We start from the raw sequence: 110,245 nt of genomic DNA on the forward strand, positions 1-110,245 counted from the left end.
CTCTGACTGCATTTACATGAATCAGGTGTCTTTCAAATGACAAATTAACTTAACCATGGAAAGGGAACTGAAAAAATAGTACAACTTAATGACGCTTTAACGCTCAGTGTATTAATTAATTTCTAGTCAAAAGCTAATACTCTAAAAAAAAAAAATTCAAACCTTGTTTTTACATTACATATGTATATATTAATTACTTTTAAGCAAAATTGCAATTACATGATTGTGGTGGACTACATCCTTAAGTCTGGATTCCATCCACGACAAAGGTCTATCATCAAGCAGAAGAAATCAAGGCGTCATCAAAGCCTGCATCTCACTGATCTTGACTACGCGGATGATCTGGCCCTCACGGGTGGTCAACTGTGATGCTCAAGACCTGTGAACATCTCTCGAGAATGCTGCAGCCAAGGTCTGCCTGTTTCTTAACGCAAAGAATTATAGACCGAGTACATGACCATCGATGAGGATGAGAACCACTACCCAATATACACCAGTGATGGCACCTAACTGTGATTTCAGGTACCTTGGGTCCTATGTTGCCGACAGTAAGAAGGACTTCACTCGCAAAGAAATAGTTTGGAGTGCATGTAACGTACAAGCTTCATAACATCTGACTTCATAACATCTAAGTATAGCACAATCAACAAAGCTTGCCTTCTTCAGAGCCTGTGTGGAGAGCATTCTAAGATCGCCTTGATGGCACATACACCAGGCCTCGTTTGTACTCTTGACTTTTCAGGGAGAACTATATAGCTCCCACATGTTTTATACACGATTGTAAATTGGGGACCCTATTGTCCTCTATTGTTCAACATTCCATACTGAATGCAGAAACGAACTGACATATATACAAGATTCAGCATTTTGGAAGATGTTAAGTACCTTTTTTTGGAATATTTTATACATCACATGACTGGTTCTGATCACTTTACTTAACACGTGGTAAAACTAAACGAAAAGAATTATTGTATTCCAACTTTTCTTCTGCAAGCTGTACATTATATATTATTAACAAACTGTAAGTATTAAATTAACTCTTTTAACCTACTTTTACTGTCCTGGCATCCATTATTTGTTGAGGTGTCATTTATTTAAATATTTATTTCATCAGCAAACACAAGATCCTTTTGTTAGTCATGGGTTTTCATAGATGTTTAGTAACGAGCATGTCTATTTATGATGTAGGTTTCTAAGAAAAGTTTCACAATACTTTTAAAATTTTATAAAATGTTTAAAAAATTTTAAGATTTTAAAAATTTTGTTAAGATTTTTTATAAGATTCTGTGACTATTCTTATAAGATTGTTATAAGATTCTGGTAAGATTCTGGTAAGATTCTTATAAGATTCTTATAAGAGTATTTTGTAGGCCATGCCGGGATTCTTATAAGAATCTTATAAGAATCTTCATCTTATAAGATCTTACTAATTTGCATAACAATTTTTTTATAAGAATCTTATAAGATTCTTATAAGATTCTTATAAGATTCTTATAAGAAGGTTCTTAGATTCTTACAAGATTCATACAAGATTCTTATAAGATTCTTATAAGATTCTTATAAGATTCTTATAAGATTCTTATAAGATTCTTATAAGAGTATTTCGTAGGGGTAGTATGCAAAGTTTAACACTGCTTTCTTAAATCAGATTGACTTCAAACTTGGTACAAACCAAGACCACACACAAAAATGTCAATTGGCAAGTGTTATCAAGATGACGTCATTGCAGGGCATGTGGCGTCATGTGATAAAATTATGTTCCAGGAATTATTCTAAGCATTTTGAACAACCTGTAACTCTAAAAGTGACTGCAAAAGGACCAACAAACATAAACACTTGTAAAACGCAAAAAGCCTTGTGTTCTGTTTTCAAACAGACATACAGCTCTATTTTTTTTTCTCTTCTTTTTCAGCCATCCCCCATAGCATTTGTACACGTTTTCATCGTGGAAGGGACTTTGGGCAATAAACTCAATCCGATTGCCTTTATTTTTGCCACACACTTAAACCAGCACCTGAAGGTGTGTGCCGAACATTGACGTCATCATGACGTCATCACATGCCAATTTAAGTTACGTCGCTTATATGTGATTTTTCTACGGTGACCATTTTCTAGCAGATTTCTGCTAGATCTGACAAATATATGTTTTTAAGGCCTGTATCTACAGAACTACAGGTCCCATCGGGTTGTAACCTGGTTTTCACCTACCCCGCGGTAGAGCGGGATGTGTTAAAGATGAAAACTTACGTAACGTAATGATGACGTCATCACATGACAGCACATTATGTGGTTTGTTTTCTTAAATTTCTGATATAACTGACCACGGCTGTTTCCTCCTGCGCAAGAGACAGCGCCCTCAGTGTTAAAAAATGGTTAGCCAAAATTGGGTTGCGCAGAGCTCGGCTTACTTACGAGGGTGTTTGTTGCACCTCATTGTTTTCCAATACTTTAAGGGACGGAGGGGTCACATGCAAATGATTGTCTTTGTGGGTTTTACAATTGTCCAGTTAGAAATTAGGACATGATTACAAATCTGTGTGTGCGATGCCGTACATTGAATGCTATTATAAACTGGCGATCTTTGTAATCGCCAGTTGGTTGGTCATATTTATAGTTAGTTCGGCGCAAATAATCATGACTTGTGTATGGTTACTTTATTTCTATTATAATGTAACAAGAGCAATTCTGTAATATACCTGTACATAGTTGATTTCTTTCATCCAAAATGTTCTCTTAGCAGTTACCTTTTTGTGTGATGTTGCGGTGACTGTGTCCGTTCCTAGCTTCCTCAGTGTCGCAAACTGTGGGCTTTGGGTTGAAAATTTGCTTGGCATGCAACACGCCAGTTGCGCCAAAAAAATGACAATGACAGGTCTTCCAATTACGAGAGAGAAACTTTTGGCAAACGCATAACATTTAATATCCAACTTTCATGCCGAATTTTAACCACTCTTATTAAATTGAGACCGATATGGTCCATAATAAAATTAATAACTCATCATCGAAATGTATCGTGTAAAAAATGTTGATTTCAAATTCTCACATTTCTATGGATATTTGTATGTTACAGGGGTAGTTTCCAGCAGCATCCATTCATCAAGAACATAAGATTCTTAATAAAGCCTCAAAATTAACTGTGCTGTTTGATGACATCAGTTAAAAATGTGCAGTGTAGTGAATACTGATGTAGATGTAATTTACACAGAATATGCCAAAAGCCGTGACTTGAAGCTTTGCATGGTGGATGAGATAAAGTAGAAAGATTGTGGGTAACACCATGTGGAAAGTAATCTCTTCTTGGAAGTAGTGCGAGCTCTGTCAGTCCTCATGAGACTCACCCTCCCGAAAATGGACAGAGCACACTGTCTGAAACATCGAGTTCTACACTCAACCATCCGGTTTTTTTTAAGAACCACACTTCTTCCAAGAAGAGATTACTTTGCAAATGGTGTTACCCGGAATCTTTCTACTTTATTAGAGTGCTGTTTAAAGTTGACGATCTTGGACACTATATTACACAATAGGTAGCACTGTTGCAGCATATTTGCCAACAGATACGATTTTGCTGACAAAAAGGACTAAAAATCGAGTTGTGAATCCTGCCGCACCAGTGCATTGCATTCGGGCATGCAAGAAACAACATTTGTATATACATGTACATGTAACGGCGGTGCCGGGCCGCCGGCAGAGGGCGCCAGCAGGGACCCACGGTGCAACCGTAGCGTTGGGACCCCTGCTGCTGGGCCAGGGAGACCCGTTGCCGGACTGCGCCGACTCAGTAGTGTGACTTTTGTATAGCGTTCCTTTTTGTTGTGAGTTGTATAAAGAGAGAGCCTCGTGTAAAGAAAGTGGAAAGAAGAAATGGCCGGAGAGCCCCGAAACCCTGAAGAATGGTGTCTGTTGTTTCCTTCGTCTGGCGTGTGAGAACCCCAGATTCGTTCTACGTTACAATATTGGTGCTGTGTGTATTATGTGATACGCACACAACGTGTATTGAATGGACACAGCTGGAAATACGTATGCGAATGTAACAAAATGGCAGCAGCATATGATGTAATCAACTGGGTTTTGTTCGTCTTTTCTCAGGAACTATAAGACATTTAGTTCTTTTCTTTTCAACTAGACATTTGGAATAGGATAGTAAATCCAAAACATGACATTTTTAGGGATTTCAGGTTGTAATGCCCAGTGGTGTATCCAGCTTTTGATGTCAGGGGGGGGGGGGGGCACCGCACTCGCACATCTGCCGAAATGTGGACATGTTTGAGGGGGAGGGGGCTGGTACCCATCTCCAAATGGGGGGGGGGGGCTCTTCAAAACTTACCTTTATTATGCATACTGCAAAATACAGGGTGAGTTAAAAAAAAAAAAAATGTCGGGACCATTGCTTTAGTGAAGTTCTGCATGTAGTTCTTTCAAAATCTAGGATATGAAAGTCCAATTAATAAGCTTTCTTTTAGTACAAGAATCACTCAAATCACTCATGTACTGTTCAAGTTACGGAATTTCAAGCACAACCACCGTTTTGAAGTTCTGTCCACGGATGACAAGAAGGTACGTGTTTTTTACAGCAAAACGAAAACAAATCACATAGGGATGTGTGTGAATTGTTTTCATTTTGCTGAAAGAACGCACACTTTTTTTGTGATCCGTGATGGACTAGAACTTTAAAACGGTTGTTGTGTTTAAGATTCCGTAAATTGAAAAGTACATGAGTGATTTGAATGATTCTTGTACTAAAAGAAAGCTTATGAATTGGGCTCCCGTATCTTACATTTTGAAAGTGCAACATGCAGAAAGTCAATGAAACAATAGTCCCGACATTCAGGTTTTGCTTTTTTTGACTCACCCTGTATGCCTATTTCAACGGCGCATTGTAATGGTTTTTGACCCATGGATTTCTTTTTTCTTAATGTCAGAACTCTCTAACCATTTATGGAAATAGTTACTGGGAAAAAAATATCCTCCACAAAAATCCGCCAGGGGGACATTGCCCCCCCCCCCCCCCCACCTTACCAACCTCTGGATGCGCCACTGGTAAAGCCCCTTTTAGCAAAACCACAAAACAAGAGTGTACAGAATGCAAATATTCCAGTTTACCTTTTTGAGATTATGTAGGACACAACAGGAGGTCACATGTGTTTGATTTAGGTGTAAAATCTGATTTAGGTGTAAAATCTTTTGTATAACGGGCGGGTACCTGCGGACCCTTGATTATTGCCAAGGGCTCACTTCCCCTGCGTTGGGCAACTAAAAATTGCACGGCCCTAGTACATGTAAATACTAGTACAACTTAAACTACATTCCTTTATATTTGTTAAGAGACTCGGTGAATACAATTGTAAGTGTGAAATAAAATAAACTATAGTAAACCTGAGGTTGAGTCATTACTGTGGCAAAGTTAGTGATGTTCACCGATGTTTACATGAAGTTCGTTGAGTAGCCATCAGTCAGCGAACGGCCTACACACTGTGTACACGCATCACAGCTAGCAACGGTGCATAATGGCTGGCTGCGCCATCGCCGAACAAGCATAGCTAGCTCAGCCCTCGCACGCGCAGGCCGGCCTATGGTAAGTTGCACGTGCAAATGGTGCCATGCTATGATGCTTTGTCATTCAGCGCATGCATGCTTCACGCAAGTTGCCTGCCGTGTAGCACTTGGTACATGGGTTGTGATTCTTTTTCGGTTCTTTTCGTTGATTCATCCGCCATCTAGACATCTGGAAATTGTCAGTAAATGGACTCAAAAGATGTTTTACTCCGATTTTTTTCAAACAATTTATAGGCAAGTAATCAATAGAAAAGCGTGCTTGCCTTTCTGAATTGTGACGAAATTTACAAAGGCAGTTTCGGGTAATAAAATCGATACAATGGAATCGGGTACCCGTAATCATCAGTCGGGTTACGGGTACCTGGGTACCCGTCATGGCCTTACTTTTGTGTATCATTTCTCAAAAAAGGCTCCTGTAAAATCACAGTTATAACCAACTGCACAACATGAGAGCAAAACAAAACAGTTAACTTGTCACACAGTTATTTGTGAGGGCAGGACAAATTCAAAGTCTGCTTCTACAATTCACACAGTCAAATCACTTTTCAGATGCTTCATTTATTTGATCATGGACTCCGATCCCCACACCACTCTATTACATAAAGAGAGTCCGGAGGACTCAAACTTATTGCTACCATACGCTTGCCACAAAAGGATGACACAGGTTTGAGTATTTCCCATAGAGCTATATTAAATTACTAGAGCGCTAACTTCGTGTACAAAGTAATGCCTGCTGGGCGCATCCATGTTGGTGCACAAACCTATATATGGAGACCTAGAAATTTTGTACGGCTTTTGTACGGCTATTTGCATATCTGCGTTTGTATTCCATACCGGTTTCTTATCGAAGCCAATACGCCCAAAACCGAAATGCACGATCAGCAAATAAGCGTGTCATTTTGCTCTACGCAAACAGCGCAACGCGTGCACGTATTCAGTGCAGATGCTTTTGCCGTCACGTTTTTTTAACCGTCAATGACGCGCTTAAGTTGTTTGCGTGTGTTCTACTTGCGCGTTGCATGTAGAGTACACTATCAAAATTCAATCCATCTAATTTTATTATGTTCTACAAACATGCACATGAATTCAAAATGTCTGCACCCAGGACAGCTTCAAAGCGTCTCCGTGCACAGAATGGCGAGTTAGCGCTCTAGTAATTTAATATAGCTCTATGGTATTTCCAGAATAAATTAACTCCGTGTTCTTTGCGCAATTGACCTATCGCCGTTTGCGAGTTAGCCACGCCCCTAAGACAACCCTATGGAACTTTTGTACACTAAGTTTTGTTTGTCCCAGATTTTGTGCGTTCCACGTCCATTTGTATATCACGAAATTGGACAATATTTCACAAGCTGCGTTGACGGGATTCTAACGCGATTCTACCGCGATAGGTCAATATGAGCACCAATCCATTCTGCTCGGAAAGTGTCCCTGCCAAGGAGCTCTGACAAGTGATCAGAAAGCAACATCTACTTTTCATACAAGGAGTTCATACCAAAGAGTACTACTTGAGCGCTGTGGTCCAATGGTTAGTGTTTGACTCATGTGCCATGGTACGTGGTTTGAACCCTGACGGGGAACATGGTGCTTGTGTCCTTTTGCAAGACACTTTATCACAATTGCCTCTTTCAACCCAGGAGTATAAACGGGTACCTGTGAAGGGAGAGACCAGAAAGCGCTGATCTTGATCTGCTGCAAAAACTGGTCTCATGGCCTGATGAACAGGGTAATAATTGTGAAGCACTTTGAGACCTTTGGTATAATGCGCTATATAAGCACCACATTTTTATTATCATGACTACAGATCTAGAGTCTCAAGCTGCATTCAGGTAAACCTCTGATTTGCTTGCGCCACGACGAAACCGTCGGCATCAAGCACTAGAGTCATACTCAGGTCACAAGACTGAGAAATGTGTGATTATCGTGGAACAATCAGCATCTCGTCACATTTATAATCGCAACAAGATCACGTCACCCACGACGCGACGACGATTTGGCGGCATAGATGTGATCATGTGACATCTTCAAAATGGTGGTGCGCGCGTTGATAACAATCTTCCACAGCTACATCTATCCATTCAGCCGCCATGATTGTTATAAAACTAGGCGTTTGCCGCACACTGATGGGCAACACAATGAAGTAAGACGACCTGGCGTGATGGGCCACATTGGCTCATGGCAGACTTCAGTGCAGGTCAGCAGTATTAACACAATGAAGTAAGATGATCTGGATGCGCGCACGACGTCGTAACTTCACACAGGTCGACTGCGATTGATTCGTGCCTGTCAGGAACACAATCTGTCATGGCGCAGACGTTAAAATTTTCTACTCTTGCGACTGTTGATTTTTTTTCAGTGTGTTCCAACTGATGATCATGTTAATATCGTCGCAGTTTATACACTCAGGTTGCAAAAATCAGCAACTGATATGTTCCCACTGGTCGTAGCTCAGGCGCAGCTCGATCCTGAGAAGTTAGTCACCGACTGTTCTGTGTCGTCGCAAGGTCGAACTCGGGGTGGCATTATCCAACTGATTTTTAATCATGCATGCTGTTTCACATTGGGGGTGTGTGGCCTAGTGGTTAGGGTTCGTGACTCATGATCAGAGGGTCAGCTGCTGGCCATACATTGTGTCCTTTGGCAAGCCACTCCACCCAAACTTGCCCTCTCCACCCAGAACACAAATGGGTACCAGCATTAGCTGAGGAGAACCTGCGATGGACTAGCATCCCATCCAGGGGGAGTAGAAATATTCTCAGTTGTTTCATGCCAAGGAAACCGGAGATAAACGCCGGCCTGATGGGCCATATTGGCTCGTGACAGACTTTACTCAATATTTCACATTGGAGTGCAGGTCAACAGTATTACGTTCCATTATTCATAAAGAGTTATGAGCTCCTCTGGTTGAGTCAATGATGAGACTATGGCTGTGTCTAAATGATCCGGCTATGGCTTGAAATTACACACGTGCATAGCTGCCAACTTTTCAAAATCCCAATTAGTAATCAACCCGCGCGGTCATTTTCAACTGCTCGTTTTATCAAAAGCTTTACCAACATCGAGTACAGATACATGGTTTACATGTACACATACATGTGCATACCCTTCTTGTTGTGAATAATAATGTACTGTAGGCCAAAAGATAATTTAAAAAAAAAAAAAAAAAATTTAAATTTTTTTTTTTTTTTTTTAAATTAATTTTGTTTCAATGTCTGTATTTGTTTGTTGAAGTCAAATAAATAATAACAATAATAACGTGCGCATATTTTTTTTTGAGATGCATGCTATCGATGTGGAGTTTCGAGTTCGTATCAATGTTTTTACACACGTTGATTTAGGGCCACCGTATGCAATAGAAATATCCCGTCAACATACCTTGCAAACGCATGCTGATTTATCTTTTCTGGACGTTGTGACAAACTCAAACTCTATTACCAATTATTCCAACCATAATCTTATTAAATTCCATGATTAAAATCTCGCACTGATAGACTCATCCCAGCAAAAAGCGACCAAATGTGCTCACGATCGTCACTAAAAAGTACTCACAATTCACATACAGTACACACAACCACACATCCACGAGATGCAGCACACAAATGACACACCATTGAAAAATAGTTTTAGTCTGGTCCTCAAGTACTCCACTGCGCACACTGCATTGATGTCTATCAGGTGCTTGACTGCATTCTTATTAGACTTGTCACCAGTCCATCCATTATCGCGACATTTCGCCAGAAGTTTTCGGTCAAAAACGATACTTTTATACAAGTATTTTTTTTTTCGTTAGGTAGAAAATGGGAAATTCGTAATGTTTTAGTGGCATATCGTATTTTCGTAATTTAACAAACAATTCGTAATAATTACGAAAAATTCGTAACAGTTGGCAGCTATGCACGTGTCTATGGAGATGGCTGCAGCCACTTCTCATAGCCATGTGTGTTACTGCTAGCCAGTAGCCGCAGCCAGGTATTTCGGCTGCCTTAATGATGTTGTTCAATTTAAGGATGTTATCGTCATCAGTAGTGGATTTACTTGGTGCTACCTTTCAGCTTCAGGATCCATCCTAAGAATTCAAAGAAAAAAATTCTGAATACTGGGGAAAAAAAAGCTTACTTGGTTTAAAGATAGTGATGGTGCTAATCTCCCTTTGAAAGCATTCTTTCTGGCATGCTGTCATTTTGAAGAAAACAATGAAAGAAGGCTCTTTCAAAAGATGCGTCAAGTGACTCATTTTTGGACATTTCCATCAGTAGTTGGTTTGTAATTGGGGGAATCTGTGAATGGGTGTGCGCAAGCTTTGACACGTCGCACACGCACGCCGTTGCTATTATTCCTCAGTTTAGTGCTTGACATCAGGTAGCTGTAATCGACTGGATGAGGACATGTCCCAGACACTGATTTCGGGTGCAATTCAAAACATGACCTCGAAAAAAATGTATCGACGCATACATGTACAAAATGTTCTCAATTTTTACAATTCATTGTCAAATTTTAGACAAATCCCAATCAGTGCATTCAATTTAGGCTGGTGCCAGTCTTGTTGTACGATCTTGCTGCGTCATGTTGGTTCCCATCATGTCATGCGCAATCTTAACCATAGTATTTTGCAATTTTAATCTCCCACCATTTGGTAGATATAAATTACGACTGCAGTTGATGCGTTTAATGCACACCGTAGTGCTTTCAATTTCGAAGAATCCATTTTTTTTAGAATCAAGTCATTCGAAGATGAGATTGCGATGTCGCGTTGCTAGAATTTATAATGCAAGTACATCTATCGTCCCTTTTACAACACAAGATACAGGTATTTTTGGTAAAACATGAGGCTTGCAGACTTTCCATTGTAGAGGCATCGTGCAGTCTTGAAAAGAAGTTTTGGACTTGACGTGATGTGCAGGAGATAACGCGAGGACACTTAGGGCGTGCCACCTTTCGAAATATGCACACAGTACACTCTGAATAGTCAATCAGCTTGGTTTGGGTATTCTACACGACCAGGGGTTGGTGAAGGAATGCACATGCAGCCCCTGGAGGCAAAGTTGAGCTGTGCCCGAAATGTAAAATTTGATTGGCGCATTGCAATTATTCAATGGAATCAAGTTTGAATAATCTAATAATAAATAATTTGAAAATGCGCAGCGCTAGATATTTTTGAAACATACATTCAGAGGCATTACAATTTATATAAAATAAGGGTTTACTCACGGGTACCAAAGCCGGGGGAACGTTGCTCGGTCTTCCTCACTGTACTCCGGCAGGGATTTCGGCACCTCCCTGGGGGGTTTGATCTGCTCACATATATTGGCTCGGATATCATCCGGTATATTCTGAAGATGTAAAATTAGGATATATCGTGTTTTTTAAATTGCGGTTTTTCTAGCAAACCAAAAGTCATTTATTTGTTTTAACCCCAACTCCCTAGGCCTTTTTGCTAGGATGTAGCTTCAATTCTGCAAAATCCTCCAATTGGCCTCATGGAAAATAGCATATAGCCTCAATCCTGCAAATTCCTCCATTATTTCTTGAATGTGGTCCGTGGAGGGGTGACCACTGCCTAAATCCAGCAAAATCCTGCCGCAGTGACTGTCAATATGTTGAGGCTTGGCCAGTGACATCCTGGAGCAGTACGGAGGATTTCAAGCATAATCCAGGCCTATTTTTATGCACGGCTGAGCAAAAACAACACAAGGTCCGGCCCAAGACCTTGACAAAGTGCATCCTACGAAATCAGTAAAGCACTTTTGCCATGTAACCTCAATCCTCCAAATTCCTCCACTTTGGCAAAAAGTATTTAGAAGGATTCAGGGCGGTTAGGGTTAATGAGGCATTGACTAAAGCATTCATTCCATTTTTAGTTATGAAAAATTACTTTTGAATTTTGAAATATTTGCCGGTTAAAAATAGCTCAGCTCTTACAGGGTAGACTAGTTCCCGACTCCCTTTAAACGTGCATTTCCCATGCTATTTTCGAGTTTCATCCCGGAAAATATATTCCTTTTATAAATTGCTGCTTTTAAGCAAGACAAAATTATTCACTTTTGAATGAGACATCTACCGAAACAATCGGCCCATGTTCAGTTATTGAATTATTAGGCCTACTTTACAATTTCAAACTTTTGACTGCAAAACAATAATTCAGTGTTGATAATATCAGTATTGATAATGTACAGACCCGGAGCAAAGCGGATCTGTTTGCGCCTAAAATTAAACATTTTTTTACGGATTTGCAGACGTCAAAAAACGGGGGAAAAGAGGGGTTTTTGGTTGGAATATTAAAATACATGTTCAAGCTGAAAAAAATTATTAATAAAAAAAGTAACGCAAGGGAACGCAACTTTAAGAAATGAATAATTTGGGACCAGAAACCATTCTTCTCACAGGCAAATCTATTTGTTCACAAAAACAACCAAGATATGATCCTTTTCAAGGGGTTGCAGACGCCAAAACCGAATATCAAAATGTAAAGAAAATTAATTAAAATATAACTACCTCATCAGGGAACAGGTGAAGTCTCTGCATCATCTGGTGACGTCTTAAGTCTTTAGGGAGCATTCCGTAAATGGCCTTCTTGACAATCTAGTAAAGTAAAGGGAACAATTTCAATCAATTGCATGTACATCACATGACAAGTCCATGACAAGTCCATGACAAGTCAGTCACAAGTAAATCACATGTTGATCACAAGTCAATCACAAGTCAAGTCAATCACCAGTCTAGTCAATCACAATCAATCACAAGTCAATCAAAAGTCCATCACAAGTCCATCACAAGTCAATCACCAGTCCATCGCAAGTCAATCACAAGTCAATCACAAGTCAATCACAAGTCCATCACAAGTCCATCACAAGTCCATCACAAGTCCATCACAAGTCCATCACAAGTCCATCACAAGTCAATCACAAGTCCATCACAAGTCCATCACAAGTCAATCACAAGTCAATCACAAGTCAATCACAAGTCAGTCACAAGTCAATCACAAGTCAATCACAAGTCAATCACAAGTCAATCACAAGTCCATCACAAGTCAATCACAAGTCAATCACAAGTCCATCACAAGTCCATCACAAGTCCATCACAAGTCCATCACAAGTAAATCACTGGTCTATCACAAGTCAATCACAAGTCAATCACCAGTCAATCACAAGTCAATCACAAGTCAATCACAAGTCAGTCACAAGTCAATCACAAGTCAATCACAAGTCAATCTCAAATCAATCACAAGTCAATCTCAAGTCAATCTCAAGTCAATCACAAGTCAATCACAAGTCAATAACAAGTCAATCACAAGTCTATCTCCAGTCATCCAGTCCCAACTTACTTCACAAGCTTTTCAAATGAACTGTGAAAAACTTCGTTTCTTTCTTAGTGTTCATCCCCTGTTATTTGTGACTAGACTTGATATTGACTTGCTACCTGGAAACAAAAGGAGAAATAAATACTTACTACAGTAGAGTCTTTCTCATGCATACGGAATGCGGGTGTCTCACTGTAGCCACCAGGATATCTGAAAGAAAATGGGGTGTATTTGTGTCTTCAAATGGTTTTGTAATAACTTCCCTACAAAATTTATCGAACTGTTCCCCTTTCAGCTGAAATATGCACCTATTTTCATTATTAAGCTCAACTCCCTAGGCATTTTTTGCTAGGATACAGCATCAATCCTGCAAAATCCTCCGGCAATCACTGTCAATATGTTGAGGCTGAGCCAGTGACATCCTGGAGCAGTGTGGAGGATTTCAATTATAATCTAGGCCTAAAAACTCCAAAAACCAGCCGCACATTTTGCCATATAACCTCAATCCTGCAAAATCCTCTATTTTTCAAAGAGGATTTGGGAAGGTTAGGGTTAACCCTCCTATGGTAACATGCATTGTCTGCCTGCTTATTACTTAGGTCAATATTGGTCAAGACCCCCATTGGTTTGTACACAGTAGGCCAGGAGGTGAGGAAGAAAATGTTGACCATTGGTGACCTCTTAAGCAAAGGGAGGGTTAAATAAAATAACCATCAAAAAAAACCTTCAAACATCAATGCTCAAATTGTGTTGAATAAGAGTTTTTGTTTGACAAAGAATTGAATACAAATCCCTTTTCCTAGAAATATTTCCAAAGAAAGATTCGGCATTAAAAAGATAGAAGAAAGAAAAGAGAGCTCCCCCTAGCGCGGCAAATGATGCCCACCCATCCCCCCTTTTCACATTGCAGTAGTAGGCCAGTCCGTCAGTACTTGCAATGAGAAATTGATGGTGGCCCTCTGTCCTCCACCCTCAAAAACCCCCGTCTCTCCCCCCCCCCCCCTCCCCATGCCCCGTCCCAATCCCACCAAAATGGTTCTAGATCTGCCAGTGACCCTGCACCATACTAGACCAATCACTTACCCTGTGTGATGTTTATATATCTTGGTTCTCCATTTGTTCTGGCTGAACGCTATTTGGTGAGTGTTGATCACAACAACGTGGTCCCCAACATCACCTGGTGTAAATCAAAGGAGACAGAAATCTAAACTATAACACGGACCAATATTAACCCTAACCTCCCTGAATCATTCTAAATCCTCTTTGCCAAAGTGGAGGTATTTGGAGGATTGAGGTTACATGGCAAAAGGGCATTACTGATTTCGTAGATGCACTTTGTCACGGTCTTGGGCCGGACCTTGTGTTGTTTTTGCTCAGCCATGCATAAATATAGGCCTGGATTACGCTTGAAATCCTCCGTACTGCTCCAGGATGTCACTGGCCAAGCCTCAACATACTGACGGTCACTGCTGCAGGATTTTGCAGGATTCAGGCAGTGGTCACCCCTCCACAGACCATATTTAAGAAATAATGGAGGAATTTGCGGGATTGAGGCTATATGCTATTTTTCATGAGGCCAATTGGAGGATTTTGCAGGATTGAGGCTACATCCTAGCAAAAAGGCCTAGGGAGTTAGGGTAAATGTGCATGTGGCATTCTTTGGTGTCCATCTTAAAGCCTTCGGCACCCGATGAAGCTCATCGTAAATTACGTTACGGCGCAGCACTACGATGCATCCTATCCCTACGATGCGTCCTGCGATTCGTTTCACAAAACACATCGTAAATGCTTCCACTTACACATATCTTAAAAAATAGTATAACAATTGTAGAATAAAAGTGGGTTTAAGGGAAAAACAACTGGCATCTTCCATTTTCACAAATGCAAACCTCGAAATTTAATTTTAAAATTGGTATGTTACTTTTCTGACATGTCAATAAATGCCAACTTTAAACAGCTATAACTTGTCAACGGAAGGTCTAATTGAAGTGCAACAAAGAGTATTGTAAGGAGAATTTTATTCTCTTTACTAACACCTGCAAACCCTCATTTCGACCACTGCCCACTTCCATTTTGCCAGAACGCTTCACAAATCAGATGAGCATCCCTACTTACTGAGAGGGTGGTAGATAGGTTTATGTTTTCCTTGGAGTAACGGGATGACGGCTCTCGCTATCCGGCCTGGCGGTTGTTTAGCAGCATCTAACAGATACCACATCCTGGCAAACACAGCCCATTGCTACAAACATAAAGAAATTGTCAAGCTTAAAGGGAATATACAACATTTGCAAACATCAAAAAACAAAACTCCAAGTTATTATGAAATACCTTACTTGACTGTAAGTGAATAAAAAATCTCAAGAAACCTGTGAAATCATGGCACCTGGTGTGCTGTCATTTTCAAGAAAAGTGGATTTTTTGGGACCAATTTCCAACGATGGTCAGTAGACCATCATTGGAAAAAAAAAACTGACTTTTCTAAATAGGCGGAAAAAATGTTGTAACCTTCCTAACAAAATTTTCCTAACAAAATTGGAAGATTTCTCAGTCCCAGATTCGGCCCAATTGCAGAATACCCCGCCACTCAATCTATCCACCGCGTAGCCAGCTACAGAGTCACGGTTGATTGCCCTTAATAAACCTTCTCAGCGCTACTTGTATGTACTATGCGTCATGCTCCACTGCTCTCCCACTCCATATCCGCGTAGCCGCCAACAGGGTAGTTGGTTTGGACTTAGAATTTTTTTCAGCAACTCCCATTCCTTTTGTGTTGCTTCGTTCTCAAGCATATTCAAGGGGACTCCCACTCCGTATCTGCGCAGTCGGCAACAGGGTGGTTGGTTTGGACTTAACATTTTTTAAGCAACTCCCATTCCTTTTGTGTTGCTTCATTCTCAAATAATGGACCCCCACTCAGCATGCTCAGCATCCGCGTAGCTGGCAATGGACTTGAATTGTTTCTTTTCCAGTGATTCCAACCGTGTAGCCATGGTAGCCAGAGATTTTAGGGGTGTATTTCGGAGTGGCGGGATATTCTGCAATTACTCCCCAGATTCATGTCTTTTCATCATTTTTGCAAGGAATTCACTATAGTGAGATGATAATCCCAATCCATCCATTTCTGAAATTCCAGCCTTTTTTTATAGGCAGTGGATATTTTGCCGGAGACGGCAAATCCTTAGTAAACGTTAGTTTGCCGGATATGCACTGAACATGCGCAGTTACTATTTTTTTTTTTACTTAAACATTTTCCGGTGATAAATTTTAGTCAGGTTCCATGCCAATATTACGTTGTAACCTCGTATTCACAAGATGGGATTCAGACCATTTTATAATTTCGGACTTTATTTCCCTTTTAAAACAAATCCTCCAGAGCTGCAGAGCCACAAATCTGAAAAAGAAAATGTAATTCTCTGCAATAAAATGTTTGAGACATGTTAAAATAATAAAAGAAGCATATTCTTATTTATTTGGGGATGGGAAATTTTTTTTTTAAAATGTGTCGGGGATCGGGATCGAACCTGAGTCATCCCGCTCACTAGAGGCTTAACCACTACACCAAACGTGCTACACAACTTTCGGTGGGAATTTAATACATCGTATAATTCAGCCCTATCTTAAAGAGTACAGCGCCCTCTGTTGATATGGATTGCCGCCGGCAAACCTTTAGTAAACGTTAGTTTGCCGTCATTACCTCCGGCAAAATATCCACTATATCTTTTTGATACAAGTTACAACCAGCATGACCAGAGTAAAACTAAAAGAACCTGCGTCAGGATAGGTTTAGTTTTTCCATTTTTTCCACCTGCTTTTTTCTTTTCCAGACCAATAATATCATCCTCATACTAGTATGGAAGTAAAAATTTCCCAAACACAATACCTGAGATATTTTGCTTGACATCCTTCTCAAGAGACAAGATCGGCCTATTTCATCAAAATTTAGTACAAACGTGCTCTACTCATTTGCGCAGCGCCCTCTATCGTCTACATTTTGTGTTTATCTTTTTTGGTTACCTATCACATAGACGCTGGCGGCGCTGTTTCGATTTAACAGATTGATTTTTTACACAAGAAAAACATGGCGACTCCTTGGCCGATGCAGGTAAAATTTTCTGTGTTTTGACTCGACCCATTATGGAGAAATATTTCAATGAGCGTTTACAGATTAAGCCAAAAATAGAGCAACTTCAATGATGTAGATATTAAGGCGATCGTGTATCTACGGGCCCGGGCCGGTTCCGGAAAAAAATGCAACCTGACCCCACTTTCGCGATTGCATGATTGTGTACAAAGTCTATGGGGAGTCAAGAACATTTTCTAATCGCCTAGCCCTACACTGTGTTGAAGTACAAAAAAACAGTAACTGCGCATGTTCAGTTCATATCCGGCAAACTAATGTTTACTAAAGGTTTGCCGTCCCCGGCAAAATATACACTGCCTTAATTTAAAGTCAAAAATGTTTTTTATTGCTCAAAAATCACCTGGCTTTACAATCAAAAGCAGACTTTTCTCAATTCTAATGACACTCGTTTTGCAATTTTGAATAGATTCTTGGGGTAGAAATCACGATTTTCCTGCGCGGTTTGTGCCTTACGATTCAGCACGCTGTGCGTGCTCATATCGCGCGGTGATTGCCATCTTTCTTTTCTGGTACTAGCGTGTTGTCGCCGTGCTGTCATCGTCATTTTACCCCCAAGTTTTCTCAAAAATCAAAACCTTGCCCTCTATCTATGACATACCTGTTTACTAAGAATGTCGCCAACTAGTTTGGTAGGTCCAATAATTTTAAAGTGGATTTTGTTCCCTAAGTTAAAAGTTATAGGAACCGGGCCCTACACTACACGATCGCCGATGATTCAATATATGAAGAAAAAGGTGGCGTCTGGTTGCAGCATTTTTTCCGGCAAAAAGAATACCCGATGTCTGGTTGTTGCTAGATAGATGCGGGCACATTTTGGAATAACTGCATGATGACTTGGAAGCACCAAAGCTTTCATTGATGATGCGTACACAGCAACGCTTGTAAAAATAAATGTGAAAAGCCTATGAAGAGTAAAGAAAATTTCTTAACAAAATTGGAAATGTTTCTCAGTCTTAGATTCATGTCTTATCATCATTTTTGCAACTACTGACCTTCATTGAGATGATTTAATGAAAAAAGCAGCGTCAGCCCTCCAAAAAGTTTGTACTTGAATTATCAGAACCATTGTATTTTCCAATGTTTTCTATTTGTCATGTAGAAACGGCTTCAGAATGAACTTCTTCATCTGCAACGAGACCCACCTGTAGGTATCAGCGTCAACCCCAATAGTGCATCCAGTACACTCACCTTGTAAGTATAGTGAAATGTTTACATCGTGGAGTTCCATAAATAGACATATTACAATGAATTTTCAAGTAAACTACAAAACGAAACAGTGGTTTATTTGAAAATTTGTAATCAAAAGCTGGTTCATCTCTGAGTGATCCCGTTTGCTATTTTCCAGGTTTGCGGCATTGCTAATGTTGCTAGCACCGTGACTTTGGCGTAATCCCTGGCTACATGGCATATAGAGGTTTTACAGCTTCTGACTAGCGCCCCTTGAACAAAGACATTGACAAAATGGGGAACCGCCAACATAGGGCTGGATAGCTCAGTTGGTAGAGCACCGGAACGGCAATCCAGAGGTCGCAAGTTAAACCCTGCTTCAGTCAACTTCTTTGTTCAACTCTTAAAAATGTTAAAATGAACTGAGACAAAGACATTCTGGTAATGAAAATAAGGATTTGTCAGATATACCCCTGACACTGACTGTAGAATGCAAGCTGAAGAAATCTTGAGAAAAGTCAACTGAGAAAGTTATAAAGACGGGAGGAAACTTACTTTTTTACTTGGGCGGGGTTCGAACCTGGACCTTTGAAATGGAAGGCTAGCAAAGTATCACTGCACCAACCTATCTTGTTTTGTTGTTGTGACCTTAATTGTGATTTGACTTGTGATTGACATGTGATTGGCACTTGGTGGACATGTGATTGGCATATGATGGACATATGATTGACATGTGATTGGCACATGATGGACATATATAATCGACATGTGATGGCCATATGATTGACATATGATTGACATGTGATTGGCATGTGAACTTGCATGTGATGGACATATAATTGGCATAGGCCGGATGGACATATGATTGGCATGTGATTGATATGTGATGGACATGTGATTAGCATGTGATAAGCATGTGATTGACATGTGATTGGCATGTGATTGACATGTGATTGGCATGTGATGGATATGTGATTGGCATGTGATTGGCAAGAGATGGACATATGATTGCCATGTGAAAGACTTGACTACAATGGTATCCATATATTCTTATGACTCCAGATGGAGTGTAAGTGTACTTGTGATTGTACTTATGATTGACATATAATGGACATGTGATTGACATGTGATTGACATGTGATTGACATGTGATTGACATGTGAGCACTCGACTACAATTGTATCCATATTCTTGTGACTCTAGATGGAATGATTGTACTTGTGTTTGACATGTAATTGGCATGCGATTGACGTGATTGGCATGTAATTGACATGTGATTGACATGTGATTGACATGTAATTGTGATGTGATTGACATGTGATTGGCATGTGATTGACATGTGATACACTTGACTACAATTGTATCGATATTCTTGTGACTCTAGATGGAGTGTAAATGTTGTTGGGGCGCCGGGCTCCCTCTACGCTGGGGAACATTTTCAACTTCAGTTCACTTTTGGCAAGAGGTACCCATTTGAATCACCAGAGGTAAGCAAGTCCAAGTTTAACTCTAACTCTCCTCAATCCTCCAAAATCAACCAGACACTTGTGAAGGATTATGGAGGATTGAGGCTGTACGCCTGTTTTGTGCCTGTTAATTGTGGAGGATTTATTGTGTCAAGTGGTTAAGCTGTACCTTTTGTTGTTGATGCCTAACCTTGCATAAATTATGCCTAGATTATACTTGAAATCATCAGCACTGCCTCAATGTATTATAACAGTGATTTTCAAGTATAATCTAGGCCTAAATGTAAGCACGGCTAAGCATAAACAGCACAAGGTCTGGCCCAAGTTCTTGTCACAGTGCATCCTCCAAAATCAGCCACACTTTTTGCCATATAGCCTCAAACCTGCAAATCCTCCATTTTGCAAAGAGGATTTTGGAGGATTTGGGAAGCTTAGGGTTGATACAAATTATGGTGAAATACATTTTGGCTAGGTCAGGCTAAGTTTGCATTAACGGAAGTGGACTGTACATATGTATATATTATATCGTAAAGTTAGCTTTCCTTTATTTGAAGAGATTTCACATCCTTACAAAATGTTGATGGAAAAAGATATGACAAGGTCGTAAAATAAACCTGATTATGCGATGGTGTCTTTATATTTTGTTTACAGGTAATTTTCATTGGTGGTAATATACCAGTGCATCCGCACGTCTACAGCAATGGACACATCTGCCTGTCCATACTAACCGAAGACTGGTCCCCCGCACTGTCGGTTCAGGCCGTCTGTCTCAGCATAGTCAGTATGCTAAGTAGCTGTACTGAAAAGGTAATTGCGAATTGCCTTTGAGCGAATGTCTTGTCTTATATTGTAAGCCCGTTTTTAATTTTGAATGGGCACAAACATGTGTCTTATAAAATGATCAGTGCGCCCTCAATTGACGTACTTTTGAGTCAGGTTTCGAAATGCATATTGATATCGTACAAATTTGTACGATCGATGGTTAAAGGGTATTTTACCACAATTTTCATCACAATGTTATGTTGTGGTAATAGCAATACGTGTTGGAGTGTTTGCATTTTCAACTCACGTGCATCCCTATGAGAATTGTTTTTGTTTTGCTGAAAGAACACGTAACTTTTTTTGTGATCTGTGGACAGAACTGTAAAATGGTGTTTGTGTTCAAAATTCCGTAATTTAAAAAAGTATATGAGTGATTTGAATGATTCTTGTACTAAAAGAAAACTTATTGTCTGGGCTTTCTTATCCTAGATTTTGAAAGTGCTACAGGCAAAACTTCACTCAAAAATTGGTCCTGCCTTTTGGGTTTCGTTTTTTTTTACTCGCCCTGTATATACAACTATGGAGCTATAAAAAATAACTAAATGAGTTTACACCTTTTCCTGAAATTTAAATACATGTACGTCAAATTAAACAAAATATATTTACTACTTGTACATACGTTTCTGAACCATTTTAAATTGAATTTTGTTTTCAGAAACGACCACCCGATAATACATTCTATGTGAAAACGTGCAGTAAAAGCCCGAAGAAAACAAAATGGTGGTATCACGGTAAGTAACATAGGTCATTCCGTGAATTTGGGGTCACATTTTGTTTGTGTCCCAGTTACATCTGATATAAGATTTTGTAAATTCAGGACGCATTAAGCAAAGTACTGGTCAGACAAATAGGGAATGTTACTCACAAAAGTAATGCTACTCTCAAGGCAGTAATATTAAGCCAGCATTCATCTCCAGTTTCCGTGACATGATACAACTGAGAATATTTCTATTCCCCCTGGAAGGGATGCTAGTCCATCGCAGGTTACTCCCCAGCTAATGCCAGTACCTATTTATACTCCTGGGTGGAGAGAGGCAAATTGGGGTGAAGTGGCTTGCCCAAGGACACAACATAATCCAGTAGCAGGATTCCACAAAAATATGAGAACCATAGAAATAAAAATGCTGAGAATAGTTAGTAGGTATTAGTAATCATGTCTGCAAATTTGTAGCACCGTTACAAATATAGCTGTTTATTTTCTTGCCTTTTCTTTTTTCATTGTTCGCTTCCTCACCTCCGTTTTAAAAACCTGGTAGTTTAATGTCTAATCACAATCCTGTTATCTTGTCTTATCGCAGATGACAAAGTTTGACGCAGTGTGCAGAATAGATACAGCAACTCATTAAAACCAATTGGAAAAAAATTGGGAATAACAACGAGATGAAAACAAAGATTCAACGGTGGTAGCTGGTGTACTGCTAAAATGTTTCGTGTTATTTTATTTTTTATTTTCATTATTATTATTTTTTTTCATTTTTAGTGCAATGTGTGATTGTGTGAAAATTGGACCCGAAATTCAATTTGTAACTTTTTTGGGGGGGGGGGGGGAGAAATAAATCATGTAGACGTGGTTTCAGCAAGTATTTTGTGTTGAAATGAACAGAATTACAGAACTTGTTCATAATTGCAGCAACACCTTTCTGCAACATGATATACTTCAAGAACTAACGTTAACCGTATACGTTGTACTTGTCATATTTCAACACCAACAATTACACAGTTCATACCTAAATTAGTTTTTGTTAAAAGTAATACACAGTTAACAAGTTGGTGACACTTTTCTAGTCTTTTGGACCTTTGCCTAATGTGAATACGCAAATATTAATAGCTTTCAGTAGTGTGGTCAAACTAGCCTCCCGAGGTGATCGTGGAGCATTCTGATTTCCTTTGGCGAAGCTGAGGGAACTCGAACGCTCCGACGGAGGCTAGTTTCACTACACCACGAGTTAAAGCAGTTGACGCCTCATCCACAGATTCTGCTTGATTTCGAGAGATAACTGATTGATTCAACCAAAAATTTGACAAATTGATACAATTTGCATGTGAAGTTAGTCAAAGACTGCTGCTTCATGAAATGTTTGAACCTGACTCTGTAGCGCATGGTAACAATACGCACATCGCACTCACCAGTTTGCATTTGCACACAGAGCTCCGGTTGCTACTTTGGTTGTTATGCGTACAAAACTTTTCAGCAGTTGTTGAGTTTTTTTGCGTTAGTGTAGTCGTTTTGGCTGTAGCACAGCAAGATAGTAGAAAAAGTGAAGACTGTGTGGCTCGATTTCAACCGATCAAGAGTAAGAATATGTTGGTGAGCCTATGAGGTGAAAACAAATCTTTCCCGCGTTTGACTACTTCCCCCGCGCTTACTCGTGCAAGCGCGGCTGCGTTCGATTTACCTCTCACGTGACTTCTCGCACTTACCCGCGCCTGGCCCAAGTAACCAACCCGCTGAGCCGGTTACTTCGGTAAGTATCCCACAATGCAAAGCCACAACATGGCCGCTAAGTCTAACGCTGCGGCTGCGGGGATTCAAAAGTTACCCAGCTGCACTTCACACTAGTACGGGAGGAAAGTTGAGTTAATTTTAAACATGCCCGGCATTTCTTGTTCACTATGGAAGAGCACGTACAGTGGCCGCCATTGCGCGCTTTCGACGGCACGAATCCATCTTGCAAAGCGGATTAATCATCACATGACCTCTTGACCCGGTCCGGTTGCTATAGCTCGAACTCAAGTAGCCCGAGATCGTTCGTTTATTGCTTCAGATTGCGCATGTGCATCTATACCCAAGACGAAAGAACGGGTACGCACGAGGGAAGTATTCGAACACAGTGCTTGTTATTCCAAAAAAAATAACTACATTGTCCTAGAACTTTAAGGACAGTACGAGTCTGTTTGATTAAAAGTAAATTGAAAAGACGGTGGTAGAACTATGTATATTTTGTTAACAATACAAATTCTGATGATCGAATTTCATCGTCATCTGGGTTTTGTAAATATTATGTATATAAAACAGATATATACATGTACACAGATAAGTTAAATTGGATGTTAAGTAATTTGTCTTTGTGTTATTGTAATGTTATGTATTTCATAGCTGTGATGAACAGAAGTGTTAAATTGCCAAAAGAACTAAAAATCATAGGGGTGTTCCTAGGGGAATACTTTTGTGATTTTCTCTACCGATACATATGTTTATTCTTATGAAGGAACTGGCTTTTGAATAAAAAGAAAAAGAAATTGCAGTTCAGTTTTGTAGTAGCGAGTTGCAAACAGTTTTGAAGATTTAAAGGTAATATACAACATTTGCAAATCAATAAACAAAACTACCAAATTGTTATGAAATACCTTACTTGACTGAAAGTGAATAATAGTCTCAAGAATCATGTGAAATCATGGCACCTGGTGTGCTGTCATTTTCAAGAAAAGTGGGACTTTTGTATCAATTTCCAACAATGGTCAGCCAACCATCGTTGGAAAAAAAAACCTGACAATACCCGACGTCTATAAATTGCTCCTTTTCGTCTGAAGCAGGGTCAGGGAACCAGACAACAAGAACAGCATTTTTTTTCTAGGTTTTCCCAGCATCTATGAACACAAAACTTTAAACAGGTGATGGAGAAAAATTCCTGGCTATACCTTTGAGCACATAGGTTTTGTCAGAAACTTTGTTGTTACACTCCCCCCCCCCCTTCAAATTGGTCTGGCGACGCCCCTGAATATATGCAGTTAATCATCTGCTTTGTTTCATTTGTCACAAGAAAAATGTAACAGTTAAAAATGTGGAGGGGTATTAACAAAATTAGGCACATCTGGACAATAGGTCTGGAGTTTAGGTATTAAATAAACACACCTTTTTAGTAACACCATTGTGTTGATTAATATTAAAGGGAATAAATATGTGCTTGGCCGGTTTTAAACAAGTACGTTGGGACCTGGACGTGGATAATGACCCAAGCCAAACATAATTGGTGACCAGGCCCCAAGCCGGTTATAATTATACTTGTTTAATACCGGCCAAGCACATATTTATTCCCCTCAAAAAGTCAAAACAAGTTTAATCGCCAATGATTTTGTTCAACAATATTACTTCAGTTTTGTGAAACACCCCTCTAGCTATGTTTATGGTATGTGCCTCTTGCGAGCAATACTAAAAATATCCTTATATGGAGATTAGCATGCCTGTGGTACGTACTGCACGATGTGGTACGTACTGCACGATGTGGCGCAGAACACAGCTGTGCTGGTGTAGTGTGAATTTAGGACTCATTAATAGTATTGCACACGCCGAAGTGAAGATTCTGAACGTTCAACCAATAAAACGGTAAAAGGGTCCAGTTTTCATAAGAGTCCAAATTCATGTGACACCAGCAAAAAAAGTGTTTCAAACCAGTTGGTGTTTTATCAACCGTTTAAAACCACCAAAGTGACGGGCTCTCGACCAATAGGAATGGTAAACTGTCTCAGGTATTTATGAACACATTTTAGTATTACAAAATTCTAAAATCAGACCACAATTTTTTTGTTTTAAAAATGAAACAATAATTTTAACCAAAATACCAGTGTTGTAAAAGCTCTGTTACATCCCAAATCAACATCTAATGTGTTGACGTTTCTTTATGGTATTTGTAATGTTTAAATACAGAAAAATTGTAAGACTGTCGGAAGTTGTAAAATTAAATGAAAGGATTTGTCAACAACAACTTGCACATGTGTTTATTTCCTTGTTAAAAAAAAAAATTGGTTAAAGTAAAAAATTTCCTTTTGATAAAACTACGTGTACATCATTTGATAATATAGGCCTACCACAAACGAGCTTGCAGACAAATTTCAACATAAACATTTCACTACAACTATTCATATTTCTGCAGGGGTCAAGTATTCAAATGGCTTCAGATTTTGCTTGGAAACATTGTCTGGGTTCAAATAATTGGTCTATATTTTAAAAAAAAATTACACTGCTATATTGTACACATTTTGATCAGCTGATGTTCAAGACGGCAGCATATTGCAATTTAAATGCATGCACAATTCTTTAAAAAAAAAGAATTAATAAATATTTTATTTACAAAACATACTTTGTAACTTCTTTACAATACCTCATGTTAATCTTGAAGGTACACTTGTCCAACCAAACCCACAATTTACAATAACTTGGGTAAATTTTAATTTAACATAATCACATGAAAGTCAACCAGCAATACAGAACAAATGCGAGTGCACAATAAGCTCTGGCCGTGTTGCAAGAAGGCTTGCATGAAAGTTTTGCGTGAAATCAATCAAATTGATCCCCGTCAGAACTGAAAAATATAACGCTGAAAAATACGACGCCCATGGCACATATGGAACACCATACTTTTGGTAAAGACAGACAGACAGACAGACAGACAGACAGACCACCAAGTGACATGTAGAAACTCCTGCCAGAGCTTAAAAATCAGAGAAGAAAACAATCCTCGTTGAGTGCATTCGATTACTTCCCCCGCGCTTACTCGTGCAAGCGCGATCACAGCGTTCGATTTACCTCGCACGTGACTTCTAATGCTTACTCGAGCCTGGCCCAAATAACCGACTCGCCGAGCCAGATAGTTGGGTAAGTACCCCATAAGGCCATGCAATAAACATGGCTGCCAACGTGACGTCCGGGGGGCGCCTCAGGCCGTTTGCTTCCAGAGCTACAGCTGCAGTCTATTGCGGCCCGTCCCTGCGTAATGGGCGCGGACCTAGACCTAGCTCTAGACCTAGACCCACTGATCTCTATTATAATGTCAGTATAATAGAGATCAGTGCCTAGACCTAGCTCTAGACATTTGATTCGGATGCAGCCTCAGTGTCATGTCAAAGTTCAACTTTCCAGCTCTTGCATGAAACTGTACCTGAAACGGTTCATTTATTTAGCTCCACTGCGCATGTCTGGCATCACGTGAGGAGCAGGCGCGAGTAAGCTGGGGGAAGTAATCGAACACACTCGTTATGCTGATATTTTTTTAGATTGTGCCAGAAAGCAACACATTGGATGGCTTTGTTCTTACCTTGTCTTTATAAAGAATGTCTAATTTCTTCTGTTTTTTAATATTTCATATTCTCAAAAGTATTCTTTGAGATTTACACTATAAATTGCATCAGAATGATAGAATTTTTAACTATAATAAACCTTCCAGATATATTATCTGGAAGGAACTATCTTGAATTAAATCGAGAATATTTACACTTGTATAAAACACTCAACTAAAGATGTCTGCTTGATGACGACCTAAGAAAGGTTTTCAAGAGTTGCCTGAGAAGCTCTTCACTTAGAAAGTGATAACTTGGTTTTCAGAACCGAATACCTTTCCTCAGTGTTAAATTATGACTTTTAATCCTCCTATGCAAACATGCATTTAGTACAAAGTTGTCCTTTCAGTCGAAATCAATCAAGTGACTGTTTTTAACAGTTAAGAGCTCCCAGCCTACATAAAGCAGGATTGACTGGCTGTGAATGTTTATGTAACTTGATACAGCTTTGCTTTGACTTTAGGCGATTGATAAGCCAGCTGTGCCAACCACTTGCCTGCTTTTGTCTGTTGACTGAAGTTGACTAGTCACAGTGCTTGCTGGACATATATGATCGGACAGTTGGTGACTAGCCTGTGTAAAAGGCATGGCAAGGGAAGAGGATTAATTTTTTTGACTGTCTGTGACTGTTCAGACAGCAGGAGGGTTAATGCTTTTGACAGCATATCCTAAAAAGCTCACACAGTACGTATAAAAGCAAATAAGAACTAAATGCAACAATGATTTTTTTGGGGTAAAAATATACCGTCAGTAAAACGTATCATGCCGCTCATACGTCTACAGTTTTTATTGTGGATGTGCATGATGCTCAAAAATATATCCAAAACGTTTAAACAAAACCCCTAATTTTAAAATCAGACCTAGTGGTGTGCACTTACGGGTAGTACATAAACAAGATACCCTACTGAAGTAAAACACGGGTACCTGGTTACCCGTAAAAGAAACCAACTCAAAATTCAAATCCCGGAAGTTGTCCGAAGGACTTTATAGCTTTAGGATGTAAACTGCAACTTTCGCGAGCTTCATCTGTCGGGTGTTACATTGCACATCAACGTGAAATCTGTTTTGGTTTGCCATGTAGCCTGGTTTTCATTTTGAAAATTCCCCGCAAATGACTTAAAAAACTGTCTTTTTCATTGTCTGAGAAGTAACTAAGTAACTTGTAAAGTTGGTTACTGGTACCCGATCCCATAATCTGGAACCGGTTCCTGACATCAGCGGTCGGGTACTCGGGTACCCGGTTCCGATGCACAGCCCTAATCAGACCTTGATTCACGCAATTAGCCCACATTTTTATTCTACTATAAAACAGAAGTCTATTTTATAGTCATAACCTATTTAACCTCCAAAGCATTAAAAGCAAGGCAGTACACTTGTTCACATCTCAAAGGTTTAATATAACATTTTGTAATGATTCGCAGCAATCTATTTCGTCTAACTTATACATTGTATACAATTCATTGTGTATGATATTTCCAATATGCTCCAGACCATGATAAATGTTCTATGCCTTTCCTAGGTGCAACTTTGCAGGTACTTGATGAAGTTTTGGCAAATTGTTTAAACGGTGCATAAAAGTTTGTGACACATTTACGGAATTGAACTTGGATTCAAATCCCTAGTAGTGATGAACCGTTGTCCTGACGACGTATTGGTACTACAGTGGACAAAAAATAAATTTCTCTATTTTTCTCACAACATTTGCTGAAATCACTTCATGAACGACGCAATCTGAGGGTAAAAGAAACAAAAATATAAGATTCACTCATATCACTCCCTGCTACAAAACACTGCAGAGTAACTTTTCCAATTTCGGTCATTGATGCCGAAACGTCAATTCTGGTTACTGGTAAAGCTGACCTTAAATTCGGGAAGAAATCGTTCCAAAACGTCCCCAAATCTATGTATCTACTCAATTTCTAAGGAATCCCTTCAAGTTGTTATTTCACAAGTAGTTGAACACTTATATCATCTAAGTATACATTCCGAATTTCAGCTTAATCTGTTGTTGCAAACGCTTGAGTTACACCTTGAACTATCTCCAAGGTAAATTTCGACAAGGAATTTCTGCCGACCAAATTAACTCACATGCATGGTATTCAGGTTGGCTGATTTTGAGGCAACAAAATATTCATATTCATTAGCATCACTCGGCGTGACTTTGCAAGGGTCTCGGTATCACCAATTGAAGCCGGTAAAGAGCGTGATGTTTATTAATTAATAACACGTGAAGGAGGCTATTCTGCAAATTTTTACTGCACACCACAATGGATAGGAACCTTATTAATATTCGTGAGCCTTGAAAAGATTGACAGATATTGCAAACACCAGTGTTACAACTTTTAAAAATGCACGTAGCCAGGCCTATTTTTCAAATTTCAACGAAAGGTACTGAAAATATCAAAACGATTTTTGGCACATAGTTGGATCATTAAAATGAAAACAAACCCTGAAAGTTGCATGAAGGTACGGCCTTCCATCCAAATGGGAGAAATGTATTGTCAAAGATTTTGCCAGCCAACGTAAACATGTCTGTGTGCATGTTGTTTCATTCAAAATAAAGTATTACGTAAACTTTAGAAATCGGCCTTCGCAACCACACGGCTGTACATGAATGAATGGCTGATGACGGATAGTTTAGCTAAACCCATGCGTGATTGCGTATGCATATCTGTTCGCATGTGAAACCTCTCTGATACCTACCTCTTGTTCAACGAGTTTCTTCTTGGCCATGAGCACGCCTGCTTTGTCCTTGTTGCCAGCCATTAATGTCTGCTTGGCATGGGCGATGTAGCCTGGTAAAGAGGACTGTAGTCTGGCCACGTATGCTGAGGAAAGAAGACAGATTTTAGGGAAAAGTGTACAGGGCCTTCCTAACGAACGCGAACACATGCGCATGAGTAGTCTTGGCCCAAGACGCTAGTGATTGATAGTGCGCCCTCTAATGGCACAACAATTAGACCAGTGCGCCTACTCACACTAACATCTTGGCCATTTTGTATCAGCGGTTTAACTCTTTATTTTCTCCCTAGGCTTTCCTAGGGAACCAATCAGCGATCGAGAAAAGGTTCGATGGCTCACCCAACGGTTGTAAACATACATGTCCTTGTGGTACGTTATCGAGCATCATATCAGTGCTTTCCTGGAGAACCAATCAACGATCGAGAATTGACAGTTCAAGGGCTCTCCCGACGGTTGTAAAAAATACACCATCTGCGGTACGTTATCGTGCATCATATCAGTGCTTTCCTAGGGAACCACTCAGCAATCAAGACTTGAAGGTTCAATGGCTCGCCTGACAGTTGTAAACATATACATGTACGTCTCGCGGTACGTCATCGAGCATCATATCAGCACTTTCCTAGGGAACCACTCAATGATCAAGATACTGCGGTGATCATGCACGGAGCTATAAACAGGTTTGCTCAAATATATTCAGACGGTCTTATTTACATAAAATTTCTACGAAATGACCAAGACGTTAGTGCGAGAAAGTTTAAAAACAATTATGCAAGGGCGCTACACAACAATGCAACTATTGCTCTTGATCACTGACGTCTTGGGCCAAGACTAGCGCATGAGTGGAGTGCACCCCGTATCGCACCCTGAAACAACAGAGAAGGATTATACGCAACTACCTTGCCTCGCTTGTTGTCCGCCCTCCTTCAGGAAAATGTGCAGTTTCTGTATCTTGTCTGATGTGAGCCTCTGCTGTGCCATCAGTTCCTTGGGAACACTTCCTCTATGCGCCTGCAATTCTGTCATCTGTACAAAAAATAAATACACCACAAGGAAACTGAGCTATCCAGCCCTATGTATGACAAAAAAATATATTGCTTTATTCAACTTCTTAATTATATAAAAAAAAAAGTAAAAATAGTATTACTGTATCAGTATCACAAGGTTCAGTTAAACAGAAAGCAGTGTTTATGAAGTATACAGTTTTTTTTACAAATGGGACATGTGGCCATTCTAGACCAATGTAATTACAATATCCAAGTATACAAATAGTGACTGTTTCGATTGGTGTAGTAAAACTAGCCTCCCGAGGTGATCCATGGAGCATTCTATTTGTCCTGATGCAAGGCCAAGGGTAAAAAGAATGCTCCATGGATCACCGAGGGAGGCTAGTTTTACTAACACCACAAGATAAAGCAGTCAGTATTTGTTTTATAATACCTCTCCCACAGATTCTGCTTAATTTTAATGATTAATTTAATCTAAATGCAATCAAAATATACTCTATATGAATACGAAATTAGTTGAAATTTACTTGCACTTTTCCAAACTACCCCTTCAAGAAATGTTTGAACCCAACTCTGTGGTGCTAGCGCTTGGGAACAATACGAGCAACGCGAATGCCCTTTTTGCATTTTGCACACAATACCGGTTATTATGAGTATAGTGCTTTGGTTGCTATGCATTGGTTGCTATGCATATAGTACTTTGGTTGCTACGGGTATAGAACTTTTGGCCGTGCACAGCAAGATAGTAAAAATAACAGATGCCATGTGACTCGCTCTCGGCCAATCAAGATACAGAATCTGTGGGTGAGGCGTTATAACACACTATATAACAAATAACTTTTTAATAATACCACAAGAATATAATACCAGAGTCTTATAGCGCTTAGGAACAATACGCCTTTTAATACTACTGTTATAATAATATTGATGGAATATGTACCTTATAATAATATTGATGGAATATTGATAGAATCTGTACCTTTTTCTTGAGTTGCTCTAACTCCCAGTTCAGTACATACAAACTATCAGCAGACTGCACGCTCCTAAAACACAATTCAAAGTGCAATCAGGGAATAACTTGTGTTAATAACTATTTTTGTTTTCCTCCCGAGTGAAAGATGGAAAAAATCACTCGGATGGGACTTGAACCCACGACCTCCTGCTTTCTAGTGCAGATGTCTTACCACTCGACCACCGAGCCATCGGTTGGCTGGTTCGAATCTGATGTACATAGCAGCGGGTACCGCATAAACTATTATAAGATGGAATTTTGCGTCGGGGTGATATAAATTAAATTAGGTTTTGCCCTTCACCGACGTTTAATTTTTACACTGTATACTCAGTGTGTTACCTCCCAAGTGAAAGATGGAAAAAATCACTCGTATGGGACTCGAACCCACGACCTCCTGCTTTCTAGTGCAGATGTCTTACCACTCGACCACCGAGCTAACGGGATCGGTTGGCTGGTTCGAATCTGATGTACATAGCAGCGGGTACTGCATAAACTATTATAAGATGGAATTTTGCGTCGGGTGATATAAATTAAATTAGGTTTTGCCCTTCACCGACGTTTAAACACTGTATACTCAGTGTGTTACCTAGGGCAAAACCTAATTTAATTTATATCACCCCGACGCAAAATTCCATCTTATAATAGTGTTGCGTTTTGTCATCCTCACTGTCATTTAACCGCAAAATTTTCTAATTGGCTCATGAGCGACTTTCAAACAACGTAAAACAAATCTTACAATTGGCTGGACAACGACCTGTTTTTTTTTCGACAGAGATCTATTTTCCGGCCAGAATTCCATCTGTGGCCTAAAAAATAGCATTGGAATATCCTTGGCTACTGAAAGCCAACCCTAATTCTCTTTGACCGATTTGTTACAGCTCCTTGGGAAAAAAATATGCTCAATGGTGTTTGCTTTATAAAAAAGGATACAAGATCACATAACACAATTAAACCAGAGGAGAAAACTGTATGAAAATGATGACTCACTTCTGTGGAGAGGTTGCTGCTGAGTGTCCCTGAGGAAGGAAAATGAAACAAAAAATTGCTACAGACTTTTTTTTAATGTCTAAGGGTACATTTGTACTGTTTTCAGGGCACTTGATTTAACCACATGTTAAGCCACATGAGGATTCATCCATATTCATAAAGCAACGCCGCTTTTGGTTAAATTGAAAAGACGTTCATTTAATGCACAATGCACATATATTAAATACAGTCAACTCCGGCTAAACCGACATCGTATAAACCGTCATATCGCTTAAATCGGCCGTCTGACGAAAGTCCTGATTGTCTCTAATGCATTTCCATTGACATTTTCATTTCTAAGCCGGCCTTTGTAAGCCGCCATGTTGCCTATATTGGCGTATTACTTTCAGTCCCATTTCCTCAAAACCACACAAATTCTTCTGTAAAGTCGGCATCGTACTCTGCGGTTTGCAAGAAGTGTCGAGTGAAAAGTCCCACACACTGCATTTTATTTGTGACAAAATACATGGACATAGCCACAAGCCACGTGCACGATCAAAACGGGGTTTTCCCGATATCAATACCAGTACCCCTTCTCGACTGCACACATGCGCTCTGTTCATTTTGGGGTACCCTTATTGTACCAGTACCATGCACACATTTAATTCGTGACTGTACACGTACGTACGTGCACAATGTACACTGCATGTACATGGACGTACAGTATGCAAGCGATCTGTATATCATACCACTATTAACGCTAGCCAGCCGCCCCGTCCTTGCTTCGTACGTACGTACATGTACATGCATGACTTTCTGTGATCAATACCACTGTTTGTGATGATAAACATTGAGGATATATTTGCTGGAATCAACCATGGATGTAGAAATAAACCAGGGTAAATCAAAGCCTTTGAATTTTAGCCATGAATCTTGTTTGCATGATCCAGATACAGATGCGCATAGGCCATTAATTTAATCTATTTTTCACTCCGTAATTCAATTTGTGTATTTGTGTAAGTCAGCAAAATGACGACTTGCAGCAGAAGCCGACATTCGCGTAAGCCGTCACAAATTCTCTGGTCCCGAGAGTGCCGTCTTAGCCGGAGTTTACTGTATACTAAATGTTTAGGGAAAACCAAACTTTGAGAGCGCCTTACGTGTTGCGTTGGTTGCTTTGTAGGACTGTGATGACTTGGACTGGATTTAGGAACCTAATGTGATAAATAAAACATTGGTGTACAATAGGAAGTAGCACAGAGTCCAGGTTAACTCCTATGAGATAATAAGTAGGTTTCATTACAAGTTTTGACATGAATGTGTACGCTAAGGACCGGGTTTGGCAATGCACGTAAAACTACTTAGGTGCTGTACGCCATGCCTAACATAACTCATACATGCACAGTGAATTCTGGATAAGTCAAACTCTGATAATTCAAAACAACTGTTAAATCAAACATAGAATCCATTACCTTCAGTAGTATAACAATGATATACAACCCTGCTTAACTCAAAACTCTACTGAAGTCAAATTTTGAACCTGTTCAATTGAGGTTTATCAAGATTTCACTGTATGTAATTCACTTTTCTCTATGTCTGAACATGGAACTAAAGATCCTTAGGTACGTTCAACTCAGTACCACGCAAAGCCATCAGTTAGTGATAATTCTGCCAATAACACACTGGTTCAAAATGCACCAATCCCAGGAGATATTGGTTGCCACGGTATTACTTTGGAGCTGGATCGGGAATTTTCCCGACTTTTTTCCCCCAAGGGTTTTTGCGGGGTTTTCGCCCATCCCGTGATCAGTAATTCATAACTTAAATGTTTAGAATGAACTTGTAAAATGTAGTTTAATTTCTGAAATATTTCTGAAATACTTGTATTTGTAAATATTAATGTTTGTCGTATCTTTCACCAATGTACTTTTCCTTTTGAGTTTAGCTTTACTTCAAATTATTTAATAATTAAAAAATATGCAGGGCCCCACTGGCAACCAGTTTCTAAACTGTTTGGGCATACCCTGGGTAAAGAAATGTAATAAATAAATTAATGAAGGTCCACTAACAAGCTTTTTTCTAGACACTTTCTAGTTAGTTTTAGGCTACTCACATGCGATGGTTTATGCTTGCTGTTGATAACGAGCCATTTCTCTTTGGTTTGGTCTTCCTTGACTCCACTCAGTGGATGGTGGATGCGAACTTTGACCTCAAGCTTGCCCCCAGTGGGTTTGCGGCCATCATACAACTACAAAATCAAACGGACACAACGTGTGCATATTAGCAGCCATGATGAAATGCAAATGAGTCATTCAATTAATTTGGTGTCCAAAGCAGCACATTTTTCCTATCCATGTTTACTTTCAAACATTGTAATTTGCCATTCAAGTATCATTAAGAATGACTTCAAATAATTTTGTTTTATCTGTTGGACAAGTAGTTTGCTTTTAATATATAATCACTCTTGGTAGGCCATCAGCCTGGGGGTTTGGACGGTATCAAATGAGGGGAATAATGCTCGTGATTTTTGGCAAGGTATGCACCCCTGTAGTTGGAAAATTGTGATAGCATTGCAGCGATGGCGGCTTTTTGGGTGCACAAAAAATGGCGGCCAAAACATGCTTCTTAACACATGTAGTTAATCTGGTAACAAGCATACTGGCGGCCATTTTGAAAAACAAAATAAAAATGATATCACCCAAAAAAACTGCCACCGCTCACAAATTGTGGAATAGTAATTTTTTTTATAGCTATCACACATTTTCCACCTCTAGATGTGCATAACTTCCCAAAAGTCACTATGAACATATTGCTCTTTTCGATCATTTGATACCGGTGGCCCAATTTTTGGACCAAAGCTGATAGCCTATGGAGAAAGAAGGCATTAAGGAGTACATCAGAATTATAAAATCATAGATGTCAGATGCAACAGGGACAGGAAAAAGTGGACCCCAAATTTATAGAATGACCAAAATTGAAATAGGCCATATTTTTTTAAACAAATGATGATTCTTAATAACGATCTATTTTTTGGGTATAAAACACTGAAGCAAAATTTATTAAGATTAGGTACATTACTTCAATCTAAGAATTTATCTGAAAGGACACAACACAAATATATCAATATGTGGAGTTCAATTTTGCCCAAATTTCCACAGTATTTGTACTCACTGGTATGCTTTCATGAATTTCACATTTCGTTTCCAGTTCCGCTAACTTGAGACTAGCCTGGGCCAGGAGCTTGTCGCTCCTCAGAAAGCCTCTCGCATAGTAGACTTCAAATTTGACGGACCTCCGTTTGACACAGGATGCAAACGACCTGTTGCGCTGAATGTTCAGCTTGGTAGAGTCGTCATATTCTATCGTATCAACACCCTTGCCCCAACCGGTCTTGCCAGTTTGAGGTTCATCCTACACAAATAAATAATAAAAAGTCAACGTTTCAGAATCAAGAGTGGAAAACCCTGACTATTTCCGGTGGTGCAATAAATAGGGCAAATCCCTACTTGAACAGTTGACGTCTCAAAATGACTTAACCACTTTACGCCGGGTTTATTTTTGCTGAAAATTTCAAAATTTTCAAATGGCAAAATTTCCCAGCGAACTTCTAATATACAGCCAAACACCACCAATACTGATTCGCAAGAGTGATTTCAACAGTATTTGTACAATATTTCTTGCCAAAACCTCATAATGTTTCAATACACCGGGGTGTGCACTGGAGCATAAATTGTACAAAAATAGGCCGTGCACAATGGCCCACACAACGGTCAGCACACAGTCCGCCTCCACAGACTTCACGGAATTTGTGTGTACGTGTTCATCTTTTCAAACTGTGGACGAAAAATACCAGAGAACAAAAGAGAACAATATCGTCCACGATTCCCAGCATACGTCCGCGATTGGGGTCGTGTACAAAACATATGGGAGTCTTCCTAAAAAAAGAGTACAAACAAAAGAGGGACAATAGGACGTCCACGATCGACGGTGAACACACGTTAGGGTGATCTGATACACCGTGCCCTCTGGAGACGTGCACACAATAGGGAACAAAAGATGGTATGTATACGTCTCCACAGGACAATTTCTATAGATGAACACGTCTCCACAAGATTTTCACGAAATAGATATATGGATTTTACTCAAAAACTAGGAATTTCCAAGGTGGGTTGATCCGTCGCAAATGGAAGAGTTTTAGAAAAGGGATATTAAGTCCGAATTTCAGCCAAGGAAATTAATTCTGGTTGAAATAAGAGCTTTTAAAACTTCACTTTCAAACTCGAAAACTTTACTACACGAGAACAAAGGAATGTCTCCACAAGAATACAAATTTCAGCATGTGTGTGTGTTCCTGTACTGTATTACGCTCGAGGACAGACAACAAAAGGAGCACAAAGGGGCCATTCATCCTCGAACGACGGTGCCTATTGTCCTCGAACGCAGGTTTGTGCACTAAGTCTATGGGAAAGGTTTAGATCAGGGAACAAAGGAAAACACAAAGCCAATCCTCGGAAGCATAGCAAAAAACGACTGTGTGGGCGTGTGTGTGGGGGGGGGGGGGTGTACTGGTTAATGAAGTCACTCAGCCAGATAAAGAAAAATGTTACATCGTGTCTTCAATACTGCAATTTTGTAGGTCTAGAATAGCCACGTCTAGAATAGCCACTAGTCTATTAAAAATAACTGTTTACTTCATATACACTGCGTTGTAAATGAATTACCTCATAAGCCTTTGGACTTATTGGCGCACTTTATGATGTGGGATATCACGTTTTTAACACCCAAGGGGCGCACAGCACCCGAGGCGAAGCTGAGGGTGCTATGCGCCCCTCGGGTGTTAAAAACGTCATATGTCCCACATTATAGTAGTCAACGACTGTTAAGCATAACCCTGACTTTAAGTAAACAGTACTCACACTTGGGTATGGGAACTCAAACTTGACTTGTGTCTCCAGATCTTTTTCTCCTAGTTACATAGAAGAAATATATAAAGACACAAACTGTAATCAGACAAAAAGTCAATATATCGTTCCTGTCACTAGTCAAATTCAGCATTTTCCTCCTTTTTTGAATGAAATTAACCCCTTAGCATGTGTTTAAAAATCAGTTGCACAATTTGGGGGATTCACAATGCAGTTAGTTAGTTTTTCCGGTCAGTAGGTTCATAAGCTTATGATTCAAGTATAATGTTTGCCTTTTTCTTTTCTTTTTAAAAATATGGTGGATATTTTTTAAGGCGGCAGAACGCTATGCCCTAATCTATTATACAAATATTGAATGCTTCGAGTGGTGTAGTAAAACTAGCCTCCCGAGGTGATCCATGGACCATTCTATTTTCCCGAGGCGAAGCCGAGGGAAAATAGAATGCTCCATCATATTATTCCTACCTGGTGGTAGCTTGTACTGAATCCCGTTCACAATGATAACCTCAACTTCGGTGTCCGTCAGATCCGGGATAACTCTGGTAAACACAAACACCATACAAGAACAACCCAAGAATATTTAACACCACCACAAATTCAGCCAAAGCATAGCTATATCAAGTTACTTAAACAGTCCCAGCCAGTCAATCCTGCTTTATGAGGGTGGGGATTCTTACGAGTTGAAAACAGTCACTTGATTGATTTTGACTGAAAGGACAACTTGGCATGGAACGTATGTTTGCATAGGAGAATTGACCCTAACAGAACTCAACCCATCAAACCCCAACGGCATGTTTTGTTGGAATCTGTTAGGATGGGTACAGTACCCCTAAATTGACAGTCTTTTACATTGGGTTGGCACACCTCCAGAATCAAAGTCAGAAATATGTGTGTACAGTTTCCCATATGGTGTTGGAATTTGCCAGGATGGGTATGGTTCCTAGTAAATCATGCTAGGGAGTTAGGGCTTATGGATATAAATAGCGATGGCTGACCTGATTGACGGAATGGTCCTGGACTCGTAGTGAAATCTAGGAACAGGATCTGAATGTGACATGGACACTTGTAAAAGATCCAAGTCCTGCTGGCAACTATGCTTCATGTCACCAAATCTAAAATGAAAAACCATTCAACAAATCCAAAATCTTCAGATTCGTACATCAATGTTGACATTTTACATCACAATTACAATAAGGATGTGTTGATTTCTTAGCGTTGTTTATATCTTAGGGCTGTCCATTTCCGAATAATTTAGTATTTGATTACTCGAAAATGTGTTTGACCAAATATTCATTTATTCGAAACTGCCAATTGCAACTGCGTGCCGTGCCGGTCAAAAGTTGCATGCAGAGCGTGCCAGTTAACATTTGCGTGCGGCAATCGATATGGAGTGTTTCGCAGTCAATATGTATAACTGTCAAGGTCTTTAAAATAATATATAATAAAATAAATAAATCGTAATGCTTATAAAGCGCTTTTCATCATATCAACAATCTCAAAGGCTTTACAATAATAATTCCCCGTTCATCAGGCCACGCGACCACGCGGCAGCCGTTATCAGCGCACATTCGGTTCTCAACCCTCACAGGTACCCATTCATACTCCTGGGTGGAGAGAGGCAATTGTAGTTAAGTGTCTTGCCCAAGGGCACAAACACCATGTTCCTGGCAGGGTTTGAACCCACGTACCATCGTACATGAGTCAAACACCGTAACCGTTGGACCATGACATTCTAACCTGCTATAAGGACAGAAACAATGAACCCCCGTCCACAAAAATCTTTACTGTCAACAAAAAAGTGGCACCTGACAATAAAACGCCACTACTTTATGATTAAGTAACATCACAATCGTGAGTGTATGTGCATAGTGTTTTTGTTTTTGAATATTTCTGTATATTCGGGATAGCCCTATCATATTTGTCATAATACAAAGATGATACAATGTAACGGAATACAAATGAATAGGATCAATGAAGAAAATGTTTAATTGTTTTCATGTCATTCAAGGCAAAAATTTCAGGGCGTATTAGAAACCGCGTTCTCGAGTGATTCGTAAACCGTGTTCTCAGGAACCGAGTGGAGTGCAGCTGGGCGAAAATTCAAGATGGCAGCCGCCGTATTAAAACGCCGAATGAAAAGATGTGAAAAATATTGATCTTTCAAAAATAATTAAAATTCCGGAACAGCAATACAAAGAATGGCAAAATATGACTCAGCAACTTTTTAATTGGCAAAATATAACTCTGCAACTTTTGAATTAAAATCGAATATTGTTTTCTCGGAATATACAGCATTCACAGAGCTATAAATTCATCAAGTTAGTTGTTAAGCACCCCTTTTTAGATTTTGAGGTATTTTGTTGCTTCAAACGAAACAAATTCACAAATGACAAATGATCTACTCTACCTTACAATAACGATACCTTTTTGATGTTGACAAGTTTCCAAGTTGCATGTACTGTTTTTCATTTGAGGCACAAATCTGAAATTGAATGTAGAATGAAAACTACTATAAAGCACAATATTGTTGCTCAAGGCGCTACATCATTATTACCCTGCTCATTGGGCCAATGAAACATTCCAAATACCATCTCAGCTCCCTGGGGAGTATGCAGCTCAATGCAGCCATTTCGGCACAAAGCAGCTAGAATCAACCACAATAACCATCTCTGCCTCACAGGTACCCATTTACTCCTGGGTGGAGAGAAGTAACGAGTGACAAAGTGCTTTGCCCAAGGGCACACGCACCATAACCCGGGCTGAATTCGAACCCACAACCTGCAGAATTACCCGCAAACCACAATTTCAATGCTCTAGACCATGAGGCCATGGTACTCCACAGTTATAAAGCATAAGTCATTTTGGTTATATCTGTCAATGCCATTTTCATGTGACACGTAGAAAAAACAACAACATTTTACAAATTTTTTAAACTTGCAAAATATTCATCAAATAAACCACAAAGGGAAGTGGAGTATATGCAAATATAATAAAATATACAATTTAACAAAGAAATTGAGTGGAGCAGGGTTTGAACCTGCAACCTCCGGATTGCTGTTCCAGTGCTCTACCGTCTGAGCTATCCAGCCCTATGTTGACAGTTTCCCAGTTTGTCAATTTCAAAGAGCGTTGTTCCAGAGGTCGGAGATTCAAACCCCGCTCCAGTTAATTTCTTTATTCAACTTTACAATTATTTAGCATGGAAGGTTTGCGGTAACACAATGTGAATTATGTCTCTCTTGAGTTGTGTAGTTCTGAGTAGAACCAGTTGTTTTAACTCAACATATTAAACAGTATGCTCATCAGGAGACTGATGACGAACAGAGCACACGCTCTTGTTTTGCTATACTCTTGAGGACAATGCTTTGTGTTTCCCTTTGTCCCTGTAATATAACACTCTCCAATAGACTAAGCACATAACCGTACGATAGAGGACTGTTTCCAACAAAAGACCCAACTCCCGAGGACTGAAAGGATCTGTTGTTCTCCCTTTGTGTGTCGGTCCTTGGGGGTTATGTAGAACAGGTACACACTTTTCTGAACAGAGCACAGTCTCATGATGATGAACGGAGCACATTGTTCAAAACGTCGAGTAAAAACGACTGGTTCTTCTCGCATCCACACAACTCACAAAGAGATATCATTCACATGGTATTACTCGTGTGCCGTGGTACATGGGTTCGAATCCTGACTGTGGGAACATGGTGCTTGTGCTCTTGAGCAAGGCACTTTACCATTATTGCTTAGTCCTTCGGATTGGACGTAAAGCCGTAGGTCCCGTGTGTTGTGTAATGCACGTTAAAGAACCCAGTAACACTTATAGCTTAAGAAGGGGTTTGCCCCAGTGTTTCTGGCAGTGGCTGCTTAATGCGCCGCAGCACCTTGTAAACCCTCATAAGGTGCTACACAATGGGTCTCATATTTCTCATAAACTTCATTTACCTGTGTTTAATAATAGACATAATTTCCAGCGCCTTGAGTACCTAATTGTTGGTAGATACGTGCGCTATATAAGACTCCAGTATTATTATTGTTATTATTATTATTATTACTACTACAAACCTTCCATACTTTGTTCATGCCCATCATGCAAACCTACAAGACTCAATTTACAATTATTAACAAAATATTGGCCGACATTCCAAAGCGCCCTACCTCAATTTGTCTCTTCAGGGTGGTCATTAGACGAGCGTAGAGTTGTTTACTATCGGCAAGGACTTCAGCCGTCAATTCTTCGCCTGCTGGCACGTCGCCTGATGACACTATCTCCATATCATCCTCAAAGGACGACTGTTGCTGGAGCGGAGAGGGTGGAATCTAACACAACAATGTGATATTATAAACAGAACAACAAGTAACATGTGAGAAGTGAACTTCGGACCTTTTCATTACAAGACAAGTGTTTTTTTTTTTTCAATTTAATTTAACTTCTTTCTGGTAATGAAACCAAGGATTCCTCAAAAGTGCCCCAAAACACTGTAGCTCGCAAGCTTGAAGAAACCTATAGAAAATTCAAAAGTATGTACAGCACAGATAATTACACATCTGAAAAGTAATGAATTGATATATTCATCTGAAACTGTTTTTGAACCAAAAATACATGGAGTTCATATTCAATTAACTTACCGATTCCATGTTGACTGGCAGACCATTCTCGCTTGCTGCAATCATAGAATCAAATCCCTGCCAAAATACAAATAAACAGATGTGGAAATGTCACCTAATAGCCTAAATCACACTAATGTTGCACTTTGCCTATCTGTACAAGTACGTATTAACACATTGACTCTGGCGCTTAAAAGGGCACTCAGCATCCGTGTGCTGAAATATAAAAAGGTGTTTTTTCGCAACTTCTTCTAATGGGGCTGCGGTTCAAATCGGAAACTTTCGGACAATAGGTGGCGCTCTCCAATGCGGCACAACATTCGTGGGACGTTAACAAGGGCACTAGTGAAAAAAGGGCGCTTGTCAAAAATGACACTCATGAAAAAAAGGGCAATCGCTAGAAAATACTGAGTTGCAAAATAGAATTTTCGTGCCGTTACCCATTTTTCACTGCTCGATTTTTGCTTTCTAAATGTCCATTCCATTGCAATTTGCACGCAGCTGCAGCTAGTGTGAGCGTGCTGATTGACACCATGGGGACAAGGGTGGGGGGTAAAGTCCGACTTGAGATACCTTGACTACTTTCAGCAGTCTCATAGCTTCACCCATATCTCCCTCCTTCTTGGCTTGGATAGCGAGCGTCTTGTACTCCTTCTGCCTGGCAACCAGTACCCTCAGATTCTTCAGGTTCTGTGCTTCTTTCACTGAAATTACAACAAAGAATGTAAGTTAATGTAGGTCTCCAGACCAGGTCACGGTCTCAACACCGTCTCAAGACAATTTTTCGCGGTGAGATTGACGCTGGAATGGAGACCAGTCAATGCAGTTGGTTGATTCAGAGTACTGGTACCTGCGCACTTATTTCACCCATGCAAATTCATAATGCGTTCCAAATTTCTTTTTGAACATATCTTGATTTCAGCACCATACATATTTATTCATGGTTGGTCTCGGTCTCGGTCTCGGAAGTCTTGGTCTCAGTCTCGGTCTCAGTCTCGGCCTGCTCCCTAGGCATTTTTGCTAGGATGCAATATCAATCCTACACAATTCTCCAACTGCCTCCATGTAAAAATTGCATACAGCCTCAATCCTGCAAAATCGTTTGTTCTTTCTTGAATGTGTTCCTTGGAGGATTGACCACTGCCTAAATTCTGCAAAATCCTCCAGCAATCACTGTCAATATGTTGAGGCAGAGCCAGTGACATCCTGGAGCAGTGCGGAGGATTTCAAGAATAATCTAGCCCTAAATTTATGCACGGCTGAGCTTAAACAACACAAGGTCCAGACCTTGACACAGTGCATCCTCCAAAATCAGCCACACATTATCGCAAAATCATCTATTAGGATTTTGGAGGATTTGGGAAGGTTATGGTTAATAACTGACGCATGGGCATTATACATGTAGTCAGCGATTATAGGTGTTTACAAAAAGTCATTACATGCAGTTAAAGCTATAGTCCATCATTTGCAGTCATCCGAAAGGTAACTGGCGTAATTATTGTTGAAAAACAAACTTGGTTCAAAGATAGTAAGGGGACTAAACTCCCTGTGAAATTATTCTTTCTGGCAAGCTGTCATTTTGAAGTAATCAACAAAAGAAGGCCTTTCCAACAGTGCGTCTTAAAATGCACCGTAGGAAAATTTAAATTAGTAGTTCGTTTTGTTATTCGGCGAAGCGGGCGCAAGCATTGGCACGATGCACACGCGCACGCAATTGCTATAATTCGTCGGATCAGTGCGCGACGTCGCGTATAGCTGCAATTCAAAACAATTCAAAACATGATTCAGTAACTTTTGATTTGAAAATGAGATCCTAGAATGCTGTTTTCCTCGGAATGTACAGCTGAAGCTTAGCTGAAACTTTATCAGGTTAGTTGTTCAGTATCCTTCATTAGATTTTGAACACTTTTGTTGCTTCAAACGAACAAAAATGCACAAATTACAAATGATGGACTGTAGCTTTAATGTACCTGAGGGAGGTCTTGCAAGTGCAGGCCTGACTGGTGCAGCAGCTGCACCTGGCTGTGGTGATGCACCAGATGGTCGACCAGCAGGCTGACCTGGGGCTGGCTGACCTGGGGAAGGCTGACCTAGGGAAGGCTGACCTGGGGAAGGCTGACCTGGGGAAGGCTGGACTAGGGAAGGCTGACCTGGTGATGGCTGGACTAGAGATGGCTGACCTGGGGATTTAGGAGCGCCACCTCTTGGCGGGATAGGAGGGAATCCTGGTAAGGCTGGGAGCTCTTCATAATCCACAGGCTTGCCAAGTCTTTCTTTCTTGATGGCATCCTGATAGTTCTGAATTGTCACACAATTGTATCAAATATTGAGCACAGTAAAAGGAATTATGAGAACAATCGTGTACTGGAAACCAGAGTCCTACTTCATATGATGTCACAAATTTTTGGATTTTCGCTAACCAAGTCTAAAAGAACCAAAGACTATGAAAAGTTCCTAAGGACGTTATTACAGTTATGCGCGCATTATAAAAACACTAGGTTGTTGTCTTGTATATTGATTTCCTTTACAATTTAAACGTTTCATAAAAATAATGTTCAGCAATCAACAACCTTTTCAATCCTATATTAAAAGATCATACGCTGTCTGTCTGATGTCTGTCTGATGTATGTCTGTCTGATGTCTGTCTGATGTCTATCTGTCTGTCTGTCTGTGTGTCACGTTTTGTTTGTAAAAGGTCTGAGGAGTGTGTGGAAATGCAAAATGCAAGGGTTCATTGAGAGGCTTAGTTATCTCATAAAGATCCATGGTTGTATATATATGCTCCGATTTCACTGTCCTCTGAAGTCACGGTTGGCACGAGAAAAAGATGATTTGTTTTGTTTTGCTATTTTGGCAAATTTGTTCTTTGACACTTTGAATTGTTAAATATTACAACATTATCTCTATGAAAACACTCCAAAAGGTATTGTTATTACGCAAAACATAACCCTGATGATGAAAAATTAGGCAAAATTGCTTCACCAAGGTTTACCACGCCCACTTGGGGTCAACATGCAAATTGAGGTCAAAGTAAACATTAGTAATATGACTCCACCCAGCTAGTGGGTACCGCGCGAAAATGGCATCCCGTTAGTTAACTTAATCAAGATAATCGACTCACGCTCCTGTACACTTACGCTTTTTAACTATCGTTCGACGTACACATGTGAATGCAGAAAACTTAAGTTTGATTGTGTGCACTGGATACAAGCTGACAACATAGTGCATTATCAATGTTCTTATTGGCTCATGCCCAACGATCAAACAATGCGCAACAGTTTCTCCTATTGGCTGAACGACACCATGTACTCTTATTTTTTTTTTAAGGATTTAATTTTCTGGCCTAAGGGATGGAAAGTAAAGTCTGTCACAAGGCAATGTGGCCCATCAGGCCGGTGTTTATCTACGGTTTCAGTAGCATGAAACGACTAGTCCCGGTTACTCCCCAGCTAATGCCAGTACCCATTTATACTCCTGGGTGGAGAGAGGCAAGTGGGGTGAAGTGGCTTGCCCAAGGACACAACATATGACCAGCAGCTGGATTCGAACCCCTGACCCTCTGATCATGAGTCACGAACCCTAACCACTAGGCCACACTCCCCACAAGAAATGGTAGGCCAGACTTTTTTCCCCGAAAACATGAAAAAGTTGAACTTTACAAATTGACTAGCGATGACTTGCCTTGACAATTCGTCCTAATCTCCGACATTTGCTAGCATTTCCTTCCGTAGTAGCTTTATCCAGCAGCGTCTTGTAACTATCATGGCGTAGTTGCAAGGCTTCTAGAGGAGTACTAGGCATTGGGGTATCTGTATCTGATGGTGTAGGGTCACTGTGACCCGCTGGTGACACGACATCGATGCTTGGTGCTTGCATCTTCTGCTGTTTGGGCGGCGGTACGGTTGGTGCCATATCTACATTAAGGAAAAATGTAGTTTCGTTAGAAGCTAGTCATTGTGTTAAAACGTAATTCCACACCCTGCATTCCTCGAACATACCACTGCTCGCTCACTGAGGTAAATTTAAGCCATTCATTGTGATAGAATAGTCACTTCAGGTTCTGACACTCACGCCGTATGTCCAAGCCTTATTCATCTTCCATTACCTACAGTATCTAACGTTAGTTTGCGTAATATCGACAGAGGCAGACCGCTCCACGAATCCTGATCCGCCGTTGATTTTCGACAAGTTTAAGGCCTACTTTGACGAGAAGTTTAATGCTATCTCTACACCGAAGGAGGATTCCACCTCCAAGTTTTACCTTGTAGAGTGGACGGTGATGGCGGCATACCAGTCAAATCCACTTCTTCTCCCTGCTCAATGGCGCTTATCACAGAGTCAAATTGCTGTGCATGGGAAAACAAACCATCACAGAAAACATAATGTATCCAATGTTAAAAAAGCGTTTCCACGAAATAAGGCATTTTTCGGCGTGAATTATAGGGGTGTCACTGAAGAGGCTACTACACGGATAGTGGACTGATGAACACACCTGGGATAGAACAAAAGCTTAAATACCTTTTTTAGAAATAAAAAAAGGATGAAACATTTAATTTTGATAGGGATTTCTTTTGTCATGATTTTGTACAGCCCTTTTTCAAGAGTGGAAGAGGCACACAGACCATCATAAGCACTCGGTTTTAGTAGTACATAAAAGTTACTGGTTTCACGTGTAACAGGGACACCGACATCTAAATATGGAAATTATCACTATTTTGTGCAATAAATCCATCTGAAAATGTCTGAATTTTATGGAATAATAAGAGGCATTTATTAGCTTATGAAATTTATAGAATTCAGACATTTTCAAAGAAAGCCAAAAGAGATATGGAACAAAAGGATATTATTTTCAATGGGGAGCGCCAATAAACCCCTAAAATCATTCACACTATATTAACTAATGCACCCTTGTCACAGCTATTTCTTCTTTAGGGGGAGACCGTTCGCATGTAAATCACAATCCTTCTTTTTGCTAATGCATTTTTTTTTTTTTTACGGAATTTATTTTGGGGGGGCTAGACAAAATTTTGGGGGGGCTACAGCCCCCCCTAGCCCCCCCGTAGAACCGCGCCTGTGCTTTACAGAATATATGAATTTTAGACATTTTCAATGTAAATCAACAGTTACGCGGTAAACAATGTTTTTTGTCATGTAAGAAGAAAATCAAGTCAGAATATGAACAATATTTAAAGTACTAAGTTCAACCAGTCCTACAAATTTAAACTGCAAAGGTTAAAGAAAATATTTTGCATCCAGACATCTATAACAATGTCACACTTTGGTACCCTTTATATATGGAATCCAGTGTTGTAGTCGAGTACTTTTTTCCGAGTATCGAGTACTGCCGAGTACTTAGGTTACCCAGTACGAGTACGAGTATTTGTACTTCCGAGTACAAGGACAGGTCTCCGAGTACGAGTACTTGTACTTCCGAGTACGAGTACGAGTACTTGTATTCGGAGTACGTGTACGAGTACGAGTACTTCTATTTCCGAATACGGCCATACCGCAAATGGGTCATTGTGCGTAATTGGCCCAGGCCCAGTCAGACCGATATTCAGACCCACTCACGGCTAGCTGTTGTCCGGACGTGCACAGAGGAAAATCAGGAAACTTCGATTTCTACGCAAGCCAATCAACCATTTCAAACGGAAAGTAGTGATAAAATAAGGCCGTGATAAGTTAAGCTATACCTTCTTTTTTTTAGTACTGCTATTCGAGTGCGAGTACTTTGATGATCGAGCAAAATTTTGACATGTCAAGAATGAGTACTTTGCTACCTGAGTACATTACCCTCATTTTGAGTATGAGTACTTTGACATTCGAGTACGAGTATGATACTCTAAAAAAAAAAGTACTCGAGTAGTATTATGAGTACTACAACACTGGGAATGACCCATATGTATTAGGTGTAAGAAAAAGAATACTGGATGCTCAAGACAGGCCCAGATGAACAGACAAAAACAGCAAACGTTTATTCCCACCTTGGCTACTTTAAGATGTTCGGCAGCCGTCTCCATGTTACCGGCCCGCTTAGCTTCAAGGGCGGCTATCTTGTACTCATGCTGCCTCTGTTTCAACAACGCCATTTCAGAATCTACGACATCGAAAGAAACAAAAAACAATCAAAAATCACGCTGGAACGACACAGAACTTTGTGCGTAAAAGTATTAAAACCAAAAAGCTTCCAGGACAGACCTGATACTGAGATTACACACACAATTTTAGGACCCAAAAAATTGTGGTTTTATTGTAACACCCTACAATTATCCAGGTAGGTACGTAGAACAAAATTGTATTTACAACTTTTTTTTTGTCCGTCAGTCTTTTATAATAACTGCTTACTTTTGGTCAAATTTGACGATGAAAAGTTTGAGATCGGCAATGTGCCCCCCCCAAAAAAAAGAAGGCAGGTCAGGTTACAGTAAACACATAACTCTTTCCACCTCAGGGGAGATTTAATTTGTAAACAAAACATTCACTATCTCCGAAATCTAAAAAAAGAAATTATCCGTCGTTTCAAACTGTATACATGTTTCTTCTTAACAATGTACAATATTTATAATAGTTGCTTTACAATCAAGCAGTAATATTGTATACTTTTATTCTATTTCATTGTGGTGTATTGTATTTGTAAAGTATTGTATTTGTGCATGCGTGTATAAACATTAGTAGTGTATGCAGGGCCCCAATGGAAACCAGTTTTAAACTGTTTGGGAATACCCTGGGTAAAGAAATGTAATGAATAAATAAATAAATAAATAAATCTGAAACTCATAAAAAAAAACTAGCCAAAGACTACCAGAAGACAATATTTTACAATTCAAAGAACTTTAGCAGAACACAAACAAATTTTGAGAAAATTGATCTGTGAAACAAGATCAAAATCAAAATTCAGGGGTTCTTCAATAAAGGAACTTACCCCCAACCCCTTTCGTGGAACGGTCCGTATGCTGAGTAACATTGTCACTGCTTGGTGGTTGGACTGTTTCATCCGTTGGAGGAGGGGGAGCCACTTCTGGTGGAGGCTTGGGTTTCCCCCCAGTGGCCACCATTGGCGGAATTTCCGATTCATCAATTTTCACGCCGCGTTGAACTTTCTTCTCCATATCTTTTAAATTCTGACAATTAAAAAAACAAAGGTTTAGGCTTAAAAAAAACAAGCTGTGGAACAACATTGTGCATTCAGAACAAATGCATGATCATAGAGCTATATTAAATTACTATAGCGCTAACTCGTTGTACAAATGATGCCTGCTGGGCGCATCCATGCTTGTGCACAAACCTATGGAAAACTCAACATTTAATACGGCTTTACTACCGCAATTTGCACATCTGTGTCTGTATTCTGCACCAATGCGTTATCAAAGCCAATACACCCAAAACCGAAACGCACAATCAGTAAATGAGCGTTTCATTTTGCCCTGCGCAATCTTACGCAAACGCATAGGCATATGCACTGCAGATGATTTTTTCCGTGCATTTTTTAACCGTCATACAGAAAACTCTCTATGACAGCACTAAACAGTAACCTCACCAAAATGGAACACACAGACACACATACAGTCGTGAATTTCTATACACCCGAGGACAATGCTTTGTGTTTCCCTTTGTCCCTGTAATATAACACTCTCCCATAGACCAAGCACATAACCGTACAATCGAGGACCGTTTCCAAAAAAAGACCCAACGCTCGAGGACTGAAACTATATTTTGTTCTCCCTTAGTGTGTCTGTCCTCTATCGTAAAGCGTATGGCCTACAGACAGACACACAGAAGGAATACACTTTTGCAAAATCCCCCTTTCTTGGCTTAAAAGCCAGGGAGATAAAAACTTGAACTAATTAGGCCAAGTTAACAAATAAACTAGTTTCTTATCCCCGCCAGCTTTCTTTTTCCCCATCTGCCTGCATTTATTTATAATTTTTAATTCATACATTTGCAACACATTTGCACATATATTGTCTTTTTATTTGTTTCCAACAACATTATAGCTATGTAAAAGGGTTCCAACTCCTTTGGACACAATTTTGTATCACCAAAAGAGTTGAGAAAATGGAAGAACCCATCCGCCATCTTGGGGGGGAAAATGCCCGCCTCCTTTATTTTTTCAAAGAGCCCGGACGAGAAACTATTCATATTTTTTCACTAAGATTACTTTTGCATGGCAGCAGCAAGGCCTTCAGAGTGGAGAAGTTTGCTTTGCAATAGTCTGGCTAAGGCTGCGGTAACTTCCATTGCCCATATGTACTAGCTAGCCAAAGCCAATTAAATTCAAACATGGCTACAAGTCCATTATATATCCTCACCTTGAGACCTCGCCCGTATCGTCGGGCCTTGGAGCTCTCGTTGCCTGCCTCGGCATTCTTCAGGGCCAACTGGTAATTCTCTATCCTCTCCTGAATGAGTGCTTTGACGTCACCTTCAGATTTCTTCTGTACATTCAACAATTGACCAATAAGAAAATGACTTTTAAGGTCAGCTTAGGCTATTAGCATAATGAGCACCACCCCAAAACCTCACATGGACGATTGAACCAAGGCGTTAGTCTAGAACCAAATGATTTGCATGTATAAATAGTGGCCGCATGAGGTCGCTGTTCGCACTGTATTTTTACATGATTAGTTAGCGCGCGGCGAGGATATTCCGCCGAACACCATACGGATGAATAATGACGAACGCCTTCACCAAGGCTAGTATCAAATTGGCCACATTTATGGAGCTAGAGTAGCCGCAATTTGATCAGGACATGTACTTACTTGAGGTGCAGGAGAGCCTGTTGGTGATGGTTGAGGAGAGGGTCTTGGAGATGCTCGAGGAGAAGGCTTAGGGGATGCTCTGGGGGAAGGTCTAGGAGAAGGCTTCAAGTTATCCATGTTGGCATCATCCTGAGACAGCAGGGCTAGCTCAGCCTACAAGACAACAAACGGAAGATTCCAATGGCAATTTCTTCCGAGTCACTGTCTTTTCTTTCATCAATTTGATTGACTTAAAGGCAAGTAAGGACAATAGCAATTACCCGCAAATGAAACTAGTAAAATAAGGAAATAAAATTATGATGGATTTGTGATGGACTTGTGATGGCTTATGATGGACATGTGATGGACTTGTGATGGCTTATGATGGACTTGTGAACACTTGTGATGGCATATAATGGACTTGTGATGACTTGTGATGGCTTATGATGGACTTGTGAGGACTTGTGATGGACTTGTGAAGACTTGTGAAGACTTGTGATGGCTCCTAACCCTATCCCTCCAGGGTATTTGGGCTAAAAACCCTGCCAAACACAGCAACATGCAACACTTGTCTAAGTGACAAGCCTGCCCAGTGCAGCAAGATCCATCAGGCAAAAGTCTCAAGGTCAAACTGCCTCAGAGTCTGTAGTCACCGAACACAGCAGGATACAACTGTGGCATTGTTCAATGGGGCTCTCATTGTTTCAGAGCTGGCCGTGTATGCACTGGTGTTGGTAGCTGAATGCATGAATGCACTGTGTTGCGTCTGGCAGGGTTAGGGTTAACCCTAACTGCACTGGATCCTTCAAATTCCTCTTTGCCAAAGTGGAGGAATTTGGAGGATTGAGGTTACATGGCAAAAGTGCAGTACTGATTTCGTAGGATGCACTTTGTCAAGGTCTTGGGCCGGACCTTGCGTTGTTTTTGCTCAGCCATGCATAAATATAGGCCTGGATTATGCTTGAAATCCCCCATACTGCTCCAGGATGTCACTGGGCAAGCCTCAACATATTGACAGTCACTGCCGCAGAATTTTGCAGGATTGAGGCAGTGGTCAGCCCTCCACGGACCATATTCAAGAAATAATGGAGGAATTTGCAGGATTGAGGCTATTATTCCATGAGGCCAATTGGAGGATTTTGCAGGATTGAGGCTACATCCTAGCAAAAGGCCTAGGGAGTTAGGGTTAAAGCAATGCCTAGATGCATTCCCAGCACAGGACAAGAAATGCAAATTGCAGAGGTTAAGAATTACCAAGTAATCTGGGTTATCCAGATCATCTTCAGTCACTTCGTCTTCTTCAATGACCTCCTTTGTCTCAACAGCCAGATCAGTCTTCCGAGGAGGTGGTGCTACAAGAGCAAAATAAATAGCATATGTTATTTTCTCATAATTTTCTAATTAATAGGCCTTCAAATTGGTAGAAAAACTGTAATTTGTTTAGTCAGGATTTGTTTCACTCTTCATATCAGCCACAACCCCCCCCCCCCCCCCCAATCCCGGAATGCTAGATCCTCATCTGTTGTTTACATCAATTCAGTGCTTCACCTCTGTTCCTAGCAAGGGGCCTTGATGGCCCAGCTGATCCGTCATCTGCCATCAACGCAGCCAGTTCAGCCTCTAATGCCGAGTCGTCTTCATCTACACCTGACTGAGGCATGCCTGCCAGGCTCCGCAGTTGGGACAAGTCAAACAGATCCGAATTCTGCAAAGTGAATCACAATGTTTTCATTGTTTAAGTGCACCGGATGGAAAAAATTGTCTAAGTGCCTGTTATTATTTACTAGAAGTGCCTTCAAGATTATATACCCAAGTCCATGGGTCCCAACTAAAGTTGGGGACCGTCCCACCTAAAGTGTTGAAGTTGGGCCAGCGCTGCTCAAAGCCGATGGTTTTGGGCACTGTCAGACAGCACGTGGTGCTATTCATTATGGGGTGTGTCATGTCATTATGTGTATTTGTCGACTGACACATGCTTTTGCTGAGAGGATGATGATTTTACCAACCAAAACAATTAATGGGGGTGTCGCATATAAGGGCAGGGTTTCAAATTTTGGAGGGAAATTCGGGGGTAAAATGACGATGACAACGACAAAATGCAACAGGAAAATAAAGATGGCAATCACCGCAATGTAGCCAGACTGCGTCTGGCCGTACAGTACTATCGCAAGCTCTGTAGTACAGGGCTTGCGATAGTATAGCCCCATAAATGTGGCCTATTTACTGGACTGCCTCCGTAAACATAGGCCACACATCCACATGTACAAAAACGTGTCGCACTTTGCCAAATTTTGATTTTCACATTTAGGCTTAGTTTGTAGGGTTTTTTTTGCTTTAGAAGCATACTCGCCCTCTTTATAGGCTAGTCAGAAAGTGCTGCCTTTTTCAGATGTCTAATTTTGGAGACCACTCACTTTAGCCCCACTAGTGTGGCCGTCGGTGTGCTGCGCTGAACCTTTGGCCACACACCGTGGTACCGCGCGCTACTGAGGACGAAGTTTTCATAAAAATTCAGGGCAGTTTCTTACATTCTCAGTTTCTTACTTTCTTATGGTTGTATTCTATGATGTCTCACCTGTCACTTCTGGGATGCTTAGGTCTAATGATGTTCCATTTTCCGAGATATTCTTCAATCTTTCTGGAGTCCATATGCACTCGTGAAACGTCTGGTGATGGCAGCCATTTTGAATGGGACAAGAGATGACCTCAAGCTGTGACGTCGCGTGTATGCAAATTGCTTGTCGAGCACGCGAGGGCGCGAGTTGCAAATGCGACGGCTGTTTCCTGTACCATGCATTTATCGTCAGGGGGCCACGTGCACCGATCTCTATTCAGGATCTACGGCACAGAAAACAGCCGTCGCATTTGCAACTCGCGCCCTCGCGCGCTCGACAAGCAATTTGCATAAACGCGACGTCACAGCTTGAGGTCATCTCTTGTCACATTCAAAATGGCTGCCACCACCAGACGTTTCACGAGTGCATATGGGCTCCAGAAAGATTGAAGAATATCTCGGAAAATGGAACATCATTAGACCTAAGCATCCCAGAAGTGACAGGTGAGACATCATAGAATACAACCATAAGAAAGTAAGAAACTGAGAATGTAAGAAACTGCCCTGAATTTTTATGAAAACTTCGTCCTCAGTAGCGCGCGGTACCACGGTGTGTGGCCAAAGGTTCAGCGCAGCATACCGACGGCCACACTAGTGGGGCTGTCAAGCCCCAACTATCGCATCGGTCCCAACTATAGTTGGGACTGTCCCAACTATAGTGCGGCAGTTGGGTCAGCCGAACTATAGTTAGGACTGGAGTTGCGCCGGATGCTTGATAGATCTTGTTGGATTAAATGTTCCGCGGCGCTGGCACCGTGTATTCGTCGTGCATGCATGCCGCAAGGCTGGCCGGTCACGTGGTACTGCCTAGTTGGATGAGTTGTCCAGCTGCTGGGTTGATTGTCCAGCAACATTTTGCAAAATACAAAGATTGCCATGGCCGGCCAACTATAGATGGGCCCCACCCATAGCTAATGTCAAAGGTCCCAAGTAAAGTCGGACAATATGTAACAGAGCTGTAGGGAATGTTTTATAGTCGTACATCAATGTAAACTATATAGTTGGGACCGCCAAATAAAAATATTGCGGTGGCCCAACTACAGATGTTCCCCACCCATAGATAATTTCATTGGTCCCAAGTAAAGTCAGATGTGTATTAGAGTTGTAGGGAATGTTTTATAATCGTACAACAATGTACACTATAGTTGGGACCGCAAAATAAAAAGATTGGAGTGGCCCAACTATAGATTCGCCCCATCAATAACTAATTTCAGTGGTCCCCAGTAAAGTCAGACGTGTATCAGAGCTGTAGGGAACGTTTTACAGTTGTACATCAATGTAAACTATAGTTGGGACACCGCAAAATAAAAAGATCAGAGTGGCCCAACTATAGATGGGCCAGCCCAACAGTGGAACTTACAGTTGGGACCGTCCCAACTATAGTTGGGACAGGCCCAACTATAGTTGGGCCAGCCCAACTGTGGAACTACAGTTGGGACAGGCCCAACTATAGTTGGGACAGGCCCAACTATAGTTGGGACCGATGCGATAGTTGGGGCGTGACAGCGCTACACTCACTTGTGTTTGTAATGCTGGCGGCTGCTTCGCATCATCGGCACCGCCCTTCTTCTTTTTTCCACCGCCAAACATGTTAGCATTCCCGCTATATGCCAACCAATTACACGGGAATTGTGCTTACTAATAGTAATACTATTTTAGTTTCTTTTCTCAAGTTTACTTTTTGGTTATTCCATCCCCAAAAGTTATGTTTTGGGAGCGTACATGACTCATTGACACTCGAAGATGATGATCTGATGATCAGGCTAGGCGCAGGCTGGGCTAGGCTAGGCACTGTTAATTGTGAAGAGCGCCACCAAGTGGTCGGTAGGAAGGCATGTAAAACAAGAAGTTGGGTTGTTTTTTGGAAAGTCCCGATGCTAATTTTCCTGACGAATCTGGATATTTCAGAACAGGTAATTCACACTTCTCTTCGTAAAATGGCAAATTAGACAAAAACCTCAAATAGGCAAAACTTAAAAGCAGCCAGGATATTATAGTTATAAGTTTAAGATGAAAATTAGTTGTCCCTTCATTGTCTTCATTTTTGTTTCCCCAACTGGTAGGCGTGGCCTCTAAAAGGGGGTCCCTCACATTACAATATGAAATTTTAAAATTGCATTGTAATTGTTTTGCCTTGACTGTCTGTAGTAACACTGTCAGCAAGCCAGGCCCAATGCAACGGTAGCTTTGAGGATTATTTTACAGACTGTAAAATGAGGGCAATTGTGTACTTTCTTTATGAATTATGCCTATGGGCCCCTCTTCATGACTGTCTTTTGTTTTTGTTTAGTAGTATTGTTGGTGTACCCTAACGTGGCGCGCCCCCTAACGTGGCGCGCCCCCTAACGTGGCGCACTTTGATTTTTCTCCTCTCTTGACGAAATGAACAATCCATTTTTCTTACAATTAACACTTAATAAAGGTCACACAATCCTTCGCAAATATACATACTAGATTCAAATTTCTGACGTCACGATTGCGCGTAGAAGGTCAAAGGTTACACAGAAAGCCAGACGATCCCATAGCAAAAAGTATCAAGATGCCGTCGACGTCCAGAAACAATGGCCAAAAAAAGGTAACAAGCAGACGTTTTCTTTTAATTCAAGATTCCAAAACAATTAAACTAATTAAAAAGTAATATTATTCGTCAACGTTATCAGTATTAATGAAAAGTAAGCAGAATAATCCGAAGTTTACTGGAAATTTACCGGAACGTAAAAATAGTGTCGTCTGCTCTAGGTTGTCATGACGTCATGTACGGTAGCCTGTAATAGACATATAAAGTGAATACAATTAGGCCTAGTTTTTATGTGGCTTGGCATCACCGGTACCGTGCGGGTGCACTTTTGATTAGATATTATAATCGAGTAAATGTAGCGGATATGCAAAACGTAGAGGTAATTGACATTATATGAATGTTGTTGAAATTGTTATGTATTTAAAACGTCTAGGATGCCTTTTAAATATCGTGTCAGAAATAAATGTATTATTGAAACACTGCTGATTTTTCTATTCTTGAGCTAGAGTTGTATATTTAATCATGTATTAAAGTTTAAAATAAATAAACTTGTAGTATATATATCGTTTGTTTGTTTATTTATTCATTTTTGTAGAGAGATCTTCGGCAGAATTCCATGCTTGCTGCCGTTCATTCTTTGGAAGTCAAGCGAAAAGATTCCTATCGACTGACGGCAAAAAAATTCAATTTGCCCGAGTCCACGCTGAGACGATGGGCAACAAATGGAGTACCTGCCGGGAAACCACAAGGTGGACGTACAACATTCTTCAAAGAATATGAAGAAAAGAAGCTGGCAGAACACATTTCATATGTGGGGCAAATGGGGTACTCCTATCTTGGAAGTCAAATCCGTGAGATCGCCGGCGAAATGGCCCGGATCTTGTGCAGCGAGGATCAAGAGCGCAAGTGCCGATTCACCGACTTCGTACCAGGACGGAACTGGTACTACGGCTTCCTCACAAGATGGAAGAATATCATAAGACCGAGGAGGCCAAGCAGACTGGATCACTTGAGGGCAGAAATGTCTAGGAGATCAATTTTAGAGGCGTACTTTGGGAAACTTCTAGAGGTTCTCGAGAAGTACAACCTGCGTGATTGTCCTGCCCAGATATACAACATCGATGAAACAGGAATCACGAGAGATCACAAGCCACCGAAATCTCTGGGGCCGAGCCAAGGAGCATTCAATGCTGTCTCGTGTGGACGGGGTCCAATACACACCATCATTGCCTGTGGGAATGCCATGGGAAATCGGCTCACGCCATACATCATCTTCAAGGGGGCAAGGGTTCGACAAGAGTGGACGGAGGGGACTTTGTCAGGGACAGGTTATAATGCCACAAAGACCGGCTGGAGCAACAGTGCTACCTTTCTCCCATGGTTCAAGGGTCACTTCCTACCACAAGTTGGGTCAGTTAGGCCGCTTCTTCTGCTGTATGATGGCCATTCTACCCACATCAGCGTGCAGATTATCGAAGAGGCCCGGTTGGAAGGAGTGCATTTATTCGTCATACCTCCACACACGTCCCACATCCTACAACCCCTTGACGTGGGCTGCTTTGCTCCTTTCAAGGCCACCTACAACAGAGCAGTTCACAATTGGCTCCACAAGTACAAGAACACAGGTCGCATTCTGGTCGAAGAAGACATCGCCTCGCTGGCATGCAAAGCTTACATGATGGGAATTAGCAGTGACAGTTTAGTATCATCCTTCAGATGCACTGGAATTTGCCCATTCAACCCTGACGTCGTGCTGAGCAAGCTCCCTGAGCAACCGGAGAGGGGAAGTTCTTCCATCGATGGTCTATTCGCCCCTATCGAGAAGTTTCCTTCATCTCCAGAAGTGTTCACCAGGCGACCAAAAGCAATCAGAAGTGCCCGAATGCTGACGGAGGAAGACGAATACCTCAAGGTTAAAAGTAAACAAGGAGGCCGCAAATCGAAGGAGCCGACTCCGCAAGCAGCAGACCTAGCACTAGCAGCAGACCTCTTGGCACCAACAGTAGACTACTTGGCACCAGCAGCAGACCACTTGGCAGCATCGTACGATGAGTCACCACCGATGTCCCCCATGCCTCCGCCATTGTCGCCGCTAATCACACCGTCAATGCCCATACCGACTATAGCGTCATCCGCCACGGAAGCACCCAAGTCCCCACCGCTGCGGGCCACGTGCACGGCGTCACTGCCGCAGTCGCAAGAGCCATCTACCAGCAGATGCTGCCGAAAGGCTTCTTCTCCCGACCCATCATCAGATGATGTGAGCGATGAGGACGACAACTGTGTTGTTTGCAACAGAAGATGGCCGAAAAATGTCAAGAAAACTGGAGGTCCAAAGATAATACTTTGGGCCCGATGCGACAAGTGCTACAGCTGGGTTCACGCTCGAAGAAGAATTTCTGTGTCCCATTTGCAGCGTTGGAACGAGGAAAAGGGAACTATAAATAACATGCACACGGTCACAAATATATGAACAATATGTTTTAATAACTTCAGCGTACGTGGGGATATGTATTATTTTTTTTACTTTCCAGTATCGGTGGCAGAGTTAACCTGTTAACTTTCATATGCCTAACTGTTTTTTAACCTGTCAACTTTCGTAACTGTTTTTCTTTATTCGATTTTGGTAGCTGGCAAAAGTGTATTGTTTGTCTGTATTGTCATTTGTTGGTATTGTAGGCCCTACTTCTTTTTAAAAAACATTTATTCAAGTTACTGGATATTTTTATTTTTATTTTTTTTACAATATTGGACGAGCGTACGTTTTTGTAACTGTTTATTTTTTTCTAAAAATCAATGTGGCCTGACGTTGCAAGTTCTTTTTCAGAGGCTAAAACAGAAATGACCATGTTTATTTTTTTATTTAGGGGTCATGTCTTTTTGCATTGCTATATTTTCTGATTTCGAGGTTTAAGAGATTTGCTTTACTTTTCAACTGTTTTTAATGTTGTAGCAGTTTGTAAACTTGTAAACACCTAAAGATCCATATTGTTTCCTGCATAACATAAAATGCAATAAAATGAAACTTTTTTTTCACGGCAAATTGTTGTCAGGGCAAATGATCGTCATAGGCCACCGTAGCATGGTACCAAACCATTTCAGCCAATCAGCGGCGTGCACCACGTTAGGGGACAGTTCGACAGTTTTGCGTAAGTAACTTCTTGACAATTCTGTCGTACTCTCTGAATTTTTTTGTCATTTGTACTAAACCAAAATGAATGACAGATAGTTTTTCTGGAGGGTGTTCAATCCGGCACTAACGTGTGTAAGTCTGAACAGAATCGGCTCTTGGATTTTGAAGCAATTTGAACGGATGTCCAGTGAGTTGTCGAAGTGCGCCACGTTAGAGTACACCACCATATGCTTATCATACTCCTGGTAATCCTTACTTTTAGGACACCTCTATTTTTTACGAGTTCTGTTCAAAACTGACTTTCGCAGATGACTGTCCAGTGCCAATGTGACTTTTGCAGGCTAAAGCAGTCTTTTTTCTTCATATAAACTCATGTTAGTTGTAATTTTGAAAGCACTTTCAAAGAAAATGTGACTTTCCTACCTTTTTTCGCAGTCAGACGTGCATGTTGTAGTTCTCACACGCGTGAAAGCCCTACATAATGAAAGCCCGATGCTGATTGGCTGCTAAAAAAAATAAATAAGATGTTTATTTTTTATCAGCCAATCAGCATCGAGCTTTCATCGCATTGAGCTTTGAGGTTTGCCATCTTGGTTTTTGAGTCTGTTTTCTGGTTGTCATCGTCGTCTTTTACCCCTGAATTTCCTTCATAAATCAAAGCCCTGCCCTCTTTCCACAAAATTAACCCTGCTGATATTCAAGAAGGTGTCATTGCCAATTGTTCAGATGTGCCAAGAAATATCAGAATGTCAATTTTGAGTGTCATTTAGTCAACTGTTTTGGTGAGTCTTTCCCTTATAGGAACGGGGTCCTAAAAGTAAGGATTACCATACTCCTTTTGGTAGAATATGAGGTGGCGATTGTGTGATTGTGAACTACGGGCCCCTCTTTATTTTGGTCAGTTTACATGATTTAGAGTCGAGAGTATTGTTTATCATTCTACCCTATGATGTTCTAAAATGAAGTTTGAAAGCAGACTTTTCTTTAGCTTGAGTAACTCCCAGCTTAACAAGCTCATCAGGAATTCACATGTAACATGTGAATTCATGATGAGCATGTTAAGCTGCACATACACAGTATTGAGAGTCCCAAATTTTCGGACTAGTTAAGCTGGAGTTACTCAAGCTAACTTTTCTTAATTCTAATGACCCTTTTTTATAGGTCTAAGCTTGAACAGTATCTTTTGGTACAAAGGCAATTTTCTTATGCATTTTACATGATTTCATGCAAATAAACGCGGTTTTGCGCATTCACTGTGTGATCACCATCTTTTTATTTTCGAGTTGCGTTTTGACGTCTGCATCGTCAGTTTACACCAAAATTTCCCACCAAAAATAAAAACCTTGTCTCCCAAACATGACACTCCTGTTGGTTTTACTTCGCGTACTAATTTAGTGAGTCCAATAACCTAATAGTGGATTTTTATGCTCTTTTGGAACAGGGCCCTTAAATACACAATTGCCAAAGACAGCTTTGTTTTACAAAGCCATTAGGCCTAATTAATCAATTTGTAATTTCACCAGGCCCACTTATCGACAACTCAACATTTTGATGTGAGTTGCACCTTGCTTAGCCCCATAAATGTGGCTCAAATACTGGTTTTCCACCATATTGTGAGCCACAGGATAGCGATAGCTGCATGTGGGGAAAAGTTATCTTTTAATAAGGAAATCAAAATCGGGACTGTTTTTTTTTTCACTTTGGTAGAAACTTACCCAGTTAATAACCAGGCAAATTTAAATTTTGTATATGCCTAGTTTATCCTGTAATTTTCATGCAAAATTTGAAGAGAGTTTGTCCAAAACTAACATTTGCAAAGAAATTATGAAATTTCAAGCGTACTTATTTTTGTCATTCAAGGTCAAAGTTCATTAATTAGTATTACCCATTTTCTCTATCTATTTCATGCTATGATTTTGGTTTTATTTTATGACATGCAGGCCATTCAAAGAGCTTTCAAATGATGTACAACTTGGCATTGTAGGTGCTATACTTTTGGAGATACAAGTATTTATTTTAAAGTTTGTCAAATGTTCGTTGACCTGCATCTCAAAAACTAACGAGCCAAATAAAAAAAAAAAATCCATTCCAGGGTTTCTCATATACATGTACATGTAGGCCAATCATCACACCAAATATCGGTTCAATCTGTGAGGGGCAGGGGTGAAAGGTCAAGTTGAATTCACATGATATGTCCCCTGATCGACACTAAAATTTGGGTGTACATATGGTCTGCATTGGAATTTTTTTATCGATTTTCTTTTCTTATTTTACAGTTGATCATTTTTTTCATTAACATATTCATCCATTTGAAGTAACAAACATGTTCCAGCGACACAAGTCTGAAACGATATTCAACCTTTTGTGATCAACTGCCATTATCTTTTTAGATTATAAAGTAGGCGTTCGAACGTTTTACCATATTGACTTTTTCAGTCAAGTTCAAATGTCATGTACATGTATGTGCAAGCGTACGTATAGGCATGCTGCCAATATGAAATATAATCTTTGAAATTTGACCTTTATTCTGGTGCTTGAGTTATACATGTATTGTTACTTTATCTGGTCTCAAAAGGCCAAAACAGCTGTTTATTCTGAATTCTGAATTTCAAACAGTTGTTTACTTTTACACGGTTAGTTTTGATGCCAGCACATACCGTATTAAAGGTAGGGCAAATCACTTGTCATTTGCGCAATTTTTTTTTCGTTTGAAGAAACAAAAGTACTCAAAATCTAAAGACGGTTGCTTAACAACAAACCTGATGAAGTTTTAGCTCTGTGAATGCTGTATATTCCAACAAAACAATATTCTAGGAACTCGATTTCAATTCAAAAGTTGCCGAGTCATGTTTTGAATTGCGCCTCAAATCAGCATCCGGGACACGTTCTCATTCAGCCGATTGCAGATACGTGATGTCACGCACTGAACTGACGAATTATAGCAACCATTGGCAACTGCGCGTGCGTGTGCGTCGATCGTGTCAACCCTTGCGTGCACCCATTCATGGCTTTGCCGAATTAAAAACGGAAATTTTCAAAAATGCATCGACGCGTCTTTGGAAATTATCTACTCTACCTCAAAGACTGTCAAGAGATTGTCATCGGATTGCATTTATATAGCACTAATGGGTTAGAGGCACAACTGTCAGGGTTGGCACAGTTGCGGAAAGTTCAATGAAAATTGTGGAAGTTAAAGGGAATGTACAACATTTGCTTTTGCTGTAATTTTCAGAAATAAATGGATTTGGAGGATTAGCATGTTATAGAAAATATTGTTTAACTGACTTGTTTCACGTTTTGGGCTTGTAGACGCTGGAAAAATCAAGAAAACCTATCATGTTCTTGTAGTCTGGTTCCCTGACCCCACTTAAAATGAAACAGAGCAATTAATACACTTTAGGAATTGTAGGCTCAAAGAATCAGCCTAGCAGGCTTGTACCCCTTCACAGGTGTGTAATCAATTGCAAAGAAAAGTCAGAATAACTAAATATGAAAACTTAGGGACAGTTTTTGAAAAAAAAGCCAGTTTTCTCCAACGCTGGTCGACCGACCAGCGTTGGGAAAATACAGTTTTTCTTGAAAATGTCAGCACACCAGGAGCCACGATTTTAAAGGATGATTTGGACTGTCAGTCCCTAACAATTCAGTAAGGTATTTCGTGATAATTTGATCATTTTGTTTTTTGATGTTTGCAAATGTTGTATATTCCCTTTAAAGCTATCGTGGAAAGTAATGGAATGTTGGGGTTTTTTCACAACGAGTCATGGAAAGTTGATATTCCGATGTAGAAAAGTCATGGAATCCTGCACAACCCATGATGATGTGTTATATTTGATTATATAACCGACATACAGATCCTTGTCATTTGATTGGGGGAACTCACATCATGTGACATTCGTTATTGCTCCCATTCACGCCGGGGTTCAAAAAGTCCCATTCGCCCATGGGGAATGGAAAATACTATTGAACGGTTAGGATCATACTTGTTCCATGACGCGGTATTTGTGTGCAAATGCATGCTGGTGTGCGCGTTCAGCATTGCGCGCAGCGCGTATTGTTCCAAAGAGCCAGCGCTACAGAGTTGGGTTCAAACATTTTCGAGAAGGGGTGGTTTGGAAGAGAGAATTACATTTTCCACCAATTTTGTATTGAAATAAAAGTTCAAATATATAAATGACAAGGATATGTCAGTTACCGTACATAAAATAATTATTGAGTGGCTGGAAATTGTGAAATAGGAGAATATTATTGCTCGGTAAAATCTGGACTTCTACAGTTCTCTCTCTTGAAATGGAAAAGTCCAGATTTTACCTTGCAATAATATTCTTCCCATTTCACTCTGAGCCACTCAATATTTGTATACTATGGCAGTCTTCCAGTTTGCATTCCAGTTTATTTCCTCTATATGCATACATGTACATGTATATGCTTATGCACCATAGTGATGCTTTTGTAGTGCTCATCAATGGTGTTGGGTCAAACTGGAAGGCCCATGAAAGGGGGTACATGTATATGGTGTTCTTTGCTGTATGACTTGCCAGTGTATTGTACATTTGGTAAATAGGCTCCGAATGCCAAAATATGAACTCGAGCATGAAAGGTCATTTCGATTCCCATAACTGAATCAAGTAAATGGAAAAGACCTTTTGGGGACTTGAATAACAGGGCTCGTATCAGGAGTTTGGATACTGTCGCGGTGTCTTTATCAACTGGCATTGTTGATGTCACTAGTGATGTGCATCGGGTTTGGGTTGATGAGGCCAAACCGACCCGAGACATTCGTTTCACAAACCGAATCAGAAACCGAACTGGACTACCTAAAACCGACGCGACCCGACCTGACAACAATTTCTAAAAAACGACCGAACAAATTTTTTTTAAAAAACGACCCGAAAAAAAAAAATGAATATCTGGCTTAGGCTTTTTGCGCCTGAACTGACCCGCTTCGCGTAAAAAAAATGTCGGCTTTCAATAACTGAATCATGCCGTGCGGCACTCACAACGTGGCCTACTGGTGGGCCTACATGTTATTGACCGATCGAAACAGACCACAAACCATTTCTAGTTGCACCGCGCAGTGACTCTGCATTAAATAGTGCACCATGTAAATTTCACTTCTGTTTCGGTTTATTTCGGGTTTTTGCAAAATGGCAATACCCGACCCGACCTGAAATCACAAATGCAAAACTGACCCAACCCGACTGAAATGATGGACAAACCAACTCGACCCGACCCGACTCGCTTTCAGGTCGGTTTCGGTTTCGGGCCGGGTTTGCACAACATTAGCCCTCACGTGACCTGTCACATGACCATGCTTGGAGGAGGCCGGTCGTACAGGGCAATTTAATGTAGGAGTGCACAAAGTCAAAAACAGGAAATTTGTTAATTTCTTCCAAAATACAAGCATCACAACAAGTGTGGTATTAATAAGATGGAATTTTGCGTCATGTTGTATTCAAAATATTCTCAAATGAGGCCATTTTCCACTTGTGAAAGCCCTTAACCCCCCCCCCTCCCACCCCAGTACAGAAGAAAACAAACAAACAAAACAGCCATAAAACAGTATCTTGTGTACATGTACGCACATTTAATATAAATCATTGGTTTATAACGCGACGTTGAATTCTCATCTTTGGAAGGATTGATTCTAAAAAAAGAAACCATCAAAATTGAAAGCACTGCGTTGCGCATTAAACGCATCAACTGCAGTCCTAATTTAAATCTCCCAAATAGTGGAAGATTTAAATTACACAATTCCAGGGGTTTAGATCGTGCAAGGCATGATGGGAACCAATATGGCGCAGCAAGATCGTACCCGTGGAAACGAGGTTGCTGATAAATATTCATTATTTGTTCAGGGTGACCCCAAAAAAATTGCAACCCTGTAAAATTTGCCTTTAAAAAAAAAAAGGGATCAGCACTTGGATTTTTATATTTTGGGTAAAAGATTAAAGCTGAGAGATTTTTCTTTCAAATACTGAACCAATCATGAAAATAGCACTTTGGGTTGCTGAGAAAATGTCAATTATGTAAACGTGGTCATTTTTTATCCTGTACACAAATACTTCAAACGGTGAAGCATTTTACTGTAAGCCTACTGTGCAATTATCCTTCATTTGTGAATGAAATCTGTAATATTTTGACATACACATATATTAATGATGCTGAAACGATTCAAAATAGGACTGCAAAGGATGAGATACCTGTTCAGGTGGAAAATAAAAGGTACTTCCATCAAATTCATGTGTACTCTTGTCATATTATGTGCCATGTTGTTTGCAAGGATTAGGACATGCACAAATAGGTACAGTGAATATCCCTTACTGTGGTATTTTTTTGTGTACTGGATGAAAAATGACTACTTTTACATAATTGACATTTTCTCAGCAACCCAAAGTGCTATTTTCATGATTTTTTTTCAGTTTTTGAAAGGAAAATCTCTCAGCTTTAATCTGAAACCCAAAACATAAAAATACACCGATATCTTTTTTTAAAAAGACAAGTGTTTCAGGGTTGCATTTGTTTTTGGTCACCCTGTATACTAGCCTTGGTTTCAAACAAAGATAGTCCAAGTATGATTCTCAAACTTAGAACAACGAGTGGCAAACACTACTCGGGAGTATTCTAGTACTCGCGTTACTCGCCCAGCACTAGTGTGTACATGTACTTCACAGTGTCAAACTTCACAGAGTTTGTGCAAAACCATTTGTTTATTCTACACAACTAGCCATGTCTGTCATCACACTAGGGGCAAGTGCGAGTAAGCTCAGGGGAGGCAATCAAACGCCCTCAACGTGATAAACGTAGTAAGATAGCGCAGGATTTCTACAATTTGCCAGGCCTCTACGTTTGGAATTGTACCCCTTCAACATTTTTCCCTTTTTAATGTTAATATTTTTCCCATTTGACTCTTTTCATCTGCCAAACTATGACATTGGTAGCCACTTCTCCTATCCAATTTAAATTATTTTAATCAAAAGTTAAATGAAATCATTAATATGAAATTTAAATTAAATCATAGATGCAATCCCTCTGGAAGACTTTTTTCATAATGCCTGAAGCAACTACTTACTTATTTCCTGGGTAAGTTCAACGCAGATCAAGAAAGTTCAAGAAAGCAGATTGGAGTGGGTTCAAAATCTTCGCTTTGCAAACTTGAAAAAGCGTCAGCAACATTTGGAGGTGTAATCTGTCGCGCGTTCAAATGCACATAAACATGAAAATCTGTTTTGGTTTGACCTCACATTGCTGTGTACATGTAAACTACAGACTGCCCTACAGATCATGTTCAGTCATGATTTATATTGTTATTTTTGTGAACTTAGCATTTTGCTACCTAAATCAACAACTTCTGCTTGCTGGTGATATTGAACGCAACCCTGGCCCCCGCACACCTAAGTATCCCTGCGGAGAGTGTACCAGGGCCTGCACCAGCTACAAAGGTGCTAAGGCCAGCATCCTGTGCGAATCATGTGACGTGTGGTTTCATTCAGACTGCGTGGGCCTAACAGACTCTGCCCTCGATACCCTTGGGCGCAGTGATCTCCCCTGGGAGTGTTATCGCTGTGGTTTACCCAACTTTTCATCTGGGCTTTTTGACTCAACAATATTAGATGAGTCCAATTACAGCGCCACAAATTCTGAGACCCACTCTTCAACGAGTTCCACCAGTTCTCACCATCCAGGTTCCCCTCTCGCCAAATCATCACCCAACAAAAGAAATAGCAACCAAACTCTCAAGAATCTCCGCCTACTTAAAGTGAACTTCCAGAGCATTTTTTCAAAGCGTGCAGAATTCTGGAGTGTTCTTGACGCTACCAAGCCAGATGTTGTTTTTGGGTGCGAAACATGGCTGAAACCAAACATCGCCAATGGAGAAGTTTTCCCACCTGGATATGACATTTATCGTTGTGATCGCAGGGACGGTTACGGAGATGTACTTCTTGGCGTCCACAACAGCCTTAATAGCCACCTGATTACCATCAAGTCAGATGCAGAGATTGTCGCTGCGAAGATCATCAACGATAACCAGACCATTGTACTAGCATCTGTGTACAGACCTCCCAAAAATGACCTCAAGTATATGGAGGATCTCAATAGCGCCATCAGTCATCTGTGCCAAAGTAACCCAGGTGCAGCAGTTTGGATTGCTGGTGATATAAACCTACCAGATATCACCTGGGAAACCTACAGTGTCGCTTCCCATCAATACACACTGGCTATAAATGATTCCTTCTTGAACCTACTTGATACAGCTGGCCTTGAGCAAATGGTCAATTTTCCTACCAGAGGGGACAACACTCTGGACATCATCTTGATGACCTAGGCCTAGGCACCAGCAACCATCCTGAAATGGAAAACATCACTGTGAGCGAGAATGGAGTGATCAAACTCCTAAAAAATCTCAAGCCCTTCACTGCCTCTGGACCAGATGGGATACCTACCATGCTGCTAAAACAGACGGCTGTGGAGATTGCTCCTGCAGCAACGTTACTTTTCTAGGCTTCAATCGACCAAGGGAGGGTACCATCACAATGGAAGATAGCGCAAGTAGTCCCATTGTTCAAAAAGGGAAGTCGTTCTGATGCCGCCAACTACAGACCGATTTCTCTAACATCTGTACTCTGCAAACTGTGCGAGCACATCATTCATTGTGCTGTGATCCAACACCTCACCGACAACAACATCCTGTCAGATGCGCAGCACGGTTTCCGCAAATACAGATCCTGCGAAATGCAACTGATCTGTATGCTGGATGACCTCACCAAGGGACTGGACAGCAAGTCACAAATTGACGTGGTCCGGCTCGATTACGAGAAAGCATTCGATAAAGTGCCACATCGACATCTACTGAAGAAAGTCCAGCACTATGGAGTTAGAGGTGCAACACTGGCATGGATATCAGATTTCCTCCACTCTCGTTCCCAATCTGTGCTCGTTAATGGGCAGAAGAGTAGTGAATCCATCGTCTCATCCGGGGTTCCACAGGGGAGTGTCCTTGGTCCCCTACTTTTCCTAATCTACATCAACGACCTGCCTGAATGCATCAGAGGCTCAACAACTACATGTAGATTGTTTGCCGATGACAGTGTTTTGTATAAACATACATGTATCACCTCAACTGATGACACAGCTAGCCTCCAGCAAGATCTAGACGCCCTCCAGGACTGGGAAGCTAAATGGCTGATGCACTTTAATGCTACAAAGTGCCAGGTTGTCCAAGTCACCCACAAGCGGAAGCCCTTCCCTGCCTCATACACCATCCATGGTCATGTCTTGGGGGTCTCCACCTCTGCCAGATACCTGGGAGTCCACATAGATTCCAGGCTGAGCTTCAATACTCATATCGACAACATCACCAGGAAAGCGACCGGCACCAAGGCCTTCTTCTCCTGTAATCTGAGCCACAGCAGCCAGAAAGTCAAAGAAGCTGTCTACACCACCTTCATTCGTCCATCTGTCGAATTTGCAGCAGCTTCATGGGATCCACATACCCAACGGAATACCAAGAAGCTTGAGCAAGTCCAACGAAGTTCGGCTCGTTTCGTCATGGGCGATTATAGAAGAACCAGCAGTGTTACATCCATGTTAGAACATCTTGACTGGCCCTCACTACAGGAACGTCGTCACCAAAATCGCCTGCAGATGATGTACAAGATCAGATACAACTTGGTCGACATCCCTTGGAACAACTACCTTACTCAATTATCGACATCTACCAGAGGACACAGTTCCAGATTCACTATCCCACACACCAGATCTTCAGTGTATGCTAGCTCGTACTTCCCACGTACCATCCGAGACTGGAACAACCTCCCAGTTGATCCTGCTGCATACCCATCCCTCAACGCCTTCAAGTCTGCGCTGAGGGACATCCGCTCGGATTAATCGCACCACCAGATTTTTACTTGCACCTGTACATATAGCACTGTACCTGAGTACAAATTCCTGTTGTCTTTAGACAATGCATGCGCCCAACGCAGTGCGTTTATCTTCAACATATGAAGGCAGCACTAAGAAGGAAGAAGAAGAAGCTTTGAGGATTATTTTCAGACTGAAGTTACAAGAGGGCATTTGTGTACTTTATATGGACCCCTTTTGGTAGAATATATTATGAGATGGTGATTGTGTGATTGTGAACTACGGGACCCTATTTTTTTTGGGGGGGGGTGTCAGTTTAGAGTGGAGAGTGATCATTCCAAAATGAATTTTGCAATCTAAAGCAAACTTTTCTTAAGAAATAATTCTAATGACCTAGCTCTACTGAGTGGAGTGCTGGAACTTTGGTACCCTCCGTACTAGTACGGAGGAGTGCTTGAACTTCGGTACCCCCCGCACTAGTACGGAGGAGTGCTTGAACTTCGGTACCCCCCGCACTAGTACAGAGGGTACCGAAGTTCCAGCGCTCCATTCAGTAGAGCTAGTACTAATGCCCCTTTTTAATGGGCCTAAGCTTGAACAGTATCTGTCGGTACAAAGGCAATTTTCTTATGCATTTTACTGTTTTACATGATTCCATGCAAATAAACGCGATTTTGTACATTCACTGTGTGATCACCATCTTTTTATTTTCGAGTTGCGTTCAGATGACGTCTACATCGTCAGTTTACACCAAAATTTCCCTCCAAAAATAAAAACCTTGTCTCCCAAACATGACACTCCTGTTGGTTTTACTTCGCGTACTAATTTAGTGAGTCCAATAACCTAATAGTGGATTTTTATGCTCTTTTGGAACAGGGCCCTTAACTACACAATTGTCGAAGACAGCTTTGTTTTACAAAGCCATTAGGCCTAATTAATCAATTTGTATATATTTCACCAGGCCCACTTGTCTACAACTCAACATTTTGATGTGAGTTGCACATTGCTTAGCCCCATAAATGTGGCTCAAATGCTGGTTTTCCTCCATATTGTGAGCCACACGATAGCGATCGCGCATGTGGGGAAAAGTTGTCTTTAAGGAAATCAAAATCGGGACTGGTTTTTTTCACTTTGGTAGAAACTTACCCAGTTAATAACCAGGCAAATTTAAATTCTGTATATCTCTAGATGCCTAGTTTATCCTGTAAGTTTCATGCAAAATTTGAAGAGAGTTTGTCCAAAACTAACATTTACAAAACAATTATGAAATTTCAAGCGTACTTATTTTTGTAATTCAAGGTCAAAGGTCATTCATTACGCATTTTCTCTATGTACTTCATGCTATTATTTTGGTTTTATTTTATGACATGCAGGCCATTCAAAGAGCTTTCAAATGATGTACAACTTGAACTTGGCATTGTAGGTGCTATAGGCCTACTTTTGGAGATACAAGTATTTAATTTAAAGTTCGTCAAATGTTCGTTGACCTGCATCTCAAAAACTAACGAGCCAAATTAAAAAAAAAAAAAATCCATTCCAGGGTTTCTCATAGTTGTAGGCCAACCATCACACCAAATATCGGTTCAATCTGTAAGGGTCAGGGGTGAAAAATCAAGTTGAATTCACATGGAATGTCCCCTGATCGACACTAAAATTTGGGTGTACATATGGTCTGCATTGTAATTTTTTTATCGTTTTTCTTTTCTTATTTTACAGTTGATCATTTTTTTCATTAAAATATTCATCCATTTTGTACTGTGTTTTTGAAGTAACAAAAAAAATTACACCAACACAAGTCTGAAATGAAATTCAACCACTTGTAATCAACTGCCTTGATCTTTTTAGATTATAAAGAAGGCATTTAAACGTTTGATCATATTGACTTTTTCAGTCAAGTTCAAATACCATGTACATCAGAAGCGTACACATAGGCATGCTGCCAATATAAAATATGATCCTTGAAATTTGACCTTTATTCTGGTGCTTGAGTTATACATGTATTGTTACTTTATCTGGTCTCAAAAGGCCAAAACAGTCTTTTTTCTGAATTCTGAATTTCAAACGGTTGCTTATTTTTGCACTGTTAGTTTTGATGCCAGCACGTTTTAAAGGTAGGTCATTTGTCATTTGTGCAATTTTTTTTCGTTTGAAGCAACAAAAGTGCTCAAAATCTAAAGATGGTTGCTTAACAACTAACCTGATGAAATTTCAGCTCAGTGAATGCTGTGTATTCCAACAAAACAATATTCTAGGATCTCGATTTCAATTCAGAAGTTGCCGAATCATGTGAATTGTGCCTCAAATCAGCATCCGGGACACGTTCTCATTCAGCCGATTGCAGCTACCTGATGTCACGCACTGAACTGACGAATTATAGCAACTGCGTGTGCGTCGATCGTGTCAACCCTTGCGTGCACCCATTCATGGCTTTGCCGAATTAAAAACGGAAATTTCCAAAAATGCATCTTTAGACGCATCTTTGGAAATTATCTACTCTACCTAAAGACTATCAAGAGATTGTCATCGGATTGCATTTATATAGCACTAATGGGTTAGAGGCACAACTGTCAGGGTTGGCACAGTTGTGGAAAGTTCAATGAAAATTCTGGAAGTTAAAGCTATCGTGGAAAGTAATGGAATGTTGGGGTTTTTCACAATGAGTCATGGAAAGTTGATATTCCGATGTAGAAAAGTCATGGAATCCTGCACAACCCATGATGATGTGTTATATTTGATTATATAACCGACATACAGATGCTTGTCATTTTATTGGTGGAACTCACATCATGTGACATTCGTTATTGCTCCCATTCACGCCGGGGTTCAAAAAGTCCCATTCGCCCATGGGGAATGGGAAATACTATTGAACGGTTAGGATCATACTTGTTCCATGACGCGGTATTTGTGTGCAAATGCATGCTGGTGTGCGCGTTCAGCATTGCGCGCAGCGCGTATTGTTCCAAAGAGACAGCACTACAGAGTTGGGTTCAAACATTTTCGAGAAGGGGTGGTTTGGAAGAGAGAAATACATTTTCCACCAATTTTGCATTTAAATAAAAGTTCAAATATATCAAGTGACAAGGATCTATATGTCAGTTACATAAAACAAATATTGAGTGGCTTGAAATTGTGAAATGGGAGGAATATTATCGCTCGGTAAAATCTGGACTTCTACAGTTCACTCGGCTTCACCTCTTGAAATGGAAAAGTCCAGATTTTACCTTGCGATAATATTCTTCCCATTTCACTCTGAGCCACTCAATATTTGTATACTATGGCAGTCTTCCAGTTTGCATTCCAGTTTATTTCCTCTTTATGCATACATGTATATGCTTATGCACCATAGTGATGCTTTTGTAGTGCTCATCAATGGTGATGGGTCAAACTGGAGGGCCCATGAAAGGGGGTACATGTATATGGTGTTCTTTGCTGTATGACTTGCCAGTGTATTGTACATTTGGTAAATAGGCTCCGAATGCCAAAATATGAACTCGAGCATGAAAGGTCATTTCGATTCCAATAACTGAATCAAGTAAATGGAAAAGACCTTTTGGGGACTTGAATAACAGGGCTCGTATCAGGAGTTTGGATACTGTCGCGGTGTCTTTATCAACTGGCATTGTTGGCCCTCACTAGTGATGTGCATCGGGTTTGGGTTGACGAGGCCAAACCGACCCGAGACATTCGTTTCACAAACCGAATCTGAACCGAAACCGAACTGGACTACCTAAAACCGACGCGACCCGACCTGATAACAATTTTTAAAAAACGACCCGAACAAATTAAAAAAAAAAAACGACCTGAAAAAAAAAACACGAATATCTGGCTTAGGCTTTTTGCATCTGAACTGACCCACTTTGCGTAAAAAAAATATCGGCTTAGAGTAACTGAATCATGCCGTGCGGCACTCACAACGTGGCCTACTGGTGGGCCTATACATGTTATTGACCGATCGAAACAGACCACAAACCATTTCTAGTTGCACCGCGCAGTGACTCTGCATTAAATAGTGCACCATGTAAATTTCACTTCTGTTTCGGTTTATTTCGGGTTTTTGCAAAATGGCAATACCCGACCCGACCTCAGGCTGAAATCACAAATGCAAAACTGACCCAACCCGACTGAAATGATGGACAAACCGACTCGACTCGACCCGACCCGACTCGCTTTCAGGTCGGTTTCGGTTTCGGGCCGGGTTTGCACATTAGCCCTCATGTGACCTGTCACATGACCATGCTTGGAGGAGGCCGGTCTTATACAGGGCAATTTAATGTAGGAGTGCACAAAGTCAAAAACAGGAAATTTGTTAATTTCTTCCAAAATACAAGCATCACAACAACAAGTGTGGTATTAATAAGATGAAATTTTGCGTCGTGTGGTATTCAAAATATTCTCAAATGAGGCCATTTTCCACTTGTGAAAGCCGTTAACCCCCCCCCCCCCCCAGTACAGAAGAAAACAAACAAACAAAACAGTCATAAAACAGTATCTTGCGAACATGTACGCACATTTAATATAAATCATTGGTTTATAACGCGACGTTGAATTCTCATCTTTGGAAGGATTGCTTCTAAAAAAGAAACCATCAAAATTGAAAGCACTGCGTTGCGCATTAAACGCATCAACTGCAGTCCTAATTTAAATCTCCCAAATAGTGGAAGATTTAAATTACACAATTCCAGGGGTGTAGATCGTGCAAGGCATGATGGGAACCAATATGGCGCAGCAAGATCGTACCCATGGAAACGAGGTTGCTGATAAATATTCATTATTTGTACAGGGTGACCCCAAAAAATTGCAACCCTGTAACATTTGCCTTTAAAAAAAAAAGGGATCAGCACTTGGATTTTTATATTTTGGGTAAAAGATTAAAGCTGAGAGATTTTTCTTTCAAATACATGAAATACTGAACCAATCATGAAAATAGCACTTTGGGTGCTGAGAAAATGTCAATTATGTAAACATGGTCATTTTTTATCCTGTACACAAATACTTCAAACGGTGAAGAATTTTACTGTAAGCCTACTGTGCAATTATCCTTCATTTGTGAATGAAATCTGTAATATTTTGACATACACATATATTAATGATGCTGAAACGGTTTAAAATAGGACTAAAAAGGATTACATGTAGATACCTGTTCAGGTGGAAAATAAAAGGTATTTCCATCAAATTCATTTGTAATCTTGTCATATTATGTGCCGTGGTGTTCGTAAGGATTAGGACATGCACAAATAGGTACAGTGAAAATCCCTTACTGTGGTATTTTTTGGGGTAGGCCTATAGGATGAAAAATGACTACGTTTACACATGGAGGAATAAGAACACATTTCCTCCATGGTTTACATAATTGACATTTTCTCAGCAACCCAAAGTGCTATTTTCATGATTTTTTTCAGTAATTAAAAAGAAAAGCTCTCAGCTTTAATCTGATTTCCAAAACATAAAAAACACAGATCCCTTTTTTTAAAAAGACGAATATTTGAGGGTTGCATTTTTTTTGGGGGGGGGTCAACCTGTATACTAGCCTTGGTTCAAACGAAGGTAGTCCAAGCATGATTCTCGCTTGAACTTGCTTAATCATTGCGGAGCTTTCTTCTAATTTCTTTTATTTTATTGTTTTGTGGTTCTTATTTAGTACCAAAATGGTCTACCGAGTTGGTGTGGTTGGAGCAGGGGTCATCGGACTGTCAACGGCTTACAACATTAAAGACAGAATCCCTGATGCCGAGGTGACGATAGTTGCTGATAGGTTCTCACCGAACACTACGGGCGATGGCACCGGAGGGCTGTGGATGCCTTACATGTTGGGAAGCACTCCTACCGAATCAGTCATGTTCGTATTCAGATTAGGAAGTTATGACACATTTCCCTTAACAACACCTCGTTCACCGATTCATTTCATTAAGCCCCAGTCACACATTCACAGTTGGAGAGCCCTACGAATATCCACGGTTTACCAAGAATCAATCAATCAAGATGAACCGTTGAAAACTGCACTACGGTTTCAGGACGGATAGCCACGACTGTCATGCAGTTTCTCTACGAATACACCACGGTTTGTCAAGAACATGAAGAATATGGACGGATTGGTGAAGAATATTGACAGTATTACTAAGAATAATGATGTTAACGCCACGGTTGTCTGCAATTGGGTCACGTATGACCAAGGTTCTCCTACCAGTAAAGCGTGGATATTCGTAGTACAACCTTAGCAGAACCCTAGTACATCCGGGCATATCCGTAGGACATTCGTAGCGAATTCATAGAGATTTCTACCACGAATGAGCTACGAATCTCCAAGAATATGCACGAATAGCCACGAACAACACTACGAATAAGTACGGTTGTCCTACGGATGTCCCACGGTTGCACTACAGATTAATTTTCATGACGGTTCACCACGGAAGTTATGAACAGTTTCAAACTTCCGTAGCCCCTCCACGAATACCCAAGGAAGATGACGGATAACCACGGATGTACTAAGGATGAATCCGGTACTCCCACGGTTTATTACAAATTTCAAACCGTGGATATCCGTAGCTCTCCAAACCGTGAATGTGTGACTTGGGCTTTAGGCAAGAGTGCATCACATGGTATGCAAATTATGACTTGTTCGAGTGGTGTGGTAAAACGAGCCTCCTGAGGTGATCTATGAAACATTCTGTTTTCCCGAGGCTAGCCCAGTGAAATAGAACGATTCGTGGATCACAGAGGGAGGCTATTACTACACCATGAGTTAAAGGGAATATGGAACATTTGCAAACATCGAAAAATAAAACTACCAAGTTTTTACAAAATACCTTACTCGGATGTTGGTAAATGACAGTCTAAAGCATCCTGTAAAATTATGGCACCTGGTGTGAAGTCGTTTTCAAGAAAATGGTATTTTTGTATAAATTTCCAACGGTGGTCGGCCGACCACCGTTGGAAAAACCTAACTATTTTTCAACTACTGCTCCAAATTCACCATTGTTTTTTTTTTTCAATTTTTTTTTTTTTTTCAATTTTTTTTCAATTTTGTTTGCTTTTGGTTACATGTTCATGAACGGGTGCAGGCCAGCTAGACTGGTTCCCTTACCTTACAATTTTCCGGCATCTATAAATTGATCCATATTATCTTTAGTGGAGTCAGGGAACCAGGCTACTCCACCATTTGTGATTTTCTTGGTTTTTCCAGCATTTTCAAACACAAAACTTTAAACATGTCAGTGTAACAATATTTGATCTATTATAGTAACCCTTCAAATGGTTCATTTCTGAAAATTACAGCAAAAGCCAATGATGTACATTCCCTTAAAAAAATCCTGGCTCCAGACCCAGATCCGGATTACTTCCAAAATCTAATCGATTTGTACTTGTACCAAGGGCAACCCCTAAAAAAATGTTCATGCAAATCCGTCCATAACTTTTAAGTTATCTTGTTAAAAGACAAACCAACCAACCAACAAACTTACCAAATCCGATGAAAACATAACCTCCTTGGCGGAGGTAATTAGTTGAAAATTTACTGCCCCTTCATGAAATGTTTTAAACCAACTCTGTAACGCGTGGTAACAATACGCACAAGGCACTCACCCATATGAATGTGCACGCAGACCTCCATGTGCTATGTTGCTAAGAATAATTCCTTGACATGCGATAATGATGAATAATTCAATGACATGCGATCAATGACCCAACAATCAGATGACGGGGATTTGCTCAGGCGTTGTACAGATTGTCCAAATTGTTCTTGTTACAAAATCGGTTCTTTTCAGAACCACATGTGTACAAACCTCACATCTTTTGCTGGCCATATGTTGTGTCCTCGGGCAAGCCACTTCACCCACACTTGCCTCTCTCCACCCAGGAGTATAAATGGGTACCGGCATTAGCTGGGGAGCAACCTGCGATGGACTAGCATCCCATCCAGGGTGAATCAAAACATTCCCAGTTATCCATGCTGCTGAACCGTAGATCAACGCCGGCCCTTTTTTTAACTGTGACGTGTCTTAGCATATCATGAGATCAGTTCCTCGCATAGAGCTATATTAAATTACTAGAGCGCTAACTCGATGTACAAAGTAATGCCTGATGGGCGCATCCATGTTTGTGCACAAACCTATGGAAAACTCGAAATTTTGTACGGCTTTTGTACAGCTATTTGCATATCTGCGTTTGTATTCCATACCAGTGCGTCATCGAAGCCGATACGCCCAAAACCGAAATGCACGATCAGCAAATGAGCGTTTCATTTTGCTCCACGCAAACAGCGCAATGCGTGCGCGTCCCTCCGCTGCAGATGCTTTTCGCCGTGACGCTTTTTGAACCGTCATGACGCGCTTAAGTTGTTTGCGTACCTTCTACTTGCGCGTTGCATTTAGAGTGCACTTTTAAAATTCAATCCATCTATTTTGATTGTGTTCTACAAAAACGCACATAAAATCAAAATGTCTGCGCCCAGAGCGGCTTCAAAGCGTCTCCACGTGCAAGAATGAGGAGTTAGCGCTCTAGTAATTTAATATAGCTCTATGGTTCCTCGTCACTTCACTCTTTGTTTTCTCCCTTCACGTTGTAGGAAGTGGGGCAAACGTACGTGGGATCACCTCATAAAGATTTTGCGCTCCCCAGAGGCTGATGCAGCTGGAGTTTCTATACATTCTGGTCACATCCTGTACGAACAGAAACCGGAGCAGGTATGCACACAAACATCTCATGCATTTACAAATTACCATACAGAGTCCATTGTACAGGTTGAGTAAAAAAAAGCGAAACCCATATGGCGGGACTATTGTTTTAGTGAAGTTCTGCATATAGCACTTTCAAAATCTAGGATATGAAAGCCCAATTCATAAGCTTTTTTTAACTACAAGAATCATTCAAAACACTCATGTTCTTTTCAAGTTACGGAATTTTAAACACAACCACAGTTTTAAAGTTCTGTCCACAAATCACAAAAAAAGGTGTGCGTTCTTTCAGCAAAATGAAAACAATTCACCCACAGGCCCTATGTGATTTGTTTTCGTTTTGCTGAAAGAACACTTACCTTCTTGTGATCCGTGGACAGAACTGTAAAACGGTGGTTGTGTTTAAAATTCGTAACTTGAAAAGTACATGAGTGATTTGAGTGATTCTTGTACTCAAAGAAAGCTTGTGAATTGGGCTTTCATAGCCTAGATTTTAAAAGTGCTGCAGGCAGAACTTCACTAAAACAATGGTCCTGACATTTGGGTTTCGTATTTTTTGACTCTGTATTTTGCCTTTAAGTTGGGAGCAGTGGTGAAGTTTGGGTGCAACAATTCCATGAGAATTCTTTGTTCTTTTGCCCATGCCCAGGATCCATTTTGGAAAGACATGGTCTTCCACTTCAAACATTTCACCCAGCGTGAGTTGGACATCTTGTTTCCGGGTGTTAAGTAAGTGTCTTGTCATGCAAACATGCCAACATGCAAACAAAACTGTTTCAAAGTGTTTCTAAGACTTACTACCAGATTATCAGCAGTGATGTAGTCAAGACCTTTTCTTTGAATTGACGTTTGTTTTCAAGTTACAATTCATTTGGGTTATCTTAAAGGTAGAGTAGATCATTTGCAGCTATCCAAAAAGTAACTGACAAATTATTGTTGAAAAACTTACTTGGTTTAAAGATAGTAATGGCACTAAACTCCCTGTGAAATTAGTCCTTCTGTCATGCTGTCATTTAGAAGAAAACAGCAAAAGAAAGTCGTTTCCAAAGATGCGTCTAAAGACACATTTTTGGAAATTTCCGTTGGTAATTCGTGTTTAATTTGGCGAGTGGTGCACGCAAGCATTGACACGATTGCACACACTCGCGCAGTTGTTACAAATCGTTGGTTCCGTACGTGACAGCGAGTAGCTGCAATAGGCTGAACGAGAAGGTGTCCTGGACGCTGATTTCCAGCGTAATTCAAAACACGACTCTGCAACTTTTGCATTAAAATCGAGATCCTAGAATATTATTTTCTCAGAATAGTGAGCATTATATACCTATCTTTTCTTGTCTCCCCAAGATTCGGTGTACATGCAACTATGATGTTCTGTTTGTGTCTACGATACCTCCCATGGCTTATGCAAAGGTATGTGTAGTCCGAAAATTTGGGACTCTCAATACTGTGTATGAGAGTCCCAAAACTTAAGGTATCCATATCGTGCAAATGTTTGTGCTGCATAGTAACACCAGTGTGAATCAAATTTGCGAACTTCTTACTCACTACAGTTTCTTCAATAATCCCCGAAACTTTTGCCTCGCAAAGTTGCTGTTGTGAGCATTGCATCACCAAAAATTCAGCTTTTAATTCTAACTTTGCAGAGAGTTATCGAAATCCATACGTGAGACATCACGTTGATGTGTACTGTAATGCATTGTGCAAAAAGACTCCTCAGCTATAACATTTTCATCGTGTAGATAAAACAGCGCCCTCTTGTTGATCTGAGTGAATGCAAAATGTTTCATTTTTTAACAGAGGGCGCTATGTTCATTTGGCCATCAATTAAAAAACAAGTAAGCTGCAAGGCTCTACCTACACCTACCCAGAATACATTTGGAATCACACACATATTTCCAGAGCATGGAGATTGACGTGGATAGTTTTTGAACTGCCAAAATCTTGCCTTAAAATTGGATTTAAGGTCTCAAATTTCGCAGGTGACATGCTTGCAACTATATCATTTTGATGTATGTGTTGTGTGTGGGCATTAATTAGCCTAAAGGCGAGTAAAAAAACGTCAGTAGTAATTTTGCACGTTTTTATGCACTCACGGTCCCAGTCTGAGATATGTGGTGATGCACATAAACACTGCAAAAAGAAAGTCCACACTCATTGGAGGGGTCATAATTTTGAATCTGATCGTCTTATGATAACGTCATTTATATAGACCTTTGGAGAATGTTGTTAGCTACAGTTAGCGTTGATGTATCCCACTGGATATTTTGCTGACTAAACCTATGGAGATGGAGATGGAGATGGAGACATTTTGATACTCTGTTTGCTACCAAAGACTATAAACTGTCCAACATTGACAACTGTTTATGAAAAATGATGCCGTTTGAAAAGTTTCAAATTTAAAGAGTATGCGAGTGGAACTTGCTGCTTGACAATGTCACACTGCCCGAAAAGAACGTTCCCCAAAGGTCTATATAAATGACGTCATCGTAAGACGATCAAAATTATGACCCCTCCAATGAGCGTGGACTTTCTTTTGTTGCGGTGTTTACTTTGTTGGCAGGCAATATATTCATTAATACCGGAGTCTTATATAGCACACGTATCTACCAACAATTTGGAACTCAAGGCGCTGGTAATTATGTGTATTATTAAAGACAGGTAAATGAAGTTTATGAGAAATATGAGACCCATTATGTAGCACCTTATAGGGGTTTACTAGGTGCTGCGGCGCATATTGCAGCCACTGCCAGAAACACAGGGACAAACCCCTTCTCTTAGCGATAAGTGCACTGGGTTCTTTAATGTGCATTACACAACACCTACGGCTTTACGTCCCATCCGAAGGACGAAGCACTAATGGTAAAGTGCCTTGCTCAAGAGCACAAGCACCATGCTCCCATGTTCAGGATTCGAACCCATGTACCACGGCAAACGAGCGGAACACCGTAACCATTGGACAACAGCACCCCAATGGTTTTATCATAATTTAGTAATTTAAATAAATACAATTTATCTATAAAATACATGTAGGTAACATCATTTGTAGATTTTTTTGGGGACATTTAGTTTTTTACTAATTGCAGAAAGAAGAGCGTGAGACCAAAAGTGAATTGAGCGAACTTTTTGATCAACAGGTTTATAAATAAATTGATCTGTGATTTGCTGCACAGGTACAAGGCAATCGGAGGAAGGGTGATGAAGCAGCGTCTGTCTTCCCTAGATGAGGTAGATTTCTTTATTTGTTTATTTCTTTATTTGGGCACGTGTGGTCTAGCGGTGGAGCACAGGATTCATGATCGTGAGGTTGTGGGTTCGAGCCCCGCCGTGGCCATGCGTGTTGTGCCCTTGAGTAAGGCGCTTTACCTCAATTACTTCTCTCAACCCAGGTGTTAAATGGGTACCGGTATTATTCAATGCTGGGAAGGTAACAGACTCGCTGTAGAGGTGTGGCGATCCCCCCACAGCAGCATTTCATGGACTCGAGTCTGGCCCAATCGCCTCGAAGGAGGATGGCCGATCCGTTCCTGTGAACACAGAATCATCCCACTTGTTTATTAGTTTTAATACACCAACTTTTATTAGTTGCATTCTCAATCGTAGTTTTAATTTAATAAAAAAGACCTTTCTACTCAGAACTTGACAATTAACACTTTCAGTGGTTAAAGGTAGAGTAGATCATTTGCAGCTATCCAAAAAGTAACTAACCTAATTATTTTCTTCCAGATTGCAGATTTGTATGATGTCATCGTCGCTTGTCCCGGCGTGAGAGCGCGACACTTGCTTGATGATAAAGAAGTCTACCCAATCAGAGGGCAGATTGTAACAGTAAGTGCAGATTTGATATTGATCATACAAAGTTTGATACATGAATGCTACCTCATTCCAGAATCATTTTGTAGATAAGTCTCGGATTTTTATATTCGTTAGCCAAAGATGTTCAGTCCGTGCTTTTAGACAAATTCATTAATTTTTTTCTAGTTTCGGACTTTCAACTTGTACCTGTATGTTTAACCTGCCCTGCAAGTAGAGTGTTCTCGGTCCCCTGCTGGAGAAACCAGTCTAACCTCTAAGAAATAAATTATTGTTGGGCTGAAAAGAATTCAGAATTCATTAACCCTAACCCCTTGGGTATGTTTACTAGGAAGTATCCTGAATCTGCCAAAATCCATCAATTTTGCCATGCAAAAACATTTTGGTGGCCAGTGAGTCCATCAGAATCCACCAGTTAGCCGGGAGTAAATCTGTTGAGATCCTGAATCCATCAAAGTCCCCCAACTGCTCAATATGGCGGTATCCTGATTCTATTAAAATCCTGCAGTACCACTAGGCTTCATGTCCTGAATCCATCAAAATCCCCCAACTGCTCAATATGGAGGTATCCTGAATCCACCAAAAAACCCCGAAATAGGGATGTGGATTTTGATGGATTCAGGAAGAATAGATTCAACATCTCACAACTGTTGCTTTTTCAGGAGTTCATTCAGTTAAGTAGAACGTGACAGTACTTCGGAAGCCTTTCAGATAAACCCATCATTTAACCTCAAATCCATTGTAATTCAACTTTTTTTCTGTGCCTCACCAAACATCTTGTAGTCTACGGATTGTAGCGTGTATCAGTTTTTAGTGGCTGTCACATTTATCTTGAGTGTGTTTGATTCCTTCCCCCACAATTACTCGTGCAGGAGCGACTGCGTTCGATTGAACCCCCACGTGACTTCTCGCGCTTACTCGCGCCTACTCGCGCCTAGCCCAAGTAACTGACCCGCTGAGCCAGTTATCCCACAATATAATGCGAAAACATGGCGGCTAAGTCTAACACCATGAACGCTGCGGTGGCAGGGGATTAAAAAAACGGTTCACTTCTTGATAGTACTGGACAGGAGGAAAGTTAACACCTTTGTAAAAGGTGAACGAAACTCATCGTCGCAGTTAGTCGCCCATTATCTGCAGTGGCACAATGCGCTCAGCGTAATTCTCAATGCGTGGTACTTTTGCACGCCATCCAAACATGTTGTGGACCACAACAAAAGCCCTCATAATCCTCACGGCACAAAAGCAAAAATTGTACATCATGGTGGCCTTCCATCAAAATTAGGGCAAACATCGTCAGCTTCCTTCGTCTTTCTTCCGAATGTTCCATGATTTCGTGCATTCGCTTCACGTTACGTGTGTACTAGGCCTGGGCGAGTAGTGGATTTTCCTACTCGAGTACTCCCAGAGAAATTACTTGCGAGTAGTCGAGTACTCGGGAGTAGTTTACTAAAATCCCATAAAAACAGGAAAAATGGCATAAACATTACTAAGAAGGAAGTTACTCTGAATAAACAGTGTGGAAGACGCACAACATTCTTCAGCACTGAGATGTCCTTACTTTGCAAAATGTTGGCTCACTTTACTTGAAAACTTATTTGTTGAGAGTGCTAGTGGAATCCAAAAGAAACAGATGGCGGTAGTGATTCTTATATTTTGAGGGACGTATTAAGTCAAAAGACAAGTTTAGCGCAGAATCAGTGCTTGTATTGCCACTCGTGAGTACCTACTTCTACTCGCGCCTGGACGAGTACTCGAGTAGATGAAAAACCATGTTTAGAACAACGAGTAGCAAACACTACTCGGGAGTACTCTAGTACTCGGGTTACTCGCCCAGCACTTGTGTGTACATGTACTTCACAGTGTCAAACTTCACAGAGTTTGTGCGAAACCATTTGTTTATTCTACACAACTACCCATGTCTGTCATCACACGAGGGGCAAGTGCGAGTAAGCTCGGGGAAGGCATTCGAACGCCCTCGACGTGGTAAACGTGGTGAGATTTCTACAATTTGCTACGCCTCTGCATTGGGAATTGTACCCCTTCAACACTCTTCCCTATAAACCCCGCAGCCGAGAGGCTCGAGGGGTATTGTTAATGTTGATATATTTCCAATTTGCCTCTATTCATCTGCCAAACTATGACATTGGTAGCCACTTCTCCTATCCAATTTAAATTATTTAAATTAAAAGTTAAATCATTAATATGAAATTTAAATTAAATCATAGATGCAATCCCTCTGGAAGACTTTTTTCATAATGCCTGAAGCAACTACTTACATATTTCCTGGGTAAGTTCAACGCAAGAAAGCAGATTGGAGTGGGTTCAAAATCTTCGCTTTGCAAACTTGGAAAAGCTACACTTTTGGAGGTGTCATCTGTCGCGCTTTAAAATGCACATAAACATGAAATCTGTTTTGGTTTTTTATACAGCCTGGCTTTTGTAACCTTTCTTTTTCATTGTCTGAGAAGTTACTAAGTAATTTGTAAAGTTGGTTATGGGATCCGATCCCATAATCTGGAACCGGTTCCTGACGTCAGCAGTCGGTACTCGGGTAGCCGGTCCCGATGCACACCCCTACAAATACCCTGTGAAGTTAACTAACATTTCAGAAGAAAACTAACATTGCAGGTGGTTTCAAAATACAATTTTGTACAAGACCCCAAATACAGGCATGCAACTTTTCCTTGGATCCGCTGATTTCCTCATTTTTGACTTCTCATTAATGGCATTGCAAATTGAAAAATACTATTATAAGATGGAATTTTTGCGCCAGGGCGATATTAGCTCGGTGGTCGAGTGGTAAGACATCTGCACTAGAAAGCAGGAGGTCGTGGGTTCGAGTCTTCCCGAGTGATTTTTCCAACTTTCACTCGGGAGGTAACACACTGAGTATACAGTTTTTAAACGTCGGTGAAGGGTAAAACCTAATTTGATTTATATCGCCCCGGTGCAAAAATTCCATCTTATAATAGTTTATGCGGTATCCGCTGCTATGTACATCAGATTCGAACCGGCCAACCGATCCCGTTAGCTCGGTGGTCGTGTGGTAAGACATCTGCACTAGAAAGCAGGAGGTCGTGGGTTCGAGTCCCACCCGAGTGATTTTTCCAACTTTCACTCGGGAGGTAACACACTGAGTATACAGTGTTTAAATGTCGGTGAAGGGCAAAACCTAATTTGATGAAAAATACTGCACAAAGTCATGTGTGCTTTGGAGTTGCCTCGTGTTTTCTAAATTCCCAGTTGCATGCCTGCAAATACTTTTTCACGGTTTTCTCAAAATGTATAGTATCCACTGAGCTGAAACTTTAACAGGTTAGTTGTTATGCACCCTGCTTAAGTTTTTAAGTTATTATGTTGCTTCAAACGAAGAAAAAAAAGCACAAAAAGAAAAAGAAAATGGCAGACATGGCCTAAAACTTCGAGTCAGTGTGCATTGTTACCTATGCATGTATTTGCAGTGCTATTCATGGCTTGCCATATAAAAAAAATAGTAAAAGCAATACTAATAGCTAGTGTAGCTTCATCAGAGGGCAACTGGGTCATTCCATATTAAAATAGGGGTACCAAAGTGTGACATTGTTATATATGTTTGGATGCAAAATATTTTCTTTAACCTTTACAGTTTAAATTTGTAGGACTGGTTGATCTTAGTACTTTAAACATGCGTTTTTCATTTTCGGACTTGATTTTCTTCTTACATGATGAAAAACATGGTTTACTGTGTAACAGGGACTCGAAAGATGGTGTCCCTGTTACAATTGAACTTGATGACTTATTTGTGCCATATTTCTGTTGGTTTTCATTGAAAATGTCTAAAATTCTGATATTATGTAAAGCAGTAAAGATACTTGTGTCTGTTATAAACATTCGAATTTTCAATGACAGGCTTAAAGCCAGAGTCCATCATTTGCAGCTATCCAAAAAGTAACTGACATAATTATTGTTCACAAACATACTTGGTTGGAAGATAGTAAGGGCACTAAACTCCCTGTGAAATTATTCTTTCTGGCAAGCTGTCATTTTGAAGAAATCAATGAAAGAAGGCCTTTCCAACGGTGCGTCTTAAGAAGCACCGTTGGAAATTTCCGTTAGTAGTTAGTTTTTTTTATTCGGCGAAGCACGCAAGCATTGGCACTAGGCACATGCGCGCCCGGTTGCTATAATTCGTCGGATCAGTGCACAACATCGCGTAGCTGCAATCGGCTCAGTGAGAACGTGTCTCGGACGCTGAATTCAGGTCCAATTCAAAACGTGATTCAGCAACTTTTGGTTCGAAATCGAGATCCCAGAATGTTGTTTTTCTCGAAATATACAGCTAAGGCTGAGCTGAAACTTCATCAGGTTAGTTGTTCAGCACCCTTCTTTAGATATTGAGCTCTTTTGATGCTTCAAACGAACATGCACAAATTACAAATGATGGACTATACCTTTAAGAAATATAGCACAAATAAGTTGCAAGTTTCACAGGGGACACCATGGTGTCCCCCCCCCCCCCTTCCAAACGATGGTCTTTTCCAAATTCATTTATGACCGCCTGTGTGAGTGCAACTTCACTGGAAGTCACTTTCACTCCATGAACGCTGAGAACACAAAGGTTGCTGAGGCGGTCGTTCTCCATTGTTGACCTCAACCATGTCTTCACCCTTCTCAGTGTCCTGAATGACCGTTCCATGGTGCGTGTTGTCGCAGGCAATGTAGTATACAAATACAGCATGGTTTGAGGGGAAGTAGTGGGAATTACTGGTCCCTAGGTGTAGGTCAGCTTTGCGTCGGGAGGTATAGTCAAGCTGACCTACACCGAGGGATCAGTAATTCCCACTACTTTCCAGAAATAAGCCATGCTGTTTTTGTTTTACTACACCTCATAAATATTAAGTAGCCTCATTGTCTTTTTAGTGGCCTCACTGCCTTGTCGATAACGGCCTTCGTAGATTTTGAATCTTTTTCAGTACAACTTCTACAAGATATTCAAGTTCTTCGACAGTCAATGAAAAAGTCTGGTGCCACCACTCTTTAATGTGTCTTTACTGCAGTAGTTACAAGGACTACAACAACAGACTGGTTCCGTAAAGATTTCATGCCACAGACTACAGGTTCTACGAGGCGGGTTCCAGAGGGAATTTTTGGTACTACCAGAAAAAAAGTACCGCATGGCAGCGAGCTGGATACTCACCGGGATGACGTCACCAGGGCGCGTATCATTTTTACTTCCCGGACGCGCGGCGGAATCGGCCAATGACGCGCTCCAAGATGTAGTAATTACAAATACGAGGGCCTTGCGGACAGCTGGCAGATGCTTCACATCAGCACCGTTGAGGATAGACAGCATGTCTTGAATTTGGTAGTCCTTTCCGCCTTCACGGCAAAGATCATACCATGTCAGTACCTCGGATTCTAAATTGTCACTCTCGTAAATTGAGTTTATCTTACTAGTGATGTGGATCATCTCTGTACGGCTATTGAGCTGGATGGAGAGCCAATAAGCTGAAGTGCGGTTTGTTGTCCTCCCCGAATCAGGTTTGTAGCCTTTGGAAAAACGAGTCAAGGTAGGGGATGAGGACCGAATTCCTGTAGTAATCCTCGAAGGAATTTGCGTCGGGGTTTGACCAAAACATCTGCCGGCCACATTGCCTCGGCAAAGAAAGGTCGATCAACAGTTCTTCTGCACTATGGTTGACTACGGGCATTATGTCCTTCGTGAATACTTGCTCTGACCCATTGCGATGGGAACACAGAACATTTGGTATTTTCGGGTTGCACTGCTGCACTCCAAGCAAGACCGTCTGGAGGGATCGGGTGAAGAGTTCAAGCAGTGCTGAATATCTCGCTATGATCCTCATTGTCACCAGGAAATTGGCTGTTGTTGAGGCACACAGCAACTGATGCGCTGTGTCGCTCGTGTTTCCTGATTCGTTTTTCGAGAGATTCTCCAACGCCTTCACTATGGCAACGAAATTTTCGGCAAAGATTCGGATGCTCTTATACTTTGCTGTCCACCTTGTCTCACAGAGGAGTGGAAGGTTAGGCACTTGCTTCCTTCTCTTCGGACTGTCGTGGAAGAAGTTTATGACGGCTTTGACAGTTCCAATGGCATTCCTGACGTCTGAGACTGACTTGAGATCGTTCACCACAAGGTTCAGTCAGTGCGATGAGGAATGCACAAAAGCAGCCTTCGGATGTATGGACTTTATCCGCTTCTACACGCCGCGGTCTTTCCCAGCCATGGTTGAGTAGCCATCATATCTTTGCCCTATGAGATTGTCCATCTTCAGGCCAAACTTGACACTATTCTTTACGATGGCATTAGCTATGGCCTCGGCGTCCATCGCCTTCAGGGGTGTAAACCCAAGAAATGCCTCTCTAATGACTGCGTTTTCACCACTTTGGTCGATGAATCGTACTCAAATTGACAGCTGCTCCGTACCTGATATGTCTGCCATCTCATGGGCCATGATCGCAAAACCCTCAGACTGGTTCACTGCCGCTACTATATCGGCTCTTACGGCATCTTCGCAACACTTGAGTAATTCGTTCTGAATTTGCGGTGAAACGTATTTGTCATCGTCTGGGGAGTATCCAAGTGTGCTTTCAGCACTGCGTCGCCAGAGTCAATCCTAAAATTGAAGCGGTCTCTGAAATTTCCGGATGTGCTGCTTTTCCCCGTAGAAATCTCTACGAATTTGCTACAAATGTCCTACGGATATGCCCAGATATGCTAGGATTCTGCTTAAGTTTACTACGAATATGTATGCTTTATTCGTAGGAGAACCTTAGTCATCTGTGGCCCTATCGCAGACAACCGTGGCACTAATATCATTATTCTTAGTAATACCATCGATATTCTTAAACAATCCGTCCATATTCTTGACAAACCGTGGTACATTCTTAAAAAGTTTATTTCTCCACGAATCTTTACAGTTCATCGTGATCGATTGATTCTTGGTAAACTGTGGATATTCGTAGCTCCAACCATGAATGTGTGACTGGGGCTTTAGAACAACGGTACCCCAGAAGTAAGGCTGGGTGGAAGGGGGGTGGGTAGGGGAGGGTGGGATTAGTGGGAGAGGGTCAGGGTGGGGGAGGGGGTGTGGGATGGGTGGGGTGTTGGACAGGTAGGGGTGGGGGATTGTGGTGATGGTGGTGATGTGGTACATGTACCAGTACATGCATGGAAGGGCAATTGATGTTTTTCTTGATCTTTTAGTTAGTGGGGGAGGGGGTTAGGGTGGGGGATGTGTGATGATGGTGGCACATTTACATTTTCATGTAAGGGCATTTGTTGACTTTCATGTTGGTGAAGTGAACCAGCTCTCACGTCAATTAAGGGGAAAGGAAGGAGGAACGGTCCTCTAATTAAAGCGGACGAGTGTTCCAACAAAATATACAATCACTACGACGACTATGATCTCCCTTAATTGACGTGGGAGCTGGTTCACTTCAAATGGCGTCATTGACAGGATTGAGTGTTCTGATTTATTTCTCCAAGATGTTTACTCGCACTTCAAATGGCGTCGTAGACAGGATGGAGTGTTCAACATTGCCTTGAACTTTTTAGTGACGACGCTGATCCGGATTTATTTTATGCCGGACTTTAGGTTTTCTCCTGTTGGCTTCGAACAGAGAAGACCAACATCTATTTTGTCTAGAAAATTCTGTCATTTTTGTAGGGAGCATGGCTCCTGCCATATATCACTGTGGGAGGGTGATCTTAAAGAAACTTCCCAGTGAGTATTGGTGTGTCATATAATCGTTTTGTGAGAGAAATTGTGGTGTTTTCATGACCGTGAGACGAACATGATTGGTTGCATTGTAGTTTTGTTTTCGTGTGTAGCGTATCCAGCCATGTGTTGAACTTTGACATTCTCATTGTATTTACTTTGACATTCTATTGTGCATACGGGCTTGAATACTTGAAAAGTTGTAATGTAAGAATAAATTTATTGTTGTTCAGAAATCATCGTTGTCATATCATCATAATTGTATATTTTATTAGAACACTCGTCTGCTTTAATTAGAGGACCGTTCCTCCTTCCTTCCCCCTTAATTGACGTGGGAGCTGGTTCACTTCATTGGCATTTAAAAAAACCGACCCTACACCTTGACACACCATCCTGACTCCAGATCTCCTTCCATCATGCCCACCTCCACCCCTACCTTCAGCCTCCCTTCCCGCCTTCCACAGCGAGCCATGGCGGCTTCGCCGTTCTAGTTTATTCTAATATTTATCCAATTTGCCCCCTTTTTTGGGGACAAACCATGACATGGGTAAATTTGAATTGAATCATAGATGCAATCCCTCTGGAAGACTTTTTTCGGAGTGGTTACAGTAAAAGCCTGGAAAGCTTACGTCCTTCCTGGGTAAGTTCAACACATAAAAAGCAGAGTAAAGTGGGTTCAAAATCTTCGCCTTGCAAACTTGAAAAATGGTAAACAATAGAAATGTCAGAATGGTGGATGAAAATGGTAGGAAACAAGTGTAGAAACAACCTTTAGCTATTCAAATGAAGAGCATTAAACACTATTGTAGCATTAAACACTATTGTAGCATTAAACACTATTGTAGCATTAAACACTGTTGTAGCATTAAACACTATTGTAGCATTAAACACTGTTGTATCATTAAACACTATTGTTAGGTGTTCCCAATTTTAATTGGGAACAGGTTTTGTTTTTGTTGAGATTTTTTTTCCTCTTTCACTTTTTCCAATACCTTTTGTACACGTTATTTTTTGTACAAGCCAGTTTGGGAATTTTTATTAATCCAATCAATTTTATAATTACAGTATCTATTAACCATCATCTGAAGATGTGTGCCGATCAATTTCATCATCATGACGACGTCATGGGTTACCTGACATCAATTTTAAGATTCATTTTTCACTGTCCTATAATTATAAAGATTATTTAAGATTTTAAGTGACAGTATTTTTGATAAGTCGTTAAATTATTGTGTACCATCCAATAGACAATCAAAAACATGTTGGTAACAGCTCTGTGGTTGTTCAGTTACAACCACAATCTCTAGTTTTTTACTTTTTGTTTTTTGTTGGCTTTTTGCAATTTGCGAAAAAGCCTTTCTTTTTGTTCTGATTTGTTTTGGGGGAGGGGGGTTTCTTCTTTTTTGTACCAAAAATCCCATAGACTTTATGCACAATTTTAGTACACGCCACTTTTGGCCTTGAACTTTGTCATACATCATTCAAATTAAGCATATACTTTGTCCTTATGGCAAAGTTGTGTCCCGAAGAGTGACATCATGATTACGTCATCAGGGGTCACGTGACGTCATCACAAACGTGCATATTTTGAAGTCCTATATCTACAGAACAGTAAGTCTGATTGGGATGAAGCTTGGTATGTGGGTAGACCGGGATGTGTTATAGATAGAAAATGAGGTGACGTCATGATGACATTATCATGCAATTTTATATGAATATTTTAATTTTTGGACCTTTTAGCCATATCTCACAAACGCAACATGCAAAATTCAAAATTCTTTTTGTATTTGGTTTGTTAGGTAATAGGTATTTGCATAAAATTTTGAAAAACGTGTGACGTCATTATGACGTCATCAAAAATTGCTATTTTCCAAAACACATATAAGGAAAGGTCCGATCGTCATGAAACTTTGTGGGTAGGTAGATAATGGTACTAGTAGGCAAAGTCCGAAGTGACGTCACGATGACGTCATCGGTTGATTTTTTATGATTTTTTTTATATTTATAATTTGATTCTGCTTCTAAAATTGCACACTTCCTTTCATCGGATTGACTGTAAACTTGGTTCAAACCAAGACCACAATGACAAAATGTGCATTGAGAAGGGTTTTCAAGATGACGTCATCGTAGGGCATGTGACGTCATGTGATAAATCTTTATTTTTGGAATTATTATAGCCTAGCCGCGTTAGGTTGCTGTTCGTAATACCAAAGTACTATACCCGTAGCAACCACGATCTGAACCGGTTTCGTGTGCAAATGCATACAGGTGTGCGCGTTGCACGTATGAAGTCCCAATCACGTGGTAGCACTACAGAGCTGGGCTCAAACATTGCGTGAAGAGGTAGTTTGGAAAAGTGCAAGTAATTTTACCCATTTTCGTATTCGATTTGAAGTACGTTTTAATTGTATTTGAATTAAATTACTCAGTTATCAAGTAACATCACACAGAATCTGTGGGAGAGGTGTTATAAAACAAATATTGACAGCTTTATCTCGTGGTATAGTAAAACTATCCTCCCTCGGTGATCCACGGAGCATTCTATTTTTCCTCGGCTTCATGGATCACCTCGGGAGGCTAGTTTAACTACACCACTCGAGCAGTCAATATTTGTATAATAACCCCCGGATGTAAATCCACTACTTGCTATATTGTGTCATCGAATTTGTTAAAAAACAAATATTGACTGCTTCATCTCGTGGTATAGTCAAACTAGCTTCCCTCGGTGATCCATGGAGCATTTTATTTTCCCTAGGCTTCATGGATCACCTCCGGAGGCTAGTTTTACTACACCACTTGAAGCAGTCAATATTTGCGTAATAACCCCCTGGATGTAAATCCACTACTTGCTATTGTGTCATCGAATCAGAATACGGGAAGCAAGTCTACTGTTGTCTCGAGTTTGAAAGTAGACCTGGGAACATGGTTGTGAACACCCATACTATTGTTGATGTACCCTAACGTGGCGTGGCCCCTAACGTGGCGCACTTTGATTTTTCGCCAGTAGCACCTAGCTAGAGCAAAAGTTTTTACTGAAATTTCACAGAAAGTGAAATTTCATCAAGTTCTAAACACTCTTGTTCATAAATCACGAGTTTATGTACCCGTTACAATGTTTAATAGAAGAAACATTGAAACAGTGATTTTCCGATTTTATTTCCAAGTGCACAGTGTACCCTTTGGAGATGTCCCCCAAAAATAAGAAAATAATTTTCTGACAAGCTTCTAGTTAGGTAAAGTAGAGATAATAATGTTTTATCAGAAATATCAATTTTACAGAAATTCATAGATGTTAATGTGGAATTTTCCGAGATTTATTCAAGTGCGCCACGTTAGGGAACACTTAGCCGAGTTTGTGCCCACCGTTTTTGAATTTCGGATTAAATTCCGAAATTGTTCACAGAGGTTAAATATCAAGCATTAATAAGGGAAAATTACCAGTATTTTACTGAATGAATTTGAAGTTTGTCAACAAAGAAGTTTGGCAACACTGCATGGGGAACGTTGGGGTAAAGGTTGAAGTGCACCACGTTAGGGAACACCACTATACTAGATTAACAGCTCCTTTTATTGTTCAGATGAAAGCCCTGTGGAACAATTACGTTTCGATTCAGGGACAGGGAAGTTTGAAAACAGCCACTATGCCAGGGTAAGTCGAAGAAAAGCTGGGAGAAAATGACGGAATGAGTTTTTGCAAGGCATCATCACTATAGCAAATGCTTCAAGCCCAATCATTGTTCATGGCAAAAAAAAAATCACATCATCATCAAAGCAACACAGGGAAAATATTCCTCTGCGCTTTTCCTCCCACCTCTAAAACTGTAGTTTCTTCTCATTGTCTTCTCTCCACAGGTTTCTTCAGGCTTGCTAGATACGGTGCCGAGGGCACTTTTGAGGAATCCTTGGTTTCATTACCAGAAATGATTAATAATAATAATGATAATAATAAGTGGCTGTTTTCAACACTTAAGAGCTCCTAGCCTACATAAAGCAGGATTGACTGGCTGTGACTGTATACAGCTATGCTTGACTGTTGGTAATTGATAAGTCAGTTGTGCCTACTTCTTGCCTGCTTTTGTCTGTTGACTGGATTTGACTAGTCACAGTGCTAGCTTGAAATATGATCTAACTGTTGGTGACTAGCCTGTGTAAAAGGTGTGACAGGGGAAGAGGATTGATTTTTTGACTGTCTGTGACTGTTCAAACAGCAGGAGGATAATAATGGTGCAAAAAGGGCTTAGTTTTGAACACTTTTGCGTATAGTTAAACAGCCCACTTTTATCATTCAGATGAAATCCCTGTGGCATAATTACTGCTCACTTCAGGGAGGGACATACATTTTACCTGGGTAAGTTGAAAGAAAAGGCACGGTGGCATCTTCCATTAACAAGTGGGACCCAATGGCAAGGCTCTGCTAACCACAGAATTCCGCACTCCGATCACGATTTTCTGCTAACTGCTGTAGCATGTTGAAATCGCATACAGATGTGACTGCATTTCAAACAATGTGACAGCATTGTTTGAATAAAACCACCAAGTACGCGATATAAATCCATTTGATATTCGGGGTCCAATCAGAATACATGAAGCAAGTTAACACGCCAGGGTCTACTATTGTCTCGAGGTCCGTAGACACTGGGGAAGAGGCTGTGAAACCCCCCATACGTTGTAGATTAATTGTCTAATTAAGCTCCTTTCTTATTCAGTTCAAATCCCTATGGAACAATTACACCTCACTTCAGGGAGAAAGAAGCTCAGATAGACACATTTTGCCTGGGTAAGTTGACGAAAAGCGGCAAAAAATCAGAGTCGGCTATAAACATGTCTCTAATTCGTTGTCACTTCCGCTACACAAACTGTCCTGCGGCAACGACATCACATCATGACTTCAAAACCAGCAGGGGAAGATATTGCTTTCAAGTTTACGTTTTTGTTTTGTTTCTTTGTTGTCACAAACACAGGGTGAGTAAAAAAAAAACGGAACCAAACCCCAAAAATTATATTTCATATTTAAAAAAAATATGTAGCACAAAACATAATATTTACTGGAAAGCCAATTTCATAAGCTATTTTTAGATTAAAAAATTACTGAAATTGTTCAATCCGTTCAAAAAATATCACCATTTAAACACAATGACACTAAACCTGTTTCGTCCAAAAATGTGATTTCAAGAATTGTCGTCACAATTGTCTGCAAACATAACCAGTGATAAAACCTGAGTTTAAAAGTAAAAAATATTCAATTAAGTCCTTTTGAAGGCCCATCTTTTAGAAAAAGTAGATTTTGGAAAATTGTGTTGTTTGCCTAACCAGGGTTGTTATAAAGATATTGTGTACTACAGTTGTTGACAGTTGTTTGAAACAAGTATTCTGTGTCATTTTCTTTATTGTTCCAAGCAGTCAGAATACACAATAAACTTTTTTTTTGACAAAAGAGGTTTTAGGGTTATTGCGTTTAAATGGTGATATTCTTTGAACGGATTGAGCAATTTCAGTATTTTTTTTCATCTAAAAGGAGCTTATGAAATTGGCTTTCCAGTCATTGTTATGTTTTTTTACTCGCTCTGTACAGACGTATCTTTCTTCACACACCACCTCAAAACTCAATTCATCAATCAGCTTCTCTCTCAAACATAATGGCTTTTTATTTTCACACACATGGACTTTTCACTGACCATCGCCTTGAATGAATATCAAACACTGCAACAAAAGAAAATCCACACTCATTGGAGGGGTCATAATATTGAGTCTGATCGTCTTATGATGGCGTCATTTATATAGACCATGTGGGAATTTTGTTAGCCACATTTTGATACCCCGTTTGCTACCAAAGATTGTAAAAAATATGTTGCAGTTGGAAAAGTTGCAATGTTGTTGACAATGTTACACTGCCCGAAACGAATGCCATGGAATATCGATCGCACAGTGCTCGCGCTGACCTGCGCTTTGTTCGGGCACTGTGCAATCTCTAGGGGCCAATTACGGGCAAATGTGGTTAAATATATTTAACAATTTATCCTTGCTGAATCTTTTCAATTTGCAACTTTTCCAACTGTATCATTTTTCATAAACCGTCGTCGATCTTGGATGATTTACAGTCTTTGGTAGCAAACGGGGTATCAAAATGTAGCTAACGAAATTCCCCAAAGGTCTATATAAATGACGTCATCACAAGACGATCAGATCGAAATTGATGACCCCTCCACTGAGTGTAAACTTTTTTGCGGTGTTTATTTTCAGATACTGTGTGCCTTACAAATACTTTGTATTATTATTATTTTTATAATTATCATCACATTTCTTGCATCTTGTCTTAATTCCCGAGGCAACAGGCTTTGCAAAGCGACAAGCACGTGTACGTACGGGAAGGGGCATCAATCACTTCTCAAAAGTGGGGGGGGGGGAACATAACTTGATCAGAACTAATGCGAGCCCGAAGCCCCTACGGCATGGGGTTCGGGGGCCCGCTTAAGGGCCTCGACAAAATTTAATTCTAGACGTTGCCCTCTGTGGTGCTATCCGAGGCAATTTTCGACCACTTTAACCCTTTTTTTTTTTAGCAAACGAAAATCATTTCAACATCATTTTCGAGGTTGGAATTATTGAATCAGCTGTTCCGAGCTATAGGCGTAGGGTTTGGGGTTCGGTTGAAGTCATTGAAGTCATCAGCTTTTATATTCTGAGATAAAGGAGTGGGCTTCGGGGCGCGTTTAATGTTTGGATTCGAGCTGCTCTGTGGTGCAATCTGAGGCAATATCTGACCACTTTAACCAATATTTTCTTAGCAAAAGATACATTGTAGTACATAACAGGGCCCTGTAAATGAGACACATGAGTTCAAAAATGTGGGGGGACATTTGAATTTGTGTCCCCCATCCTTCAAAAAGTGGGGGGGGTACATGTCCCCCATCCTTCAAAAAGTGGGGGGGTACATGTCCCCCCGTGCCCCCAAGGATTGACGCTCATGCATACAGAGGATAAAATTCACAACAAAATGGAGGATTGGTTTTTTTTCAACTTGCAGTTCACCAATCCTAGATCTGCCATGAGTTATTTAGACACTGAAAATCCTGACGGTGGCAGCGACACGTATCTTTTGCCGTCACCTTCGTAAGTTTCTTTCTGTCTCGTGTGTCTGAGATGTGTTTAGCTGCAAACCTGTTGACTTGTATCATGCAACCCTGATTTGCTTGTTAACAACCTTTTTACTGTTACTCTAGAAATCTTGTCAATTAAACTTGGTAACTTGAGAAATACTTTACTTAGGAACTTCAAATTTGGTTTGTGGGTTGTTCTTGGTAATCTTAAGAAGCCGTTTGCTTTTGGAGCCGACAGGTCAAAGGTCAAGGTCGCTATTGCTAAAAACAGTAGAAATCTTGTCAACTTGGTAACTTGAAAAATACTTTACTTAGGAACTTGAAATTTGGTTTGTGGGTTGTTCTTGGTAGTCTTAAGAAGCCGTGTGCTTTTGGGACCTACAGGTCAAAGGTCAAGGTCACTATTGCTAAAAACAATAGAAATCTTGTCAACTTTCTAACTTGAGAAATACTTTACTTTGGAACTTGAAATTTGGTTTGTGGGTTGTTCTTGGTAGTCTTAAGAAGTCGTTTGCTTTTGGGGCCGACAGGTCAAAGGTCAAGGTCCCTATTGCTAAAAACAGTAGAAATCTTGTCAACATGGTTACACTTGAGAGATACTTTACTTATACGAACTTGGAATTTGGTTTGTGGGTTGTTCATCAAAACATAAGAAACTCTTTTCATAATCAATTGAACCAGAACATGAACCTCAGGAAGCTTCCATTACACAATGCTGTACATGTTTGATGAACAAGTACCAATTGGTACAACCCACACCGGATACACCGTCCGACTGCACCCGGGCTGAACTGGTACCTCGAGAGTACAGAAAACGAAAAGGAATGGGGCGTGATCTGTTATGCAAAAAGTGTGCAAATTAGATGCATGCGCAATAATGTTTGCAAAACCTGTCTTTTGAATGCAAAGCTGTAATACTTGCAAAGCTGTAATACCTGAGTTGTATGAATACAATATATGGCCGAGTAAAGTGTCCAACAACCAACCAACCAACCAAATAACCAACCAACCAACCCACCCACCAATCCACCCACCAACCCACCAACTAACCAACATAAGCAGCTGGGAAAATTGGCAACTCACATCGTGCGGGAGTAGCTCAGATATCATCTGCTGAAGCCCCTACAGCATGGGGTTCGGGGGCCCGCTTAAGTTAAGGGCCCCGAAAAAAATAATTCTAGACCTTGCCCTCTGTGGTGCTATCTGAGGCAATTTTCGACAACTTTATAAAAAAAATTTTAGCAAACGATAATCATTTAAACATCATTTTCAAGGTTGGAATCATTGAATCAGCTGTTCCGAGCTATAGGCGTGGGGTTTGGTTGAAGTCATTGAAGTCATCAGGTAAAGGAGTGGGGTTCAGGGCGCGTTTAACAGCCCCGAAAATTTTGGATTCGAGCTGCTCTGTGGTCCTATCTGAGGCAATTTCTGACCACTTTAACCAATATTTTCTTAGCAAAAGATACATTGTAGTACATAATAGGGCCCTGTAAATGAGACACACGAGTTCAAAAATCTGGGGGGACATTTGAAATCGTGTCCCCCATCCTTCAAAAAGTGGTGGGGGGGGGGGAAATGTCCCCCTGTGCCCCCAAGGATTGACGCTCATGCATACAGGGGATAAAATTCACAACAAAATGGAGGATTTTTTTTTTCAACTTGCAGTTCACCAATCCTAGATCTGCCATGAGTTATTTAGAAACTACAAAGCCAGACGATAGCAGCGACACATATTTTTTGCCGTCACCTTCGTAAGTTTCTTTGTCTCGTGTGTCTGAGATGTGTTTAGCTGCAAACCTGTTGATTTGTTATGCAACCCTGATTTGCTTGTTAACAACCTTTTTACTGTTACTCTAGAAATCTTGTCAACTTGGTAACTTGAGAAATACTTTACTTAAGAACTTGAAATTTGGTTTGTGGGTTGTTCTTGGTAGTCTTAAGAAGCAGTTTGCTTTTGGAGCCGACAGGTCAAAGGTCAAGGTCGCTATTGCTAAAAACAGTAGAAATCTTGTCAACTTGGTAACTTGAGAAATACTTTACTTAGGAACTTGAAATTTGGTTTGTGGGTTGTTCTTGGTAGTCTTAAGAAGCCTATTGCTTTTGGGACCAACAGGTCAAAGGTCAAGGTCGCTATTGCTAAAAACAGTAGAAATCTTGTCAACTTGGTAACTTGAGAAATACTTTACTTAGGAACTTGAAATTTGGTTTGTGGGTTGTTCTTGGTAGTCTTAAGAAGCCGTGTGCTTTGGGGACCTACTTGAGTTGTATGAATACAATTATATGGCCGAGTAAAATGTCCACCAACCAACCAACCAACCAATCCACCAACTAACCAACATAAGCAGCTGGGAAAATTGGCAACTCACATTGTGCTCAGATATCATCTGGTGAACTTTCAGCATGCGTTCTACTTCTAAGCTATTGAAATTGTGTAGTTTTTGTATGTTTGATTCAGTGGTCGGTGAGAATACATTAAAATCAAGCACCTTGTTAATAATAGTTTTTAAGGAACACATTTGATTACAACTGAACAAGTTAGCTGAACATTTTAATTGTGGGCCATTTAATGTTCATAAGCCATTTTCCATGCAAAGAAAACAAATATGTAAATTACAGACACTTTGGTGTTTAGTTGACATTTACATAACTACCATTCCCAAATCCCACTGCTGTGCATACGCTTGCCATATACCATTTTAAGAAACCACTCTATCCATTTTTGATATTACATGTACTAAATGCAAAGAATTTGTAAAGGAGATAAGGCCCCCCCCCCCAAAAAAAGTCTCCGGTTTCTGGTATGGAGCTTGCCCCAAAAGTGGTGCGGCGACGCGTTTTTGTTTATTTGTTTTTTTCTCCCTACTTTTTTTCCTTCAAATGTCGGCTGATGTTGCAGATGACGCTTCGATCCCCTTAAAACTCTCAAAAATATCCTTCAGGGTGAAGATTGAGGTGACCTCAGTAAGGCCATAAGGCTTGAGAATTCTGCACCCACTTACGACATGACCATTCTTCGGGAAATTTGGATAGTCTGAGAAAACGAGACAGTACACTACAGGGCCATCGACAACGTGCATGAGCTACCAGGCTGGTCATTAGTCTGCTCCCTTACATATTGCGCTAATTAAAAAGCGTTTACAGGTTCCAGATACACGACCATCACTCCCTCAATCTGGCTTCCAGACGCACAATTACAAAATTACAACACCGTCTGCAAATGGTGCCCGAATTTAGTGCAAAATATATGGGAGCCCAGAGATGCCACTTAAAGCTTATACTCGATTGTAACCCCATCTAAAAACACGTTAAAATTGTGCAGCAGCAGGATTCCATTAAAACCAGTGAGTTTGGCGGTTTTGAGAAATCATCTTATATTGAAATTTTTTTTTTTTTTAAATTTTGCCAACGCGCAGGGCTGCGGCGACGCGCTCGCAAACCAGACACCGGAGATTTTTTTTTTAGTGGAATGGCAGGGGGGAAAAATGGAAAACATTAATCCAAGAAATGTTATAATTGCATGTTCAAATTCATAAAGTACTTTTCTTGCACAATCTTCCAACTTTCTATTGTTTTCTAGCTAACTGCTTATCAGAGCAGTCTTCATGAAAATGGCTTGTCTGGCATGAAAAGCATTTGCAAAACTAATAAAAATCAAACAAAAACACTTAACTGACAAACGTGTAAGAGAGGTATTGCATTGCGAAGATTTTAAATTCCACTTTTTTTTTAGTTAGGCTTACATAATTTTATATATTTACATGTTTTATGTTTCTTTGATATTTTAGTAAATCCAGATAATGAAAGAGTTAAACTTCCTTATTGGAGTTTCACCCAATTTCTCAACTTTAATTCCTGTATATGATAATTTTATCTTCAAACTTGAATTCTCCATTCTGATTGGTTGATCCATGGCAACAAACATGCTACATTATACCATATAACATGGTCCATATCGCACTCTGCGTCAGTGTTGTGGTACTCAGTACTCGTACTCGAGTGCTATTCGAGTACTGTCTTCAGAGTACTCGTACTCGTACTCGAATGTCAAAGTACTCGTACTCGAAATGACGGTATTCGAACTCGGGCAGCAAAGTACTTGTTCTCGACATGTCGAAATTGTGATCGATCATCGAAGTACTCGTACTCGAATAGCAGTACTTGAGAAAAAAAATGGTATAGCCTGACTTACCACGACCTTCAGTTTGAAGTGGTTGATTGGCTTGCGGAGAAATTGAAGTTTCCTGATTTTCCTCTGTGCGCGTCCGGACAAACGTATTTAACAGCTAGCCATGAGTGGGTCTGTATATCGGTCTGACTGGGCCTGGGCACCATGAACCATTTGCTGTATGGCCGTACTCGGAATACAAGTACTCGCACTGGTACTCGGAAGTACTTGTACTCGTACTCGGAATTAAAGTACTCATAGTCGGAGACCTGTACTAGTTCTTGGAAGTACTCGTACTCGGAAGTAAAATTACTCATACTCGGAGACCTGTACTTGTTCTCGGAAGTATTCGTGCTCCGTCTGGACCGTAGTCATGCTACATGGTTATATGTTGCACAGTTTGTTGCCATGGATCGACCAATCAGGATCGGGGATTCAAGTTTGCCTAAAGATAATAATGCATGTCTATGTGCCTGAGGGACTGTGAATGATGACATGCGGGTCATAGTTCAAAAGGTCAATGACCAGCTGAAATGACCTCTAGGGGCCAATTTCACTGAGCACGAAAATATTTGTTAAGCATAGAAAATGTGATAAGCGGTTACCAGCCAATATGCCACTGTCTCTTCATTACTGGTGGCTGGTACTCAGCTGAATTTTGCTTACCACAAAAATGAGCCAAGTAAGATTGTCTGCTTAGAAGCTGCGTTGAAATTGCGTCTCCACATCGTCGCATCAATGCAACAAGGTCGTATTTTCTAAAATGGCCTGAACGCAAAACGCAAGTTTTAGAATGTCAAAAGGTCGCATCTCGCTTAAAATAACCCAGATGTACACACTAAGTCAATGGACGTTGAGATACGACCTTGTTGCACGAAGCGTATTCGCGCGAGATACGACTTTGTTGCAGAATCGAGTTACAACCTTGTTGCACTGACGTGACGACATGCATGTGTAGTTCATTCACAGCATAAGGGTTTAAAACTAGTGACATCCCCATCTAATTGGGTACCTCGTGGCATTCTTTGTTCGCTAATCCTACACCCTGGGCATTGATTTTTGTAGCGCTGAGTACATCCACTGTGGAGGAACAGCCCAAGTCAATAATTGGAACGAGGAGTCGGACCCGGAAGATGTCAAAGGCATCATTGAAAGATGCACTAAGCTTGTACCTAGCTTGAAGGTGAGCAACAATTAACAGCTCTTCTTATCCTAACCATGTTTTCCTTTTCTGTATAGGGTTTGGGGAACTCGACAAGTTAACATGATTAAAACTCAAAAGGTAATTTGGTCAAAACTGGGAAATATTAACTGAAAATCGAACAGTCAACATAAAAGTTGAAATGCCACATCGACACCCGAAAAGTCTTCTCCAAACTTGAAGAGTCAATTTGAAGCTTGAAAATGTCAGCTTGAAACTCAAAATGTCAACTTGATCGATTCTCAAAAAGCCAACTTGAAACTCGAAAAGTCAGCTTGATCGAAGCTCAAAAAGCCAACTCTAAACTCAAAAAAGTCATCTTGAAACTTGAAGAGTCAACTTAAAACTTGAAAATGTCAGCTTGAAACTCAAAAGTCCACTTGATCAAAACTTCAAAAGTCAACTCAAAAGTCATTTCAAAACTTGAAAGGTTAAAACTTGAAAAGCCAAATCGAATTTCAAAAAGTAATCTTGAAACATTGAACAAATTCTCAGTTGTGATAAAAAGGTTACATTCCCAACTCCACACTCGAAAAAGTCACCTCGAGTTTTGAAAAGTCAACTTGAACCTTGAAAATATCAGCTTTGAAACTCATCAAGTCAACGCGATCAAACTCAAACTTGAAAAGCCAACTCAAAACTCTGAAAAAGCCATTTTGATACTTAAAAAGTTAACTTGAAATTTGAAAATATCAGCTTGAGACTGAAAAAGTCAACTTGATCAAAACTCGCAATAATTTTCATACAAGTTTGTCTGAAAGTCACGTCATCCACAAGGATAAAGTAAAGGTCAAAAGGTCATCATACTTCAAATTGTTCTGACATGCAAAATAATGCTTTTGGATCGCTTATGATGTGACCTTTTCAAAGAATCCAAAATCACCAAACAATGGCGGGTGGTAGCGCGAAAACCATTTTTGTCCAATGGCGCTAAAACTTAAAATTTTAGCTTTCTCAGCTTAAATTACCCCATACACTAAATATGCACCAATTTGAAAGGGAAGGGATTTGAACTTTCAAATTTGGGAAGATCCAACATTTGCAAGTATCAAAAACAAAATGATCAAATTACCTATAATAAATAAATACCTTACTGTTTGTTAGGGAATGACAGTCTAAAGCAACCATGTAAAATCATGGCTCCTGGTGTGCTGTCATTTTTAAGTAAAGTGGTATTTTTGTATCTATTCCAATGCTGGTCAGCCGACCAGCGTTGGAGAAAAATGGCTTTTTTTTCTTCAAAAACTGCTTTTAAGTTTTCGTATTTAGTTCTTTCGCATTTTCTTTGCAATTGATCACACACCTGTGAACGGGAACAAGCCAGCTAGACTGATTCTCTGACCATACAATTCCCCAACGTCCATAAATCGCTCAGATTCATCGTAAGTTGGGTCATGGAACCAGACTACTATAGAACATGATTGGTTTGTTTTGTTTTCAGCATCTATGAACCCAAAACGTGAAACAAGTCAGTGTAACAATATTCGCTATTACATACTATTCCTCTAAATCCATTTATTTTTGAAAATTGCAGCAAAAGCAAATGTTGTACATTTCCTTTAAAGAGAAACTTTCATTTTTTTTGCACAGGTTATTTCCAAGCTAAATTATTATATTTTGTGAGTGCTGACTCTGCAACTGTGCTTTTGTACTTTATTCATTTTTGTTTGTTCTACTTCTTCCTCACAGAGTGCTAAAGTGGTAAGCACCTGGGCAGGCTTGCGTCCAGGTCGTTCCAGCATCAGACTAGAGAAGGAAGACAAGATGATCGGAGGAAAGTTGAAGAAGGTAGGAGACCATCAAGAGCCAGTGGATTACGCATAACCTATTGACCAGGCTGTTGAGACTTTGGAATAAGAAACTGAGTGGTGAAGCTGTGAGGGTTCCACTCTACTAAACATGCACTCATAGAAAACATCGCAGGTTACTCCGCAGCTAATGTCGGTACCCATTTGTGCTCCTGGGTGTAGAGAGGCAAGTGGGGGTAAAGTGGCTTGCCCAAGGACACAACATATGACCAGCAGCTGGATTCGAACCCCTGACCCTCTGATCATGAGTCATGAACCGTAACAACTCCCCCCCCCCCCCCCTCCTTACGGTGTATGACAAGTGCTTAAAGGTTAACATAGAGTAGATCATTTGCAGCTATCCAAAAAGTAACTGACCAAATTATTGTTAAAAGCTTGCTTGGTTTAAAGATAGTAATGGCACTAAACTCCCTGTGAAATCATTCTTTCTGGCATGCTGCCATTTTGAAGAAAACATTAAAAAGAAGGCCATTTCCAAAGATGCCTCAAGTGACGCGGTTTTGAAAATTTCTGTTAGTAGTAGGTTTGTAATTCAGTGAATGGGTGCACGCAAGCATTGACACGACGCATACGCGGATGCAATTATTCGTAGGCTCAGTGTGTGACATCGCTCGGCTGAATGAGAACGTGTTCCGGATGCTGATTTCTGTGCAATTCAAAACTTGACTCGGCAACTTTTGATTTGAAATCAAGATCCTAAAATATATTTATTTCTCGGAATATAAACATTCACTGAGCTAAAAGTTCATCAGGTTAGTTGATAACCACCTGTCTTTACATGTTGAGCCTTTTTGTTGCTTCAAAAGAAACAAATGCACAAATGACAAATTATCTAGTCTACCTCAGTTGCAGAATGGTTTTTCAAACTGCGGGGGGGGGGGGGGGGGGGGGATCACCAAAAAGGAGCACTTGCTCAGTAAAAGGCATCTTCTGTCGGTGCAGAAGCGTATCTGGCATTTTGGGGGGGGGGCACATCCGTGCTGAAATGTCGACACTTTTTTTTTACCAGACACTAGTGGGGGTGGGGGGTGGTACCATCTTTGAAAATAGGGGGCGCTCTTCAAAACCGGCCATTATGCAAACTATGCATTATGTGCCCATTTTCAGGGCGCGTTTTAAGGGTTTTGGGGCTTGGTTTTCATTTTCCTTGTTCATATCAGAACTCTCTTATACCATTTTGGGAAATGGTTACTAAAAACAAATTATCCCAAATTTTAGGGCAAGTTTTTTGTTTTCATCTCATCAAGGGGGCACATTTATGCTTGAGGGGGCACATTTATGTCCGCAGAAGGGCACTTAGGTAAATTGGGGAGGGGGGGGGTATGTGCCCTCCCTACCTCCTGGTTCCGTGACCCCTGCCTACCTTTGAGATGGTGATGGTTATGATGGTGTTATTTCCAATGACTTTTAAATGTACTTTTTTTCAGGTTGTGTACAACTATGGTCATGGAGGCTCTGGCATTACACTACACTGGGGATGTTCCTTAGAGGCCACAGAGCTCGTTCGACAGTCCATCGCAGAGCTGCAAGCAATCGGACCAACATCAAAACTGTAACCAGCATAAATTCATCCCAGCAAAAAAAAAACCTTTACATGGACAGCCTTTTTTGAACAGGTCAGTAGTTCCACCGCAGTAATGGCTGGTCGCTTATTATTCTATGCATATGCATGTACGTAAATCACTTGTGAGATTGCAACATAATACAGGTACCAGTATGAGATCCAGTCATCAATTATAATGAATTTTTATTTTTGTTGTACAGTGCGTCCCAAAATACCCGCAACTTTTTTGCGAGGCTCTAGCATTGGCAGGAAACACATACCGCCATTATTTTTACATCATATTAAAGCTTGAAATCTGAAATTTATCCCTGCCAAGTATTGGTTTGATATTTAAAAAGTTTTGAAATTATTCGTGTCCAAATAAAGGCATGTCCAAAACAAACTCAACCGATTTCAAGGAAAATCACAATCCTCGCTTATACATGTTATACATGTACTACCAGTGAGTCAGTATTTCATATTCCTGAATTAACACTGCACTGGTACATCTGCGTTCTGCGCGACATCACGCAGTACGCACTGCTATCTCCATATGAGGAGTTGTTTTACCAGAGGCAGGGGCGGCGGAACCGGGGGGGCTGGGCGGGCACTTACCCCTTTTGCATACGTAAATGTGCCCCCTCGAGCATAAATGTGGCCCCTCGAGATGAAAACAAAACTGGCCCTAAAATTTCAGATAATTATTAGACCATTTGATTTTACGGAGGCCAAGTGTCCGGTGAAAAAAACGTGTCAACATTTCAGCACAGATGTGCAAGTGCCCCATTTTGGTGATTCCCCCCAGTTCGAAAACCGTTCCGCCGCCGCTGACCAGAGGGCCTTACCATTGTATAGCTAGAGGGATGTTTTGTTGGACAAAATCGTTGGAAATTTATAATTTTTGACTTTTGTTTTACTATTGTGGAACAAAAAGTTTTGATTTTTTGACCTAAAAGGTATTTATGAATGGTAATAAATGTGTGCTTGGTCGGTATTAAACACTATGTTTAAGGCCGGTTGTAGTCTGGATGTTGATAATAATTACCCTCGTCTAATCAGCATCCAGCCTCCAACCGGTCTTAATCAGAGTGTTGAATACCTCCCAATCACACATTCATTCCCTTAACAATAATTGTATTTACATGTATTTACATATGCTAATATGATGGTATTCTGAATTTACCAAAGTAAATCAAATTAAAGTTTTATGTAAAATTATACCTGTCTGGATTTTTTGTGGGGGTGGGGGGGGGGGGCAAAGGGTTTTGCTTTCTCCTAAATTCAGTTTTACCAGAAGCTCTTTTCTTTCTGTCTTTTTAGGAATTCACGTTTTGAATAATTTGTTGGTTAATTTTTTAATAGGAATTTTCCTTTTTCATTTTAGAGGTACACCTCCGTCATTCAGTTTTCAATTTGGCACAATGGGAATTTAGAAAAAAAAGTACACATGCGATGTGCATGTAAACCTGTACAGGGTGAGTCAAAAAACACGAAACCCAGATGTTGGAACTATTGTTTTATTGAAGTTCTGCATGTAGCACTTTCAAAATCGAGGATTGAAAGCCCAATTCATAAGCTTTCTTTTAGTACTAGAATCATTCGAATCACTTACGTACTTTTCAAGTTGCAGAATTTTAAACACAACCACCGTTTTAAAGTTCTGTCTAGGGATCACACAAAAGGTGTGGGTTCTTCCAGCAAACCGAAAATAATTCACACACATCCCTATGCGATTTGTTTTCGTTTTGCTGAAAGAACACTTACCTTTTTGATCTGTGGACAGAACTTTAAAACTGTGGCTGTGTTTTAAAGTCCGTAACTTAAAAAATACATGAGTGATTTGAATGATTCTTGTACTAAAAGAAAGCTCATGAATTGAGCTTTCATATTGTAGATTTTGAAAGTGCTACATGCAGAACTTCACTAAAACAATGGTCCCGACATTTGGGTTTTGTTTCTTTTACTCACCCTGTATAACCGCAGACTGCAGACTTTATATTGATAAGCACCCTTTTTTTGGGGGGGGGGTATCATTGTTTAAATCTGTTTATTTCTCGTTACTTTGTCATTAATATGCATCTGCATTCTTTCGATTATTTGTTGAGACATTTCCGTTATTGTTTCTGATGCATGCTTTGCTTTAGATTTGATAATTATCACTTTTCGCAGTGTTATTTTATGGTTTCTGCCCCTTTCTAATGCGATTTGTACTTTTCATACTTTTTCGGATTTTGTTTCTCCACCTTTTACCTAACGTGATTATTAACTGATACATATTTTTCTCAACAATAAAATTGTTTCTGCACTGTTTTGGTGGATTTATCCTTGTAATGTTATTAAAGCACAATAATTTTTGTTATTGGATAATTGTATTTGGTTATAAAACTCAAACATACTTAACTTTTAATTTCAGATGAGAGCATTTAAAAAGTTAAGTCATAAGTATTAATGAAGACATTTAGCACATAATTATTCTCATGAATCACACAAAAATAGTCGTAAAGAGTTTATAGTAAATCGGCAAAATTATAACCCTGAAGTAGACGTCGGTCCAGAGTAATTTTGTGAAGCTATAGTTAAAGGTAGAGTAGATCATTTTTGCAGCTATCCAAAAAGTAACTGACGAAATTGTTGTCGAAGAGCATACTTGGTTTAAATATAGTAATGACACTAAACTTCCTGTGAAATTATTCCTTCTGGCATGCTGTCATTTTGGAGAAAACAAGGAAAGAAGATCACTATGAGAGATGCGTCTAAAGACGCATCTTGCGTGACACCGTGCATCGGCTGAATGAGAACGTGTCCCGGACGCTGATTTCGGGTGCAATTTAAAATAGTACTCGACAACTTTTGAAATCAAATCGAGATCCTAGAATATTGTTTTCTCAGAATAAACAGCATCATCCGGCTAGTTGTTAAGCACCATTGTTAAGGTTTTGAGCACTTTTTTTTTCTTCAAACGGGAGAAAAAATTCACAAATAATGACAAAATTATCTACTCTACCTTTAAATGTATGACATAGATAACAGCAATATTACTGTTTTTATATGATATTATAGTAAAAGTGATGCCCTTAAATTAAGGACATCTGATTCGTTGAGTTTTAGTGATGCAAATTCAAAATTTTATGTTTATTTTACTTAATGTTCCTCGATGATTTGAGATTTCCCTGGTGTTTTTTTTTTCTATTTTATATTATTAATTGACTTATAGACTATTTTAAAGACGTTAATAAGAAATTAATATACCAAAGACAACGATAATTCACCAAAATGAAGGTTTTCAATTTATAGAGTGTTGGATTTCTTTCTTTCTTTGTTGTTTGTTTGTGACTTTCTTTGTTTGGGGGATGTTCAATGTTTGATTTGATTATAATCAAGTATCTTTGAAATTACATTGGAATACTATATTTGAAATCAATTTTAGATAAATATCTTATTTTTTGGTAGATCGAAGGTTCATGACGTCATAGTTATTCCGTGCAAAATGTCCAATTTTTGATTACCTCCCGAGCAATCGACGTCCATGCCTGAATATTAGGTTACAATTATATTAAAGGGCGAATTGCTGCATATTCTTCACTACATTTTGAGTAGCAGCCAACTAGCACATGCCGACATACTAAATTTATTCATGTAAAGGGTGAGTAAAAAAACACACCCGAAAACCAAATGTCGGGACTATTGTTTAAGTGAAGTACTGGATGTAGCACTTTCAAAATCTAGGATATGAAAGCCAAATTCATAAGCTTTCTTTTAGTACAAGAATCATTCAAATCACTCATGTACTTGTCAAGTTACGGAATCCGAAACAATTCACATACTTCCCTGTGTGATTTGTTTTCGTTTTGCTGAAAGAACACTTTTTTTCGATCTGTGGACAGAACTTTAACATGGTGGTTGTGTATACAATTCCGTAACTTGAAAATTACATGAGTGATTTGAATGATTCTTGTACTAAAAGAAAGCTTATGAATTGGGCTTTCATATCCTAGATTTTGAAAGTGCTACATGCAGAGCTTAACTAAAATAATGGTGCCGACATTTGGGTTATGTTTTTGTTTTTGACTCGCCCTGCATTGTACTTATTACGGCGGAGATATCTTAATTTTAAAATAGTTCTACGCTTGAATTGACTGATTTCAAATAGTTTTCAAATTAGTTCAAAGATACTTGATTATAACCCCCCCCCCCCTCCCAATATTTTGGGCGAGGGACGCCAGCGTCGATGTGTCCAATTGATTTATGCAAGCGCATATAGTGCGTGTAATTATATGTTTTATCAAAGCTGCCAATTTTTTGATTTACATCGTAAACATTACTCGTTGACATTCACGTATACGGGCGATCGTGTTATGTAGACTCCTCTTTAGTTTGATCAAATTAGAGTCAAAGGTGTTTTTTATCATCCAAAATGACCTTTTGAACATAAAGTAGACTTCTCTCAGTTTTAATGACACTTTTTTTCTAATTTTGAACAGTTTCTTGGGGTAGAAATTGCGATTTTCGTACGAGGTTTACGGTTGGTGCCGTGCAACTCGGTGCGGTATTGAGTGTTCACGGAGTAGTGATCGCCATCTTAATTTTCGAAATTGTTGTCGAAGAGCATACTTGGTTTAAATATAGTAATGACACTAAACTTTCTGTGAAATTATTCCTTCTGGCATGCTGTCATTTTGGAGAAAACAAGAAAAGAAGATCACTATGAGAGATGCGTCTAAAGACGCATCTTGCGTGACACCGTGCATCGGCTGAATGAGAACGTGTCCCGGACGCTGATTTCGGGTGCAATTTAAAATAGTACTCGACAACTTTCGAAATCAAATCGAGATCCTAGAATATTGTTTTCTCAGAATAAACAGCATCATCCGGCTAGTTGTTAAGCACCATTGTTAAGGTTTTGAGCACTTTTTTTTTCTTCAAACGGGAGAAAAAATTCACAAATAATGACAAAATTATCTACTCTACCTTTAAATGTATGACATAGATAACAGCAATATTGCTGTTTTTATATGATATTATAGTAAAAGTGATGCCCTTAAATTAAGGACATCTGATTCGTTGAGTTTTAGTGATGCAAATTCAAAATTTTATGTTTATTTTACTTAAGGGAGCGTCTCATAAGTTGGAACGCTCGGAACGTTCTCATTGGAACGGCGTGTTCCCAAACCGGAACGCTCCGGCGTTCCACTGGGAACACGGGACCGTTCTTTTGGAACGGCGAAATCCCTTTGCGAGAACGGTCCAGCGGAACGGTCGGGCACACGCGTTCTATTGCGCGTTCCAGCGGAACGTTCCCAGCAAATCGCGTATACCATGGCCCAGTTTCGAATATTAGCCCATTTTGCGTCAGGAAAAATGGCGTCGCGATCTCCGGCAAAGCGTGCGTCACTGAACGGTAGGTTTTGCCTGTTTTTGAGGATTTATATGTAATATTTGGACGTGATTGTGAAATTTCTGTGATGGTTTGGGTAAAAGGTTCGACACAAGGTACGAGTGAGCGTTAATGCGGATGGAATCTTGGTAAATCTAATGATGTAAATATCGTTTCTGTGGTGAAATGTCGGTAGCCCCGAACCTACCATCACATGCAATCGCTACGCTGTGGTGAGT

General features: G+C 40.3%; 4 protein-coding genes, 1 long non-coding RNA gene and 1 other non-coding gene across 11 annotated transcripts; 2 read left to right on the forward strand and 4 right to left on the reverse strand.

Moving 5' to 3' along the window:
• Positions 1-7,306: 7,306 nt before the first annotated feature.
• Positions 7,307-16,849, reverse strand: LOC119728549 (39S ribosomal protein L13, mitochondrial-like). Its single transcript, XM_038200831.1, has 8 exons — positions 16,731-16,849; positions 14,966-15,089; positions 13,934-14,027; positions 13,000-13,060; positions 12,046-12,132; positions 10,762-10,883; positions 9,455-9,619; positions 7,307-8,523 (listed from the first exon to the last, which is right to left on the reverse strand). The coding sequence occupies exons 1-7, from the start codon at positions 16,749-16,751 to the stop codon at positions 9,595-9,597; spliced, it is 534 nt and encodes a 177-aa protein (XP_038056759.1). The 5' UTR covers positions 16,752-16,849; the 3' UTR covers positions 7,307-8,523; positions 9,455-9,594.
• Positions 16,850-16,882: 33 nt separating this feature from the next.
• On the forward strand, positions 16,883-22,048 carry LOC119728550 (probable ubiquitin-conjugating enzyme E2 W-A). The gene is made up of 6 exons (XM_038200833.1): positions 16,883-16,952; positions 18,091-18,182; positions 19,543-19,645; positions 20,276-20,431; positions 21,102-21,177; positions 21,745-22,048. Exons 1-6 carry the CDS (start codon positions 16,929-16,931, stop codon positions 21,756-21,758), a joined length of 465 nt encoding a protein of 154 aa, XP_038056761.1. The 5' UTR covers positions 16,883-16,928; the 3' UTR covers positions 21,759-22,048.
• On the reverse strand, positions 21,900-22,762 carry LOC119728551. Its single transcript, XR_005271076.1, has 2 exons — positions 22,014-22,762; positions 21,900-21,973 (listed from the first exon to the last, which is right to left on the reverse strand). It is a non-coding gene; the product is annotated as an uncharacterized LOC119728551 (long non-coding RNA).
• Positions 22,763-27,233: 4,471 nt separating this feature from the next.
• Positions 27,234-54,782, reverse strand: LOC119728553 (coiled-coil and C2 domain-containing protein 1-like). The gene is made up of 25 exons (XM_038200841.1): positions 54,622-54,782; positions 52,038-52,194; positions 51,744-51,841; positions 50,511-50,663; positions 50,061-50,186; positions 48,674-48,872; positions 47,736-47,848; positions 46,013-46,097; positions 45,433-45,665; positions 43,722-44,049; positions 42,325-42,455; positions 41,773-41,829; positions 41,302-41,463; positions 39,570-39,628; positions 38,142-38,258; positions 37,612-37,685; positions 37,141-37,190; positions 35,396-35,635; positions 34,338-34,472; positions 33,385-33,438; positions 32,246-32,274; positions 31,226-31,289; positions 30,139-30,265; positions 29,204-29,328; positions 27,234-28,231 (listed from the first exon to the last, which is right to left on the reverse strand). Exons 1-25 carry the CDS (start codon positions 54,691-54,693, stop codon positions 28,211-28,213), a joined length of 3,009 nt encoding a protein of 1,002 aa, XP_038056769.1. The 5' UTR covers positions 54,694-54,782; the 3' UTR covers positions 27,234-28,210.
• Trnaa-agc lies at positions 40,163-40,235 on the reverse strand. Its single transcript has one exon. It is a non-coding gene; the product is annotated as a tRNA-Ala (tRNA).
• Positions 54,783-54,919: 137 nt separating the features above from the next.
• On the forward strand, positions 54,920-106,180 carry LOC119728552 (D-aspartate oxidase-like). Of its 6 annotated transcripts, none has more exons than XM_038200838.1 (11): positions 54,920-55,016; positions 74,254-74,451; positions 77,176-77,293; positions 77,934-78,013; positions 78,629-78,694; positions 80,455-80,509; positions 81,008-81,109; positions 89,388-89,458; positions 101,146-101,263; positions 102,971-103,069; positions 104,517-106,180. In XM_038200838.1, exons 2-11 carry the CDS (start codon positions 74,261-74,263, stop codon positions 104,643-104,645), a joined length of 1,029 nt encoding a protein of 342 aa, XP_038056766.1. In that variant the 5' UTR covers positions 54,920-55,016; positions 74,254-74,260; the 3' UTR covers positions 104,646-106,180. The 6 variants fall into 6 exon arrangements, with proteins under 6 accessions (XP_038056766.1, XP_038056763.1, XP_038056762.1 ...); XM_038200835.1 differs by lacking the exon at positions 89,388-89,458 and adding an exon at positions 95,843-95,928; XM_038200834.1 differs by lacking the exon at positions 89,388-89,458 and adding an exon at positions 97,581-97,666.
• Positions 106,181-110,245: the final 4,065 nt, after the last annotated feature.

The sequence above is a fragment of the Patiria miniata genome, unplaced genomic scaffold (assembly GCF_015706575.1).
Source record: "Patiria miniata isolate m_02_andy unplaced genomic scaffold, ASM1570657v1 HiC_scaffold_20, whole genome shotgun sequence".
NCBI classification, from domain to species: Eukaryota; Metazoa; Echinodermata; class Asteroidea; order Valvatida; family Asterinidae; genus Patiria; species Patiria miniata.

Coding starts and splice junctions, on each gene's coding strand:
- LOC119728549 (XM_038200831.1), bottom strand. CDS start 16,751: ATGTCAAGCAAAATATCTCAG. Junction 15,090..16,730: donor TGTCAAGCAAAATATCTCAG/GTATTGTGTTTG, acceptor TTATGTTTGTAG/CAATGGGCTGTGTTTGCCAG. Junction 9,620..10,761: donor TTCCCCCGGCTTTGGTACCC/GTGAGTAAACCC, acceptor TTGAATTCTTAG/GATGGATCCTGAAGCTGAAA.
- LOC119728552 (XM_038200835.1), top strand. CDS start 74,261: ATGGTCTACCGAGTTGGTGTGGTTGGAGCAGGGGTCATCGGACTGTCA. Junction 77,294..77,933: donor ACGAACAGAAACCGGAGCAG/GTATGCACACAA, acceptor GCCCATGCCCAG/GATCCATTTTGGAAAGACAT. Junction 80,510..81,007: donor GTCTGTCTTCCCTAGATGAG/GTAGATTTCTTT, acceptor ATTTTCTTCCAG/ATTGCAGATTTGTATGATGT.
- LOC119728553 (XM_038200841.1), bottom strand. CDS start 54,693: ATGTTTGGCGGTGGAAAAAAGAAGAAGGGCGGTGCCGATGATGCGAAG. Junction 52,195..54,621: donor CGCCAGCATTACAAACACAA/GTGAGTGTAGCG, acceptor TTCACTTTGCAG/AATTCGGATCTGTTTGACTT. Junction 34,473..35,395: donor AAATTCATGAAAGCATACCA/GTGAGTACAAAT, acceptor TTGATTTTGTAG/TTGTATGATGGCCGCAAACC.
- LOC119728550 (XM_038200833.1), top strand. CDS start 16,929: ATGGCGACTCCTTGGCCGATGCAG. Junction 18,183..19,542: donor GCATCCAGTACACTCACCTT/GTAAGTATAGTG, acceptor TTGTGACTCTAG/ATGGAGTGTAAATGTTGTTG. Junction 20,432..21,101: donor TAAGTAGCTGTACTGAAAAG/GTAATTGCGAAT, acceptor TTTTGTTTTCAG/AAACGACCACCCGATAATAC.